The 144,179-nt window shown below is 41.1% G+C and overlaps 1 long non-coding RNA gene across 1 annotated transcript; it reads left to right on the top strand.

Moving 5' to 3' along the window:
- The first annotated feature begins 46,338 nt into the window (after positions 1 to 46,338).
- LOC308498707 lies at positions 46,339 to 135,831 on the top strand. Its single transcript, XR_013993506.1, has 3 exons — positions 46,339 to 46,425; positions 52,188 to 52,369; positions 134,511 to 135,831. It is a non-coding gene; the product is annotated as an uncharacterized lncRNA (long non-coding RNA).
- The last annotated feature ends 8,348 nt before the right edge of the window (positions 135,832 to 144,179 follow it).

The raw sequence follows: 144,179 nt of genomic DNA, 5'->3' as shown, positions 1-144,179 counted from the left end.
TTTCCTTTTTTGTGGCTGGAATAATTAAGATCTAGTCTCTTAGCAAGTTTGATGATTATAATACAATGCTGTTTCTATATTCATTATAATGTGCATTCGATCTCTAGGACTTATTTACTACTACTCGTAAATTTGTACTTTTAAACATCTGCTCTATACCCCATCCCCCAACCCCTGGTAACCAACCATTTTACTCTGTGTTTTTATGAGTTTGGCTTTTATAGATTCCACATATAAGAGATATCATGCAATATTTGTCTTTCTAAAGGGCGCTCTGGCTGCTTTCTTGAGGATAGAGTGCATGCATGCAGGGTAGAAGGAGGAAGTCCAAAGAGGTGGCCACTAAGGTAATCTAGAGAAGAGAACGTGGGGCTTGAAACATGTGGTACTGGCATGGGTGATGAGAATGAGTGAGGTTCAGTGTAGATTTTTAGGTAGCACCCACAGGATTTGCTGATGGATTAGATACGGGCTATGAGAGAATGAGAAAGCAAGGATGGCACCACGATGTTTGCCCTTAGCTAGCAACTGTAGATATAGAACCGCTGTATCTGAGATGGGAAAGATTGAAGAAGGGGCGGGTTTAGGAGGAAGACCCGAGTTTGGACTTGGACGCATTACCTCTTAGGTTCCCATCTGATAGCTGATGGAAGTGCTATGGAGTAGGGACTGGACACGTGTGTCTGGAGTTCATAAGACTACTTGGGGCTGGAGTCCCAAGTGTGAGCTTTCAACATAGAAATGGCATTAAGACTCTAGACACTTAGTGGTCTCATCTAGTATTTCATATACACAATGAAATACTATTCGGTAGGAAGACTAGTGATTCAAAGACTGAGACCTGGGGCAGCCTGACATTTAGGTGCCACGTCCATTCAGGGAAACAGATGCTCAGACTGGGCAAGACGCTTCCTGGGCGTTTCACCTATGAAAGATAAAGAGGAAGGAAGCAGCATTGGGTGAGGAAAACTTTTAGACCACAAAGTGGATCTAAAAGGGAAGCGTCTGGAGAAAACAGATTGCATAGAGTGAGCCCTGACTATGGTGCATCTCTGACAATGTTTTAGCTGACCGCAGGGGGACATCCAAAACAAAGCTCGCCTTTTGGCAGAGTCCTACATTCCGTGTTTCCCTGAAAATAAGACCAAGCCAGACCATCAGCTGTAATGCGTCTTTTGGAGCAAAAGCTAATATAAAACCTGATGTTATATTATATTATACCCGGTCTTATATTAAGACCCGGTCTTATATTACATTAAAATAAGACTGGGTCTTATATTAATTTTTGCTCCAAAAGATGCATTAGAGCTGATGGTCTGGCGAGGTCTTATTTTCTGGGAAACATGGTAGTGCTCTCTCCATGCTCTGCCATTGACTAAGGGCTCTTGGGAAGAGTGTAACCTTAGCTTGAATCCTGCAGTGGACCCCAGTGGTGCTGTAGCTGAAAGCTGATAGCTCACAACACTATTCTCAGCTGAACACCAAGTTCTTTTGTGAAGATGATCCAAGCAGCACACTTTCTTGGCTGACACAGGAGAATCCTGAAGCATAGAGAGGTTAATTAACTAGATCAAAGTCACACAGCAAGTAAGTGGATTTGAACCCTGGCAGCCTGAGTGTAGATCTTAGCCTCTTAACTGCGATGCCAGACTGCCTCCCTCCACTGTGCATATTTGAATGTCAAATAGTGAACTAAATTTTATTTGGCATTGTGCCTAGAATGCACTTGAAGAACTGCTACATAGGTTTGAGGGAGACTCCTACTGGGGCGGAGGATATGCCTATTCAAAGTCTCCCTCTTCTTTGGCTCTCAAACTTACTTGGAATGTTTCCTTCTCCTCCTTCCTCCTCACCCATCTCTCCACAGTCAATCACACAAACAGAACACTACTGAGACAAATTTATAAACTGTCCTTGGATGACTCCAAAATGTTCCCTCCTTCAGGAAATTTGCTCTGCTTCTCTAAGCAAACACAATTTTTGATACCTCTACATTGTACAGCTTTTTATTCTTATTATCAACCATGATTCTCTATTTTTTGTTATAAGTATGTGCCCCATCTCCCCGGTTTTCACCATCAGCTCTTAGTCCTGGATGGTGGCTTTAGGGATAAACTGTAATTCATGACCCATCATAGGCCCCTTCTCCTCCTCTCCAGCCACAAGACGTCATTAGTGGGCCCTGATTTTTCAGGCCTCTGTGCCTCTTTCACAAGCTGCTCTTTCTCGGAATTTTCACCAAGATTCCGATTAAGAGCTCCCCCAAAATCTTTTCCTCTTCTATCTCCTATCAGTGTCATTCACATGTGTCTGTGTTCCTGTTCCCATTGTATTAGTGTCTTTCAAAGACTCTTGAGGATGACATAAAGTAAGGAAAGTACTTTACCTCATGACTTGGTCCACAAACCTACCTATACACAGCCTGCCACGCAATTGAAACACATTCATTTCACCAGAGTCTCACAACTTGACTGCTGTGCAATGCACACTGATGTATTCTGGCCTGTTTTATTTCTTTTTTTGAAGTGCTGTCAGTAGCCACTCTATTGATTTAATGGCTTGCCAATGGGTCTCAACACACAGCATGACAAACACTGCCCTCTGCAGACCTTCATTACCGTGCCCTGCTCACAACACTGACGTCATACCGGCAAGCAGTGAACTCTCAGGATAGGGATCGTATCTTCTTCTTATTTTTACCTTCTATTTTAGCACCAGTAACTGTCTGAAGAACGAAGAAGTGAGTACATGTACGTGCTGATTTTTTGACACACACCTACTTGGAGTTTAAAAATGTAACAGAGTTCCTGGGGCACCGGAATATTTACACTAGACCTTCCAGAAGCTTCTTCCTTGCCACTTGACTGGGCACCATCCATTGTAACCTGGATGCCAATGGTTTTGTCAGTCCAATAGCCTCCCTGTTCTGGAAAGTTCTCTTTACCCACTTCATTTCTGTTGTTGGCACAGGAGCTACCTGGTCCTACAGACCGACTCCTCTGGCCTTGGGTGGTGGTCCATAGGTGGGCACTGACACAAGTGAGCTCATCGCTCCATCTGTGTCCAGAATGAGTGGAGTTAGTCCCTCTCTGGAGGTTAGGAGATATGTTACTGGATACATGGAGCAAGCCAGTCTAGAGCAAGAGAGTGCGGATAACACAGAGGTCAGGGAAATGAGGGGTAGAGATGGAGAGAGAGTGTGTATCGTGGCAGCATTCTGAACCTCTGGTTCCAGTTCTCTTACAGACCAACAGATCCCTACATTTCTCCCATTAGGTCATATCGCCCTTTGTTCAAAGGCCCCAATATGCGCCCACCAAATTCTCCTCTTACTTTTGCCAATGTGATGTAGGTGTCCGTGAGTGGGAAACAAAAGTCCCAAACCACACACATGGCTAGTCAAAGAGTCCCAGACAAGCATGTGTGAGGTCTGGTGCACGGTGACTTGTGGCTGTGACTAAAGTTCTGTGCTAGATACCAACCTCCATGACCTCAACTCATCAGGGAAGAGTCCACAGAAGGTTCTGCGTGGGAGGGCAAATACCCTTCAGTTTAAACCAAGGGACATATGAAGGTTGTGCGAGAAACAGAAGGAGAGTTTCTTCTTCCCATTTATACACCCAGAGAACTTGGGGAGAATCATTCTACTTAATGAGTTCTGGCATTTGGGTTCCAGCCTTTTCATCTGCACCATCGACATGGTGCTAAGCTTTGTCGTGAAGATTAAATGACATCATGAATATGAGGAATGCAGTGGTTTCTGACATAAAGTAATCACTCGATACTACTCTCTTGACCCCTCCTTTTCTTGTAAAAGCTGTGATACACTTTTCTAATTTTTAAATTATCCTTCCCTTTGAAAGTTAATGTCTTTGATGAAGCAGTGATTTCCTACACTGCCATTGTCCTTTTTATTCAGCTTTCTAGTCTTTTCTCATTTGCTGAAATGCTCAGTCTTCTGATGATTTGTATGTTTTGCTTGAGTAATAAATAGTGGTAAAGCCACCGCATCAAATAAAGATGGTTTTATTTTTAGAGCAGTCCTGGAAATGACTTGTTAATGGCCCAACATGGCATTAGATGACAAACATTTCCCTGGATAAAGCATCTACGAGTGTCAGCCATCACTGACTTGACAAAAGTGGCTGTCCCTCTTTCCCACACAGATAATGAAGCAGCTCGTCTCGCCAGAGCCTGATGCTGGGCTGTCAGGGAAAACTGAGTTTCTCAGCCTGCCATATTTTGTCGTGGTCAGAGTCTCACAATGGGAGACAGCAGGTTGTGGCTGCAGAATTTGACGTCTCACTTGAATATATTGGTTGGAAAGTCAGAATTCTATCTCTGGGGCCTGGGACAACCCCTGTCTCATAAGCCTGCCAGGCTGAAGCTGCTTTGGGGCTGGGATAATGGCCTCAATTCTGGACACGCCTTGTGGTCTACAGCCCTGTCTGTGTTCTGGCCCAGAAAAAGGCAATGGGTGGGAAGTACCGTGTTTCCCCAAAGATAAGACCTAGCGGGACAATCAGCTCTAATGTGACTTTTGGAGCAAAAATTAACATGACTCATTATATTACATTATTTTATATTATATTATATTATATTATATTATATTATATTATATTATATTATATTATATTATACCTGGTGTTATGTTATGTTATGTTATGTTATGTTATGTTATACCCGGTCTTATAGTAAAATAAAACTGGGTCTTCTATTAATTTTTGCTCCAAAAGATGCATTAGAGCTGATTGTCCAGCCAGATCTTATTTTCAGGGAAACACGGTAGGGTGATGGCGGTGATTCTACATCCGTCTGCAGTGTCCAGTGAGTTCCTACACATGGAAAAAGAGTGTGTGGAATGGTGAAATAGAATCAAGTCAGAGAACAGCAATGGAAATTCAATGTAGTCTAAACCCCGGTTCTCAGTGGGCAGAGGTGGGGCTGGGTGGCCTTGGCGGACGAGGATATGTCAAAATCACCTGTGAGCTTTTGGCAGGTTATCCAAGTCTGTCTGCAGCAGGGGTGTCCACACTGCGGCCCGCGATCCATTGTTCATTGGCCCGCAGCTAATTCCAAAAATATAGTTAGTGTACTTAAATAAACCAGGTGAGGCAATACGTACTTCACCTCGAGTGAGTGGCCCGGCTGTTTGTGTATTTTACCGCATATGGCCCTTGGTGAAAAATGTTGAAAAAAGTTTGGACACCCCGGTCTACAGGAAAGTATGAGAATTAATTTGGGTGGGCGGGGAGTGGCAAAGTGGTACTCTGAGATTGTTCTATTTGAAATTTAAAAAGATCTCCCAGGTGATTTTAATATACTACTGCCAGAAAGATAACCATTTTCCCAGCCCATTTCCTCGCCCAGCACCTCCTAGCTGTGTTGACTATGGACTCAATTACACTGTTGATGCTTTGCATAAAAGGGAAAACTGGGTGATGGTAGAGTTGGCTCTAGGACGTAGTGCTTCTGACCTCTTGGTCAAGTTTCTTTTTAATATTGTCCCAACTTCCCAAACCCAGAACACTTCACTGCCCCCATGTTCTCCCTGTGCCCCCCCAAAGACACTGAACTTCCCTTATCATCACTGCCACGACTGTGAAGTGACTTACAGAATCGTGAAAGTAGAAGATGGCTTTGAGCTCACTTTGTTCACTCAATTCCTGATATACCCTGTAGACTCTGAAATCAAGGGTCCAAGAAGGAAAGCAGGGTCTTCAAGATGAAGAAACCTGCTAGTGAAAGAAGTCCTAGTGCCTAGGTTGACTTAATTGGGCTTGGTTTGCCTCTGTCTGACCATGTTCATTACTACTATCAGATACCTTTTCGTGATGTGATCAATCCTAATGGGGAAATCACATGACAACGACCTTCACAAGTCATCCCACCTTATTGTTATCTCGACATCATGTGTGTCCAGGACGAGTGAAGAAAGATATTCCCTTTCAAGGAGGCAATGTACAAACACAGAAGCTGAAGTAGGCCTACTATGGCAGAGCTACAAGCAGAACTTGTTCCTTACAGAGGCCCCCAGGAGAATACATTCCTTACCAGTTCAGGCTTATATAGTCTGCTGGCATTCCTTTGCTTGTGGCCAATTTACTGCCATCTCTGAATCCATTGCCACATTGTCTGATCTTTGACCCTCCTGCCTCCCTCTTCTAAGGACCCTTGTGATTATATTGGGCCCGCTCAGGTAATCCAGTGGAATTTTCTCATCTCAAGGTCTTTCATTTAGTCACATCAGCAAAGTCCCTTCTGCCATGTAAGGTAACGTATTAATAGAACTAGTACAGAGGCCAACAGGAAGAGGCTCTCTCGGATGGCCTTGGCATTGGGGGGGCGGGGTGTTGGGCTCCTGTTCAACTTCAGCAACCTACTACCCACAGACAGAGCTTGTGCCCGAGTGGGGTCGCCCCACTGATTGAGACGCTGGCCAGGTCTGCAGCTGGACTTTCCATTTTGAAGGTAAATGTGCTTTTATCTGCTGAAGTCCGTTGAAGATATGTATTTATACTTGCAATTGAAAACATTCCCCAGGTTGTAAATAATATTAATTTTACTGAGTTCTTACTTCCTACATGGTACAATGCTAAGATCGTCTCACTTTATCCTAACACAGCCTTATAATAGGTGAGGGTTTTTATTATCCTCACTTCGTATGTCATGGTTTGAGGGTTAAAGAAGTTGAGTGTCCAGCTCAAAGACTGGATAGAGCTATTTAGCAGGATATCCTGGATATAGCAGTCTCTACAGAGATTTAAGCACCGTGCTAAGAAATACTCTGGTGTTGAAGGAAAAGCATTGGTAACGTGGCAGGATTGCTATAATAAAATTATAGCAACGTGAACAGATTCTGTAAGGCCACTGTTACAGGAATATGTGATATTTCTGGGAAGCACTAAGATCCTTCTTTCCTTTTCTTTTTTTATATTGTAATTTTTTTATAATTAGAACTTATCACTCTTTAAATGCAAAATAGTTTTTGTTTAACCAATGTTTATTTAACTGCAAAATTGTGTTCGAGTGTCAATTTTGTGATCATAGAATGGCAGATAAGATTTTGGAGCCTGCTGTGACATTCTTCTAATTTGCATTCATTCTCCCTGGGACTTGGGCTGGAAATGTACATGTGTGTATCACCCATCGTGCTGCTGACAGGAAGAAGAAATTTACATTTTTTCCTGGCAGAGCAGTGAATAACTAGGTCTCTGATATAACTGTAGTAGGGTTTGGAAATGAACTTGTTTTCCATCAAATATAAAACTCAAATGTGTGTATGTATATGTACATACATATATGTGGGCCTATAAATAATTTCATCATGAGAACTCTTTCAACTGCCCTTTAGATACCCACTTGGCTAATGGATTCCTTTTCAATTTCTCCATCTCATAGTGTCTCTAACTTGAGGTGACATGAGTCGACATTTTGGGGGCAGACACTGTGTGCCAGGCATATTATCAGCTAATTCATTCACATCGTCTCACTTAATACTCACAAATATTCTATGAGATGAGGAAGGCTTGATTTAGCAGTTGAGGAACCTGCAGCTATGAGGTGCCATTTGCTGAAGGTCACACAGCAAGTAAGGGTGACAGCTGACACTCAGACTGGGGTCTGTCTGGTCCCAAAGATCATATACCTTTCACTTCACACTCTTGGGTATTCATTTCTAAAATCCTACAGCTTTACATGAGGTATCACATGGCCTAGTACTCAAATATGAGCCAACATCTGTCACTCTGTATATTTAATTTATTTTTATTATGACCATACAGCTTTGTATTTATAGGGCACCTACTACAGTAGTCCCCCCTTATTCGCATGGGATTCGTTCCAAGACCTCCAGGGGATGCCTGAAACCATGGATAGTACCAAACCCTATATACGCTATGTTTTCTCCTGTACATGCGTATCTATGATAAAGTGTAATTTATAAATTAGGCACAGAAAGAGATTACCAATACCAACTAATAATAAAATAGAAGAATTATAACAATATACTGTAATCAAAGCTATGGGAATGTGGTTTGTCTGTCTCTCAAAATATTTTATTGTACTGTACTCACCCTTCTTGTGATGTGTGAGATGACAAGATGTCAAACCTATTCCTGAATCTCTGTAACCATCCCCTTCTGGCAGAGAATGGCTTGGTGTCACTCCCTCAGGGAAGCCCTTGCTGAAGTCTTCGTATAGACCCAACACTTCCTGGCGCAGCCACTGCGGTCAATCGGGACACATTTCCTGTTCATGTCTTCCACCCACAAGTTCAATGTCTTTTCCATCTTAACTAAGCACTTATCACACACCGTGGCTTTAACTTTTGCAGTGTGAGGTGCGACAGCAAAACTAGCATCAATTTCTTTTCTTCACAATTTCATGGATAGAAGATATGCTCTCACCACAGATCTTAGGAACTTCAGTGTATGACTGTTATTCTTTCCTTGTTATGCAGAGAACTTTTACCTTTCCTGAAAGGAAGCACTGTGTGGCTTCTCTGTGGCACATCCAAGTCGCCAGCATCATTACTCTCGTGCTTTGGGGCCATTATTTAGTAAAATGAGGGTGACTAGGACACAGTACTGTGACACTGTGACAGTTGATGCAATAACCCGGACAGCTCCTAAGAGACTAATAGGCAGGGAGCGTGCACAGTGTGGAGACGCTGGACAAATGGAGAGTTCATGTCCAGGGCAAGAATGTACGAGTTTTCATCACACTACTCACAACAGAACACAATTTAAAATTAATGAATTTTTTATGTCTAGAATTTTCCACTTAATATGTTCCAACTCTAATTGACTGCGGGTAAATTACACCACGGAAAGTGAAACCACGAATAAGGGAGGGCTACTGTACTGAGAAGCAGTGAGAAGCAGAGAATTGCACAAACTTCAGAATTAGACTGAGATCCTGGCCCTCCGAAATCCTAGCTATGTGACCTTGGGTAAGTTACTAACCTTGCCAAGCTCCGGTTTCCTCATCTGAAAATGGGGAGAATAAGTACGTTCTCTCAAGGGTGCTGTGAGCAGGAGTAACAGGACACACCCAAAGTTGGTCCCTGTGGAAGCTGGGTGATTGTTCATTTTTCTGTATTCTTTCAGAAGAATGGAATAGCTTGGTGACTGTGACTTGATGTATTAGCTAAACTAAATTAAATAACAAAACCGTTCTTTCCTGTTTCTTAAATTTATTTCTCTTTCTCAAAAAAGCAAGGACTGGCTGGCATCCTGATGAAAGCACTGCATTTCTCTGATACAGAATTGATACGATAGGTCAGACCTGAGTGGCAGGTTTCATTTTATAGCCTGGTGAGCAGCACATTTTGCTTCTCTTGTTTGCTTTTATCTTGAGGTCAAAGGCATGATGGGAGACATTATCAGCAGTGCCCGCCCTTCATTTCCTGAACATCTGCGTTCACAGCAGCTGTCTGTGGGGACACGGGATTCATCTTGCTGCTATCTGCTCTCGTATGTGCGGGGTCCTTTGAAGCATGGTGCATTTATTTTGACTATTTCTGCCAAATAATGTCAAATTTAAGGAGCAATAAGGAAAAGAAAAATCTTTGTTTTCCGTCCGGAAAGAACTCTGAGATGTTTATTAGCTGCCTTCTCCCTTAAATCATCAAGGTTTAAATGTGGTTCAGTTATTACCACTGCCTTATCTTGAGCTAATTTTGGCTTGTAGGCAAACACCCTTATAGTTTGAATTTCTTCCATAATAAGCTTAAAAGATGAGAGTGTAATTAGTGAGTCTTGAAGTTGAATGAATTTATGAGCATGCAAACTCTTGAGATAAGCCAAGTGCCTGTGGCGATACCCCATCCTAATGAGAGTCTTTTCAGGGATTTCCTGGAAAAGGATTTTCTTCAGTCCCCCTCCATGATTGTTATTAGGAGATCTCCTTAGAACATCATCCAGGTAAGAAGTTCAACACCTAGGCGGTGTCTTTGATACCTCCTTCTTCCTCTCCCCAGCATCAAGTCCTGTGGGCTTTACACATTTCCGTAACTCATAAATTAGGTGTCCAATCTCCTACTGTCTGTCCTTTTAGCTTCTCACCTGTTCATCTGGTAGCCAAATGTGTTTTTCCAAACACAAATCTTATCAGGTTTGTGTAAATGACAAACCTGATGTCATTTGTATAATGACGCACTCATTATTGTACCCCCATTACGCCCCACCTCGCTGGTACTTATTACTCATAACTAATCATTACATGCCTGATCAATGGCGGAATTAGTAAACTATGGCATTTTAGGCAAATTTCACGTTCACTTTCCTTACCTGAGGTGACTATTAGGATACATACTATTCAAGTGGATGGAGGAACATAATATCTGTGACTTAGATACACATGAGAAGTACCACAGACCAGCAAGTCTACTTAATTCAGTAAGAATTTTACTTTCCAGGACAATAGATCTCTCTTAAAGAATTTAATAAAGAAACAGGAACCTTCCTTTGGTCTTAAAAATAATCTTCATTGTGGCAGGCCAATATGATACCTTAAGACCCAGCTAGAGATTTTTGAGAAAAGAGCATATCTACTCACAGAATCAGTGCCAGCATGCAAGAAGTGAGTCAGTAATTGAAGATTACATTAAGATGAGCATCTCAAACTCTGTTAAATCCAAAAGGTATAGATAGACCTGTGTGCTGAGGTAGGGAGGACTGGAGAAAGCGATGTATTAGGCTCAGGGAGAAACCTGGCATCTGTTCCTGAGGAACAATTAATTTGAATGATGGACAAGCAGGGAAACATGATGTTTATGCTTTCCAAAGTGTATATTATGACCATCAAATCCTTATTCTTATTCTGTTCAGTGTCTTGTTTAGTTTATTTCATGTGCTTTGTTTGTATTGTGATAATAAAAGAAAAAAAAAGATATTAACTCCTACACATCAGATCAATTTCCTATAGCAATTAGTGAAATTTGATTTTTGTTTTACAAACATGTAATTCTGCTAAGTTTAATTTCCTATCTCATTGAGTTTTCTGAGTGAGTTTGGGGATTTGTTTTATGTGACTTAGCATTATGTTTTATTTACCTCTTGAAATCAAAGCATCTTTAATCTTGCCCCGTTCCCCATATTGTGTGGCTATATGTGGGAATGTGTGTTTGGGATCCACTCGCATTTTCTTGAAGGCTACTGGGTTTCTGTTCCAATATTACATGATATCCTTATATAGTTCTTCTTCCTTTCTTTCTTTAGTCTTTCTTTTTTATTAGTTTCAGGTGTACAAGACAATGTATTAGTTAGACATTTATACCCCTCACAAAGTGATGACCTCCCTCCCCCAATCTACTACCCTTCTGACATCAAACAAATGAGCAAACTAATCAGTTATGTTTTTTCTGAAAGTTTTCAATGGCTTTTTCTTTTCTGTAGCATTTTTCTTGAACATTGTTTTCTTATCTTGTGCCAAGTCTTTTCAGTTTCCGTGGTGCAAGGGGGTGCTTCAGCCTCACACCCAGGTTCAAGGATTTTCTCCCTGGTGTCTTCTCCATGAAGAGTTGCTAGTTGTCCTTGTGAGGGGACTGAAGTCGGGAATGACCTATGTCACCATCTTGGTGATGTCACTCCTTCCATTTTACATTTTTAAATTATTCTCACTCTAATTAATCCTCCCCCTCCCACCCCTGGCCCCAGGATCCTTCTTTCCATGATCTTCATTGAATCTAGACTGTGTACTCCCTAAAATGGCTTCATTGCTCCTATTCTCTGGGCTTCCTTTTGCTACTGTCTCTGGTTAAATTCACCACTTTCTGGAAGCCATAACTTCCTTTCAGTTTCTACTTTGATTTGTGCTAGTATATATTCTTCAGTAACTTCCTAAGAGTGGGTATGTGGGTTATAAACTTTATTCATTTTTATCTGTCTTGACAGTTTAGCTGCATATAACATTGTGGATTGGAAATTGATTTTTCACTCATAACTTTGAAATCCTTTCTCTGTTGTCTTTTGGCATCCAGTGTTCCAAATGCATCTGAAAACACTCTGGATTTTATTCCTTTGTACATAAGTTATTTTTCTCTCTGAAAGCTTGTAGGTCATTTGTTTAGTCATTAGTGTTCTGAAATTTCTTTTTCTTTAATTTAATTTTATTGTGATTGGAACACTTAACATGGGATCTACCTTATTAACAAAATTTTAAGTATATAATACATTATTGTTGACTATAGTTACAGTGTTTTACAGCAGATCTCTACAGCGTGTTTATCCTGTTTAAATGAAACTTTATGAGTGTTTAGTAACTCTTCATTTCCCAGCCCTGACAATCACCATTTTACTCTTTGAGTCTATGAATTTGAATATTTAGGTACCTCTTGTAAGTGGAATCATGCAGTATTTGTCTTTTTGTGACTGGCTTTTTTCACTTAGCATAATGTCATAAGGGTTTATTTATGTTGCATATTGCAGATTTTTTTTCTTTTTAAAGGCTGAATAGTATTCCATTGTATGTATATAACACATTTTCTTTATCCATTTGTCTATAAACACACATGTAATATTTGACATTACATATGTATATACTTGTGTATATATGTATATACATTATGACATTATGTATATATGTATATATATGTGTGTCTATATATGTATATATATGTGTGTATACATACACACACACACACACACACACACACACACACACACACATATATATATATATATATATATATATATACACACACACACAATATTATTCTACTTCAGCTTCAGGTGTACAGCGCATCAATCCTGCATCTGCCCAGCCAATGAAGTGATGCCCTTGATAAGTCCAGATCTTTCTTTTTTTTAATGTAGGCATTTATTGCTATGAAATTCCTCTTAATACTGCTTTTGTTGCATCCCATGAGTTTTGGTATGTTGTGTTCTCATTTTCTTTGGTTTCAAAGAATTTCCTTTTTGATTTCTTCTTTGAGTCAATGGTTATTCAAGCGGGTACTGTTTAATTTTCAAATATTTGTGATTTTTTTTTCCAGTTTTCCTGATGCTATTAATTTATACTTTTAATCCATTGTGTCAAGAAAATACTTGGTATTATTTCAATCTTCTTAAATTTGTTGAGCCTTATTTTGTGACCTAGCATGTTCTCTATCCTGGAGTAAGATCTGATCATGTGGTGCTGTGTCAGGGATGGAGCCTCTAGTAAGAGGATGTCTGTCCTTTATCTTACTACTGGCTTTTGTGAGTCTGGTTTCACATTCTTTCAACACGCAGGGGCCTTTCAGTTAGTTTTTGGATTTTTCAGAAAGGGAATTTACCTGTGAGTTGTTGCTGAATTGGTGTGTTTATAGGGGGAAGGAGATTCCAGGGTTTTTTACTCTACCATCTTGATGACACTACTCTTGAAATTTCTTAATGGCATATCTAATTTTTGGACCTTTAAAAAAAAATCTTACTTGTTATTCAGTAGGCCTTTTCCTTTCATTGAATTCAAGTTTATTGAAGAGGAATTCACAAATAATTTTATCCTTTAAAAGTACATTTTGATAAGTTTTCATAAATACTTATCATTATAAATTCATCACCATATCAAGATGTAGAATATTTCTAACATTTCATATCCCCTTTTAATCCCCACTGCTCATCTCCAGCCCCTGACAAGCACTGATCTTATTTTTATCTCTATCACTTTGTCTTTTTTAGAATGTCATACAAATGAAATCAAACAGTGTGTGGGTTCTTTGAGTCTTACTTCTTTAACTTAGCATAACACTTTTCAGATTTATCCACGCTGTTGAATATTGGTCATTTGGGTTGCTTTTTGATATCATATATATAAAGCTACTATGAACATTTATTTACAGGTTTTTTGGTGTGGTCATTTTTTTTTTTTTTTTTTTTTACTTAGGTAAATAACTAGGAGTAACATTCTTGGGTCATATGGTAATTGCATGTTAAACTTTATATGAAGTTGCCAACTTGTTTTCCAAAGTGGATGTGCCTTTTTGTTTTCCCACTAACAGTGTATGAGAGTGCTAATTATTCTGCATACTTGCCAGCACTCAGTATTTTCCACTTTTGTTTATTTATTTTCTAATGTGAGCTATTCTAATGTATGTATAGCTATAGCTCATGATTTGGACACTTCCCTTTTGAGGATTTACATTTCCTTCAGTTCAGGAAAGTTTCTTGTATTATTTCTTTGGCAGTATCTTCCCTTGTCTCATAACTGTTATGCCTTTCCAGGATTTCTTTTAGTCTGATGCTGAGCACACTGCCTTGCCTCCAATTTTTTTTTTTTTAATTCTTCTCTATCATTTTAGCTCTAGGTTCTGTGACATTTCTTTGACTATATTTTCAACCCATGTATTTATTTTTTCTTTAATTTTGTCTGCCAAATATATGTTTTCTTAACTGCCAAGAACTCTTTCTTTCTTTCTTTTTTAATAGAAACTAATTATTAGTTTTGGAAAGTGATGTGTCCTTAGATTTCTGTCAGAATACTAGCTAGAATCTGTTTCCTGGTTAACGCAATCTATTTCTTATGGGTCTTTACTTTTTAATTAGTTAATCTCGGTCTTTCCCCATCATAGTTTATTCACATTTCAGGGTTTCTGTGTTGTCTAGTCACATTTAGGAATTAGGCAAAAGGACGTTTTCTGGAAGTTCTACATGCAAATGGATAGGTTGTGCAGGTCAAAAGTCTTTTCTCAAGTTGTCTGCTTTCCTGCCCATTGTGACAGGTAAAGCAAAGGTACACACTCTGGTTTGGTTTTTCTACTGTCTACCTGTACAAGGAACAGGGATACAGTTAATATTTATTAAAAATTAACGATGTGATTAAACACTTGGACTTATAACAATGAAAAAGTTAGCAGTACTATAGTGCTTAAAATCTGTCTGACCATTTTCTAAGAACTTTTTATATGTTCATAAACAACAACGCTGTCAGGGATGCCTGTTACTATAGACCTGCTTTAAAGGTGAGGATCTTGAGGAATAAAGCATTTAACTCAGGTGTCTGAGTCTGCGCAGCAATAAGTTGCAAATCTGTGTTTGAAACCCAGCAGTTTGAATCCAGTGTCTTTGCTCCTGAACAGTATGCTGTTGACCCATCGACACTGGCTTTCTCCCCAAATCCTTCCAACATATCTGTGAGGTGGGCATTGTCAATGCCACTTTACAAACGAGGATTTTGAGGTGCAGACAAGCTGAATGACTAATCTCATTTTCCAAAGCTCATCAGTAGAAACTGTCTGACTCCAAAACACATAGTATATTGCATCAGATCTGTCGAAAGAATGATCATTTTAATCACTTACAAATAAAGATTTCTTGATAATTACATCAATGTTTATTTGAAGCAGGGTAACATTTGAATTCAATATTTTGGCTTAAATGGTAGAAACAAAAAACTCGGTTACTAATGATCTGTATGAACTGTCAATTCTACTTTGGAACCAACAATTAAGATTCAAAATATCAATTATGTTGTTTCTCAGTAACACAATGGATCAATAACCTTCATTTTGTGTTCTTCTTAATTACTGCGTGGGGGCTTCTGCAGAAACAGTCTGAACCAGACCTTGCATATTAATCTCTGCACATAGTTCCTGTTCCTCACAATGGAGCAATCAGACCTTGATTAATGTCAGCATTAAGCTAACTGCTATCTAATCAGTTGACAAAATGCTGGTTTTGACTCTAGTTTTCATGGTTTGTTTGTTTCAGATGCTTCTGATTGGTGTTTGCTATGGGGAAGAACAGAAAAATAAGACATCCATTATTCATTGAAGTGAGTAGAAAAATTTTTGTGATATTCCCTCTGGCTTTAACTGAATGACAGAGCAGTAACTCAAGGTCTAAAAGTAAACCACCCCTCTCCTCATCCTGCTATTTTTTGAAGAATAGAGAATTTAAACCAATCATCCAATAAGCAAAATGTCCCTCTAGAATTTCACATCATGAAAAATGATACCACCCGCCATCAAATTGTCCATGAGAAAAACAACACTGAAAAAAAAAAGAGTGTGTATGTTTTTTTCTCTTCCTTGTATATTAGATTCCTTCAGATCCTAAGATCATTCTTTCTTCCCTAGTTAACAGTGGTACTATCTTCATCTATTTCCCTGTCCTTATACTTATCCATCCCTGCTTCCATTTTATCTCCACCCACCAGGCATCCACACTGGACAGTGATTCTCTCAACACATAGCTTCAGATCACTCAATTCAGATCACCCAGTTCTCTCCTGGCTCTCTGGCATCTCCCTAGAGTTCAGTGAGGGTATCTCAGGGGCCCAGAAGAGTCCGTGAGAGAAGCCCACCCAATTTCAGGTCACCCTTTAAATGTTTAGAATTGTTCTCATTTATGAGCAGCTCACTGGACAACCTGTGTCTTCTCATGCCATCTCCTTGTCTTGGTACATTTGGTTTCCTCCACCTGGAATCTCCTGACTCTGCTGGTTTGCCTAGAACATTCCATTTTGTCTTACAATCTGAGCTCAGGAACTGCTTTCCGATGCCGTTCTGATCCTCTAGACTGGCACTGTCCAAAAGAACGTTGTGCATGGAGGAAGTGTTCTGTAATCTGTCCTGCCTACTCCCCTAGACACCAGCCCCGTGTGACTGTCAAGCCCTTGAAATGTGACTAGAGCAGCAGAGGAATTGAATGTTTAATTTTATTTATAAAACAATTTTCATTATTGAAATAACCGTACATGAGTAGTGACTACTGCATTGGAAGAACATCTCTGGCTAGATCTACCTTGAGACCTACTTCCATTACAGCACTTTAAAAAACTGCCTCGTAATTCATTTACGTGGCATTCATGCCTCTGGTCTGCCAGCACCTGTGGGTCAGCACTGTGTGTTTGACTGTACAAATCCTTGCCACTAGCACAGTGTCTAGCTTAAATTAGGGATTCTTTAAATGTGGAATGAAAAGGTGAAAGGAAGCAGCATAAAGTAGGAAATGTAACACATAAAGGGGAAATTATAAGGGCTTTGCAATCCGGCATTTCGTATGCAGATCCATGATCTTTCTCTTAGTTGGTGAGTAATCTTTGTACATTGCCTCTCCTGAGCCTAACTTTCTCACCTATTTAATGAGGATGATGTGTAATTCCCCTTATTAGATTTGTTGGGAGAATTAAAGGAGCTGTAATATATGAATTGCGTACAAGTTAGTGAGTTCACATCAATCCTCCAAGATTCCTCAGTATGCATTTAAGTACTTATAGATTTTGATCTGAAGCATATTTCCATTACCTGAAATTCAAAATTCTAATGATAGAAATGTTTGAAAAAGCCACAGCAAGTAATAACAGATTGTAACATATATAGCCAAAAAAATACTTTTAAAAGGACTGCAGCTGGTGAGTTGCCGACCGAAGGAAGCACATGTGTGTTCCAAATTTCAATGAAACCAAATTCACCTCCACGTGGGTAAAAGTATTTGCAGAAACATGCCAAGTGACAGGTGGTGAGCAAGACCAGCATGACTAATTGTGGAAGAAAAGAGAAAGGCAGAGGGAGAGAGGCTGTTGGTGGGAACATGGTGATTTATTATTCACTGGGAAAAATGCAGTGTCAAGAAGTATAGGGTCTTGGCTGACATCAGCTCTCTGAATCAATTGAAACAGTTTTATTCAGGTGAGCTGCAGCCAGAAACAATTGTCCACCTTTGTCATCACTCTGTATGCCTAAGCACAAAACGAAGTGAAGGCTGCAATCAGCAAAAAGGAAGGAAGCCATAATCACCAAACAGCATTAGCATCTTGACTTATATGGAGAGAGGTAACACCCCTGGAAATGCTGCAATGATTTACATAAACAAACATGCAAAATACATGCAGGAAAATAGCCTCATCTCTGAATCCAAACCACTGATTCATCATGGCTCACTCTAGAGGTCAACTGGTGAACATCACTTTCCTACAGCTCCAAACCAGATTGCTACTTGAAGCTTAAGCGGAGTTAGGTTTAGAGAACCCCTTGCCCTTAATCTGATCCAGGGGCTTTAACAGTAAAGCAACCTTAGTAACTTGTAACGATCATTGAGTTGTTGAGCTTGAAAGTTGATGAACTCGAGTGTACTATATGCAAACCTGCACTTTCACTTTTATTTTTATTTTTTTAAGTTGAAGTTTATTGGGATGACAATGGTTAGTAAATGTACATAGGTTTCATTTTTCAAGAGGCTTTTCTTTCTTTCCTTTTTGTGACATTTCCATTTTCTATCTCTTTTCCTACGGACCAATGTTCATCATGAAAGGACTACAGTTCATTTTATTATTGTTGTTTTATGTCCTTATTTGCTATTTCAGGTATTTTTTCCTGTATGCATGCAGCTGAAACAGAGAGTTTGAAAGCAGCATAATAATTGCAGCTGAAGTCAGTTCAGACAAAAAATTAATATATATATATATATATAATATATATATATATACATATATACATATATATACATATACATATATACATATATATGTATATATATACATATATATATATATATATATCAATTATCTTTGTATGAGAAATTCTGCTAGCAGCTGCAAGGCATATTCAATGAACAAGATGCTCTTTCCCTATGCTTTTGGCAGAATTTCTAGGTATGGCTACCAGGAATCTTTGGAACCTGTAAATGCGAGCTTCCAAATCTGTGATTGTATTATATGGCAAAGTTGACCCTAAAAAATAGATATCTTGGTAAGCCCGGTCTAAACATATGCGGCCTGAAACACAAAGATCTTTCTCTGGCTGATGGCAAAAGAAGACACAGGTAGAAGTCAGAGAATTACAAAGCATAAGGAGTTGAGTCCATGCACTGCTGATGGCTTTGAAAGTAAAGGGAGCCACGTGCAAAAGTGTGTGGCCAGCTTCTCGGAGCAGAACGTGGTCCTCAGTAAGGAACTGGAACTCAGCCAGTAAGGAAATGGAATTCAGTTCTACAACCACAAGGCACCAGACTCTCCCCAAAGCCTCCAGCTAAGAGGCCGGGTTGGCGGACATCCTGATTTCAATCTTTGGAGACCCTCTGGAGAGGGCCTAGCTGTGCTCATCTGGATGACTGACCTAGAGAACGGTGAGATAATCACTAGAGGTTATTTGAAGCCACTAAGATTGTGGCAATTTGTTCCACAGCCATAGATAACTATGACAATATTCTTGTAGAACGCAGAGTTAGTTTAGCAGGAAAGGAAACTATCTGAGTAATGATTACAGTGCAGTGTGATATATGCTATTGAGGGAAGTCCACAAGAGCTGTTGTGGCCCTGAGTATAGTGGGGCTCACTCTGTCTGGGCATTTGGATGGCATTTGACGTGGCACTGAAGAATGTGTGAGAGTTTGGCAGCCAACGACAGAACAGGAATGCTATGCAGGCAGAAAGGACGGCATCCTCAAATAGTCAGGATCACAGACGGGTGCCTTGGGTAGCAGACGTGGAGGTGGAGATTAGTGTGCAGGAGTTTTCTGCTTTTTTTGTTTGTTTGTTTGTTTGTTTTTCTGTTTTTTCTTTTTTTCTTTTTCTTTTCTTTTCTTTTCTTTTCTTTTCTTTTCTTTTCTTTTCTTTTCTTTTCTTTTTTTTTTTTTTTTTTTTTTGGTTCAGGAGTGTTTCCCTCTGAAGATTGCTGCTTCCACTTTCTCCCTTTCTCATTTTCTCATCCTGAACTCTGGGTTGGGGAGGTGGATTTGAGTCTTGTCCCCTGACTCCTTGCTGGTCCATTTTAAAATAAAGACTTCTTTTCTACAAAGCCAATGACATACCCTGTTTTCCCGAAAATAAGACCTAACCAGAAGATAAACATTAGCATGGTTTTTCAGGACGCTCATAATATAAAATAAGCCTTAATGCGTCTTTTGGAGCAAAAATTAATGTACGACCCGGTCTTATTTCTGGGGAAATATGGTAGGGTTCATGTTATATTACGAGCATCCTGAACAATCATGCTAGGGCTTATTGTCCGGTTAGGTCTCATTTTGGGGGAAACACGGTAGTGTAGTCTGCTCTGCATGTTGGACAGCGAGCTCTTCTCTGTAACAAGTTCACGGCGAGTGGGGGGCTGAATCCAGGATGCGGAAGTTGGAAAGATGAAGAGTAAAAGAGAGGATTGGAGGTGCCTTCTGGCTGCCAGACATTGGGACTGCTTTCTCCTTGTAGATTGGACAGAGGTCTGCCCTCGAGTAGCTTGTGGATTGTTCAGGAAGTCAGATATTATTCAATAGCTATACTAATAGTGGTTACCATTGTGTTAAGTCTTCGGGAGGAGAGAAATGTATACTTTATGAACATATATAATCAGGCAGGGAGTGGATGGGCTATAGTTTGGGGGCTAATTACTAAAGGAGGGATTTTAGGATGGGGATGACTTTGATGATTACGACACAGGAGCCACAGGATGGGGGGAAACAATGATTCAGGAGAAAGGAAAAACCTATCGGTTAAGTTAGGGTGGAGGTGGGAGGGGGCATTTGTAACCACGAATCCCTGTGGGAAGGAAGGCCATCGGAGCAGCAGTGGCAGCCCTGACATTTGTCACCATGGAGCCCAGCAGAGACAGGGCCCTGCCTCTCTGAACAGCACATGCCACACAGCCTGTGGGAGACAGCCACGCAGTCCTGCTGGGCTGCTGCTGCCAGGGGCTGGCTTCCTGCAGAGTTTTCATGAAGGCAGAAGCAGTGGGAAGCTTAGACAGTGGGGAAGCTGTAGCTCTCAAGGTTGAGGGGCCATCTGGCAGGGATTCAGGATCAGATAGGGAACGTGTTCAAGTGACAGTGTTCATTCACTCAGCACACGTTTATAGAAAGCCTGGTAGGGGCTGATCCTGTGCCAGGCTCCCAGGCTCGGGTGTCCCCCAAGAGAGAGGTGTTTGCCGGTGGTCGGTTACCTTATGCACCCTGCTCAGAAGACGATGTTCTGGCTCTAATCCCTGGACTCTGAAGGTGAAGTTATTTATTAATAGGAATGGGGTCTTTTTAGGTGAAATCAAGTTAAAAATCTTGGGAAGAGATCCTCTTGGACATAGGGTGGGCTGTAAATCCAATGACTGGTGTCCTCACAAGAGAATGGAGAGGGAGAGGTGAGACCCCAACACACAGACACAGAGGAGGGGGCTTTGGGAAGATGGGGACGGACTGGAGAGAGGCAGCTACAAGCCCAAAGCACCAAGGACCACCCATGACCACCAGACGCTGGAGAGAGGCACGGAACCCACTTTGCCGACAGCTTGATGCCAGACTAACCCACCCTCTAAGCTTACATTCTAGTAATGGAGGCAACCGATAAGCAAATAAGTAAATGGCAACATATGTACAGACCTTTCTTAAGCTGCATTTAAGAGCTAATCTGGGGTTGTGATAAAGGAAGGGGTGGGAGGAGGCACTATTTGGAATGAGCTATTCAGGGAAGGTCCCCCAAGGAGATGACATTTGAGTAGGCTCCTGAGGGTGAAAGTGATAGTTCTGGGGAAGGCATTCTGGGAGGAAGTGACAGCATTGACAAACGTCATGAGTGGGAGAGGGCATGACATGTTCAAGGGACAGAAAGGAGAGTGGGGCCAGCGCTGGCAAGGAGGCTGGAGACAGCGGCCAGGCACTTGAAGGCCACATTGTGGAGTTTGCATTTTATTTTTCAGAGAAAAGGGAGTAATGCAGAAAGGGAGAGGGGACAGAGAAGCTGGCGGTTAAGTTTGGAGGAAGTCCTGACAACACAGGGTCAGCATTTGTAGAGCTAGCAGGAGTCAGAGAGAAGGCAGTTTGATCTTCCCAGACGAGCTTATAGCTGGGTGGGACTTCTGTCTGGGTAGAGCTGTCACTAACTGATTCTTCCAGTTCCTTCCTCCGACCCCCAGACAGGCAAGATGCTTGTGGACATTCATCAAACTGCATGTAATGAAAGGGGAGACAAATACAGCCATGGGGGTCAAACAATGCTAGCAAGAAGGTGAACAATCAACACATTTTTACAGACAATTACTAGAGTCCTGGGCTTAAATATTTACCAACGCAAGTACAATGATTATATGGCTTCATGCTTTTCCTATGGGGTCAATGTCAACTTTATGATTTTCTTTGGTGGGGGATGGAGTTGGAGAGAGGTTAGGGAAGATTTGATATGGCTTTTCAAGGGGAGGGGTGGGGCTTGGCAATAACTAGGTAGAGGAAGAAAGAAATGTATGTTTTCGTGAACCTACTGTATTCCAGTAGGCATTGTACTGGGCATTTTACATACAAAAAGCCACTTACCCTTTATAACCCTAGTGAGTTGGCATTATTAGCATTATTATATAAAGAATCTGACTTTCAGGGTGTTAGGTGATTTGTCCCCAGTCACCCAGAATGGAGCCAGCAAGCCCAGGGCAGCTGGACCCCAAGGCTGATGTCTTTCGTAAGACATCAGTACCAAGCTGTATGTCCTTCCATGCCAGGGAGAAGATACTGATTCAGTGGACCCTAAATCAGACACCCCTATATATGCCTCCCATTGAAGAGATTGGACTAGAGAGCTGGATTGGCTCAGGTTCATAAAATCCCAGAGTTTACCTATTCACATAGCCTGTGCTGACACATTTCCTACATCCAGCGTGCAAAATGAAACATGCCCGTTCCCTCTGTAACTGCTCTTGGGGTTGTAATTCTTATCTTTATTGCTATTTTTGCAAGGAGGAGTAAATCATTATGTGTGTATTTTTTTTGGCTTTTTTCCCCCTCTCTTTCGAAGTTAATCGAGTTACTTCCCTGTAATTTTTTACAAAGTAAATTTCCATCTACCTTTAACCACCAATTAGTCATCACATTGGGCTTTTCAGAGTTCTATTAAATCATTTGTCATAGATGCTGCCGATAATAGTTAGCTTAGGCTAAATGTTTCCTCGTTCAGAGTATTTATCACATCCTGTACTTGCCATTCCTGTGAAAATAAAAAAGCAGCGAGTGTGTGAACTCATTTATAGGAAGCACCAGATAATGAATGGAAAGAACTGGGCAAACTGCAAAGGCCTCTGCAGTGGGGCGGTGGTTATTACTGGCATCACAGCACTCTTTGGCCTGGTTTATCCGTGAGTGATGAAAGAGGCAATGATGAAGTGTAGACAGGTTCACTGTGTAGGAGAAAGATGGGATTTCATGTCTGGGAACCAAGGCTTCTTTTGACCTTGGACAAGTCACTGCCATGCCCCACATCTCAGGCTCCTCGCTTGTCAAGTGTGAATTGGAACCTCTACCCCACGGTGCTGTTGTGAGATTTAAATGAAATCGTGTCTGTGAAACACCAGCGGAACGGGATGCCTGGCCCGTAGCATTCAGTAGATTTGGGCTTCCTCTCACTAAAGGCACCCGCCCAGAAAGGAATCTCCAAAGCAATAGCTCGATTCATCTGTGATCCTGTCGCCCCTCATATCCCTGGTATTAGATCATGGATGGGTCTACACACTGGGACCTCAGACCTACCCCGTGAAAAAAACATTTTCAAATGTGCTCTTTGGGGTTTGACATTTCCCATTGTGCTGTCCTGGTTTCTGATCTGGTCCCTGTTAACCTACTTTGCTTCAGGGAGTGGCTGTTGGCACAGAGTTCATGTTCTCTGGTATCTAGTATCGACACAACCTCTGTTCTGGCTTCATGTTCTTTACCTATGAACTGACCTTCAGTGGAACATTCCATTACACTTGAAATAATACCTAAACAACTCTCAGCTCCTTACCATGGCCCACACACCCTATGCATGACAGCCCTGATGAGTCTCTGATTTCCCTTGCTGTTACTGCCCCCTGTTTTCATCTGGCTCTAGCAACACAGACCTTCCTGCTGACCTACCCACCTTTCTGTCCCTTGACCATGTCACGTCCTCTCCCGCTCAGGAAATAGCCACCCCCCTCCCACCTTAGCCCACTGGATCACTTCTTCTCTCTGCCTGGAACTCAGCCTGTGTGTCTCTGTATAATTTGTGCTTTTACCAGCTTCACATCTTTACTCAGACGTTACCCCCTTAAGGGAGCCTTCCCTCATCATCCCATCATTTCTTATCCTCTTGGTCCATTCCATTTGTCTCTTCCGGCCTTATTGTTGTGTTATATACTAACTGTATCTTCCGCCTGATTTGTCCCACTAGGATATGAGCAGTAAGATGGAAAGGATTTTCATTGTTTTGCTCGGCACTAGAAAAGTGCCGATACCTACGGTGTATATTACAGAGATTTGTTGAATGAAGGAATGCATAAACACTCTGGTACTTGGACTAAAGGGCATGGGACAAACATTCAGTGAGCTGGAAGCTGATCCCTTCCATACATTTGCTGTTTGAATGATAACCGCTTTGCTCCATCAGGTTGGAGATCTTTCCTATTTTACAGAAAAAAAAAAAAAAAGTAAAAAAGAGGTTAGGATATTCAGGTAAAAGGATGGCACATCAAGCACCTCACTTTTTCTAACAGTGTTCAACAAAGGCTTGTTTAATGAATATACATTTAATTCATTGCAGAATCCATGTGAGAAAACTATGTTTAATGTTCTGAGTGTTCTGTTTACTGCTATTGTCGTCGTCATCTCCATTGTCAAGACTTTAGGACTCTCATTCTCGGTTTGTCAAGTGAATTTGGATTTGTTCATTTCAAGGACACCTGGCTCTGTAAGAACTGGTATCATTCAAATTCATTTAACGAAAGGCAAGTGATTACACCCCACTTGAGTTTGAGTTTCTCTATGGGCATCTGATCCCTCACTGTCACTAGGCTATGGAAGAAACTAGAGGGGGAACTGAACATACATACAGCTTTCTCTAAAGGAGAGGGACCACTGAGTCCCAAAGTGAAGACTACTCGGCATATGGTGACCAGGTAGGGCTGGGACTGTCCCTAACAAATATGTGGTCATCCTAGGTAGAGAGGCATGAGGGAGAGAGCCAAAAGCACGGCCTTCGTAGTCTGGAAGATCCGGGTTCAACCTCAGACCCCTTGAACTTGAGACAGTGGGCAAATATGACCTTTCCAAGGCCATGTTAGTAAAGAGGGCATATCACATACTTTGTACACCTGTGGTGAGGAGTAAATTAAATCACTGGTGTAGAGAACCCAGTGAAATGTCAGCTTCACAGTTCATGCCAAGTGCATTGGAAACCACTATTGTTACCTAGTCCTGCGCTCTCCTTATTGCCACGAAGGAGCTGAGGCTCCAAGGGGTTATGTGACTTTCCCACAGTTACACAGAGCCATAGCTCTCATAAGGTCAAGTTCTACAGAATCCCCTCAAGTTCTCTATCATAAAGCATTGCTCTTTTATTGCTTTCTTTATCACAAGCCACTAACGCAGTGCTTGGTACATAGTAGGTGCTTGTGAAATAAATGATTTCATGCTAATAATACCAACAGTACCCTTTACAATGGGTTTCACTTCATTTATTCAATATAGATTTATTAGACTCTTGCTATTTCCCAAACCCTAAGCTATAGCCAGGGGATAACATGGTGGTGAAGAATAGATGCCCTTGCCTTCATAAAGCTTACACTGTATTCCCAGATTAGTACAATATAGATTGTTTTCGATGCTGGTTTCTCTACACTGTCTCTGGGAAACAGGAAATGAGAATGTTTGATTTAAAATTTTTCGACTCATTGCTTTTATTCCAAGAATAGTTTTTATTCCAAGAATAGTTTTTATTCCAAGAATAGTTTTTATTCCAATTCCTGGTCTTACACGTGTCACTGAGCAGAGATAATGCTTACATATCCAATACGATGAAACACATGGTTTTTCACTTTTGATGAATCCTGTACAGAGCAATTTTTAAAAAATCTATTATTGGATATATCTTTTTTTATTTTGTGCCAAAAATTTTATATAAAATGTTTTAAAGAAAAGCACAACTAAGACATGTAAACATGAAGCTCTGTTTTCATATTTCAAATGGTTCATAAAAACATTTAGCTCTTGATAAAGAAGCTAGAGTGCTCCCTAATTACTCTGAAGTGTTATTTCTTAAGCTAACCATACAGGGCAGCCACTTTAAGACACAAGACAGCATAAATAGAGTAGGCTGAGCCTGCACATTCAAGAAAGAGATCTGTCAGACAGCAGATACATAGTAAATACCTACTACATGCAAGAAAAGGTTGTAGGTATTGGTGAAAATAAGAGAGACCTAATCCTTGTCTTCAAAGAGATTATAATCTAGAGGAAGCAACAGAAACCAAACACGAAACCAAAACGAAATGATGAGGATAACATTAAGCCCTGAAGAGTGCTATGACAAAGAGAAAATGGATCTGCGTGTTAAAAAGTGACTGAGCGTGTTGCCTTCGCCTCACGGAGGAGGCTCTGAGATGACACTTGTGTTGGGACCTGAATGAGGAGAAGACAGTCATGTGAAGATCTAAGGGAGAATATCCAAATAGAAGGGACAGCACATACAGAAGTCCTGAAATGCATACACTCGGCATGCTGTTCCGGGAGCAGCAAGGCCACTGTGGTTGGAGCCTCAAGAGAAGGGAGAGTGTGGCTGGCGACCAAGTTCATGAGAGAAACAAGAGGGCGTGGTGAAGAGCTTGGGCATGGCTTCATGCAGGGAAGGTTGCCCTGATCATTTACAACGTTCTCTCTGGCTGATGTGTGCATAGCCGCCTGTAGGGCACACCCATGGAGGGCAGATACCAGTGAGGATGCCGACCCTGACTTGGGTGATGGATTTGGGTTTCCATGGTCTTGGTGATGAGAAAAGAAAGGATTTGGGAAGCATTCTGGAGAAATTGTTCCCAGAGCCTGCTCATGGATTGGACTGGTGAAAAATGTCAAGAACAGCTCCTGGTTTGGGACTTCAGGAACTGGCTTGATGCTGGTGCCTTCTGCTCAGATAGAAAGGCTCAGGGGAGAATAGATTTTGGTAGGAGCAGTGGTGATGTGGGGAAACAGGTGCTCTGTGCTGGGCCAAGCTAAGTTTTACGTAGATGCCATTAGGTTGCAGAGGAGAGATGCCGAGGAGGCAGTTTGCACCTGAACTTGGAACGCAGGGAAGTTATCAGGCTAGAAATGCAAACTTGAGAAGCTTCCTGTATCTATGGTATTTAGAGATGGGAGACTCGTGTAGGAAATTGTAGCTAGACAAGATGAGAGGTTTGGGGATAGGACCCTAGGCTCTCCAAAATTTAAGGATCTGGCAGAGGGCATGACACAGCATAAAAAGCTAAACAAGAAGGGTAATGGAGGAAGAAAACAATGTAGGACATGTGTTCTTTCACAATTTCCTTTCCTACTGATCCTTGTAAAACCCTGTGTTCTTATTTGTTCCCCTTGGTAGCTTGCTGGACTCATCCCTCACTGTCCCAGCTCTACCCGTAGCTACTTCAGTTCAGCACGTCCAGACCCTTTAGCGCTGGCTCGTTTCCATCTTCATTGATAGTCTTATGAACGTGTGGGTCTTGTGCTGACTTAGGATCTACTTCTCAAATGCTCACTTGGGAGATCTGTTAGTTTAAGAGAGCCGTGTGTACCTGGTCAGGGCTTGGATCACAGGTTCTCAGATACAAAGCGGGGAAAACGCAAAACACTTTCTATGGAAACGGAAAATCATGCATTTATGTTCATTTGTTTTTCCATTCAGTACGTAGGCCCTGTGTGTACTCTGGGGCAAGTAGGGACTGTGGTGTTAAGCTGAGGGTCTGCTCCAGCTTTGGTGCCTGAAGGGAGAGGTCATCTCTCATCAATGAAGGGCCATAGACCTCTGGCAGAAAGATCTGGAACAAACCTTTTTATGGTGCCTGCGATTGATTGGTATCCTTATTTGTCTACAGGTGTCCCCTCTTCTAGACTATTAGCTTCTTATAGGGTATGAGTCGTATGTTAATAACATAATAATGAAAATGACGACACAACTAACATTAATTGAGGGTCACACCTTGTGAGGCACTGTGCGATGAAGATCCCTATTTAATCCTCAAAACCAACTTAAGAGGCTGGTGCTATTATTATCTCCATTTTTCAGATGAGTAAACGGAGACTTAGAGAGTGGAGTACATTGCCAAGATCATAGAGGAAGTAAGTGGAAAAATTGCAAAATTAACTCAGTTTTCTCGACTCCACGCCTTCAGGTAGTCTAAGCACTGGCTTAAAATATAGTCCTAGAGTCAAAGCACATTGGCGTCTTGTTAAAACCACACATGTGATTCATTCACCAGGTCCAAGGTGAGGCCTGAAAGTCTGCCTTTCGACCCGACTTCCACGTAATGCTGATGCTGCTCATCCATGGACCACTCTTTTTTTTAAAGATTCTTATTAAAAATGTAGCTAACATACAATATTATATTAGTTTCAGGGGTACACCATAGTTATTCAACATGTATATGCTTAAGAAGTGATCGCTTTGGCGCCATGAGTTGGCTCATACAGATCCTTGCCTGTTTCTGGATGAGGCATACCAGCAGGGTCTCGTCCAACAATGTACAAATTGGCTCCTGCAACCATCCGCGCTCTGCAATGCCACTGGGCCTCAGTTGGTCCAGCATACATCATGGGAGATGGGAAGATGGCCACAACTGTTGTTTCAGGATTCAGGACGCCTTTGCAATTAGATTTTTTTTTTTCTATGTTGAAAATACAAACTTTTTTCCTTCCTTCTGATAAGCTATTGATCTATTATCTGTTATAATCTAAAGTATCCCTATGATCTGTGTAAGCCCTGAATGAACTTTATCCAATAAAATTAAACCTTTTGACTTCTTAAAAAAAATAAAAAAAAGTGATCACCATAATAAGTCCAGCACCCATCTGACCCCGTACCACACTATCACAATATTATTGACTATATTCCCCATGCTGCACATCACATCCCCAAGACTTATTTGTTTTATACCTGGAGATTTGAGTCCTTTATTCCCCTTGATCTCCCCCCCCCCTTTTTAATTTTTAATTACAGTTGACATTAAATATTATTTATTAATTTCAGGTGTAAGCATAATGGTTAGACATTTATATAATTTGAGAAGTGATCTCCTGACTAGTCTAGTACCCACCTGGCACTATATAGTTATTACCATATCATTGCCTATATTCCCTGTGCTGTACTCTACATCCCTATGACTACTGTGTAACTACCAATTTGTACTTCTTAATCCCTTCACCTTTTCACCTACCCTTACACATCCTCTCATCTGGCAACCATCAAAATGTTCTCTGTATCTATGAGTTTGTTTCTGTTTTGTTTATTTTGTTCTTTAGATTCCATATATAAGGGAAATCACATGGCATCTGTCTTTCTCGGTCTGACACTCCACTCAGCACAACACCCTCCAGGTCCGTCCATGCTGAAGCCGATGGTGAGAATCCATTTCCTTCCATGACCGAGCTATATTCCATTGTACAATGGACCACCTCCTCTTTATCCATTCATCCATGGGTGGACACATAGGCTGCCTCCACATCTTGACTGTTGTAAACAAAGCTGCAATGAACATAAGGATGTGCCTGTCTCCTCGAAGTAGCATTTTGGGTTTCTTTAGATAAATACTCAGAAGAGAAATTACTGGGCACTACTTTTTCTTTTTATAGCCTTTGTTTGAAAGTATATTTTGTATATACTGTCATGCAGGGTCTCCTGCGGGGTCTCAGCTCCCCCTCCCCACACAAGAATGCAGGATGTGGTGAGGCCAAAAAGGAACACCCACGGAGCCATAGGTAGGGGAGTCATCCCACTATGGTCTCACTGGACGCTGGGTTTACACGACGTGCGACCTGCTGTCTGCTTTCCTGCCAACTGACCGACTCTCCTCGACTCTCCTCCACTCTACTCCACTCTCCTCCAATCTCCTCGGCTTCCCTCCATAGTCACGGCAGTTATATTAGTGGCCAATGGCTCAATGGTTACAGCTGATGGCCATCTACACCTGAGCCAGCACCTCTCCACATGAGGCCAAGAGCCTGGAAACTGCTCTCTGGAGCTCTGTCCCCACAATACTTTAAGTATATACAATAAGCATTGTTACCTCAGCACTTTTTTGTTAATTTGTTTCCATTTTCATGAAGTATCTTTTTCCATCCCTTTACTTTCAGTCTGTTTGTGTCTTTCAATCTGAAGTGAGTCTCTTGTAGGCAGTATATGTAAGGGTTTTGTTTTCTAATCCATTTAGTCACCCTATGTTTTGATTCGAACATTTAATTCATTTACACCTAACATAATTGTTGATAGATATGTAGCTATTGCCATTTTATTATTCATAATTTTTCTTTTTATTTATTTTTTTTATCTTAAAGAAGTCCTTCTAACATTCCTTGTAACACTGGTTTGGTGGTGATGGACTCCTTTAGCTTTCCCTTGACTGGGAAACTCTTTATCTGTCCTTTGATTTTAAGTGACAGCCTTTCCACGTATATTACCCTTGGTTGTAGGTCTTGATTTTTCATCACGTGGAATATTTCCTGCCAGTCCCTTCTGGCCTGCAAAGTTTCTGTTGAGAAATCAGCTGACAATCTTATGGGAGGTCTCTTATCAGTTACTAGTTGCCTTCTTCTTGCTGTTTTTAGGATTCTCTCTTTGTCTTTAATCCTTGGTATTTTAATTATAATGTGTCTTGGTGTGGGCCTGTTTGGGTTCATCTTGTCTGGGATTCTCTGTGGTTCCTGGGCTTGTGTGTCTATTTCCTTCATCAGGTTAGGGAAGTTTTCAGTCATTATTTCTTTAAATAGGTTCTCAATCCCTTGCTTTCTCTCTTTTCCTCTAGTTGCCCTGTGATGCGAATGTTGTTATGCTTGATGTTGTCCCACAGGTCTCTTAACCTATCCTCATTTCACTTTTATTTTTTGGATTATTTGGCTATTCCAATTGGGTGTTTTTGCTACCTTATCTTCCAAATTTCTGATTCAAACCTTTACTCCATTAGTCTGCTGGTGATTTCTTCTAGGGTATGCTTTATTTCAGTTTTTGTATTCTTCACTTGTGACTGGTTCTTTTTCATGGTTTCTCTGTCCATTTTTATGCTTACTATCTCTCTGTCAAAGTTCTCACTGAGTTCCTTGAGCATCCTTATAGCCATTGTTTTGAACTCTGTGTCTGGTAGGTTGTTTGTCTCCATTTCATGTAGTTCTTTTTTCTGGAGTTTTCTCCTGTTCTTTCATTTGGGACTTATTTCTTTGTTTCCTCATTTTGGCTGCTTCTCTGTGTTTCTATGTATTAGATAGATCTGCTATGTCTTTCAGTTTTGACTGAGTGGCTTTATGTAACTGGTGTCCTGTGGGGCCCTGGCATAGTCTCCCTGGTCACCTGCTCCGGGTGCTCCAGGAGTGTCCCTTGTGTGGGTTTTTGTGCTCTTCTGTTATACGTGAGTCGTGATTGCTATTGGCACATCAGTGGGTGGAAATGACCCTCAGGCTGATTGGCTGTGAGGTTTGGCCACATCCACAGCATATGGGCTGCTGTGCAGGGTCCTTACCCTAATGAGTGGGATTCACCACAGCTGGCTTCGGTGACTGTTGAGACCGCCCATTGTGTGAGCTGCTTGTGGGACTAATTGGATGGTGCTCATCTGTGGTCTGAAGCCAATCTCCAAGTATGTTTGTTCTGGGGTCTCTTGGGAGGGGTTCCGGTGCAGGCCCAGGTCACCCACTGCCTGTGACTAGAAGTGATCTGCAGTTTTTCACTGCCTGTGTTAAACATGGAGATATGTGGGAGAGGCCACCTGCAAACCAAGGACGGCTGCCACCATTACTGGGCCTGGAGTAGCTTTACAAAAAGCCGTGTCTCCCCGAGGCCTGCTGCCACTTGCTAGCTCACTTAGCATTCAGCCACTGATAAAACCTTGTGCGGTAAGCAAGTTGGGTGAGGCAGGGTCTCAGGGAGTTTCTAGAGTGGGAAGGGTTGTGGTCACTAGGTTAATGTAGATTCTGGTTTGGTGCCAGTGCTGAGCTTGGAACTACTCAGAAAAGTCTCAGAGCAAACTGAGGTCATTCCCCACCTGCCTGGGGCCAGCTGACTCCAATAATTTTCCAAGAAATAGAGCAATGTGGGTGGGGCTGGCTGCTGGAGGAGAAAGTACCTCCTGTGTTGTGAGAGTTGGGTGGGGTGGAGTCAGCAGGGTAGACAGGGGAGCTCATCAGACCAATCAGTTTCAGATTTGGGCCTGTGGGAGGGTGGGCTCAACAGAAAAAAGATGGTGCTTGCCTGTCAGCTGCTCAGGACCAGGACTACACACAGGGAAAATGGTGACTGTCCTTCGGCCCTCTCCTTGAAGACACATACCTCAGTCTGCCCCTCGTATGCTTCTGATGTCCCCGAGTCACCATCCCTCCACTGGAGCCCTACGTGAGTGCCGGCAAGTATGTGAACTTGTGCCCGGGCTTTTTAAGAGGACGTCTGGGTTCTTGCCACCTTCCATCCCACCCAGATGGTAGGAATCTCCACTGTTTTTCACAGCCAGATGTTGTGGGGGGCTCGTCTTCCTGGCATCAGCAGTCCAGGCTGGGGAGCCTGGTGTGGGGCTGGGGTCCCTGTCTCCTCCAGAGAGAAACCTCCACAGCAGAGATATTCTTCCTGATTCTCAACTGCCACATGGAGTTTTTGGGTCATCCTATTTTGTCTCCACTCCTCTTACCAGTCTAGACTTGGCTTCTTTATATCCTTAGTAATGAAACTTCTGTTCAGCTAGGTTGATTCTTGTATAATTTAGTTGTAATTTTAATGTGTTCAGGAAAGGAAGCAGGCACAGTGTTTATCTACTCCACCATCTTGGATCTTCTTGGTGTTACTCCATGAACCACTCTATGAGTACCCAGATACTAGGAGCTTAGGGTATGCTCCCCTTGCACCATATTTGCTGTAATGTGGATTTTTAACAAATGCATATTGAGAGCCTGAACATGGAAAGATGGGACATGGATAGATATTTTCCTTTCTGCTTAGGGAAACTCGGATCTAAATGTACAATCTGACCTCAACATTCCTTAGCTCCCAAATAAGGAAGGAGATATTTCAGTTCTCTTGTTTTTGTGATTGGGTTATTACATAAGGCTGAGTAAAAATACATTTCAATCATATTTTGGCTAAAATTTAAATCTAGAAGTAGAATCAGTCCTAAACTGGGTTAAGAATCTTCCAGTTGGTACCTTTGTATATAAGATCAAGGGAACTACATCCAGCTTTCTCAGGGTTAACCATAAATTACATTTTGTGTTTGTACTTGGTAATTTATTTTCCTGCAGTGTTTTTCTTCCTGTTTAACCTAAAGTCCTTGCAGTCTTCTTTTCCTTCATGCTCCTCATAACATAGGCTAAGGTTTACCTGCTTTGCAAAAGGAAGAAAAGGAAGCACAGATAATTTAAGTGATTTTCATAAGGTCACAGTGGGAGTTTGAGGTAAAAGCGGGAAGTAAAATCTACATTCCTGAGTCCTGGCGCACTATCTCCTTACCCACACTGTTCTCTCTGTGTGACATACATTCTTTCTCAAGGATATAGAATGCTGATCAAAGAGATAGAATAACAACCTTAAAAACTTGAAAACAAAAAAGTTTTCTGAAGACTAGGTAATGACAAAACTCTGCTATACTTCTCCCATGAATTCAAGTGGGGCACTCAGTTCTCAGCCATGTCCTTGTGACTTGAGTTCAAAGTGATGTTTCAGCTTTCCCCCGCCCAGTTACCCATTGATAGGACTCATCTTTCCTCATACTACTAACCATTGCCAGGGAGTTTAAAAGAGGCGATACAAACAAAATGGCAGACACATGATGGAGCTTTTAAAATTACACTCCCACTAAATCGAAGGCATGTGTCTGATCCTTTAAAAGTGGTCCAGAGGCAGTAAGGTAGTCTGTCTGAATTAAGTTAACTCTGCCAAGCTCTGCACTGAGTCCTTCCTTTTATACTTCGTCCTTTGCCTTTGCCTTTTTTTTTTTTTGCATTTAATTTGGGTTTTTTTTATTATACATACCCACTATATATCATAGTTTCTCCTGTTAACAGCACCTATTCATGGTTTTGTTCCTGGCCCACAATCTCACTTCATAATTGGCTCAACACAGAGTATTGAAATATGGAAGCTGGAGGTTGGCTCATTGTAATCAGTCTGAATGTAGCACTTTTCGTATTGTACCCACCTCTTCCTAGCTGTGCCCCTTGACATTATTCATAAATAGATGTTTGAAGCTCTCTGGTTGGGGTGAAGACTGAGGGAGCAGCACTCCTTCACTGAGTTATGAGGGTCAGAGTCTGAACACACTGATTGGTTATACAGGGCAGCCAAGGGCAGTTGGACCTGGTGATCCAGAGTAAAACTAGCCCCAAGGGAGATCGTCAAGGGTCTTAGTAGATTTGCCAAACACATTGTCAGCCTCATAGAAACAAAAATAAAGACTGAAACAAAGTATCAGGAGCCAGGTAAACACAGGAATAAATCAGAAAACATGAATGAAAGAGGATGCAGGGCAAAGGCATTTGTGACCTCATGTGCACAGTGTTAGAGGACTGTGGCTGGCCAGATGGTACCGGGCTGGTTAGCCTGAGCCGGAAGCAGCATCTCAGCAGGGGTCAGGCCAGCTTTCTCCACTACATCATAAACTCCAGGTAGAGGAATATGTTATAGTTATTGTGTATATGCTGTTTAAATAAACAAGGCTCTTAGAACCCAGGGAGTGCTTAATGTATGCTGAATTTTGTTCTCTCTCTCATACATGTCCTGCTTCACCTAACAAACCTACGTTTTCTTTTGAGAAAAGATTCCAAGACATGACCCTCAGTGGAAAGATGGGTTCTAGTGGTTAACTTTACATGAAATTGATTTCAGGTTATGTGTGCTTTCTAAAACACACCTCTCCAGGTTTGAACACAGCCCTACCACTTGTTAGAATTTCTCTCTCTCTCTCTGTAAATATATATATATATATATATATATATATATATATATATATATGTATAGTGCCCACCTCTAGGAGGTGGCATATATGTTATAATTTATATATATTTTATATAAATTGTAATATGTAAACATATATATATATATATATTTATATGGCATATGTATGCCATATATTATAATTTATATAGCATATATATCTATATAGATCTCTTTATATCTATCTATATATATCTGCCTATCTATCTATCTATCTATCTATCATCTATCTATCTATCTATCTATCTGTCTGTCTGTCTGTCTGTCTGTCTGTCTGTCTGAGGGAGCCAGATTTGTATGCACTTGTGTAGCTGGTTAAGCAGTGTCTGCAAGCCTGTGTCTCATCCAATGCTGGGACTTGAAGCTCACAAGGAACACAGTCAGGAAGGAAAGATCACAGGCAGGCTAGAACCCACATGCATGAGATGGAACCCCACAATGATGGACTGAAACACTTGCCAGTTCTTGCTGGTTCTGACCTAGCAAGGGTGTCCTGCGGAAACCAGGGCCATTCATCACAGAGCAAAAGATACACCTGACCTTGGGGTCAGTGACGCTGAAGGTGGGACCAAAGGGAAGGCTGAGAATTTGCAGACACAGATGCTTCTTTGTGTTAACAAAGTGAGTCAGCTGGTTGGTGGTAATAATGAGTGTGAGCTATAAAATGGCTGCTGCTTCTTTTCCACCCTTCAGCATATCTCAGGAATCTTTCTTGTGGATGACCCTAGTTGGAAACACACAGGAAACAGAGTCCTGGGAACTGTAGTTCAGTCTAGCTGAGTGGACAGATGACAAAGCCATCACAATGACAGACCAAATAATGTTAGCTAATTTGGTAACACTCAAAGCCAATTTAAAGTTGTATCACCTGTAATTTAAATGATCCTTGTGACAGCCAATTCGAATTAGAAGACAAATCTTAGAATGGGAGGGTTTCTAACACTTAATGTGGGGATCATGAAGCCACAGAATTATCTTGCATTTATTCTCCATACTTCTAACCTGAAGGCAAATTAAACTTGAGTTCCGAAGCAGCCTAGAGCTTGTGCCATCACTGAAGGAAGTCGTGAAGAACCCACGCTCTTCTAGTTCTCTGTTCCATCATGTATAGTACACAGTTGTCATCATCAGGGTACAAGATAGCTGTTCCTCTCCCAGACATTGATGCCTTCCACCAGTCAGAAAGAAGGAGGTGATAAGGAAAGGGGCATTCCTATTGTTGGGTAAAAAGCTTTCTTAGAAATCAGCAGAAGACCACAGCAGTTGTCTCATTGGTCAGAACTGTATTAGCTGTGTACTCCTAGCATCAAGGAAGGCTGTGAATTAGAGTTTGGAGGGGGGTTCTTCTTATGGACATGCTACTGCTTCAAACAAAATGAGGGTTCTGCTATTAGGGAACAAGTAAGGAGAGGTGGATATTGGATAGAAAACTGGCCTGGACTCCCTTAGGGGAAAAGACTAGAAAAAAAGAAAAAAAACAGGGAGATGAGGCAGGATGTTTTTGAAAAAGGAAGAGTCTGGAGGCTTATAGCATGGTGGCCGTGGGTGGACATGGTTGGAAGTGGTGATGTCAGGATACATTTTGAAGGTAAAGCAATCGGGATTTGGAGATGGATTTTATGTGGAATGTTTGGATAAAAGACAAATTCACGAGCCATTCTTGATTTAGAATACGGTTGGGATGTTGAGTTGCCTGGACTCAGTGACAGTGTCCCAGGCGTCAGGACTCCATCCTTGCCTCACTTTCTTCCTCAGTGATGCAGCTGGACGCAAGGATGGCCTGACAAAAGCAAGGAATGGATCGCTGGTGTGTTGGTGATTGAATCTTAAAGACTGAAAGAAGGGAGCCCAGTCTAGGTGGGTGTCTTGGCTGTGCAATGGATGAAGAGTAATGTCAAACAACAAAGTGGGAAAAACAGGTTTGGGGGTACGGTAAATACCCAGCATTAGCTCTTATTGCCTGTGCCTGCAAATGGCCTGGCATCTCTGAGTCTTAGCTTTCTCCTTTCTAAAATTAGATTGACGTGTTTGTCACTGAGGTTGTTCTGAGAATTACTGAGGTCTTATATAAGAATGGCTTAACCTTCTCCCTTGGTTCCTGGCCTGGGTAGGTGCCCTCCTTTTTGAAGCCCAGGCAATGCTGATACCAGACTCATACAGTGTTTTGAGGCAATCTGATGTTTTGGAAGAGACCAGTCTTCACCATCAGACTGATATGGTTTCAAAAAATCTGTTTCTTATCAGTGATGTGACTTAATTTCTCGAAACCACAGTCTCACAAATGCAAACCAGAGATAATGGCACTTATATCATGGGCTAACTGAGAGCTTATTGGGAGAACTAAGTAAACTTTAATAAAATATAGCACAAAAAATTGTAGACCAAGACCTACTTACAACATAGCAGTTTCTTGTTTAACATTCATTTTTCCTCCATCAAGGTACATAGGGAGACATAAGCAGAGATAGATTATATGGCTTAAAGCTGTTGGGTTTTCTGGGATTCTGGGTTTGCAACCCAGGCCTGGTTGACACATTTTTGCTAATCCTTTTTGTTTGAGAAACTCTTTGTCTCATCCTGGAATCTTTCCTTACTATTATCTAGGTGGGTGGGTTCCCTTTGCAATTAGGGAATCTGATTACTTTCAGTGGACAGTAACCCATGAACCCATGATATGATGCAGTCAATGTGTTTTAGGAATCCCACAAATACAGTATGTCCTGGAATGACGTAAGCAAGAGACTCTTAAAAAAAAAAGAGGCTACAGGAAATGGAGACAGGGATTAGCCAGGAAGGAAGGGATGGTTTCCTCTTGAGCCAACTTTTAGTAGTGAAGTAATGAGTCATGAAAATAGAGGCCTTGTATTTTACATGACACACAAGAGACATCTCGCTATTCAACTGATTTTGGGCTGTCTGCACAAATCAGAAAAGCGGTGGTCTGCTCAGGCAACAGGCTGGCTTTGGTGTCTGAAAGGAAGAGTGTCAGGGACGTTAGCCGTGCCCTCCATTTAGAAAGGCTCCTGTCATCGGACTAATCACAGAGCCTTTTCCTTGTGACAAATGGGTAGTTTTCTTTAATCCCTGAAACCCTCTGATCAATTAACTGCTATTTAAGCCAGTCAAGGAAATTGAGAAATGGGGGGGTTAATTAGCTTTCAGAAGGTCACACAGAGTATCACCAGCAGCGAACCCTGAAAAGGAACTCAGGGCAGAACTGGTAGAGGTGGAAAGAGTAAAAACGATGTGATATCCAGCTGGTAACAAAGATGGGAACAGGCACCAGAAGATGAGACGCTCCCTGCCCCTCTCAGAAAACCAGAACATCCTTTCTGAGGCTCCTTAAGGGGACCCAAGTTTTCCTTCGAACAATCAACCCTTTTTCTTTGTGTTAGTGTTCTGAAGGCGCTTTTCACGGGGCACATGTTTGTCTCTAGCTTAGTACAATCAGTACAGGGCCTCATCAGCCAGGAGCTCTCAGAAGGATCTAGAATCCAACCTGAAAGAATTTCTGCTGGTGAAAGATGGGGCAATTTGAGCATTGAACAAAATAATGAATGCAATCCATCGAGGCATACTGAGTTCTTAAAGCCCTTGAGTTTATGATAATATTTTCCATTGGAAGAAAAAAGAAAATAAATCTTACTTCCCTTTTGCTATATACCCCACCCTTCTATAAAACCCAAACTCTCAGTACACTATTGGAAAGAAACCAGGCCACCAAGCCATTATTTAGAAATTTGGCAATTTGCCCCAAATAATTATGCATTCTTCTTGCCTTTACTGTCTGGATTTGTATTTAAGTATAATCAAATAGTACTATATGGCAAATAAAAGTTCTTCTGAGAAGAATTCAAGCTGAAGTGTGGATGAAATTATAAAATTATGAAGTTAGTATTTACAAACGATGAAAAAATAATTGACTCGGGATGAAACCATTGGAGGACAGGCTGATGGGGAACGTTACGTTGAAAGAATCGATAATTACCACCTGAACCCACTGTAATGCTTAGCAGCATTGATCTTGGCCCATCTCATAATTGTGGGCAAGATGGAGGACACAGCAGCACATGTGAGATAGTTTTGCCTAGAGAAGTTAGATTTTAATGTAATCAAAACCTCAGAACTAACTTATATATTCAAGAAAAAAAAGATTTTAAAAGCAGTTAAATACTACAATGATAAGCAAAGAGATGAGTAAATAACATCTGATGATCAAACTTCCCAAACCAGGGTTTTCTTGAGAGTTATATGGGGTGCTATTAAACTCTTCTTGGGGATTTGTGTAATATAAAATGCACTTCTTATAGGAAGGGTTGCTAGGAGATTTAAAGGGGATGTGCAGGAAACACTCCTGTAGGGTTTAGCATATGTCAGTGATCTTTCTTCACTTCTAGCAGTCATAACCAATACTGAGATTTTTCTGAGCCACACTAGTTATCCAAAGAGCAACATGACAGGTGACTGCTCGTTGATTTCTGATGACATGATTTTCATTGGCAATGTATGTGTCTATCTCTGCTTTTGACAATACATCCTCAAGTCCAATAAAGGTCATTTTGGAAATAAACTTGGTTTCTATCAAATTAAAGGGGATTACAACCTCCAGAAAAATCAATGCTGTTTTTTGGAATGGATTAACACACACACACACACACACACACACACACACACACACACAACACAGGGAGGGTTCCGATAATGCAGAGTGAAATTATAAACAGCATAAACGATATCCACGGGTTTTTTCCTAATGCTATAAATATTCTTGTTTCTTAATCAAACTAAATTTAAAATAATAATAATGAAATGAACCCAGAAAGGGCACATACTGTGTTTCTACTTAGGTTTAAAGTGGAGCCTTTGAGGAAAGTATCAACTGCTTTTCTCCTAATTAATCTGAGGTATTGCTGGAACTTGCCTCGTGGTCGTCTCCTTCTTTTATTTGGGCACCAAATGCTGTTTCATATGAACTTGTCATCACCAAGATGCACGTTCTTCTCAGACATGACTCTGAAAGAAGCTATTTCTGGGACACTGCGTTATTTCTGTACCTGTTGCTATTGCCGAGACTCAAGGTCCCCACTTCCTAAGAAACTTCCCAGTGACAATAATTTAGGGGTGGCACATATTCACAGACACCCAGTTTGCCCATCCCTCTCTCTGTGCCCCTTTATAAGGCCGGGCCATATGTGCTGCCTTTTCGAGGAGAACACTGGACTCTTTTTACTTCTTCAGGAACCGTTGGACACCGGAATGCCTCATTTTTTGTTACTTGATCCTGCTCTAACATCATGTGTTTGAAGTAAACTTACCTTGAGTGCAAATTCAAGATATGCTCTCAAAGATATTGACAATTTTTCCTCTACTTCCTCTCTTGCCTCATCTTTAGCAGCTCTTCCAGAGATAATCTTTCCTCCAGCTTCACGAGTTTATGAGCTCAGAGCCCCTTCAGAAAATTTCCTATCAGCTACCAAACTTCTATTTGCCCAGCTATTTGCCCAGCTATTTTTTTACTCATCCTGTGGCATACATTTCAACAAAAACCCTCCTCTGCGAAGTCTTCGGTATTAGTTTCCTGTGACTGCTGTAACAAACTACAAACTTGGTGGCTTAAAACAACACGTTTGTCCTCTTATATAATAGTTCTAGAGGCGAGAAGTCGGAAAGGAACATCACCGAGCCCAAACAGAGGGCCTAGAGGGGAATCTGTTCCTTGTCTTTTCCAGCTTCTGGTGGTTGCCAGCGCTCCTGGGCCTGTGACCACATCGGTCCGATCTTCAAGACAAGTGTCTTCAGACATCGGTCTCTGGCCCATCTTCACATTACCTTCTCTTATGTGTGTCAAATCTCCCTGTGCTTCTCTCTCGTAATGATACTTGTGATTATATTCAGGTCCTTCCTGGATCGTAAAGACTAATTTCTCCATCTAAAGATCCCAACTTACTCACCTCTGCAAAGGTGAGATTTGGATAGATTTATCCAAATAGAGGAACATTTACTCGTATAGTTTCCACGTGTTAGGACCTGATGTATTTTGGGGGCTGTTATTCAGCCTGCTTTACTTTCCCTGTTCTTTTTCTCCAACTCTAAGCTATCCTTCCTAGGCTGGATTATGAACCTCTTATTGATTTAAAACTTTGAATTTAATTTTATCCTGGTACATATGATGATGATGATGATGATGTTAATGATGACTAAGAGATATCAGTTGCTTACGGTATACTGGACACTGCTCTAAGAATTTCACAGGTATTATATCAACTATCTCATACAACCATTTTAAGATGTAGGTACAATGTTCACACTCATTTTTCAGATCATGGAACTCAGGTACCGTATCTAGGAAGTAGACTTATTGAGATGTGAACCCAGACAGTTCGATTCAAAGCTGTGTAGTGTTGCCACATGGCTATTGATTTACCTTCTGTCCTCCCAGTTCACTGTAAGGACCTGGGAGCTCGCCAACACCCCCAGCTCCTAGCACCCAGCTAATGCTCAGTGATATTTGGGAAATAAATTGATAAACAGATTCTAAACTGTCTCTGTCCTTATCCAGATATAGGCCTCAGACATATGTGCAAACCTTTCTGGGTCTCAACCATTTAATCAGGATCTTGGCGTTTGGATGACTGTTATGATCCTTGATGTTTTGTGAATAGATTATCTCAGAAGTCCATTTGGAGTCTAAACTCTGGCTGTTGGATTAAGGTGATTGATTCACTCGTTTCACGTTGTTGAGAATACCTTGCACACAAACCAGGGCCCGGTTAATGATTTATTACTCTGGGGGAGGTAACTTTTGAAGTAGAAATTATAGACTGTCCATGTCCCAAAAGCTTTGGAGGATTGCCAAAAGTATTGATAACATCTGTTTGCCCAAGGTGGCCAAGTCACTTTTACTGCTGGTGACAGAAACTTTAGCCTTTATGGAGTCAGTCCCTCAAAAGATTGTGTTTTATTCATTTACTGTCTGTCATCCCTGCAATATAATGACACAGAATCGTTGCACCTGGGTGACCTACCCACATAATCAGTGAATACTAATATCTCAATGCTTGGGATTGTGGATCCAGGTCACACACCCCTGTCCCATTCTGCCCATGGGTTAATGAAATGTGAATCAAGTAAATTTAGAAAGTAATCTCAGATGTAAGCATTGCATGTATGCACACACATCTGGTGCCTTCTACACAAGTCACTTCATAAAGCCTCTCTGAAATACCGGCATGTGAACCTTCTAGACACTCATACATATTAATTGATAATAAAGGGACAAGTGGAAAAGTTATCAAGAGCCCGGTGTAGTGATGCCTTGGTCTCTGAGAGCCGTCAGAAACCCTCTTCAGTTAGAATAATAACCATGGAAGCAGGAACCAAATAAAAGACTGTAGGCTAGACTCAGAATGGAGCTGCACGTGATCAGATTTCATCATCATTAATGTGTATTATGGTCACGTGCCCAGTGACGTGTAGTGAAGAGAGAGGTGCTCTTTTAGTGGCACAACTGTCTTTTGTTGTTGCTGTTGTTGGGGTTGGGGTTCCTGGTAAGAGGGGGTGGTTGCGCAACCTCAGAAACTGCTCTCTGTAGTGGAAACAGCACAGGCCTGTGGAGGCAGGCAGTCTGGGTTCCCATCGCAGGTACTGCTTATTATGAGCAAACTCCCCGCCATCTCTCTCTGCAAAGTCAAGGAAGTAATGTCAGGTTCAGTGGAGACGAGGTGGAGAGATGAGAGGATGGCCAGGGGATGCAGTTCATGTGCCTTCCGTGCACGTACTGAGTTTCTGTAATAGGCTCTCGAGGGAGAAATGTTTCGAGAAAGCCCCCTTCGCAAACCCACAGAGAAATCCACTCTTACAACTGCCAATGTAGGCTTTGGCTCCAAATCTGAATCTGTATATTTTTTAATCTTATTTTTTGTTTATTGAGATTTAAGACACATACCATAACATTTACCTTTTTAGAGGGTACGGTTAAATGATTTTTCATATATTCACAAAGGTGTACATTGATCATCACTAATTCCATAATATTTTCATCATCTCCAAAAAGAAGCCCTGTACCCATTAGCATTCACTTCCTATGCTTCCCTCTCATCATTCCTTCGCAACCGGTAAATTTCTCTCTCTGGATTTGCCTGTGCTGGATGTGTCAGATAAATGGAGTTATACAGTAAGTGGCCTTTTGTGTCTGGCTTTATTAGCATAATTATTTTCAAGTTTATACCATGAATTAAAACTTCTTTCCTTTTTATGGCCAAATGATATTCTACCGTATGGGTACACCACATTTAATTTATCCACTCATCTGTTGATGAACTTTTGCATTCTTTGTACTATTTGGCTATTACAAATAATGCTGCTAGGAGCATTCCTGTACAACATTTTTTATAGACATAGGCTTCTAATTATCTTGGATATACCTAGGAGTGGAATTGCTGGGTCATATGGTGTGGTAGCAAGCATGATGGCCTCACAAAAATATCCATACTCTAATTCTTGGAAACTGTGAATAAGCTATCTTATGTGGCAAAGAAAAATTATGCCTGCAGATGGAATTAAAGTTGCTAATCAGCTGACTTTGAGATAGATTATGCTGGGTTAATGGAAAGGGACCGATGTAATGGCAAGTGTCCTTAAGCCAAATGGCCTCTAGCAGCAGGAAAAGACAAGAGCATGGATTACCCCCTGTGGCTTCCAGAAAAAAATATAGTCCTGTCTACACCTTGATTTCAGCCTCGGGAGACGGATGTCAGACATTAACCTTCAGGATAGTAAGATAATAAGTGTGAGTTGTTTTAAGCCACTGAATTTTACGTGTGAGTTGTTTTAAGCCACTGAATTTTGGTCAGTCACTTATTAGCACCACTTGGTAATGCCATCGGGGCAGCTGTGCTACCCAATAATTGGCGCTGATTATTTTTTGCCGAATTCCTTGTGGGTAGGGCTGTTGTCACAGACCAAGCTCTGAGGCAGGGCAGATAAAGATGGGCTCTGAGAATGGAGCTTTTCAGAGAGCTTCCAGGCAGAACAAATAGTCATAATCCGCAGGGGTAGGGTTTTGGGGGAGGTCCGAATCTGTGAGTCCCCCTTCCATGGCTCATACAAGGCTGTTTTTCACAGTTACTATAGCTGCAAGACTGTTGGTTTTCAAGAGCAGGGGAGAGGGTGATGTATTAAAACAATTTAAAATGCAAGAGGCTCTTTGTTCTTACTAGATTCAGCTGTTTTCCCTGAATAAATACTCCTTTGATTATTAAAAGCCCATATTCTGAAAAGGTAGCTTCTAACAGATTTTTTTTTTTTTTTTAATTTCTGTGCCAGTGTTTTCATTGATTTTTAGAGGAGTAGATTTTCAGAGGCCCTTTCCCTACCCTTCTGGATTTTTCTTTTCTGGATTTTCACTCTGGAGAGCTGGGCAGATCAAGAATGGGCCCCAAGTCATGTCCCTTTAAGCATACGTTTTTCTCAAAGCATATCTGAGTAGCTCGTGGCTAGCCCCTATTCCCAGGAGTTCTATCCAGGTACTATGTATTCTTCTAGATCAGGGATGTCCAAACTTTTTTCAACGTTTTTCACCAAGGGCCATATGCGGTAAAACACACAAATAGCCAGGCCACTCACTCAAGGTGAAGTACGTATTGCCTCACCTGGTTTATTTAAGTAAACTAAATATATTTTTGGAATTTGCTGTGGGCCAATTAACAATGGATCATGGGCCGCAGTTGGCCCCCGGGCCGCAGTGTGGACACCCCTGTTCTAGAACTTCCTGCTTTAATGCTGCTTCTTCCCCTGAATCTTCAGTCCAAATCACATAGCTGTCAACTAGGAAGCCTCTTCTGGGCCACACCTGGGCCTCACTGGCCTCTGAGAAAGACGGAACCCTGCAAGGACGGGCACTTTTGCTGCTTTTGAACACCCCGTACAGATCTCTGCTTTCTTGGGGGCTAAGAGTCCCCAAGGAGCCTTTCTCTGCCAGCTCCCACCCATTCTGTGAAGCAGCTCTACCTGACCTCTGGTAGGTCTCTTTCCACTCTGGTCTTTGAGCCAGAAAATTTGGCTCTCGTCCTGGATTTGATATCTGCTGGTTTTGATGTTAGACATGTTTTCATACTTCTCAGGAACTGATAAGCAAATGGCAATAAAACAACTTCGTCACAGGACAATTGGGATATTATCTATGATAATTTATTGTAAAGTACATTCTGTCATCTCCACATCATTTACCAAATGATTTTAGGTTGTAGAAATCCACACACCTCAATATTCATTTTGCTAGAGCTGTTTTTCTCCAGCAGTTGTTCTGGAGTTCTTTCTAAAGATTAGTTTTGGGGGAAAAAAAAATACTTGTTGTGCTAAGTTTGAAGAGGATTCTTAAAATAATTTAAGTCCATTCTAGGTCATTTGGAAGACAACTTAAAAATTACATACTCCGAGCAATTTCCTTCCTCATGCTTGTGTGATTTTATTGTGTTACCATCAAGTAGTATTACCTTAATTGTGGAAAAACAACCAAAGTGGAATTTTACATGGAAATGATGCATTTATTTTAAATAAAAAACAAATATCATCACAACTCATAACAATAAGTTGAATAGAGACAAATGTCGGAAGAATTGGATTATTAAATCACACCCACATGATAAAGATAATACACACACACACAAACACACACGTTCACTCACACTCACACTCACATTCTTTGCCAAAGTAGCCATCATTGTAGTCACAGTTCAAACAGCACTTTAGTTTCAGCAAAATGACATCGACTGATAATGGGAATCTGAGGTTGATCATTTGGATTACAATGGTTTTATAGTTTTGTCTGTCATCACTTTGTAAATCTTTTTAGATCTTATATTAGTATAAGAGCTACAGACATAAGGCAATTATAATGAGTTTGTAAGTACCCATATTTAAGTTGCATTATGATAAAATTATCCAGCCAGCACTAGGGGGTCCAGCGAGAATGTTCTTCTTGCAGATGGAATCTGTGCATTACTCAAGTTTCAGAAATGCGGCTCTGGCTTACAAAAACCAGGCAAACTCAGAGGGAGCCTGAGAGGAATTTCTATGCAGGCCAAGTTGTACCTGTAGGTACAACATGAAGAGATAAGAGAGATTTTCTTACCATGAAAGACAGAAACCTGCAATTACCAAAAGGCACATAAAAACTCTTGGGAAGAAACTAATTAAAAATAACGAGGAGAGGGTGGTTTACTGAGAAGAGACTCAGTAAATTAAGAGAACATTTTGGGGTCCTATTTTCAAGAACGCAGTCCCGGGAGAAAGAGCCTGGGTTTAAAATTCCATTTCTACCCCCTGCCTTTCAATAAGTCCCATTGGCTGCATAGTTTCATGTTCCTAAAGCCTCAGTTTCTTCAATTTTAAAATGTTTTCTCTGCAGATTTGTTATATGGGTCAAACAAAATGACAAAAGTGAAACTTCTCTATGAGCCACTAGCCCTGTGTGTATGATAGTTATGCCGCTGTATTCTGTTTTCTTAGATGTTCACAAAAGGTCCCTGGAAATGTTTCTAATTCTTTACAATTGAACATCTCAGCAGGAAGATAAAAAGCCCAAGAAAGCTCAAGGTCAGTGAAATAAGCGATTCTTGCATCTAATCTAGGCCGAGATCTTGGCAAATGCAGAGTTGATGTATTCTATAAAAACAAAACCTTAGAGAGATGGGTTTAGGCCAGATCTCTGGCTGGGAATTTTGATGTTTTTCCATAGATTTTTCTTTTTGTTAATCACAAAGTTTCTTTTATAGATTCAAAAAAGTCCACATTCCTCAGAGGTGTACACTCATATGGTCATACATGTGTTCACCTACAGAAGCATCTTGGCCCATCCATGTCTGAGTATTCACATTTCCACAGACACAGCTAGTAATGTGCTGACACATGCACCAAACACCTACACACATGCCCTGCTCACTCTCAAGTGGATCCAACGCCCACTAACCAGTGACCAGAGACTCTCATGGTCAGTTCCCAGCATGCTTTACGCGTGAGAGGCAGACATGTCCTGGTCTCCCCATCTCCCAGCGTGTATCTCACCCAGGGGTGTCCTGGCGTCCCGTTCTTTAGATCATCCTTTGGAAGCATTTGGGAGCCGCAGCAACAGTGGGTGTGAAAGTCAGTCATGCTGAGAATTGAATTAGGACCTTGGGCAAATGACTAGCTCTGTCCGAGCCTCAGTTTTTTTGGTTGTAAAACATCCGTAGTAAAGATGTCTCGTGGGCATGAAAGCATTATGTGTAATGACTTATGTATTTCCTCTATGCCCTTTTGGTTCTATTTAAAGTGACTTTGTCTTTTTTTTTTAATTTTTGGAATCATACATAGATGTGAACAGTAAGAGACACAGAAATCTTAGAAAAGTCAGGGAGAGGTCCTCATGAAGACAAGTGCTGGGACAGAACTCACTCAAAATGGCCCCAGTACCCTCAGTTGGAGAAACTTGTGGATCTTCTTAATGCTTATTTGTTATGGGCTTGTTCCTCTTCCTACCGGTACACATCTTCTCAGCCCTCATGTCTCTAGCGTCAGACTTTTATGCTTGCCCTCCTTTACTATTCTCTCCTGATTTCCCTGATCTCACTAAATAAGGCTCTATCTAAAGCCATTCTCTCGCCTTCCAGCCCCATTGTAATAGCTGTGGTCTGTCCATGTTGCCCAATTTCACATTTGTGAGAGGAATTTGATGTCGAGACTCATCTTTTTCACACAGGGTCATATGGATTTAGCTTTGGAGTCCCACAGACCTCAGATAAAAATCTAGCTCTAACATTGATTAAGTCTGTGACCTTAAGCAAGTTGTGAAACTCTCAGAATCTCAATGTTCTTAGAGTCATACAGGGATAATTATGGTTCGCACTCCTGTTGTAATTTTGTGAGGAAAAAAATCAGATAATGTATGACAAGTGCTTAGTCTAGTACAGCGTATGTATTGAGCCATGAAAAGGCACTAAAATACCATTAGTGTCAGTTCTGGCCATAGAGCAGAGGTCAACCTAAGAACGGAGTGTCTTTTTGTCAGGTGCCCACCCTTGGCTGGTTAGTCACAGCCACCGCACAGCAGAGGCCCTGGGTCATTCCCGAAGACAAGAGTGTCAGCAGGCCAGGCTTCCTGTATCTACATCTACTCAAGAGATTACGGGATTTTTGTTTCCTTTAATGCTACATAAATATAAGAGATAATGTAATCAAATCAATATATGCATGGATGACTATAAAATAACTTTGGCAAAAGCCATTAAAACAAACAAACAATCAAACAAACAAACAAAAAACTTTTCTCTTTCCCCTTAACATATTCACTACCAAAAGAAAAGGGCCTGCCGAGAAATATTAAGGAGACATGCACAGGCTGTAATGGATCCTCTAACCAAACTTGGGGACTGGATAGCAGAAGGTGGAGTTCTCTGGAGGTGATCACATAAGATTTGAAGAGTGAATAAAATGTATTTGGGTTAACAAATGTAGCAGTGGGTACAGGGTTACTTTCCAGGGAGACAATGGCAAGTTCCAGTGCACCCATATTATTGGCAGGTAAACACCTGTAGTTAGAAATGGGGAAACCCATCCCGCCCACTCCAGTTTTCCTCAAAAAAGTGGATGATTTCAGTTTCTCGAGTATATACTCATATATCTCCTTTAACGAGGTAGTTGGGTTCAGAATCTGGTTAACAATGACCATTTTGAAGAATTTACTAAGTATTTGCCAAGGGTCCAACCCATGGTTTTGACCCATCCTTACCCATTATTCTATAGTCTACAAAAGGAAGCTTCCAGAAAAATTCTTGATCTCTGATGCAGTCTCAACAGGAACCCAGGCTGCTTCAAAATAGCCTTGAAATATTTCTGGGCCTTGCAATGGCAAGTCAGATGAAGGCTCAGAAGACTTGTACTTCCCCCCTCTGCGACCACCATGAACCTGAGCATGGCCCCAGCTGTGTAGTAGGCAGGTGGAGGAACCCCTCCTTGATGTGGGGTTTAGAACATAACAAGCGTCCTGGAGCAGCTGTGCTTGGCTCTCATGTAAACCTATCCAACAGGTATGCTTTTATTCTTCAGAAAAGCCAAACTTGAAAGATAAAGAAGCAAAAAGGGAATATTTGAACAATCATGTGTCCCTGCCTTTCCTAATGAAGGGGCATTCACATTTTATATTTGCTTCACACATTTTTGTTAATAATAGAATATCACCATGAAGCTGATGTTTATTGCTCTGTCCCTTTCCTTATCATCCCTTATTTCTCAAGAGCTAGTTGCTAAGATGAATTCAGTGCGTCATTTATCAGTCAACTATTTATACCTTGAATCCAAGGTTAACCATTGTTAACCAGATTCTGAAGCTTAAAATTTTTTATGCAAATATCACCATACAATGTTTATCTTTCTGTAATTAGCTTTGATTGCATTCCACATGATGTTTTTAAAGATCTATGTTGGTGTGTATAAATCTAATTCATTTGTTTTAATTGCTGAATTGTATTCTACTGATTAATATTTAAGTTGGGTTTTTAGATTTAACCTACCGTACCTGTTCCCCAATCATCCAGACATTGCATATTTTATAGGACTGCACAGACTCAGATTAAGGGATAGGAAAATGTGATATTGAAACACCCATGGTTCTCTAGGGATGAAGACCGCTTTGTTCCCCTTTTTGAGTCAAATTTACCATTCTATACACTTTTTCTTAGGCTGAATCTTCATTTTATCCATAGTAATTTTTTTATTAGTTTCAGATGAACAAAGCAACATAACGGTTAGACATACACACCCTTCACAAAGTGATCACTTCCCCCACCAATCTACTATCACTCTGTTACAATACAATTGACTGTATTTCCTATGCTGTACTTTACACTATGTGATGTGTGTGTGTGTGTGTGTGTGTTATTTAATTATAGTTGACATTCAATGTTATTCTACATCTGCCTCAGGTCTACAGCACAGTGGTCAGACATCTACGCAGTATATGAAATGATGCCCCTGATAAGTCCAGTGCCCATCTGTTACCCTACATAATCTTTACAACATTACTGATTATATTCCCCGTACTGTATTTTATATCCCTGTGACTATGTTTTATGTTGACTTATAAGGCCATAGAACAACTCCCTTGATATTTCCATATGCTCCTGAACCCCAGAAGTAGATTTCCATGGTTTGTCCCTACAATTTACCAAACTTTGTTATACATGCCAAAAATCAGCAGCAAAAGGGAGCAGAACCCAGATTCATGAAAAATGCTTCCGAAGTGCCACTCTTTTTCATTATCCATTTAATTGTTTTCTGCCCTCTACAGAAATTGCCACGTACAAAATTTATTTTATAAAAGACTCAATGTCCTTTCATTTCTAGAAATGAGAATCATAGAACTGATAATGTGACATTTTTGCCCTGGCTACCAGGCAGCTCGACACAAATTGGTTGTGGAATCAATGAGGCAGAATTGCAGCCTTTTCCTTGGTACTGAAGGTTTACTTTGGCTTCATTTAGCATTTTCACAACATATTTCAAAGAGGGGAAATCTTGGGCTTGGAAAGCAAGAGTTCCTTTCCCAGGATCATATAATACACATGGCTGAATGGAAATACAGCCTGAGTGTTTTCCTGCAAGGCCAGTTCCTGTAACCACTAAGCTCTTTTAAGTCAGTAAGGTAAGCAGTATTTTAAAAAATAATAATTGGACCAATGATATATACATATATATATATATATATATATATATATATACATATATATATATATATATATATAAATTATTATTTTTTTCCAGTTACAGTAGACACTGGATATTATTTTATATTAGTCTCAGGTGTACAGCATAGTGGTTAGACATTTATCTAATTTATGCAGTGATTCCCCCTGATTAATCTCGTACCCACCTGGCAGTATACAGAGTTATTGCAACATTATTGACTATATTATTATTTCTTATCAGCATTTCCATTGATACAATCATAGAGTTGGGGTCTGCATTGTGTTGTTTTCAGTAATTATTAACTTAGGAACTATAACTTGAAAAAAGATTTGTTCAGGCCAAAGACACAACAAATAAAAGTATACCAGTCCTTATCTACTACTACTAGTGATTGTCAGTTCTCCTTGCATACACCCAGTTCTTCTCCTTTGTCAGGCCAAGACCAGAAGAATGTTTGGCTGCACGTGGCAAAGACCCTCAGACGGCAGAGGGAGAAAAGGTGACTTTTTCTCCAACTGGAGAAGGCTTGTCTCGGCCCAGCTGAGGCTGTTTTATTCTTCAGAGGCCAAGGCCATCGAGGGCTTAGCTTCTTCCAGTGGTCAGCAGTCATGTTTCTAGATAGCAGGAAAACAAGGTCTGACCAGACCTGTCTCCACTTATTTCCTTCTGCCTGCTTGGTCTTTCCCTTCTTGTTTTCCCATATCTACCTTCCAAAAATCACTCTAAATTTCTAAAATGGCTTCTGCTCTGCTTGGTGCAAGCTGGATTTTCCCTAGTGTCAGGCAGTCACTCACCCAAGACAAACTATGAAAGCTCTTGTGTCCCTTTGGTCCTTCCTCAACACATCACCTGCACAGGCTGAATTCTTTTCCTGTCGGTAATTCCCAAAGGAAATGTCCATACCAGTAGCCTCTGCTCTGGACCATCAGACATATTTGGGTCTTACTCCCACTATCTTTCATCTGATAATCTCCATGTATCTTTAGCCTATTTATTCCTGGTTTCACAATATTTGGTACTCAAATTTTGTTCTTATCTATTACATTTTTCTTTCTCTTTATCCTGATTTTGGCTCGGCTCTTCTGGACAAGATTTATTTGACTAGATCTACTGTTAACATCTCCTCCATTTGGCAAGCTCTGAGTTGACCCTGCTTAGGATTCTGTCCTTGGAAGGACCTCTCTCTTGCATATTCCCTAGGATGATCCTGGATAATCTCTTTTTAGTGAAAATAAGAGGCAATTGGCATCATGAGTGAGAACAGAAACTCTATAATTCAATTTAATCTCAATAAGAATTTAATAATTTGGACACCATTTCACAGAGCCAAACAAATAGCAAAACATAAACAACACGTTATCTAGATGATAAAAAAATATTCTAGAACAAATTACATATTGTTACAACCAAAAATTCATGTGGACATAGCAAAATAATTGGGGCAAAGTGAGGTTTAGAGACATCTGGCAAAATCTTTCTTACCGTACAACACGTCTGCCTTCCATTTTTGCCCCCAAAGAGACCATTGTTTTAACACAGCATTTATTTAGAGTTGTATTTCATTTGGCTCTCTTAAGTGCAAAAACAGTTACAGACACACATCCATATTTTATGACATCATTGTTTTTTCTCTCCAGAGAACTGGCTGTTTTGATGTCCAGGGAGAATGGAGGTCAACATTGCTTTGAACAATCCCGTTGTTCGGCAGGCTTTGTGCTGGTTGTGCTGCACAGGAGGGAGTGTGGCCTAATGCCTGAGGACCTGGGTGCTGGAATCTGCTGCCTGGGCTTGAACTCTGCAACTGCCCAGCTGCATGACGGTAAGTTACTTCAGCAACACGTTTCTCACCATCACATAGGAATCATAGGAACTACCTTGGAGGGTTTTATAAGGATGGGATGCAATTCTTCAGGCCAAGAGCCTAGAACAATGCTGTGAAATAGTCCGGACCCAGTTGATTTTGTCATTTTTAGTTTGTAAGGGAGCTAACCACTTTTACATGGTGTAAAAGGAAGAACGTGGGCTCCACAATCACACACATCGTTCTCTCCGGGTAACGAGCTATGTGACCCCTGTCGAGTTGCTTTTTGGAGTCTCATTTCTTTCATCTGTAAAACGGGGATAATCACACATATTTTGTAAAGGTTCTTAAGTGCGATCATTTATGTAGAGCTTCACGCACAAACTAGATGTCTGACAAAGGTTAGTTCCTTTTTAGCTTCCCTATCACTGGAAAACCAGTAGAATAACTGGAAGAGGGAGAAAACGGGGCCCTAATAAGGGCATGTTTTATAGTGAACAGTGCACTCGCTGGATTTGTTGAAGTGGCTTGAAACCAACTCTCAGGGCTGCCTACTTTGCCTGCTAATGCTCCTCCTTCTTTCTGCCACATGTCTGGGTGCCCAAAACCGGGCACTCTCCTAAGAGTGAGATGGGAAATTAGAGCTGGCGAGTCCTCTTCTCTAATCTCAGATTCCTCAGAAAGGGGCCTACACAACCCCCAAGGAGTTGAAGCTAGGAGTGTCTCTGCACGTGTCTCTGCGTCTCTGTCCGTGTGGGACAGTGTCCAACACCAAGGCTACGGTCTCAGCCTCTGCAGTCAGCCAGCTCCGGACTGAAGTCCCTGACAGGAGACCTCGATGTGTGTGACCAAGGGGAAGTTGTTTAACTGCAACTGAATAATAGCAAGGATGCTAATACTTATCTCAGAGGATTGATATGATATGAGACAAAAGACGCCAAGTCATGACGGTTGGTGTGGGCTACGTGCCAGGGCAAACAGATTACCATGTGTATCACCATCATTATCAGTCTCTCTGTAGATGAGCAGAGGTGGGTCTGTGGCTGCGTCTGCCGCAGTGATGTGGTTCTGTGGGTGGCATCCATGCGGGTGCGCACCTCCCTTTTCTAGGAAGAGGAGCTGCCGGCCCTTTCCTGCATATCCTGTGTGACAGCACCACAGGCTCTGTCCACGCTGAGTGATTGCATCATTGAAGAGCCATTCTCATGGGCACTGGCCAGGAGCTCACGCTACCTGACCAGGCAGTGGGGTGTCATGGAAAGAGGAAGAAAAGTGGCTCCAGAAACAGCTGGTTCCATTCTCAGTTCTATCCATGAGTATCTGTGGAACTTGGACTGAGTACCCTACCTCTGTGAATCCCCGTTTTCTTATCTGCAGACTAGAATGATAATATTGATCTCCGTAAAGTTTATTCACAGATAAATGCGACTACGCATTTATAGAACCAAGAGCAGAGACCAGCATTCATTGTAATCAATCAACAAACATGTATTATGCTCTTATTGTTTGCCAGGCACTGTGCTGGGCTCTTCGAGGTGACAGCAGAGAAGAGGTGCCCCACTCTTTTGGAATTTGCAATTACTGGCATGTGATAAATGTAAATTAAGGGAAAGCGAAAACTTTCCCACCTCCTGTCATCACTTTGTCTGGGGTGCTTTATACTTTTTGGTGTCTCTGGCCGCTTCATGTCTGTACTCAGCCATGCAGGTGACTTTGGAGATCAGTGTGCCTTAGATGAGTCAGTTATTTTAAAGCCAAGAAGTTGACAGAGGTAGTTTCAAGCTTGAGGAAGTCATGAGGTGGGAGGGAGAGGGGAATGTTTCAAAGAGAGTTCCTTTGTGGGAGTGTTTGGGGAGCTGCCAAATTTCTAATGAATTTGCCTTTATTGAAAGAAGGAAACGGTACTTTCCCTTACAAAGGAGGAAGAAAAGGCTGGCTCCTTTGTGACTGAAAGGTAGCTAGGGTGTGGAACCAAAGTGACATAAGCAGGCCTCACCCTAGAGAACCTCCGGGGTACGTGAGAACAGAAGGCAGAAAAGTGCATGCTACTGGAAGGAAGGAGCTAGAAGCCACAAAAGGGCATCACAGCATCACACGTGGATGGCAGTGTGAGTTGGGCTGGAGAGACGAGCTGGACTAGCAGTGCTCATGCTTGCATTCTGGATGGGGCAGAGATGGCCGGAGGTAGTGCCTCTCTCTTCTCTTCTCTATTTCCCAGGGTCCCTGGCAGTTAGGCTGGGGCCCATGCAGCTGGGCTCAGACCAGTGGGGTGCAGATGGAAGTGACTAATGGATGCCTCGCACACATTTTTAGATGCCAGTCCCTTTTCTCAGCCTTGGGGATCCAGCACGAGTCACAATCAACATAAATTTCTGCCCTCACGGTCCTTATATATTCTGGGAGGGTGGGACAGACAACGAACATGAGAAATAAGTAAAATGTATAGTAGAACATGTGAATAAGTAAAATTTGTATAAATACATATATGTAATTAATACAGTATGTTATTTATACATAATGTATTAAATATGAGTAAAAGTACAAATGTTTAGGTATAATTTCCTAAATATAATTAGAACTAAATATGCATATATACATGTTATATATATAATGCATATGTGTATATATGTATATACATATATAGTTTTACTTATATTTGTATATATTATAAATATTAATGTACATATTTATTAATATGCATTGATAATAGTGTAATATATTATTAATATTAACTTATTGATTATATATATGTATACATATCTATGGGGATAGACAATTAAGTTTGCAAACTTAACTATCTGAGCTAATATAAAACAAAATATAAATATGGGGATAATTGCTAAAGCAAAAAATAAGTTAGGTAGGGAGGACCAGAAGTGCTGGGAAAACCATTTTAAAGGTGGCGTCCATGGATAAATACCTCAGAGTGAAAGTGAAATTTCTAATAGAGCTGCAGGAAGAAAGGCTACTTGCCTCTGAGAAGGAACAACCCATGATTTTCATGGAATTCAAGGAGGCCAGTGGCTAGAGTGGAGGGTGGAGTATAACAGGGAAAGAGAAAAGCGAGGGGACAGATTTTTTGGGGTCATCTGTGGTCTCAGAGGCCAGTTGAAGGTTGTCTGCTTATTTACAGTTCAAGGGCAATGGGGAAGCCAACTCATGAGGGGTGAGATGTGACATTTCAGAAGAATCACTCAGACTGCTGTTTGAGTATAGTCTGAAAGGGACTTGGAGGGGAAGGGTGGGGACAGAAGCTGGAGGCCAGTGTGGAGGCTTTTCCAGTGTTTAAGGTAGTAAGTAAGGATGGCTTGGACAAGGTGGTGGGATGAGGGGTGAGAGATGTGACAAAATCTGAATATACTTTGAAGGTAAAGCCAGTAGGATTTGCTGATGAACAAAATGTGGGGGTTGAGAACAAAAGAGGAGTCAGGAATAACTCCAAAAGTTTTGCCTGAGCAGTTCAAAGAACAGAGTTGTCTGCTGAGATGGGAAGAGCAACAGGAGTATGCTTGGGGGAATATCCAAAGTTCAAGTTGAGATGCCCAATGAATGTCTAAATGCATATGTACCTGAAGTTTGGGGAACAAGTTTGTGGAAGATACAGTTAGAAGTCATCAGTGTACAGATAGTACTTGAAATCATAAGACTAAATGTGACTACTTATTTTTTTGCAAACAAGGTGGTTGAATCACAGGTACTGTGGCAGGAAGGGAATGCATCAGATTGAAGGACAATAATTTTTGAATGGAGAATAGTCTCAGAAGCAGCATATTTCCCAGGGGAAATTTTTTGGACTTCCCAGCAGAACCTCAAGAACATTATAACCAACAAAAAACACTTTAGGGGAATTTTACTAAGGTAAAACAAGTAAGATAAATTATTTACTAAATTATTTGGTAACCCCAGGTGGAAGGTGCACCTTACAGCCTTGATATTGGTATTCGTAATAAAGGTATGAATGTTCTGATGACTCATTCACTTATCCCAATCATGACTCATCTGGGAACTCTGGGGCCCTTTTAATGCCAGTGTTAGTTCTGAGTCAATTTCAATAAAATTAAAAAACAAACAAACAAACAAAAAAACTTCTTCACTGAAAGCTGAGTAATTCTTGACAGGTTAACTCAGAAATCATGTAACCAAGTGCATGCTTAGGCCAGGCAGAAAATGTAAATAAATGTAAATGGCTGAGTGTGTAGACAGGAAGGGTGAGGGTCATTGTCACGACAGTGGACAGTGTGGTGTTCACAACAGATGTTCGTTGAATGTTATGCAGGGATCCAGGCCCAATTTTCTGCAAATTTTCAAGTCTAGAGACATAGAAACTTTCTGTGGAAATGCCCAATATTTTAACATTGACACATCATTTATTTTACTAAACACGTGGTGTATACATGAGGCAAAGCATGTCTTCTGTCTAGCTGTAGCTGAGTAGACCCAGATTTGGGGCTGCTGGTTGCCTGTTTCTGCATAAACATTTACTGAGAAACTCCTATGTTCTGGTGGATACAAGTAAAACAGAAATACAAGTGGCTTGATTGCTCCCCACCCAGTGGGGCAGGTGGGCCACTCACTGTGGGCACTCTGCTTTGAGTCTGTGAAAATGGACCTCAGGCAGTGTGGAAAGAAAACACGATCTCTGCAGGGACAAGCCACTAAAGACTTCATGGAAGAAATGGCATTTGAGTGAAACCAAGCTTTAGGAATGGAGGAGCAATCAAGGTGTTAGATGTTTGCCAGACTGTTCCATTTGGCTAATTTAGTCTTAATAACTAAACTCCACTCATCTATTGTTAACGAGGTTAGACTCCTTATCTGTCGTTTTTCATTAAGATCTATGATCCATTTCAGCCTCTCACTACAACTGTTTTTAAACAGTTTTATTGGAGTATAATTTACATAGCATACAATGCACCTATTTAAAGTGTATCATTCAATGTGTTTCAGGATATCCCCAGGGCTGTGCAATCATTACCACTATGTAATTTTAGGACTTTTTGTCTCCCTTAAAACAAATCCCATACCCATTAGCAGTCACTTTCCGTTTCCTTCTCCTCAGCCCCAAGGAACCACTGATGCACTTTCTGTTTTTATGCGTTTGGACATTTCATAGAAATGGAATCAAACAATATGTGGTCTTTTGTGACTTCTTTCCCTTAGTATAATTTTTTTTCAAGGTTCACCCTTGTTGTAGCATGCATTTGTTGTGCGAGGGACGCTGCTCGCTGCACCATTTGTTGTGCGGGGTGGCTCTGGTCCCACTCCCCACATAAGAACGCAGGACATGGTGAGGCCAAAAAGGAACACTCACGGAGCCATAGGTAGGGGGGTCATACCACTATATTCCCTCTGGCAGCCTGGCGAGACACACGCAGTAGTAGCCACAAGATCCATAGTCCGCCATTCCTTCTCTGCCTGCCAACCAACCAACCAATCAACGCAGCCCCGTAGTTACATCAGTAGCCAGTTGGCTAACTGGTTACAGCTGATGGCCAAACAATCACAGTTGATAGTCATTCACCACCCGAGTCAGCACCTCCCCACGGAGGCCAAGAGCCTGGAATCTGCTCTCTGGGACTCTGTCCCCACAGCATTATTACCACATTATGTCTTTATATTGCCAAATAATATGTCACTGAATTAATATACCACATTTTATCCATCCATTCATCAGTTGATGGACATTTGGGTTGCCTTTATTTTTTGACTATTATACATAATGCTGCTGTGAACGTTTGTGTACAAGTTTTTATGTAGATATCTATTTTCTTCCTCTTGGGTATATATCCAGGAAGGGATTGTTGGGTCCTATAGTAACTATGTTTAACATTTTGAGGAACTGACAAACTGTTTTTCAACGTGGCTGCACTAGTTTACATTCCCAACAACAACGTGTGAGGAGGGTTCTGGTTCCTCCACATTCTCACCAACACTTATCATATGTCTTTTTGACTACAGTTAGCCCACTGGTAAGAAGTGATATCCTTTATTATTTGCTTTGCATTTTAATAACTTATGATGTAAAAAATGTGTTCTTGTAGTTATTAGATATTTGTATGGATATTAGGTATTCCTAGGGTTGTGCAACCATTTACCACAATGTAATTTTAGGACACTTTTGTCCCCCTTAAAACAAATCCCATACCCATTAGCAGTCATTTTCCATTCTATATTGAATAGAATATAGGTATTTTTTTGAAAAGAACTATTCAAATCCATTCCCATTTTTAAATTATTTACTTGTTTTTTTATCATTGAGTCAGAGGAGTTCTTTATATATTCTACTTAAAAGTTCCTTATCAGACATATGGTTTATAAACTCTTCCAATGTTTGGGCTGCCTTTTTCACTTCTTGATGATGTTCTTCTCATCACAAAAGTCTTTAATTTTGGTGATTTGCAATTTATCTATTCTTTCATTTTTTGCCCTTGCTTTTGATATAATAGTAAAGAAACTATAGATTAACTTAAGGTTATGAAGACTTAGACCTGTGGTGTATTTTAATAACTTTATGGGTGTTGCTTTTCCACTCACGTAGACCTATAGTAAATTATTACCTATAGTAAATAACTCATTTGTATATTGTTGTGATGTAGGAGTCTGACTTCATTCTTCTGCATGCGTCCTAGAACCTAAAAAGACTGTTCTTTCTCCATTGAATTTTCTCTGCACCCTTGTTGAAAATCAATTGAGTATAAATGTAAGGATTTATTTTTGAACACTCCGTTTCATTCCATTGACGTATATGTTTATCTTCTGCCTGTACTACACTGTCTAAAATAGTTTAGATTTGTATTGAGTTTCTAAATCAGGGAGTGTTCGTCCTCTAACTTTGTTCTTTAACTTGGCTTTAGCTATTCTTGGTATCTTGCAATTTCATATGACTTTTAGGATAGACTTGTCAATCTACACATCTACCATTCTTAGATGTGAGAAGGCTGAAGGCTATCAGGAAGTAGGGAGGTCAGACACAGACAGACAACTTAGAGAATTACCTAAAATATATCTAATTGTTCACTACCCACAATAAACAAATAGCAATATTTTGTCATAGTCACTTCATATTTTTGAAAAAAAATAATGTTTAAGGTGACTTTAGTAAATACCATTGCATCCCTTGTTTTCTCTAGTCTCATTGCTCTTCCCACCACCCTGATTAATAACAGCTGTATCATGAATTTGTTGTATGCTCTCCCTGTCCATATTCTTATATTGTTACCACATTATGTGTAAATTAGTGTGTTAGAGTGGAGACTGTACAAATCATTCTTTATTATTTTTTTTTGAAACTGTCCTTAGTTTTTCTTCATGATTTCTTTTTTTTTTTTTAAAGATTAGATGATTGTGAGGCTTTATAAGAACAAATAATTTAATTAACAATTAGGAACCACATTTATCTATAGTAACAAGGTGATGTTCAGGAGTGGAAAAGTTTAAATATAATCTTGACTTGAATAGCAGAACATCTAAATAGAAAAATTACACAAATAGAGAGATTGCTAAAAATTCCTGACTCTGTGTATATCCCCCAGCAAAATCTTATTATCACACAATGTGGGTTGATTATTCTAAACTACCTGCTGTGATCTTAGTCAATATGAGGTGTAAATTATTTAGGAAACAGTTTTTTTTTTCCCCCCTTACAGGAGCACAAGGCAGCCATTAGTTCTCCTTCAAGTAAGAAAGAAACAAACAAATAAAAATAAAACAAAGAAAAACTGATTAAAACAACAACAACAAACCCAAACCCACAAAAGAATCTGATAGAAAACATATACATTAAGTTTTTTAATTTAATTTTCCTCTTTTATTTGGTCTTTGCATATTCAAAGGGAAGTAGAGGTTTGGTACACATTTGCTTGGTTTGAAGACAGATAAACTCAATTGCCTTAATAGAGTACGTGGAAATGGCCTTGGGCATCCAGCTGTTGTTTTGGTTAATAAAAAAAAAAAAAAACAGGATATTTTTATTAAGAAATCTTGACCTTGTGGAAATTGGATGTAGAAGAAAAAACTGTGAGGGTATGTTATTGACCTGATGCCCTATGTACCCCGAATAATGTAGTATTTATTTCTTCTAAACAAGAATATTCTTCTACATAACCATAATAACCCCATCAAAATCAGGAATGTAACCTTGATACAGTATTAACATCTAATTTTCCAATTCCATTAAAGTTTTCTAAATGCCCCAATAATGTCATGTATGGTGAAAGTATATAATTCAGAATCACAGGTTGCCTCTATTTGTCATATCTCTTCAACCAATTTCACACTGGAATAATTCATCACTCTTTCTTGAAAGTTCATGCCCTTGACACTTCTGAAAATTGCAGGCCAGTTATTTTTAAAATGTGCCTCCATTTGGATTTGTCTAATATTGCCTCATGTTTAGATTCACATTACCTTTTTATCAGGAATATCCAACATTGATATAATGTTCCTCTCAATATATGTGCGACAGATTGTAGTCTCCAAGATGGTTCCATAAATATCTCCCATGCCACATACTGCTCTTACAATGTGCCGTTGATGCGTCTTCTATTGGAGGTGGGAGCTGCGTTCTCTCCCCTTGATATGTGGAGCTGTGACTGTATCCATGCCATCTATCTTCCAAAGTTAACTCATCAACAGCTATAGCTTCCTCCTGATTTATTTGGGACACTTACACTCGGAACGCAGTTCTCATACTCTAGGGAAACAGGAAGACCATACGAAGTGGGCATGTGTAGGGATTCTGTGTGAGAGCTGCAGTTGAGGCCCCAACCGACAGTGAGCATTAACTTCCAGTGTCTCTTCAGCTGGGTCCAGCCTTCAGCCACTGAATCCAGTCTTCCTTTGTTGTCTGCGGACATCATGGGACAGTGACAAGTCATTGCTTCAAAACTCTGTTCTGAGCCATCATGGCTCTTTCCAAACAGGTGTGGATGCCAGCACTGCTCTGCCCCACCTCATGGCTTTGGGGTTGAATTGCTTAGGAAGGAAAGGGGAGGGAAGAAGAGGAATAAGGATTGGGAGTGGATAAATCATATTTAGGTTCTGGATTTGCTATTTGCAAACGGTGTCTTCTTTGGCTTCCTGCTTAGCCAGGGACTCTGGTCCCCGCCTCTGCAAAGTGTGGGTGGTAATGAAGGTGCCTCCTCCTGAAGCTGTTGTGGACACTGATGCTAATATCTGCCCTTTCCTCACCTACAGTTCCATCCACGCTGACACAGATAGGCCTACTCCTAGGAGCCAGGGGCTTTTTACTCATCCTTATCCACCCAATGCTTAGCTCATAGCAAGCATTCCATACATTTTATATAATGAATCAGTGAATTATATTACAAAAATCTTTGTAAGTTATAAAATGCCATATGAGTGATAGCTATTGAATCCAATTTTTATCTCTCTAAAATAGTCAACTATTAGTTAATATATTTATATATACAACTATATATAGTACATAATATATATGTATATATAATATATGTATATATGTGCATATATATAATATGTGTTATATATATATAACCATTTTTAAAACTTATCATGACTTCTAACACAGTTCCAGACATATGATAGGTGCTCAATAAATATGAATGATTAGATAAATGGATGAACAAATGGATGGATGGATGGATGAATAAATAATTAGTAGCTTTGTAAAAGAGAATGTTTTGAGTTGATTTCGTTGTTTTAGACCTCGCACAGATGGAAACCCCTCAGTTTCATATGAATTAAGTAAGGGAAGTTCTCAGACAGCCACACAGTAGAGAATCAATGAGAGGGTTGTCAGTTCTTCAGCTGAATGGATTGTTCAGATATCATAAATGCAGTTTAGACTCGGTACAGTTTCATAGTAGAAGAAACTGAATGTGATTATTATACTGGTAATTTGCGCAACTGCTTGGCAATACACTGCAGGATAAAGTCCAAATTTCCCAGCACAGTGGTCAAAGGGTTTCCCCATCTGGCTGCGGCCTATTATCTCAAACTGCATCTGGCATTTCCTATTCTGTCCCCTTGTCTCTATTTTATATGAGGCCATGAGTCAAACAGTTAGTTCTCTTTTCTTGATATTTTCCTTCTGTTGCAAAGGGTAAATAATTATAACTTGTCTAAATTTCCCATTGGGTTGCTGAGACTCAAATGATACAAAGCATAAAATTCAGTAAATATAATTTCATCCATTAAATACTTACTAATTACCTGATTGATGCCACAAACTTCCAAAGGCACTGGGGATAACAAGTCACAGCCCCCATCCTCAAGGCGAACCAAGGAACACAGACATCAGAATGGTCACATGTAATAAAATGCTGCAACTGCTGTTAATCTGCATCATAGAGATTGTTGGCACACAGTTGGTTATATCATTTGTTATTCAACAAATATTTATTGAGTACCCACTATGGGTTAATCTGGCTGTTGATGTTAACGTAATTCAAAAGATACAGTCTCTGTTTTTCACGGAACTTATTTATTTTAGTATAGTATTCCCTACCCCCCCGCCCCCCCACTACTTGTATGCTGTTTTGCTGTCCATGGTTTCAGATATCCATGGTCAACTGTGGTCCAAAAACATTAAATTAAAATTCCAGAAATAAACAATAAGTTTTAAATTGTGCATTGTTCCGAGTAGTGTGATGAAATCTCCCAACAACCCCTGCATCTGGCTTGGGGAATGAATCCTCCCTTTGTCTACCATCTCCATGCTGTATCTTGAGAAAGAGAGACCGCATTCACATAACTTAAATTATAGTATATTGTTATAATTATTCTATTTTGTTATTATTTATTGTTGTTAATCTTTTACTATGCCTAATTGATAAATTAAACTTTATCTTAAGTATGAATGTATAGGAAAAATAGTATATATAGGCTTCAGTATTATCTGTGGTTTCAGGCATCCACTGGGGATCTTGGAACGTATCCCCCATGGAAAAGGGGGGGCTACTGCACAGTGAATATGCAATAAATAATCACATGGATAAAGTGGTATTTGAAGGTAAATGCTATGAAGGAAAATAAAGGAGAGTAAAGGAATAGAGACTAATGAGAGCTGGGGACCAGTTTGCCTGTCTTAGTGAATGAAACCCTCTCTGAGGAAGATATCTTTGAGAATGTCTGATGAAACTAAGGATCAGAGACCTGTAAATAATGGAGAGGCAGAAGGGACAGGCAAGGAAAAAGTGCTGAGACATGAATATAGTTTTGAATTACAAGAACAGCAATAAGTCTCATAATCAGAAGAGGCAGAGTAGAGTACATGGTATGAAATGAAGATGAAAATACTTGCAGGGTCCAGACCATGTAGGACCTTGTCTAGACTAACACAGCTTAAGTGTTGTTTACAGTGTTTTTATCAGAGTTTGAGAAGGGGGGTGGCGTGATATGATTTATATATTAAAATGAAAATAAACAGGAGGCTAGAAAGAATGGAGGACACTACAATACCAAATGAGACGTGGTGGCTTGAACTGATGTAGTTGTGGTGAAGTTGTTGAGAAGTGGTCATTTTCACGATATATGTTGGAAGTCACTGGAGAGACTTGCTCCATGCATTGGATGTGGTAGGTCAGAAAAGCAATCGAGGTTTTTGACCTGGTCAGTTAATCGTTACTTAGATAGTTGGATATATGAGTTGGGAAGGTGAGGAGCAGTCATGGCTGAAAATGTAAATATGAGAGTTGTGGGCACATATGTGGTAGTTTAAATCATGGGATTGCTTCCTTGGGAAGACTGTATGGCTGAGCCCAGAAAACACCAATATTTACAGGTGGCAGAAGAAGGGCAGACAGCAAGGTAGTCTGAGGACAAGAGACTGCCTTCTCAGAAGATGGGAGAAAAACCAAGAGATAGAGATTTCCTGAGCACCAAGTGAGAAAGTGTTTCAAGAAGGATGGGATGGTCAATTGTGTCACTTCATTCTGAGATTCTAAGATGAGGATTGATTTCGATTTTGGGCCCTACTCGTCTGGGGGTTGCTGGCCACTGTGATAGCTACAGTTTTATTGTAGTGGTGAGAACAAAATCCTCACTGAAATGGGTTCAAGAGAGGATAGAAGGTGAGGAAGAGGTGGAAGTGAAGATAGGCAAGTAATTATATGTTTCGGGTCATTGGATCCATCATCAGCTATACTGAAATCAACAACAATGATGATGTGAAGAGATGATGACCAGATGTCAAATTCTTTAAGGAGTGAAGAAAAATGGCTAGATTGTAACTGATAACTGCCAACAAGATAGGTAGGTGGTGGTGGTAAAATCTGATGACACATATTTTCATGGAGTGAGATGGATACTTTGATAGATAGGAGGAATGGGGTCTCGAAGCAGCAATGAGAAAAAAGGGGAAAATCTGTCTCCCATTCATGCCCTGCAGTACGTGGGCTGCTGGAGAGAAGAAAGTCAATGCTTTCGAGAGCTTCAAGGGAAGCCCAGTTCAATGGGCAAAAAGGACTCATGAATCAGGGGCAGCCAGGGAGGGCTTCATGGAGGAGGTGACACTTGAAGTGAACATTGTAGGATGAAGAGGGGCTTGTCAGGCAGATGGCAGCAGAAGAGCACTTCATGAAAAGAAAAACAGATGAATAAACTCAGGGCTGAGGGACAGCAGACAGTATTTAGGATCCACAGCAGTTTAACCTCTGTATGAAATTAAGACAAAAATCACAAATGAGGAATAGAATATAGGATGTGCGGCTGCTCAGGTAAACAAGAGGCCCATAAACACAGCATTAAGGAACTTTGTGACTATAAAGTATTATTTTTGTATTATTCAAGCTTACAAGGTGTGATTATAAAATACAGTGGGTGTTTAAATAAAAAACAAATTATAGTAAAAGACACATTGCCATTAATCCCCCTCAAAATACTCCCCCTCACTTTGAACACACTTATCCCATCGTTCTTGCCACTTTCTGAAGCAGTTCTGGAGGTCCTCTTTCATGAGTGTCTTTAGTTGCACTGTCGTGGCTGCCTCGATGTCCTGAATCATTTTGACTTTGGGGAAGAGCCAGAAGTCACATGGTGCCAGATCTGGTGAATAAGGTGGGTGACACTGTAATGTTTTTATTTGACAGAAATTGCTGTATCAGAAGCAATGTGTGACACGGAGCTTTTCCGTCGTGATCACAAAATACGATGAATGCTGCATCCAACGGAAAGGCAGGGATCTTCAATGTGGGAAGCAGCACGTGGAACCTAAGTGACAGTGTGTGACAAGTTTCAACTTGCTCAGTGCAGTCATTTGGGTGTGAGCTACGGTTGAGAGATGGTGTGTTTTAAAGTGTGCCATAAATCATCTTCCATCATGACAATGCTCCGTGTCACACATCGCTTCGGGTATGGCAATTTCTGTCAAGTAAAAACATTACAGTGTGTCCTCATCCACCTTATTCACTGGATCTGGCACTGTGAGACTTATGGCTCTTCCCTAAATTCAAAATGATTCAGGACATCGAGACAGTCATGACTGTGCAACTAAAGATACTCATGAAAGAGGACTTCTGGAACTACTTCAGAAAGTGGCAAGAATGAGGGGATAAGTGTGTTCGAAGTGATGGGGAGTATTTTGAGGGGGATTGATGGCAATGTGTCCTTTACTGTAATATTTTTTTTGCTGTTTAAACATTTACCATATTGTTTGATCACACCTCATATAAGTGCTAAATATTAAATAAATGTTTTTTTTTAAATAAATGAGTGAATTAGTGAAAAAAATCCAGCTAATACCCGTCAAGCACATAGTATATACTTGGCCCTGGGTTACATTGCACACTGACAGATGTGCTTCTCGCACCACGCCCATAGCAGAAGCTGCTAGCATTCTGATTTTACAGATGAAGAAACAGACACAGAATAACCACTTGTGTTGTCCAAATTTGTGCAAGTAGTAAATTTGGTATCTGGGCTTTAACCTCTCAATAATTCCTACTTAGAACAAAGTTATAACCCTGTTACTGCCTGAATGGATCAATACTAGATAAGTTATAAAGCCAAACTAGGAATGGAGAGATCTGGGTTCTAGTGTTACTAGTGAGCATGAGGACAATACTTGCCTTCTCAAGAAATAGGTAAATAAAAGCATTTACACTAGATTGCATTTCCTGTACTTGTTCTGTGGAACAGGAATACTGGTCCCTTGAGATGCTTCCTGGTCTTCATTGAAAAGTATTCAAGGACATCTCATTGTGGTTTTTATTTGCATTTCTCTGATGGTTAGTGAGGTTGAGCATTTCTTCATATGTCTGTTTGCCATCTGTATGCCCTTTTTAGAAAAATATCTCTTCAAGTCCTCTGCCCATTTTTTAATTGGGTAGTCTATTATCAATAAATCAACAAACAACAAGTGCTGGCGCGGATGTGGAGAAAAGGGAACGCTTGTGCACTGTTGGTGGGATTGCAGATTGGTGCAGCCACTATGGAAAACAGTATGGAGGTATCTCAAAAATCTGAAAATGGAACTACCCTATGATCCAGTAATTCCACTCTTAGGTATCTATCCGGAGAAATCCAAAAGTCCAATTCAAAAATCTTTATGCACTCCTATGCTTATTGCAGCACTAAGCACAATAGCCAAGACATGGAAACATCTGAAATGCCCATCGGTAGATGACTGGATTAAGAAACTGTGGTACATTTATACAATGGAGTATTGCGCAGCCATAAAGAAGAAAGAAATCTTACCATTTGCAACAACAGGAATGGACCTAGAGAACATTATGTTAAGTGAAATAAGTCAGACAGAGAAAGACAAATACCATATGATCTCACTTATATGCAGAATCTAAAGAAAAGAATGAGTGAATGAACTAATCAGAAACAGTTTTGGGGACAAAGAGGAAAAACTGAGGGTTGCTAGATGGGTGGGGGGGGGATAAGGGGGAAGGTGAGGGGATTAGAAAACAGTCGGTAACCACAAGATGGCCACGGGGTTTTGAAAATTGATTTGGGGAACGTAATCAATAATGTTGTAAAGATTTTGTAGGGTATCCGATGGACACGTGTCCCATTTGGGAGACCACCTCAGGGATGATGTGGATGCCTGATCACTGCACTGTACACCTGAAGCTGAACAATAATGAATGCCAACTCTAATTTTATATATATAGATATGTGTATATATGTATGTATATACTTACAAGTGGAGTACAGCATTAGGAATCGAGACAGTGGAAATGTAATGGCTGTGTGCGATGTCAGAGGGGTAGTGGATGGGGGGAGAAGGGTTCACACAGTGTGAGGGATATAAATGATAAATGTCTAAGTATTACTTTGTCTTGTGCACCTGAAACTAATAAAAATATATTTGATAACTAGAAAAAAAAAAAAAAAAAAAAAAAAAAGAAAAGTATTCAAGGACAAATAGATTAGAGACAGAATATATTCTGTTCCATTCTTCCATTCTTATATTCACCATGTGCATTAGGATGATAAAGGCTCTGACAAGTTCTGGTGTAAAGAAACCAAATTACCTTTAATCCAGTGTTATTCAAATATATGTGTCTTGGTCATTTGCTAGTATGAGAAGCAGTTACTACATTAACCGAAAAGAACTAAGGATCTATATTGTGATAGGTGTGAGACACTTATAGGAGTGAAGCAAGATGAGAAAAACAAAACAAAACAAAACAAAAAACAAAGAAATGCTAATGGTGGCCTTGAATTCAAAGGGGAGAAAAACTAACAATTGGTTAGAAGTTGCTATTATGTATTGGACAGCTTACAAACATGGCCTCATGTCAGCCTCATGTCACGTTGGTTGGCGAGTATTATCTTCATTTAGAAAAAGGCTCAGAGAGGTCAACAGGCATATCTGAAGTCGTCTACCTCCCAAAGGGTAGAGAGGGCATTGTGACCTAAGACTGTCAGCTACAAAACCTTTGCTTTTGCCACTGTACGATGACGTCTCTCTGTAAGTGGTCATGAGAACAATATTCGTAATTACTTTAATACCTCACCTTTCTATAAAGCAGGGATCAGTGATCTTATTCTACAAGAGACCAGATGGCACATATTTTAGGCTTCGTGAGCCAGATGGACTCTGTCACAGCTATTCGGTTCTGCCCTTGTGATACAAAGGCAGCCATAGGTAAAAGGTAAATAGATGGGCATGCTGTGTTCCAGTAAATTTCCTTTATGAAAATGAGTGGCCAGTCAGATTTGTCCTGTGGCTGTAGTTTGCTGACCCATGATATAGTGTTTGCAGTTTATCATGCTCTCATGCCATGAGTTTATCTACGCTTCCCAGCCACTGTGTAAAGAGGGCTCCATTTTACAGATGAAGTGACCCAGGTTTGGGAAGGGAGTGTGTTGTTCACGTTCACACATTGATGTCGACATTCACAAAGGGTGCTGGAGTACCTTACACCACCAGTGGGCACTTGGTGAGCACAACTGTACTTACCCCACTCTCCATTACTCTGTGGGTTTGCTGAAGTCAGGGGCTCTGTTTCTCATGGTAGCATGGCAACGTGCCTGGATGTGATAGGTTTAAAATGAATGACTGTCGAGTGGGTTGCTGACTATATGCCTAGGTTAAACCGAACACTGCTTCTGGAGGTGCTTCTCTGTCGAATCCATTCAACCCAACAAGTGGCCCTTAATCTGAATGTACTGCACGTGTAAGAGTGTACCAAGTTACAAACCAGGGTCTATGCTCTCAAGAAGGTCACAGGGCAATCATAGGCTGGCGGCAGGGGAATGGATGGGGGAGGGTTGGAGAGCTAGCTCTCTGCTTTCTGCCTTTTATTTTGCTGGCCCTTGAACCCTGCACTACCTAGGAATGACCGCTATGTCATAGTTGGGGGATTTGAGCCTCAGAGGTTAAGCTACCTGCCCAAGGTGGTACACCTGGTTAGCTGTCTGTCAACCGAAGGCCAACCTTCGTGAGGCTGGACTCATCAGGTAGGCTGAACACGTGAGCTGGCATCACAGGCACGTGGACTCGGCTCGTGGTCATCAGACGAGGGCAGATATGCATGCAGGTAAGCGCTTCATAATGGACAAAAGGGGCGTGAAGAAGGCTGTTTGGTGTTGGCTGGAAATGTGAACAGAATTACTTACGCCTTCGTCCTGTTTGGACTGCTATAAAAAAATTTCACAGACTGCGTAGCTTATAAACGAGATACATTTGTTTCTCACAGTTCTGGAGGCTGGAAGTCTGAGATCAGACTGTCAGCATGGTTGGGTGAAGACCCCGCCCCTACTTCAGACTTCCCTTTGTAGCCTCACATGGTGGAAGGGGATGGAGAGCTTTTTGGGGGTCTCTTTTTGAAGGGCACTAATCCCATTCTTGAAGGTGCTACCCTTATGGTTTCATTAGTTCTTGAGGGCTTCACCTACTAATGTCATCACCTTTGGGGGTTAGAATTTCAACACGTGAATCTGGAGGGCCACAAACCTTCACACCATAGCACCTCGGTGTCGAGGGATGGGTGGGATTTGGGTTGGTGAATGACGATAAAGAATGTTCCCCAAGGTTAAGGCACAAAACTGGGAATAAACCTAGGCATATGCATATAACAACTAACATTGGTGATGAATAGTTTACAAATTAGTAAACACTCATTCCTTTATTCAGTAGTGTGATGAATCTAGATTAAATAAATCTAGAGAGACACACCACGAGAAGCACTGGAAGGAGGGGTTCTTATCTCCGCATACAGGTGAAGAAACACATTCTCAGGAAGTTGCCTGTAAAGACAAGTGGCAGAAATTCAATTAAAGTCCAGGACTTCTGACCCTCATGTCCATCAGTGACAAGGTAACAGTCTGCTGCAATAATTTAAGTGAGGGATAAGGCAGCCAAAGAGTAGGCAGTGAAATGGATAAAAACAGCCTTTGGAAGGCTGTGGAGTGAGGCAGATGGTCCACAAGAGTGAAGCTAGGAGAACAGCCAGGATGGAGGCTTCTGAACATCCTGTCGGGGCCCCATTCTTAGACACCATAGATTCTGTCCAGGTAACTGGACAATTGGGGCTTTGAGTGAACGATGATCCCAAGAATGGTTTCTTCATTGCTCCAGAACAACTGATATTGATTAAAACACTTCTCTGATTAAGGATAAATTCAGACCATCATTCTGGAATACTCATGGTCCTGGAATGAGAAGACTTGGGTTCTGTGTCTGGCTATGCTGTTAATTAGTCACTTTCTTTTTTGGGTCTCAGTTTGCTCTTCTAGAAAATGAGATGTGACAAAAGGAGGTAGCGTGACATGACTGTCAAGAGCTTGGCTCTGGAGTCAGGGAGGGTGCGTGGTCTTTCATTTCAGCTCCATCACTGAAGCATCTCCCTCTGTGCCTCAGTTTTCTCATTTGTAGAACAGGTGTGTATTCCTCAGAAGGTTAGTGTTAGTATTAAGTGACAATGGACATAATGTATTTAGTACTATACAGAAAATATACTAAGTGATTAATATAGTATTAATAAAATAAGTGAAGTTATAGCATTCTACGAGTATGCTATTATAGTATCATTATCATTACCTGAAATATATTTCCATTATTGATATTGTACAGCTTTATTTAACTTGCATTTTGAGTGGTGTGCAGTGGAGAACCACTGTATTCCTTGAAATTTTCTTTGTAGTGACATTGTTAAATTTGTGATTGCACAAGTGATATGTTAAAACTCTGAGGAAAACTAGATACCTCCATGGGTATTATATTACTGAAACTAAGCTTTCTAAATGTCCCTAGGTTGTTTCTTTATACAAGAGTAATTAATACTTTGAGAAATAATTAAATATCTATTAATCAAATGACTTTTTCTAATAGCATTGATGTTTTGCATGGGTTTTCAAACCACAGTCTTAGTATTTTTAATATGATGCATCAAAGTTAGCAAGTGATAGAATAAATTAATACAGTGATTCTTCACTTGGAAGAACCTTATATATCGTCTAGCTGCCACTTCCGTGTTCCCTGAAAATAAGACCTAGCCGGACCATCAGCTCTAATGTGTCTTTTGGAGCAAAATTTATATTATATTAAAATAAGACCAAGTCTTATATAATTAATATATAATATAATATAATATAATATAATATAATATAATATAATATAATATATAATACTGGGTCTTATATTAATTTTTGCTCCAAAAGATGCATTAGAGCTGATGGTCCAGCTAAGTCTTATTTTCGGGGAAACATGGTATCTTGAGGTTAGTTGAGAGGACAGGAGGCAAATAACAGCATTTTTATTCATAAGAGAATATTCTAGTTCCTTAATCTAAGAATACGCCACTTTTATGTACACTTTTAACATACATATTAACATTTTCTGTAGGGGTGTGAGTGTGTGTGTATGGGGTGGGTGGGTGTGTTTGTGTTAGAGTAAGGAGTGTGGCATTACGACAGTAGTCTAAGGACCTACGAGAGCCTCTATAGATGAAGGGGACAGAAAATAAAAACTAAGTAGCATCAGTAAGAACCAAAAATCGTCGCATACAGAGCCACTCAGGGCAAGCACAAATAATCCATTACTTCAGATCTACTCTTTTTCATGTTCAAAAACCACTACTATCTCCAAAATTTATATTGTTTAATTTATGCTGTTTAAGAGGTGATCAATAAATCTAGAAAGACTTCCACTGAGTCTTCTTGTTATTATCAGTGCCCAGGATTAGAATAAGTGCACACTTACACATTCATGCTGATCTCCTCACGTGGGATATTGTCGGACTTCCAACTAAAGCTCTAGAGTCTGTACTCGACTGTCTAACATGGCAGCCACTGGCAGCATGTGGTTATTGAGCGTTTAAAATGTAGCCAGTTAAGATGGAGGTGTGTGCAAGTATAAACTACACACTGGATTTCGAAGTCTTAGTATAAAGAATGCAAAATATCTCATGTATAATATTTATATTGATTACATGTTGAAATGGCAATATTTTGAGTATAATAGATTTTAGAAATCTACCTGGTTCTTTTTTTGTGTGTGTTTGCGGCTGCTAGAAAATTTAAAACTACATATGTTTGTTGCATTCCATTTCTATTGGATGGTGCTGTTCTAGACCAATGGCTGTTTTAAAGAACCTACAGTCTTGTTGGGGTACAAATATTCACTATATCCAAATGTTATTGAATACGGCCATCCATTGCCACACTCCAAAGGACATGTAGTATTAATTGAAACTGAGCGATGCAATTTTTGTATTCTTTTTTAACTAAATGACATCTTCAGCCTAATGAAAGTCAGGATAATAGAGTACTACAAAATGTATTTTTGTTTTGTTTTTTGGTCTCTAAAGACTTTCAAGATTTCCCAGGCTTTCCAAGCAGAAAGCAAATGTTATTTGTGTTTCTTTTCAATATACTCTTAGGATAATAATAAAAACAATTATAATGATATAAAGCACTTTAAAAAATGCCACCCGGGTACTAATCACTGAAACAGGCATTTAACATTATATTGTTACAAATGAAAATTGTAAACTTTTCTCACAGAAGTATAACTCCTTGAGACTGAGACTATGTCTTATGACATGGAAGACCTGGAAATAATTATTGCTTAGTAAGTATTTGTTGGATGGATGGATGGGTGGGTGGGTGGATGGATGGATGGATGGATGGATGGATGGATGGATGGATGGATGGATGGATGGATGGAGACTGCACACAAATAGAGCACCTCAAACCTGAGGTGTGCACAGTGGATGGAGCTGTGGGGGTGACTCAGTCACCTGCCTGGGATATGCAGATTCAAGGGCAACCATACCACACCTTCTCAGAAAGCATACATTTTACTTAATGGGAGGTGATTTGAACTCCATTTTTATATCAAAGTAGAAAGGGAAGTATTGTGGGAGAGATAGTTAGAATCTCATACATTTTTTAGACAGAACAAATAAAAGACTTCAAAGGAATGTCGTCTTTGTCTTAGACCTTCCCAGGCTGTGTTCTCCTCCTTTGACACTATCACTCCTCAGGCACCAGCTGGTCCCCATCTGTACATTGGTGGAAAAATTTGCCCAGGACTGCTCAAAGGGAGCTTCCAGCATTGTCATTAATATGGGACACATTGATGGCAGGCACCCCTTAGGGGTCCTGGGCTCCTGACTAAGCCACCCCACACTCTGAGGGGCTTATCAAAACAGCAGTAACCAAATGCCTTCTTTCTTTGGGCATCAGATAGAAAGTTAATTTCTACCTTTCTGCTGTTAAGACACTCCTATTTCCAACATGATGTCACAACATAAAACCCGGAGTACCCAAGATTAGAATTCAACTTCTCAATATTATCACATTCTCCTTGAGGGCCTTGCCATCCCCCTTGGCACTGCCAAGTTGCCCTCTGGAGGTAATGTTCTCTTTTAGCCCAAATGTCATCTTGTGTGTGTCTTCTGCCTAAAAAGACCTTATTTCAGCTGGTTGGCTAAGCAGGGCAAGGATGTATGAAAATATTCTTCATGTAGAGGGAGCCTTGGGGCTGTAGGGGACGGGCAGTGCTTCCTTTTCTTCCCCTCATTCCTCCCCATGGGATGAGGGGCCACCACTCCGATTGGTCAGTTTTGTGGAAGGAGCTGAGCATCCCTGCACAGCCCACTTTCCTCTGCGTTTTAAACACACACGTTCTAGTCTGCTCCCAGTCATGCCCTACAGGGGAGGCCCAGAGTGCCCCATCTGTGCAGGTGGCTGTGTGCGTGAGTCTGTCTAATTCAAGGGGAAGTGTTAGCAAGCTCACCTGGCCGCAGATCTGAGCCCATGTCCTCCAACCCTGATTTAATCCACAATGAAGCTGCTGATTTGGATCTTCGTCTGTGTGATTCTCGTGTCTTTCTTAGGCTTGTTTCCAAACAGAGGAGGGAAAGAGGTGTGTTATTGGTGGGCTCCTAAGTCTCGACTGGACTCTGATTATAACAACAAGGAGTGTCAAAACAGAATACACACAGTGTCATTAAGTCAGATAACTGGGTTTTTAATAAACATCTATTTGGCTTCTGCTTGGGGTCTTAGGCTACAGCTACCTCATTGGCTTCTTTTTTTGCCAGGGATGTCTTACAACTCCCACCAGCCGGAAGACACTTAAGGTTCCATGGGGCTCCCACCTCTAAGTCAGACCCACCCTGCCCTTCCAGAGCTAGTTTTCTGTCTTGGACTTGTTTTTGCCCACGTGACTCACCCCCCTTCTGGAGAAATCATACCACATGGCTGGAGTTGGTGGGAGACTCCTGAAAGGTAATTCCTGCAGGATGGGGTGGAAGGTGTTGGACCATAAAAGACGGAGGCAGAGATGAATGATATAAGTGACTTTCCAGCACTTAAAGATCATCTTAAAGCTAACTTGAAATCTTTCTTTTGTGGTCATCTTTCTCCTGCTACTAAAACCAATCTGAATACTGTTTCGAAGGGTTAATGGAACACCCAAGGTCCATGTATTGTAAATCTTAAGTGCCATAAGCATTCGTTTCATTGTCTCACAGATCCCAAAACCCTCAGAAGTCGGGAACTGTTTCAAAAATTCTTTGTCCGTGATGGAGGAAAAAAATGCCCATGTGAACAGGAACACAGAACCATCAGCTCGCAGCCACCCTTGGGTAACAGGTGAAGAGCACATTATGCCATGTGAATGCAGAAGTCAGCAGGTTAGCGAGGTCACTAGCATTGGCTGCATTGGTTTGCAGTGGCCTGGCCTGCCATCTCCCTAGGAGGGTGGTCCGAGCCAAAGAAGGGATCAGATCTCCTGCGTCTACACCAGGGTCCCTTGAGTTTCGGTCTCTGCTGAACGTAGTCATCAAATAAAATGTAGAGATCACACTTTGCATTAAGGTAATGCTAAAATTTCTACTGAGCTTCCATATGTTAACAGATGCTGAAATTCCTTATGCGATTCCTGATGAACATATTGTACGATTTAATGTTTAGCAAAAAGATTTCATCTAAGCATAAATGCAGACAAAGTTTAATAAATGAATATGGGGAATGTACATACATCTTCACTTGAAAATAATCAAGGTAAAACCTATTGATTTTTTTTACTGAGACACTTTGTTTAGAGAACTCTTTTATAAAGTACAAACGTAATTTCTGTTAGGTTGTAAAATATGATGAAAAACAAGTCTAAGGAATCAGATGGAAGATCTGAAATGCACACTGCTCCAAATCATGGCATTAAAATTTCAGAAGAATATGTGCTTTGATCTTTCTGCACAAAATCCCCTCCATGACCCCATTTTTTTTTGTTTATCATTCTACTTCTCTCATTTAAAAAAAAAATACAGTAAAATTGACTTATTTTGGTGGACAGTTTTATGGATTTTAATACATAAACACGTTTGTTTAACCACCACCAAAACCAGGATTCAGAAGAGTTCCGTAACTGGAAAACTCCTTTGTGTTACCCTTATGTAGTCGCACTCTCTCCCATCCCTAATAGCTAACAAGCATTGCCCTGTCCTTTTTCTTTATTCTCTAGACTTAAAAATAATACAGATTTCTTCTAAAAATTCTTAAGACATGGCACAGGGTGGAAACTCCAGCATCAACAGACATTTGCAAGAATAAGGTCTATTTTGCAAATCTTCCCGCTTTTCTCAAGTGGATGTCCTCTATGCCAATTTCTCCCAAGGATCATGCACAGAAACTGCCATCTGAGGTGTGTAGGAGAGAGGCTAACTCATTGCTTATGATGGATGCCTTTACTTATTTTTCAGAATCAATTGCAAGAACCGGCCAGATTCATTATTAAATAGTTGGGAACTTATATTAAGAGATTATAAAATAATAACATGCAGGGCTAATATGCCGGCAAATAGGTATATACAAAAAGATCCATGAATGAATTAAAAAGTGGAAAGGACCCACGTGCCCAACAAAAGGGAATGTCGTTAATAAAATATGATACCTCTAGATGATAAAATACTTTGCAGCAATTAAAATAAAGTCTTGAACTATCACATGAGATAAGAAAAGGCTTATCATATACTGTTGAGTGAAGAAATCATGCAGTTTAGTGCTTAGTTTAGTAAACACAGAGGCATTGCTGTACATGTAAAATCCATGGCCACTGGTGATCCTTTCATGGAGCATTTATGAATAAGTATTATTTTGTTCTTCATACCATTTTTCTTTTTCAAATGTTACATAATGGATCATTCTTATTTTTGTTATCAGATAAAAATTCATGACTACTATTCTGATATTTTTGAGCCTTTGTCATGGGCATGATGGTCTTTTTCATGTGTCAACTTGTCTGGACTTCATTCCCCACTTATTCATTCGCTCACTGATCTAGGTGCTGCTATGCAGACATTTTGTAGAAGTGACTGAAGTCCATAATCAGTTGACTTTAAGTAATCTGGGTGGGCTTCACTTCATCAGTTAAAAGGTCTTAAGAGCAGAGCTGAGGCTTCCCTTAGGAAGGAGACATTCCAGCCATGGAGAGCACCTTCTGCTCCGGCCTGACCGTTCCAGCCTGTCCTTTCTGGTGGGCCGCCCTACAGATGTTGGACTTGCCTAAGCCGCAATCACAATCAGTCAATTCCTTGCACTAAATCTCTTGCTATAGATGATGTACTTCTCCTGCTGTTTCTGCTTCTCTGGTTGGACCCTGACTGACATCACCACTAGGAAATGTGCGAAACCTTTGATATGCGATCGCTCAGGTTACACATCATCATTCTCTGTGTCCTGAGTCTCCCCACAAGCTGACTCCGAAACATGTGGGTTATTCAAAAGGTAGTACAAGTAGGGAGAGAGGGGGAGTAAGATAAGAAAAGGAAGGCAGTGAGCAAACAGTGTGTGATCCAGCAAGTTAGCTCTGCGGGTAACCAGGGAGAATTCTGGGATTCCATGTAAATTGCTTCAGAGTTATCTCAGCCAAGGGAAGAGTGTGAAGAAACATTTATCCACCAACTCTCCAGCCATTGTTAGGTAAGGAAGCTTCCAGGGACATTCAGTCGGCTGCACTCAGAGCTTGTTCTGCCCTCGAGCCCAGGGACCCTTTACCCAGGAAAAAGACTCAGGCAAGAATTCCAGTAATGGTGTTTATAGGTCTTTGTCAAAGGTGGAGGCTGAGCGGAAGTGGGAAAGGGCATGGATGGCATCTGCTTGCTCTATTTTGGGCGTTTTTATAGATGAGGGAACTGAGGTGGGCAGTTAGTTAATTTGCATAAGTTCTAATAGCTAGTAAGATTCACCATCAATCTGTCCTTGAAAACCTCTTGAATGTTTTGCTACAGAACATATAACTAATAGTAATAATAAAAAATCAGTGCCAACCGTAACTTTCCTGTCAACAGAGAGTGAGATTGAGCATTATCACTCCCTCTGTTGGGTCACACTGATTTTCAGAAGTGCTGAGCCACTTATTGCCCCTCTGAATTAACTGTTTCTTACAGTTTTGAGCTTCCAGCTTCACTCTTCCCCTCTTGGTGAACACCTCAAAGTGTGCCGTGAGCATGCTTGCGAGATGGGGCAAGTCTGCCATTGTAAGCATGGGCAAGGCCTAGGTGATGCCTCACCATGAGGACCTGAGAAGGTCACTGCGTGTATTTTATTTCCGCCTCTGTCTTTTCCCTTATCAGGAAGTTTGTTTTGCTATTATTTTATTTGAGTTTATCTGAATTATTCTGACAATGTCTAAGCAAATCTGTCATCACTTCACGAGATATTTGGAGCACCAAGTACTGTCAAGATATTACAAGAAAGGCAAATGTTGGAGAGAAAGAAAATGATATTTATGAAAGACCTGTACACTGGATAAGGCACCTCAAGTATTGTGTCTTCTTTGATAAGCTGAGTATTCTTATTTTCATTATGTAGATGAGGAAACTGGGGCTTAGGGAGACTGGGTCCCCTGATTAGGGGCATGTAGCTCACCAATGGCTGAGCTGAGATTCAAACCCATGACATTCATCTTCATAGCGAGTGTTCTTTCCATCAGGCCACACATAGTGCCTGACCTAAAGGGATTTGATGAGAGATGACAAACCACGTTATACAAAAGTTACAAAACAGTGAGGGAGATGCCAGAAGGCTGAACTTGGTCCTGCCAAAGGGATAATTCGGGCAAGTTATGTCATGAGTCTCCTGTTAAGGAATCTCAGGAACAACTTTGTAGAGAAAGTGGAACTCACTCCATGCATGCAAAGAAAGGTAGGTGAGCAATGTGGATCCAAGCCAAGAGTGGGTGTGCAGTTGCTGTGTTGAGAAAGTTGTAGTCAGATATTTTTGTTGGTTCCAGATGCTGAGTGTATACACAACCTTTTGGGCATGTGGGATTGTAATCCTACGAAGCCCTATCTCTTCCGTGAAGCCTTCCCTGATCCTCTAACAGAGTCAGTCTCGTTTTATCTATGTCTCCAAAACATTGTCTCATACCTTGCAGCGCAATAATTTAGAGGGCTTTGAAACTGAAATGTATTGCCTGGATTAAATCCTGTGACCTTGGGAAATTTATGTAACAAATCCATTTTTTTTTTCCTCACATGCAAAGTGGATAATAATGACACTTGCTTCATGAAAGGGAGTCTATGAAGTTAGAATTAATATGGATTACTATCTATAGGGCACTGAGTTACAAGCTTAGCATGGTCTTCTAGACACATGGTTCTCAACTGGGGGGGTGTTTTGCCCCTCAGCAGACATTTAACAACATCTGGAGACATTTTAGGTTCTTTCAGCTGGGGAGAGAGTTAATATTGGCACCTAGTAGGTAGTGGCCACAGATGCTGCAAAATGAACCAGCCCACTGTACACGCGACAGCCTTCTCCTTCCTCCCTCAACAAAAATCATTTGGTCCAACATGTTAATGATGTTGATTTTGAGAAACACTGTCCTAGACTGTTGACTTTGTGTAAGCCACACTAGATTGGCTGTATGGATGGCTCTGCATTTCTAATCCCTACCACTAGGACTTCAACAATGTTTGTTGAATGAATGTTCAGGAACTCAGCTGTCAGTTGTCGGAGTGGCTGATGAAAACAGCATGCCAAAATGCAAGTGACAATCAAGGCTTCAGTCACTGGCTGGGACAGTATAAACAAGGGTCCACATCAGAGTAAGTGCCAATGCCCCCATCCACTTCCCTCCCGCCATGAAAGAGCACAGCAGCCAAGGCTCAGGTGGATCAGCATAGATGTGGGGTTGTCTCACTGCTGAGAGAACCCCAAACAAAAGGCTCCTACAGTTCTGTGGGCTGGGGGTGGGAGAAGGGGCAGGGGAAAGAGAGACAGTATACAGAGCACTGAGTACTGACTCAGGCTGGGGAACCTGTCCGCCAGGTTGCCCCCACCTTCTTGGATAAGGAGGATGTGTCAGAGGTGCTAGAAGGGGACTTTGCCCAAGTCCTCAGATAAAGAAACCTGTGAATCTAGGTGCCTGGGCTAGGAATGTACAGGTGCTAAAAGGCTGACCAGCCAGACGGGGTCTGAATCCTTGACTGCAACCCCCTTTGGACACCATGTTTCAGGGGCTGCACCCCAGCTCTGGTATGGGGAGGGCAGCTTTCCTCTGTAAGGCCTGCCTCCTAATTGCCTTTATGATTGCCTTTGTTTTGTATAACTGTAGGGCCCTTATTTTTTCTAGCCTTATTGAGATGTAATTGACAAATAAAATCTGAATATATTTAAAGTGTACAACGTGATATTTTGAAATATACATAGTGAAAGGATGTCACAATCAAGCTAATTAATATAACCCTCACCTCAGTTCGTTACCTTTTTTTGTGTGTGAGAACAATTACGATCTAGTTTCTCAGTAAATTTTAATGTATCATATTGTATTATTAGCTATAGTCTCTGTGTTGTATGTCAGATCTGCAGAATGCATTCATCCTGCATATCTGAAACTTTGTCCCCCTTGACCAACATCTCCCCACCTCCCGCAGCCCCCAGTCACTAGTAACCACCATCTACTCTCTGCTTCTATGAGGGTCACTGTTTCAGATTCCACTTCTCAGTGAGATCATGCAGTGTTTGTCTTTTGGTGTCTGGCTTATTTCATTGAAGCATAATGTCCTCCAGGTTCATCCATATTGTTGCATGTGACAGGGTTTCTTCCCAGCGAGCTGAGTCGGTAGGACCTTTAAAATCACAGGATTTTGGCCAGGCGCTGCACTCCTCACGAATGAATGAATGAATGAATAGAATTATATATATTAAGGAAAAATAAATCTAACCAACGTGTATATGAAGAGGTGTATGCTTGAAATAATTTTCTACTTAGGCAATGCAATAGTAATAACCAGGACCTGTGGAGTTGTTAGTTATTTTGGGTAATAGGAAGATAAAACAATCAGTGTACATTTCTATCATTGCTGTAAAATTTTCAACTAAACATATTTTCTTACCTGACCTAAGGTAGTATGGGAGGCTACCTATGCCCACTTCTCGGGGGTAACTTTAATTGTTTATAACCAAACTCAAGCCCAGTGAGAATGCTGCTTTAATACCAAAATAGAATAAAAATTCTGAAAAATATAACTTACACACCACACCCTTTCGTGAGAGACAGCCTAGAGGAGTCTCAAGAGTGGGTCTCTGGAACTGGACTGGCCAGTGTGACTGTGGTCATGCTGGTTCTGACATTCATGAGCTGTGTGTCTACGGGGAAATTACTTGCCCTCTCTGTGCTTAATATTTCTCACCTGTAAAATGGGGATAAAATAGTAATAATAATCATAATGATAATAACAACAATAACAATATGGCTGTTTGTGAAGATTCGATGCGGTCAAGAGTTCGTAAAGTTCTTAGGAGAATAAGTCATATAGAGTAGGTCCTACAGAAGCATCTGCTGTTCCAACATTGCTGAAGGTCAAGACTTCCGGCTGGAGGTCCCTATCTGGCTGAGCCCTGAGGGTAACGGGGTTAGCTTGGCAAAGCGGAGCATAATGGGCGTGCCAGGCAGAGACAGTGCAGTGAGTGCTTAGAGCTCCAGGTGAAAACAGCAGGTGAGTGTGGATTTTAACAACCCTGAGATGGGAGAAGCCCGACAAGTAAGCAGGCCATGAGTCTGGTATGTCCGGGGCGGGGGGTGTAGGATTTTATCTAAATTAGCAGTTATTTGCCGAAGGATTGTAAGAGGACATTGAAAGGCTCAGAATTGTCTGGGCTTTTTCTGACCTGCTTCTGGTGCTCCGGGCCCGTTCACAGCTAAGTACTCACGTTTGACAGAAGCTCTCGTTTCTTTGATAGTGTTTGCAGCTTCTCTCCTCTGACAAGACTCAGATTTGCTCTTTGGGTTGTTTCTGGCACCAGCGACAGAGATGTGCCTTTTTCTGTGCTCTCTTTAGGTTGCTACCTGGGAATGGGACATGAGCCTTGGAGCAGGGGATAATTCAGCCTTCCAGAATTCCCTGACACAGAAAGTACATGGGGTCTCTCTTCTTATTGGCAGTTCAAAATAAGATTTTAGTATTTTGAATTTCTGAAATTAAAAAAAAATATTTTTTAAAAAATTCCAAGTTGTACAACTCTAGAAAAGTTTAACATATACGTGACATATAACAAACACTGCGTACGTTTAAGGTGTACCAAGTGTTGATATGATACATTTATATATTGGAACGTAATTACCATCGTAATGTTAGCAACTACTTCTATCAGGTCACATAACTGTCATTTCTTTCTTGTGGTCACACCAATTAAGATCCGGGCTCTGCGCAACTTTGAAGTTTATACTATAGTATCATTAATTATAAACAGTGTGTTGTACATTAGATCTCCAGGGCTAATTTGTCTTCTAGTCACAAATTTGTACCCTTACACAAGCTCCCACCACCCCCTCAACTTTGACCTTCCCTTTCACACCTAACTGCCTTGTTGCTCTCCTGCAGTCTAACGGCTTTCGATGCCACCTGGATGCGTACGGCGATGACAAACTTAAGCCTAGCCCCAGATTCTAGACTTGTACATCCAACTACTTGAAGTGTTTGCTTGGGTGTCTTATTGTCAATTCAAACTTAATATGTGCACATCTGACCCCTGCCCTCTCCTCCAGGACCTACAGTCTTCCCCATCTCAGTGGATGGCAATTCACCCTTCCGGGTGTCAGGCCAGTAATCTTGGGACCATTTAGATTCTTTCTCTCATATCCTGCATTCGGACTTGTAGGGGATCCTTTTGATTATATCTTCAAATATATATACGCATGTATCCAGAATCTGTCCTCCCCTTCTCCCCATTCCACCCATTCTGAGCCACCCTTGACTGCTAACTGGAGTCACTGCTTTCATTCTTGTCCCCCTACAGATTATTCTCACTGCCAGAGTGATGCCTTTTAAAGATCACATCACTCACTGTTTAAAACCTCCAGTGACTTCCCCTCTTACACAGAGTAAAAGCCAAAGCCTTTCCAATGCTCAAGACTCCATGTAACGTGATTTTCCTGTTACCTTTCCTATCTTATCTCCTAGTCTTCTCTCACTCACTCTGCTCCTTCCTCCTTGGTCATGCCGTTTCTCAAACTCATCAGGCAGGTTTCCATCTCAGTATCCTTGTTTACATCTGCCCACTGCTTGCATCGCACCTCACCCCAGGAATCCTCAGGCCAAGTCTCCATGCTCAAATATCATCTTCTGTTTAAAACCATGTGTCCAGCCCTATCACCCCAACCCACCCCTTCTGCTCTCAGAGCTCCTGTGGCAGCTGCACCGAAACCCCTCAGTGTGTTATTATTATTCAGGGACAGATACAGAAGTGGCTCATTACACAATGATTTTGCAAGAAAGTGATCGCTGTCTTCAAGCCCACTTTGGGGCATAGTCTGACAAATTCAGCAGCTTTTAGCTCACATAAAGATAATGAGATGATTGGGGAACACTTTGTACCTGTGGAGTGCTATCTAAATGCCTCCTGATGATGATGTTCAAAGCTGGGTGTCCTTTTAAAAGCAGTAATACTCCTCTTCTGTTTCTCTTAGGCATGTGAAAACTAAAACATTAACTACCTACCCAGGAACAGGGCGTGCAGCTTTCTGTTTGATCAGAAAGACTTCTTTCCGGGGGTGGGGAGCTGCCCTGCTACTCTATGAAATGTACATATCTAAGACTCATATTCTTTTATACCAGTTTCATTCTGGTCAAGTTTTTGATCATTTTCCACAACCAAACTTTTGTAAAAATGATGTATTGAATGTGAGGTTATTGTCTTCATTCTTTTTCTTATGCATAAAAGGAATCACATATCATGTAAAATTTCATAGCCAAAAAATTGTGTGTGTGTGTGTGTGTGTGTGCGTGTGTCTACACAGGATAGTTTTCAAAGAATTACCAGATTTCCCTTCATATACAGTCATCATCCTTGGGAGCTGGTGGCATCCTTCGAAACCATTTTGTCCAACCCTTTTATTACTAAAATGCAAAACCTGAAACCTACAGCACTTAAATGACTTACCTAAGGTCATATGATAAGTTTGTGGCAGTGTTGATGGGTCATCACTGACTGTCGATTCAACATGAAAGCCTCTTAAGGTCCCTTCTGATCAGGTCTTTTGACCAAAGGTTGGCAATAGAGCCTATGCTAGTCTATTTGAAACAATAACCTTCTTAAAGTGAGAGGTCAGTGGCAGAAACTGGCTGATGTTCTGATACGGAAAAAGGATGCGGGGGTGAGTTCAGCCTTCTGGTCTCAGGAACTACTGATCAGGGCATTGTGTTCACCGGGCACTTTCTTTCTGGCTCACTCCAGTTCTTCCAACACTCAATATAAAAAGTTAGTGGTTGTTTGGAGATTGCATATTTGCATATGTTGGCTCTGTAGGATCTTGTTCCTGATTAAAGGACATGTTGTTGCCAATTCTCAGGGAAGGCGGCTGCTGCTGAAGCCTGATAATCATTTTTTTTATGCATCAAGGAAGGCACAAGACGCGTCAAACCATAATCACTTCTACAAACATAGACAAGCTGTAAATTGTGACTGATACAAATTAAACGATGTTCCTCAGTAATTATATTTTAGAGATTGTGCACCACATACCCAAACACAATTTTAAACTCAGAAAACTATAATTGCATGTTTAGCGCCTAGCACTCTTTGTATGTTTTGCTTTGCCTGAGTTACTCCAAGGAAATTGATTTCCTGGGCATACCCTGAGCAGGTTCATTAGCCATTGGCATGACTGTCACTACACGATTATTATTCTCATCATGTCAATCATACTCTTCCGGGGAAGGGGGGGTAGAGCTTCATGCCATCACAACAAGGAGTGACCAAGTTCTCCCAAATGTCTCCCCAATCTGTTGTCTCCTTTCTGTCGTCACCGTCACTGCCATTGTTGAGGCCTCAGACACCTCCTTTCTAGACAATTATCACTGTCTCCCATTGGACCCCAGGTCTGCAATCTCATCCTCGATGGCAGTTTTGTCATCTGGTCACTCTGCTCTTCCCTCTCCTTGTCCTACCACGCCAGGCTTCTCTTTGTAGTCCATACTCCAGCCATATTGGCTCTATTGCCTAAGTGTTCCTTCGTCTCTCCGGTCCCTGATTTTTGCATGTGATTTTCACTGAGCCTACGATGCTCTTTCCTTCTCCTTTCTTCTCTAGCTCCTACTAATCCTTTAGGTTTCAGCTCAGGTACTACCTATTCCAGGAAGCCTTCCTTGAATGCTCCAGTACAAACTAGGTTTCTCAGGGAGACATAATCATAGCTCCCTACACCTCTCCCACCATATTACTATCTGTTGGGCTCCGTTTGAGTTGTTCATATACTTGTGTGTGTTCCTCAAAATGCATGACGAGGGCAGGGACCTCATCTATCTGTTTATCACGGTCACTTCAGCACCTAGGACAGTTTCTGTTCTGTATAATCTCAGTAAATATTTATTAAATGAGTAAATGAATTCTCAACCCCTAGTCTTATGCCCAGCTAAATGCAGTGTTTATTTAATGAATAAATACAGGAAACACAGAGAGGCCACACATCTCTGATGAAAGGAGGCTGCCAGGGGTTTAGGTGAAGGGCAGTAATATGATTAAACAGATAGGTGCCAGAAGGCAGGGGGTTGCGACATGTTCAATATATATTTGTTAGACAAGGAAAGAAGTCCGCTCAGGGAACCATTGAGAGATTAGATTTTCTAGGTAGGCTGGAAACAAATCATGGTGAGCCTGGGATATTAGACAGAGACATCTGGGTTGTGTTTTGTCAAAGAGGAGGAGTCATCAGGTAAAATAGCTCCTTGTCTTCAGGATGCTGTCCCAAGTCATTGGCAGGCTGTGAGCTGGCACCTGTTTCCTCTCCAGCTTCACTGTCTTTCAGTCTCGATGTAGCACTGAATCGTGGACACCACTTTCCCTGTTGTTAGCACCCTCCACCCGCCGACCCTCACCCTCAGGACAGGTATGGGACGCAGGTGTAGTTACTTGAGCTGCTTATGCTTCCTCATTCCTCCCTGCCTTTGCAGAAGCTATTTCTTCTGCTGAGCCAATGCTCCTCACCCTCCCTGAGTATCTCTTAAATTCCGGTATCTCCCTAGGAATACCCACTCCTGAGAGATCCATGCCTTGAGTCTCCTCCATCAGACCTCCCGGCATCCCTAACTCTCCAGGGCAGCTCCCGTTTCAGGGCACATAGCACTCCAGGATTATTTAGTATTAAATTCACAACCAACCTGCATGAAGCCAAAACTCTCCTTGTTCATCTGTCCGCTCAGGACTGCCCTCCCCGGTGCCTGATGTTCAGGAGCTGGTCAGGCAAGACTCATGAAGGAAACAACAAGACAGCACATGTACGCATGGGGGGTATTAGAGCACCCGGGTGGGTGAGGCAGTGGAAGCAGAGATTCCAGGAAATGAATCTGATTAGAATATTCAGGATGGACTGCAGGTGGGAGATAGAATGGTCGACCCTAGAATGGTATTAGTGGATAAAAAAGACAAACAGATTCAAGAGACATGACAAAAATATTAAAAATTTGGCAAAACACAAGAGACCCCTTTGTTTTCAGTTTTCAGAAATCTCTCCTCCCGTGGTATAGGCTTCAGGGCTTTTTGATACACTCGGCTCACTATGTCTAAGCTTTTGCGTCTCATAACACCCCCACTAAACACTTGGGAGAACAGGAGGGACTTGAGGACCCCTAGTTCTGTCCCCAGAGGACATCCCTGCTTCAGGGCTGTTAGCCGAGCTGGCACGCTTCGTGGAACAGATGAGCTTTTCAAAGATTCAAGTTTGGTTCAAAATTCACAACTCATGAGTTCCAAATCGTTCTAAATTTGGCTGAGTGCATTTTTCTCTAGCCGTGTGCCACCAAGCAAGACTTAGTGACTTCATAGAGTTAGGAAAACAAAGGGACGTTATTGCCTCTCTGCAGAAATAAACTTGATGAGGACAAAAGGAGTGCACTGCAAATAGTACAGCAGCAGCCCCTTAATTTTGTGTATTTTCCACTCAAACAGCTTTCTCTGGCATCAACAACCAAGCCATTCACTGAAAGAACTGCAGCCAGTTACCAGCTTACTTACAAGCAGAGTGGCACTAAGTGAGTTATCTTTCAGCTTTGTTGAACAAGCAAATTATATAGTAAATTAAATCACATTTTACTGTTCAGTTGGTGTGGTGCAAATTAACGAGTGCACTTTGATTCCACCTTGCATCTCCTGCATATTTCATAGCCGGGATGTTCCAGTGTCAATGTGGGACAATTTCTCAGAGGACTTGTGTGCATTCGGTTTCTCTGTTATGTTTACAAGTTCATTGCAACCAGCCTACTTGGAATAGTGTTGGCCTGATACAAAATGGCATGTTTTGTTTGAACAGCATCTTTAGCTCCTGGTTAATTATTTAAGTGAATGATGTTTTCCTTTTTTATTTATTTTTTTAAATGTCCTCCAAGAAACTTAAATCATAGTCGTCACTAATGTAGCTGCATTGTTGCTAACTCTAAAAGATTATAAAAAAGAGTGAATTCCCAGAGATGAGCAACTGATCTTCAGGGAAGGATGCTAGATAGATAGGTTCCTTCTGCTGACACCATAGAATGAAAAGCAACTGTCCCCTGAGCTTGACGGACCTGGGTTGCAGTCCCGACTATAATATTTCAGCTATCTGAGACTGGGTGTGTTATTTGCTTTGAGATTCATTTGCGTAAAGAAGGTTATGGATGTTGCATGAAATTACTTACATTCCAAACTGAGTGCAAAATAGGTGCTCAAGAAGTTTCACTTCTCTTCTTTGTCTTGATAATGATGGCTTGATGAATCAGAAGCACCAACTCTGAGCATCCTTCTTCTCAGAATGAATGGCAGGTGTGATTCAATTGGTGTTATTAAGACAAAGAGGGAAAAGAGAAAGAAAAGATAACCGTGACTTCAGACTTGTCAGTGTGAGTCCTAATGGCACTCTTCGTGTAAACTTTTCAGTGAAAAGGTCCTATGGGTCAGCCTACATGTTGGCATTTCTGACAAATGGGTCAGTGGAGATGGGAGCATTCATTGATTTGAGTGGATGTGTGGCAATGGTGCTCTGAAAAAAAAAGTGTTATGCCACTATCCTCTGTCACAAAAATAAAAATGAACTGACAGAACCTCAAATCAGCCAACAGGTGCAGTAGCGTCGACTGGGGCTGTGTAGACACCCTGATTCTTCTTCTGAGTGTCCCATTCTGGTGTTTGGGAAAGACATTTAACTCTTGCCATTCTAAGATTTGCAACCTACTTTCCTAGAGGTCAGTGTATACTACTTGAAGTTTTTGATGGAAACATCCTCCAGTATGCCTGAGATAAGTATTGACTAGTTTTGAAAGGCATCTGTTTTGTTGTGTTATATATTTTATTATGTTACAGCATGTTACGTGATGTTATTAAACTTTCTGGTCTCTTAACCTTTCTAAAACTTAATTTTCCAATCCATAAGGAAAGGTGTTGAGCCAGGTTTTCTGAGGAACCCCTGTGACTCCAGAGATTTGAAAGTCTACGGCAACAGAAATCTATTTTAAGCGTTAGAACAGGAAAGACTGCCTCCATCTGCATTTTATGCTTCACTTGGATTGAATTGAGCAAAACATGCTTGTCATGAGAAAGGGAACTTGAAAGAGATGATGATTCTCTCTAACATGAGAGGACAGAGCAAGAGGGCAACTCTCTGCAAACCAGAAAGAGGGTCCTCACCAGGATCCAATTGGCCAACACCTTGACCTTGGATCTCCCAGTGTCCAGAAGCATGAGAAATAAATGTCTGTTGGTTAGGTCATCCAGTCTATGGCATTATTGTTGCAGCAGCGTGAGCTGACTAAGACACTCAGTTTGCCATAATTAACACAGCACAACCTTTTCAACAAGAATTTTAAAGGCTCCAGGTGAGCTGATGATCTGGTCTTATTCCTATCCAAAGTCAATGATATGGCTCTTCTCACCCCTGTCTTCCCACCCTTTTGCTCAGGACGGAACTGAGGCTCTCAGAGGTAAAATGTGCAGATGCAGATTCCACAGTAATGCATGACTGAGCTGAGATTCCAATCCACATGTTTCTCACCCAGAAGCTCTTCTATGTCACAATGCCTTATTTAGCCATTAATTTATCCACTTATTAAAACTTTATGCCAACCATGTGCCGGGCAGAAATAAATGTTACACTCAGTTTGTTCATGTATCTCAGAGTCAAGTAGAGGCATGTGGACCAACTAAGAAGGGTCATCAACAGTTCCAGTTTGCCTGGGTTCAAAGGTTTTCCTGGGACATGGGACTGTGATGAAATCAGAAAATTCAGGGAAACTAGGATGACAGACAATTAGGAGAACAAGGAAAGTAGGAAATCTAAGAGGTCTCGATCAGCAGGGCCCTTGTGTGCTTTATTACAGCATGCTGTCAAATATTGTTTTTTTTCCTAAAGGGCATAAGAAGGCTTTGCAATATTATCACTAGTATATATCCATAACTGAACATTCATCAAACTCTTACTGAGAAAATTGTTTCTTCCTCATGGCAAAATTCTAATGTAGTGCCGTGAATGCTATTACCGAGGGAGACTTCCCATCCTTATTCCCATCCTGCGTCTACCTGGAAAATTTGAGGCATAAGATTGAAGAAATAAATGGAGCATGACATTGTTGTTTCTGTGTCATCGTGAGTGACAGACCGGAGGAAGGAAAAAAAAAATGAGAGGAGACCTGTTTCAAGATCTTTCATGATATTTAAAAAGAACCATAAGTATTCTTCACTCATTTAATTTGCATTGCTTTCTTGAATGCTATGAGCTTAGTGCTATGAAGACATAGTTCCTGGCTTCAAGAGCAGCCAGAGGGACACCCAAATTTAATGAGCAATTACAAAGTAGAGTTCTAGGTGCTAAAACTGAATTTATATTTAGAGAGTATCAGCTATATTCACAGCTCTGCATATTTTGTAATACAAAGTCTGGCACTGATCCTCAAAGGAATTAAAGTTAGTTGCAAAACAACTTTCCTTTATTTTCTTGTTTAAAACGGAATGACAGATAACATGCAGCCACAAATCTTGAATAGACCAAGTGCCAGGACTTGTGTATGTAGGCAATATATTTACATATATAACAGCACACACCTCTCTCTCTCTCTCTCTCTCTCTCTCTCTCTCTCTCTCTCTCTCTCTCTCTCTCTCTCTCTGTCTCTCCATCCATCAATCCATCCATCCATCCATCCACTTGAGAGTGTGTGTGTGTGTGTGTGTGTGTGTGTGTGTGTTTCCAATGAAAGTAGCAGAAAAAAAGTATATAATTCTTACTGGCTTGTCCCACAAGGAAGGGTAGCATTTCAGACAAGAAGCCTGAAGTTGAGAAGATACCAAGCTTGGAAGGTCAGGATTCCATCATCATTCTCTATTTTCTTCCTCTTCTTACTCTATGTCTGCTTGGTCCTCAGGTTTGCTGCCCTATGGGGATAATATAGCTGCCATTTTTCTCCTTCTCCAGGAAAAAGATAAAAATGCCTATGTGTTTCTTAAAGCTGCCATAACAAAGTGCCACAAACTAGATGGTTTTTACAAAACAGAAATATATTGCCTTCCAGTTCTGGAGCCTAGAAGTAGGAAATCAAGGTATCAGTGGGGTCATGTTCCGAAATCTGTAAGAAAATTCATCTTTCTTTCTTCTACTGATTTGCCAGAAATCTTTGGTGTTCCTTGGCTTGCAATGATGTAACTCCAACGTCTGCCTTCATTGTCACATAGTGCCTTCCTGGGAGTCTGTTTCTGTACATGGCTGTCTTCCTGTGCAGACACCAGTCATATTAGGTTGGGGTCAACTCTACTCCAGGATGACCTCATCTTAACTTGACTAATGTCATGTACAAGAACCCTACTTCCAATAAGGTCACATTTTGAGGTGCTGGGGTTACTCTTTGTATTGGCACGTAATTGTTATCTATCAGACGAATGAATGAATGATAACTAGATTACAACTAAATCTAATACAGGGTTTTGTTTCAATTTGAGCTCTTTCCAGCTAACCTGAAATTTTATACATTTTACCATTTATGTGGCTTTTTACTTTAAAACACTTTAGTATAAACAATGTTTTATATATATATATATATATATATATATATGTATATATACATATATACATATATATATATACATATATATGCAAATTTACTTTAATCTATACCTAATGGCAGTTAAATTGCTTTAGAAGCACTGGATCGGGAACCACAACATTAAGTAGCTATTTACAAGTGCTTCAGATATCATCATCAAAATTTTTACAAGAGGTTCTATTAATCAGCATAAGACAGACATAATTTTTCATCAGTGAAATGCATAGTATTCAACATATAGGGTGACTAGAAAGGCATCATGAGCTGCAGTGCCCTTACAAAAGCAGGAGATAAAAATCTAGCAAACCAGGGACTGGAGGACCAACCATCTTCAGCAGTCTGTATCTAAAGCTGCAATTCCACATACTGAAGGCCTCTAGTGCATGATCTGATGGAGAGACGGGGAGATGGGAGAGATGGTGAGACGGTTTAATCCCATTTCAAATTATTAGTGCATTAACCTTGGAGTGAACTTTTTCGCCAAGGGCCTGTTATTGCACATTTAGAAGAATTTGGCCTAAGGTTTTGCTTTCTGTTTTAATACCCTGCATCATAGTCAAGTTGTTAGGACAAAAATGTATAACTGCCACCTATTTCTAATTGCAGGTGGCTACCAATATTTAGCACATTTAAATATTAGAAATATTTACTAGAAACTTAGGACAATGACTGAAGGGACAGTTGACAAAAACACATCTATTCATCATCTCTTCAGCCATCACATGACAATCGTCAAAGTCTTTCCACGCGGCACTAATTCTGTCTTCATAGGCTTAAGGAATGTTGGAGGTTAGCAGTCCTCATGAATGTGTTTCTGTAATATTCTAACAGTAACGTTCTGTGGACTACCAGCCACTGAATGAAGGAAGCTCTCTATTGTGCTTGCAAGCTCCTCCCTCGGGGTTACTGTTATTTGTTTTCTCTTTAATAGTTATACATTCATTTATAAGTTTTACAGATATTTCTAATGTCCTAAATAAAATGAAATTATGTGTCAGGTAATACGCTTAGTGCTGAGTCTGCAGTGATAAAAAAAGATATGTTTGAGACGCAGTTACACACACACAGAAAGAGATGATAGAGATAGATAGATAGAGAGAGAGAGAGAGAGAGAGAGAGAGAGAGAGAGAGATAGATAATAGATAGATAGATAATAGAGAGTGGAATAGAAAGTAATAATTACCCAATGGTTTGATATCTTTTGCCTACGAGAGATGCTGGCATTTCTTTTAGTTCAGAAAAGAATCATTTATCCCTGAGACAGTGATCTTCCTTTCCCACAAACCTGCCCCAATCAAACGTCATCTTGAAATTTGCATAACATGCTAAAGATGACTCATTAAGCCTCAGTATTGCCTAAAACTTTATCATGCTTAATTTTACATGTTCCAAATCATTTTCCAGTTTAAAACTTGAGCTCAGCAGGCTCTTACTTTTGAGAGACGTTTAGAACATCACGAGATTTTGAAACAGAGACATAAAGCAGTTTGTCCACACCCCCAAAAAGCTGTGTGTGTGTCAGCACAGCCACAGACCTACCCTATGTGTCCCCAAGGCCCCATGACCTCACTGGAAAGTTGCAGCCCTTTCTTAGTCACTCTGCAGCCGTCACTTGCCCCTTGGAGGCCTAATTTCTTCTTGTGTGCTTGTTCCTGCTGCTGTGTGTGCAGAGCTTGGCTGCAGGGGAGGAGACAAATCTGGGGGTGTGGCTGGCCAAGGGGGGTTCCGGTGTGAGCCAGATTTAGGAGCCCGTTTTAATCAAGAGCTACCTAAAATATAGGAGGTCAAATGGATGATTGGTATTTTCTAGAGTAGGCTCTGAACCTACCTATTTCCCTCAGCTTCTGCATTTGTGAAATGATGGGGTTTTGTGCATGAAATCATTCAACCAAACTTGACTGAGCACTCAGATGCCAGACCTTATGTTTTTTAGACTCGAGAAACATGTCACCTTGTGTGGAATACAAATTTGAAAAGACCTGGTCATGCTCTTTGTGATGGAGGTGGATCATCTGGATTCCAGAGATGTTAATAGATCTTAGGGGGGAAAGACGTTCAGTGGAAGTACTTTATTCTCTTATAAAATGTGAGGAAACACATTAAATGTATGAAGAGAATATTTTTACCATATGTGACAATCTGTAACAAGAGTCAGGCCATTTCTTTATTTTATTTTATTTTATTTTTTTATTTTATTCTTTTTAATTTATTTTATTAGTTTCAGGTGTACAAGACAAGGTAATACTTAGACATTCATCACTTATATCCCTCACACTGTGAACCCCCCTCCCCCCATCCACTATCCCTCCGACCTCGCACCGAGCCATCACATTATATATATAAAATTATAGTTGGCATTCATTATTGTTTAGCTTCTGGTGTACAATGCCATGATCAGGCATCCACAGTATCCCTGAGGTGGTCTCTCAAATAGGACACATGTCCATCGGATACCCAACAAAATCTTTACAACATTATTGAATACGTTCCCCAAATTGATTTTCAAAAACCCTGAGGCCACCTTGTGGTTATCAACTGTTTCCTACTCGCTTCACCTTCCCCCTTATCCCCACCCCCCCACCCATTTAACAACTCTCGGCCATTTCTAAGTAATCCAAAAGGTCACATGTAGCACTTGACCTGTCACCACACACAGCACGTGCAATTGACCCAAGAGTCTCTGGTCTAAATTGTGCATCATACTGTATATTCTCCGTTTATACTGGTATATTATTCAGTGCTGATTGTGGATTAAGCTCTAAGAATATTTGTTGTGTTTTGTTTTGTTTGTAATTGTTGCTAAAAGAGTATGTAAGTCAAAAATATGCATTGCTGTGTATGAATGTATTTTCTGTACTCCTTGAATGAAATATAATATTAAGAGGTTCCTAAGATCACGTGTCACTGGAAAATGCCTGCCACATCCATGATTTAGGTGAGGAAACTGAGGCCCCGAGGACTTAGCTCATTCTTTCACCCAATATAATTCCCTTCTCTGTAATTTCACATTTTCTTCCTGGCACGTATTGTCAAATGCAGGTTTAAGAGCTTTCTCTCTCTCACCTGGTTGTTAGTCACACCAGGGCAAGGAGTGGCCTTGTCTCATAGAGCCTAGAATTGTCTGAGTCCTTAAGACTCTGCAATGTCATTATGTCTAAAATGGGATTCAAACCGAGGTTCTATTTCTACTGAAGTATATAGTCTCCCATTCCCACTGTCTTTATCATTTGCCTCTTAGCTATTCTGAAGTGTTTTTTCAACATTTTTTCTCACAGACCATTCAAAATATACCATGGATGTTATTATTGTTTGTCTTTATAATATATGCTATAGTTTTACTATTATATATATTATACTTATACAGAATATATATTATGTAATTATATATTATATATCAGTTAAACAGATATCACTTTACTATAGCATATACTGTTACATATAAATATAGGTGATATTTTATATGTATATTCACAGTTTTGAAATAACATCTTATTCAGCCATGACTATTTCCTTAAGCTGCATTTCTAGAAATGAAATTAAGTCAAAGAGAAAAATAAAAATAAAAACAAAACGAGTCTTGGATACATATCTCCACAGATATTAGAATACCTGTTTCCCTGAACCTTTGCCAACAGTATACCATTCTCCTTTTAAATCAATATAGTTTGCTAAGAAAAAAAATCTCACTTTCATATCTTTTTGATTCACAGGAAATTGAACTCCCTCTAAGGCCATTGCATTTCTTGTCTTGTACTCACATCCTTTTCTCATTTGTCCATGGGAGTGAGGGGAGGTGTTTATCGATTTAGTCAGTTTTCCTACCTCTTTATATTTTATCTTCATATGTTAAGGGTATTTTGTCAGTCATATAGCTTTCAGATTTGTTCTCCATGTTAGACACAGAGCACTGCAAAAGGAAATATGACCGTAGAATGCTGAATGGCAATGCACAACACATGGATTGTCCCAATAAGAGGACAGAACAATATTACACAACAAATAACAGTAAGTGTAAACAAAAATTCCAAAAATCTGTTTATAGTTGATAGTCCGGTTTGGCAATAACACATTGGAAAGTCACTACATTGCATTTGAGAATATGTTTTGACATTTGTTATGTCATCTTGGAAAAACTCTGTTCCTTCCCCAAAACTCCATGTCTTCAATATAGAGAATTTGGACTCAGTTACCCTTAATGGCTGTTCCATCTTTGACTTTCTGTTCATCTTTGTTATTCAGCTCCACACAGAATGATTTCACTCAGTCAATCAGCTAGACCTTCCGTCTGTACAATGCATTCACCAAATATTCATTGAACACAGTGCTGTGTGCTGTTCTGGGTATTGGAGATAGAACAGTAAACAGGACAGAAGTTCTTGCGCATGGCACTCAGGGAGGAAAGACAATCTGGTGCCTCTGTACCAAGAGCAGGTTTGGGGACGAAGCGTGGCAGGCATGCTACTGGAAGGGGTAGACCGTGAAGGTACCTCTGATAAATGCATTGCTTACCCTTCTCCTCTGGCTCTCTTGAAAACCTAATAGAAGAGTCTGTTAGATGTGTTTTACTGAAATCACCTGTGGACAATTCAGTGAAACATCCTATATCAAGGATATCCTGTTAGGTCCATCTCGTTCCGACTTGCTCTAGGAAGCGTTTCCTTGATTATACTTTGTTAGAAATTAATTGTCTCCCACCTTATGTTCTGTTCTCAGTCTCCTTTGTTTATAGGTCTCCCCGGTTGGGTGGGGGGCACTGTGCCATGTGTAAAAGAAATTTCACACGCCTGTGTTCACAACTGTCCTGAACCTTCCTTTAGATGTCTGTGCCTCTGACCCAGGCACAACTGGCTAGCTTATTATATACAATCATTATCTTCTTCCTGGACACAGAGCCAAGTCATACCTTTCCACTTCCCTTGCATTCAGGTGGGATCACAAGATGGAATGTGGAAGAATTGACGTGGGCTGTGTCCAGCTGTGGTCCGTGGAAAACTGCCACCTATGCCCCTCATATTCTTTTTTCACTGAGGCAAGCTTCTTATCAGAGGCGGCCAGACCACCATCATCTTGGGTCCCTGAACCACTGTATGGAGCAAAGTTATACCCCAACTTCTCCACCCTAAACCTGTCCCTAACCTAAAACTGCCCTTGACTAATTTTACTCTGTAGAAGTATTACATTTTGGGTATGTATGTTACAAAGTTTAGTTGCTACCTTAACCAATATCCTGCTGCAGTGGCTATCAAATAGTATGGACTGCATGGGGCGGACACTCAAGGATATTTTCATTTGATGACTCAAAATTGGGAAGAACATATGGAGTAACAGAATTAGAATTCCATGTGTATCTTCCAGCTCCGTGACCCTCGTTCCTTTTGCATCATAAATTTGCTGCTGAGAAGGCCCTACCAATGGTTGAGATGGTTAAGTGTTAGTGGGGAAGATAACCTGAAAAAGTCTGCTTCCTGGTAGAGCAAGGTGATAACTTATGGCCTTCTCCATCAATTTTAGTGTCAATTTTTAGTTACTTATTCTCTTCATTGATACCCATCAACATACTTGAGCAGACTTTTCCACCCATTTCCCATATTTATTTTCTTAGCTAAAGTGTTTGATTCCCTTCAGTCATGTCCCTTGCTCCTGATTCTGTCCTTACCTATTTTATGCCTTAACATATTGCCATTTTATCTGCGTAGTCTATCAACACCATCTCTCTGAACTTCCAGAGGGCAGCTAACCAGCCCAGTTTCTGTCAGACATATGTGAAAAGTTCCTGTCAGACGATGTCAGACGATGTGAAAAGAAGTGTAGACATCCATGAAGCACAGTGCAAACATCTAGGACAACTTGCTCCACCCAATACATTCCACATGTAAAACTAGAGATATGCACCAAAATTATGTAATAATGATGTCAGGAAATGAAAGAGGTGGTGGAGGTCATAAAAGTCCTTCTTTCTACTTTTTATTCCTTCTTATTTAGCAACAGAACCTGAGCCCAGAACACCTTGATGTGTAAGATCTCATAATAATGTCTGCGGAGGACAGCAGATCGATGCCTTTGGCGGAAGGAATCAGGATCCAGTGGATTTACATTCTGAAAAAGACTTGGGCAAGACTGTGCACTGGGATTAACCTGTGATTCCATGGTAGGGGCGAGGTGTACAAATACCTGTCAGTTAGACAGATGTATTACATGTATTATCTCTAATCTGTATAACATTTCCATGAGGGGGTATTATTTCCATTAAAAAATGAAGAAACAGGCTGGGGACTAGTCGATATCAAGAAACTGATAGGGACATTTAGCGAGTTGCTAAATGGGATTTATATTTGAGCTGTAGTTGGGATTTATCTTTGAGTCTTTCTGGACTCCAAACTCCTGCTTTTCTCTCTAATAGTGTGTTCAAATCTGTTCCATGAAAATCCATGGCACATGGTCCTCACTATTAGGAAAGAATGAGGTCTTAGCCAGTCTTTCCTATAGCCTCAACTAGGGTTTCCAGGCGGGAATTTCAGGAGTTTTTCTCGCTTTCTGGTTCCTGAATCCTGAGAACAGTTGGTCGGGAAATTGGGAAAATCAGCTTCTTGAACCCAGGTGGTTGGTAGTGTCGGTTGTCACTTTGTGGAATCGATTCATTGCGGAGAACAGAAAACAGTTTATATCTCGGGATTCAGGAATGGGAAAGCAAAAAAAAAAAAATAAAAAAATTCTGAGAATGGGTAGGACTTCCAGCCTGGAAACCCTAGCCTCAACATACTAAATTCTTTCCTCATTCTAAATTTATTCTCTCATTTATTTATTTTGTTGATCACAGGGTACAGAAGTTCATAAAACAACCTTCTACCTCAAGACAGCCATGGCCTCAATGAGGAAAGACATAAATAATATTAAGTACAGTATTAAATGTTCATCTCACACGAACTTTGGATTCTGAATTCTGTCTTTTGGAAATGAAGTCCTTTTTTTCTCTCTATTTATAAGTTTATTGGAATTTTGTCAGGTTGAAATGAGATGTGTGATGGTTCTTTGTGATGACGGAAGGTATTCAAATGGTAGTTCTGGAGTTTATTTTTATTTGCCCATTTATTTATGTGCTGATTTCCTTATTTCTCCCTAACAAGCTGCCATGTAACGTACATCATGGTCTTCACCACACTTAGTGATGGCCTGCTTATCTTCATGCTTTTAGGAGATACACGGCCTTAGGCAAATAGCTGAGCTACTTGGGGCCTCAGTTTCCTAAGTCGTTTAGAAAAACGGGGCCTCCATTTTCTTCTAAGTAAATTGTGCACCACTTGTCAGATCCCAAAACCATGGAGTGAATGAGGTGAAATGATAGATCTGAATGCAACTCGAGAACTCTGACCTGCTAAGGAAAACTATGTGTTAATTATAGGTGTTTCACGTGTTTATTTCAAAAAAGCATAGATAAGTTCCAGGGCAATCTCCTGACCATACCACACGACGTGTGGTAGAAAAATATAGTGACACGATCATGCCTTTTCTCCAGAAAGGAATTTGAAAAATGTTAGGGAGTGCAGAATTTATCTAGATATTTTTTTTGTTGGTACAGATTGGAATAGTGGAAAAATAAGACACAAAAAACACACCGTATACAGTCAAAACATATATGTGTGTTTGGATGAATATCTCACCAGGAATGTTTGGAAAGAATGAAGAGGAAAGTGGTAATTGATGGCAGAAATTAACAGACACTCAGAGTCCTACTGAATAAACCTACTTCCTGAGAGTCATTTCATTGCCAAGCAGCATGAGATCTTTATTAAAGAAGTTTATGCTGCAGGGTGAAAGGGAAATGAAACATCTCCCTTTTAAATCTGTGGAGGGATAAAAAGGAGTCAGGTTCTCTTCATTTTCTAGAAAGAGCAACTTACTGTCATTTAGTTGAAGGCTCAGGATAAGTTGGTTGGAGAGCAGCAACGTCCACCGTGGGTCTCTCATCTTCTCCCAGGGTTCCAGCTCTGAGAAGTTAAAGACCCAAAATCTGGTGTGGAGAGGCCATGGGGAGGATAGAAACACAGATACCCTGACTCCAGGCAAGAGCACATTTCGAGAGGAAACTGCTCTGCCCAGTAGAGGGGTGATCCCACCATGAGAACTTGCCTTCTTAAAGATGATCATACATTTTGTAATTTATTCTAGGAAACAAGTGTCCTCCTCCCTCACTCCATCTTCACAACCTCAGCCCACTCCCAAGCTTTTGTTTATTGCTACATTATTCATTGGCCAAATACACCATTTCGGGGGTTTAGATTAATCACCTCTTAAAGATCAAGGCTGAGTCCACTCTTGTTTCTCTTTATCTTCTTGGATGAGAAACATTTACATACAGCAGGGCTTTGCTTGGCATATCCCTTCTGACTCAGCAAACCTGGATTTCAGGAGAATCAGTGAGTCTGCGGGACTCTATAAATAAATGCTGATGCTGAGATTCTAGAGCCACTGGCTCATTCTCCCCACTGGGTGGGTCTGTTAACTTATTCTTGAGCTGTAGTCTTCTCATCTTTGAAGTTCTGGGGTTCAAATGGGTGCTCCCCAATGTCCCCTTGGCTTTTAGAACTATCTGGACATGATGCTCATGGAGGAAGCTTCTGACATTCCTCCCGTGTTTCTCTGCTCTTTCCCCACTCTGACTTCAGCGTTAAACGGCTGCTCTGGCTCTGCTGTGTGTGTGTGTCCTGAGCCATCTGTCTGTCCCTTTGATGATCATCACCTTAGGCCTTTAATTGAACTTGTTTTGAGCAGGTTTGGCACCATATATTGATTAGTTGTAGAATGTCTAATGTCAAAGTTGACTAAGACATATAATTGTTCACCTTTTCTTTTTATACATGTAGAATGAGACCTAGACAGAGATTGTTTTTCCTTCAAAGCACTCGACATAATACGGTGTAATAGAATTACTTATATTTATTTGATATCTGTCTTCCTCAAGGGGCTGCCAGGACCACAAAGTCAGTGTCCTACTTATTTTGTCACCAATGTCTCTATGACTAAATTCTAGAATGTTCTTGGCCGGTAGTAAATATTTACTAAATTAGTGAAGAGACTGGATACTCTGATGAGGACCATTAGACCCGAGTCTTAACAATGAACAATGCTCTCAATAACCTTTGTTATTGCCTCCAAATAAAATTGCATATATAGGAACATATAAACTTACAGAATTGGAAAAAAAATGCATCTCATAGAAATTTAAAATTACGTCCCATTTTCTGACCACTGCTGATGTAATGACTTAAATAATTATTTTTATAAACCTGATCTTGAGATAATTATTATAGTTATATCTTCTTCAGTAAAGTGAGTCAGTATTACATAGAAATATGTTTAAGGATGTGTTTCATTTTTAATGTATCAGGAGCATCAAAAAATTAAGGTATCTTGGGTGTTTCTCAACCTCAGAGACTATAAATGAATGAATGAATCAAGCGATTTGGTCTCTCACTCAGAGTCAAGCTTCATACCTGGGTTTCTTGACTCATAATCCAGATTCTCAATGTCTAGAGGGAACGTGCAAGGAGTCAGCATGCCACAAGCTCCTCTCTGAGCCCATGTGGATTATGAGCTCTTTCTGCATGAATCACACCTCCACCCTTCTTATCTTGGGTAACATCCTAATCATTCTGCTATTCTCAGCGAAGATGTAACCACTTCCACGAGCCCCTCCCAGGTGCATCTTTCCTTCCTTCCTTCCTTCTGGCTTATGTGCTTCCTGAGGGCAGGGACCTTGTCTGTTTTGTTCATTCCTTTATCCCAGGGTCTGACACACCGAGTATGTGCGGGAGAAGTTCTCAAGTTTTTGAATTATTTAATTCTGTATGACCTACATAAGCATACATACAGCTGGCTATGATAAACACTTGTTGAAAGTGGCCTGTTTTGTGACTATTTCTCTACCCGGGGGTCTCTTGTGCTTTCCCTACACTGCTAGAAAATGAGAAGAGAGGTAAGCAATCACAATATATTAACCCTTCTTTCAGGTCACTGTGTTTTTCTGGACACAGATGAAGGTCGGGAGAAGTCTTCCTGACTTAAATGGGTTTACCTGGACTTGAGCTCCGTGACTCCATAGCTGGGTTATCGTTTCTCGTCTCCTAGAACTTTCTTCTGCCTGTGCTCAGTTTTCTCACTATCTCCCTTGAGGAGAGCTGAGATCACTCAGAACAACATGTGTGGCAACATGACCTTGCCACTGTTGTCTTTTCCTTGTTTAATGGCCTTTCATTTAGACGTCTCTTGGTTCCTTACCCAACTCTGCAAACCACAGCCATGTGTTTAATCAATAATTAATTCAACAAATATATATTGAGTCCCAGCTGTATGCTGAGCCCTACTCTAACACTGGTGCACAGCAGTGGACGAGACAGAAAAAAACGTTGCTTTCATAGAGATTACATTTTAGTGCCTAAACATGTAATAGTTTGTAAAAATGTCTATGATTTATTATTGCAGTTGATGCAGCAGATATTATTGGTGTTCATCACTGCTCCTGTTTTCATTTCAACATTTTCCCCCCAGTTTTCCTCAGGTAGAGGGTAGTCTTCTGTTTTAAGAGAAAGTGAGCCCCTCCTTAGATCAGGGACTAAGCTCCGACTGTGTTCAGCCTGGTGGGGTGGGTCTCCGTGGTGACTGATTGGTTTGGAACTGGGCGTGTTACACTATTCAGCCAATGAGGAGAGTCTACCGGGGCCAGGACGGGGGTTGTCTAGGAAGGTTTGTCTTATAAACATGGGACACGGAACATGGATGCTTGTGTTTCCCCATCTACATATTGTCATTTCATTTGACATCTAGAACTGGGACGGGTGTCACAGCCATCCTGGGACAGTGAGGACAAGCCTCACTGAAGGTATCAGAACAGAAGAGAAGAAAGAAGCTATGCTCTTGGTGATGATGTTTGGCTGCTAAGTTATTCGCTCTGGGGCTTCCATACTGCAAACTCCTTATTTTGTAAGATGTATCATTTTCTCTCCTTTTTGTTGGCTTTCTGGTGTTTACAGACCAAACTGACCTCATGGATTTAGTAGGTTATACAGCTCTGTTTGCATTGTACCCAGTGTAGTGTAATAGGGATCAGGAACCATTTTCTATAAAGGGCAGCATACAAGTAGTAAATACTTTTGGCTTCGTGAATCTCATGGTCTCTCTCACATCTACTCAACTCTGCTATGGCAGCTGAAAAGCAGCCACAGATAACATGCAAATAGATAGGCATGGCTGTGTTTCAACAAACTTTATTTACAAACTAAGACCTGGGCTGGGTATGGCCCGCAGACAATAATTTCTCAAACCCTGCAATAATGGAAAGCCACGGATTTTAGAGTTACACAAAATATGCCTGAATCCCAACTCTGTTATTCTTGCTATGATATCTACTTAAGCATATAAATTGTATATATTTAGTTGTTTATATTATCCATCTTTGCCACTACCATGTGAGAACCACAGGGAATGGTCTTGCTTCTCTTATACACGGCTGTACCCCAGTGCTCAGAAGAGTGTTGAATGACTTAAGACTCACGTGTGATTGAAATTCTTCATTATGTTATGTTCTTGTAAGGGGAGAAGAATGCACCTTATACATGTTACCACAGCACCTTGATAGGGACTTTCACACAAAAAGCTTTCCATGCAAGTTAGCTGGTTGCAGAATGAATGCAGTCTCCTTTAGCCTACGGTTGCAATGATCAAAATCTCAACCGTCGGACAATAAGGTAAATGGTACTGGTAACTGCACTAGCACATTAGATATATTAACATAACATAACATAGTGTAACATAACGACAAACATACCTTAACAGATGATGTACACAGGAATACATGCCCTGGAGAGCAGGGGCAATTTTGTATTACACATAGTACCTTGAAACTGGAATTCAGTAGGTGCCTGTTGAGGTTCAGTTTATTGACCCATTGACCAATGGTCAATACACTTAATTAACTTAAAAATCAAAAGATGAATTAAAATGAAATAGGCCTTAATTGAGCACCGGCCACAGGCCCAGACTTCTACTTGTGGGCATTTTGAAGCTCTCCTCGCCTCCTCTTGAGGGATGCTTGTTAGTAGTATTTTACCCACAGAGTGATGGAAACTCTCTGTGAGTCACTGACACACAGGTCACAGTAATGGAGCTGGTTTCCAGATCCTGGCCTTTCTCTCTAAAGCATGAGCTCTTGGTAGAAGAATACACTGCATAATTATTGAGCTAATTTTCAAAGACCTGGGTTTCAAGGACGGGCACTCATCAAAACTGGTTTCAAGATTGTCATGCTAAGCAAAATAAGTCAGACAGAAAAAGGAGAGAACCATATGACTTCACTCAGATGTGGGGTATAAAACTGAAAGCAGCAAATAAACAAGACCATCAAAGGAACAAAAACTCATAGAGACAGATAACAGTTTAGTGGTTACCAGAGGGTAAGGGGGATAGGGGGTGGTAGAAGAGGATAAAAGGGGTCAAGTTTATGTTGATGTAAAGACAACTGACTGGGTGGTGAACACACATACAATATACAGATGATGTATTACAGAATTGTACACCTGAAACCTATGCAATTTTATTAACTGAGGTCACCCCAATAAATTTAATAGACACAAAATAGAAACAAAAACAAAACAAAACAAAAACCTGGTTTCTCCTTCTTCTCTCCATGTTCCCCTCTTTACTTGGGAATTTTAGAACTCTGCAGTTAGTTCCAACCAGCCATCTCCCGGTGCTTCTCATTGGACCCTTCATAGACAGACACCAAGTGGAAGGCAGGAGTGACAGACTTCCATTTTTTTTTTTTCAATAAAAGCAAACCAACCAGCAAACTTACTAGCTAAAATAAAGTCTACTTGTCACAGACAAAGGAGTTATGGAAAACTCTTGCAGAGCAGAGCAAGGTTAATGGCTTTCTAAGTACTAATTCTTTGGTTACAGGACACGTTTCTAATTCCAGCCTTTTGTTGTGAGTTCTGTGGACAGTTAGAAAATCAAGAGGTTCTTCTTACATCTCGACAATGGCAGGAAACTGACACACACAAGTGCCCACTCAGATCGAGGTACTGGAGTAAGATTCCACTCACATGAAGTCATCCACACTTCCACACCCTTGGTTTATCCTTTACTGAATTATTGTATCTTCCATCTTAGAAAGCAAAATCATAATCTTTGCTTCTCATCATTTCCTCCAACCACTGCTTATTTTTCTGCTTGGTCTTAGAGCAAAGCTCTTCAACAAATTTATGCATTGGATTCCTTTTCTCTCTTTCTGGTCTCTCTGTATCCCACTGCCACTGTTGTCTGGAGCCAGCCTTGCAAAGGTCATTAACAATCTTCATCTGGCCAAGTCCAAAGGTCAACTCTCCAGCTCTCTGTGCGGTCAGCACAAGACACATTTAACCAGTGTTTCTTTTTAATATTCTTCACTTGCCTCTTTCTCTTTCTCCTCCTTCAGTGGCCACTTCTCTGTTTCCTTTTGCTTGGTTCCCTTCCTCTGATCCCCTTGAAAGAGGGCAGATCTGACCCCCTTTCACCAACTTTTTGCTACCACTCACGTCCCTCTAATATGTCAAGATTCTTCCAGTCTCAGGATCTTTGATTTCTCTTGGTTCTATAAATTCTCATCATGCCGACTTCCCCTCTGTAGAGCTCATACCCTTGCCTCACTCATAGAGTCCATATTCTTAGAGACCCTCTTCAAGAGCCTTTTTCAAAACTAGATTCTCCCAATGTAGCCTCTTATCACTCTCAGCCACTTTACTCTAATTTATTTATTATCTTCATAGCACTTGTTGCCATCTGAAATCATGTGGTTGGTTAGTTGGTTAATTTGTTTATAATTTCTATGCACAGCTATTTGGCCAGTGCATGAACACGGATGTGACATATATTAGAGGCCCAATAAACACTAGCTGCATTAATGAAGTTTTTGCCCTGAGTCCTTATTTTTGCACATCACTGCTGAACTTTCTAAGTTGTTCTTTCATATAATTGTTCTATAATGGTAATAGTTAACTTTTATTACTTGTTTATTGTATGTTAGGCATCGTGCTGAGGGTATTAATCAACATTATCTGATGAGTGGGGTTTTACTATGCTCACCCTGGTTGAAGGAGATGAGAATGTTATAATGTGCCATTGTTGACATGGGAAAGCCCTTTGGAGGCTTCTGTGGTCAGCCTGGCATTACAGGCTTTGTCTGCATACCTGAAGGAGCTGAGTGGCTGGTACATCCGCTCTGCTGATGCTGGGCCAGTGGTCAATAGTCCTGGTTACCTGTTGCCTGGCCTGAGCCAGGTGGTCAGCTCAGATGTGCTCTCTCTATGCTTGTGGGACACTGGATGTAGTCCCCAGGGTCGCTCCCAGGCAGCAGAGGCAATTTAGAGAGCTGGGACCCATATTTGGGGTTCTGTGGCCCCCATTTCCTGATCATCTGGTGGCAAGCACAGATGGCGGCATGCAAGGGCTTCAGACTTTGTCTAAACTGTCCCCTAAGTGCACAGGTATTTTCATATGCATTCCCTCATTAATCATAGTCAAACCTCACACCAGTCCTATGAATCAGGTATGGGGATTTCATTCACAGAAAAAAGGAACTGTGACCTGCTCAAGGCCATGAAATGAGAGTGGAGAGTCCATCCTCAAGTGTCACCCCTGGCCTGATTTCTCCCTCCTGCCAGCATGCATGCACACACACATGCATGCACTAAGTACAAATGTAGTTCTAGCCATAAAGAAAATTTCTAAGGTCCTGACACTCCCATGCCCTGCCTCAGATCTGCACCTTCACTATTCCCTCGTGTCCTTTCCTGAGAAACTAGCCCTCCTCTAAAAGCTAGCTTTCTCTGGCTCCTTCTCTGACTACAAAATCTCTGTTCCTATACAATCTTCCATTTCCACTATTATAACTCTATCGCTCAGATCTCTTTTTGTTGTGAAAGACAGAAACCCAATCCCGACGAGTTTAGGAGAAAGGCCCTGGGGTTTTGCTGGCTTCAGGCACTGCTAATCAGGGGCTCAAATTATGGTAGTGCAAGGTTCCTCTGTCTCTCTCTGCCCCTGTGGCAACGCTTCCCTGTGTGTATATGCTCCATGATCACACAGGCTCTCTCTCTGTAGAAGGAAAGACTACCACCAACAGTCCTCAGTCTTCACAGCTGCCAATCCTAGAGGAACCTCGACAGATTCAGGAGAAAAGCAATGTGCACATTGCAGAAACCAAATGTGTTCTGGCTCCTGATGTTCACGTGTGAACCCTGGAAGCAGGGCTGGTCAGAGCCATCCAAACTTCACGCACTGATGAAGGTTATAGAAAAAATGCTGAGCAACATGATATGCCCACAGCACACAATTATCCCACATCTTTGTTGCCTTTTTTTTCTTTTTTTAAATGTCTGTTTCCCTAACATTTTCTATGTTAGTTTGTTGTGTGGGGTCTCCTGCGGGGTCTCTGCTCCTGCTCCCCACATAAGAACGCAGGACATGGTGAGGCCAAAAAGGAACACCCACGGAGCCACAGCTAGGGGAGTCATATCACTATATTCTCGCTGGTGGCTGGGCTGGAGACACAGGAAGCAGGAGCCACACTGTTCGCAACCCTCACTGCACCTCTTGCAGGCTCAGCCACCATCTTCTTGCCAGCCCCCATTTCTCTGCCAGCGTAGCCACGGCAGTTATATTAGTGGCCAATGACTCACTGGTTACAGCTGACGGCCAACTAGCCACAGCTGATGGCCATCTGATCACAGTTGATGGCCATTTACTACCCGAGCCAGCACCTTTCTATGTGAGGCTGAGAGCTTGGAAACTGCTTTCTGGGGCTCTGTCCCCACATAGTTCTATGAGGGAAAGAGGACTGGAGGTCTTGCTTATCCCTCTAATAACAAATGCTGAGCACACTGCCCAACTCACATTGGAAACTTAATGAATATTTCAAAATGAATAAATGAAATCCATTATGACAATGTACTCAGTTGATTTTTCTTTTTCTTTCTGTTTTTAATTAAATTTTATTGGGGTGACAATTGTTAGCAAAGTTGCATAAATTTCAGGTGTACAATTCTGTAATACATCATTTATATATCACCTTGTGTGTTCACCACACAGAGTCAGTTCTCCTTCCATCACCATATATTTGATCCCCTTTACCTTCATCTACCATTCATTGCAGATTTATTTACCGTGGCCAAGACATGATTTTTCTTAATTACAAAACCCCTGTGTTGTGCTGACATTAACAGAAATTGGGTGTGGGGACAGAGCCAGGAGTGCAGTTTCCAGGCTCTCGGCCTCACATAGAAAGGTGCTGGCTCAGGTAGTAAATGGCCATCAACTATGATTGGATGGCCATCAGCTGTGGCTAGTTGGCTGTCAGCTGTAACCAGTGAGCCATTGGCCACTAATATAACTGCCGTGGCTACGCTAGGAGAAAAATGGGGGCTAGCAAGAAGATGGTGGCTGGCAAGCGCAGATTGCAGTTAGGACGGCGGGTTGTGGACAGTGTGGCTTCTGCTTCCTGTGTCTCCAACCCAGTCGCCAGCGAGAATATAGTGGTATAACTCCCCTACCTATGGCTCCGTGGGTGTTCCTGTTTGGCCTCACTATGTCCTGCGTGCTTATGTGGGGAGCGGGACCAGAGGCCCTGCCTGACACCCTGCAGCCTACCCAGCATGACAAATGGCACAGTGAGCAGGGTCTCCCGAATGACACTGGGTCTTGGACACTCGCGGTCCAGCTGACAAGCCAGCTGTAAATCTCCTGCTTGTATGGAGTTACCCGATGTCTAATATGAGACCCGCTTGTTGAGACTTGCTTCCACTTCCATTACCCAATGCAGATTCTAATTAGCTCCACCTCCCTGCCCCCTACCCCACCCCCTGGCTTCCTCAGACTGCTTCTGACAGTTACAGAGATTACCTTCTTTGACTCAGTTATTCTCCGAGTATTAGGATAGAAGACAAAAAAAAAAAAAGAGAGAGAGAAAAGAAAGAGCAACAACAACGATAACAAAAACAAAATTACATTGCTATATCCTTTACAGCTTACAAAGCAGTTTTCTATAGCCAATCTAATTTAATATTTACTGTGAATATTGTAATTGTATTACCAGTTTAGACGTAAGGAAAGTGAAACTAGGCTGTCTCATTACCAACCCATTCCATGCCTTGGTGCTAATTCTGCCTGTTTTCACAATCAGCCCATGATATTCCTAGAGCAGAAAGATTTGGATGAGACTTCAATGATTATAAGAAAAAAATCCTACCCCTTTTTATAACAACCATCTGGTGAGGGAAATATTGTTTAATTACTTAAGATAATAAAACTGAGAGATGGAGAGGATAAGAGAGTTGCCTTAGGGATCTGCCAGACCTTAGCCTTAGCTTTGAGTTATAACTTGCCAAGCTGCTCTCCTGGAGTTTCTGTGGCACAAGGCCTGTCTCCTTGGGGTCCAGCCCATCACCTTTCCACAGGCGCCTCCCAGGGCTTGGTCACTACATTCAGCATATTTCACACTCTTCTTGTTTCAAGGGAGTGTCCTGGTGACATGGAGGTGACCTCAGATGTCGATACAGCCTGATTGCCCCATTCTCCAGCGATCTCCAGATGACTTCGGAGTTGACTCATTGGAAACGGACCGGGTTGGTTACACGTGCCAGGAGGGCTGGTGCCTGTGCCAGCAGGCCCCAGCTTGCCAAGGTTGGCACCATAGGTGGCCTCGTGATGGTGAGCAGTAGAAATGCACTCCTCAGAATTTCAGTGTCTGGGTGTAGACTAAAGACCAGGCAGGGTACCTGCTCGAGTGCACCCTGAGTATAGAAACGCGAGAAAGTTTCAGACACTTACTCACAATCTTATATTTATGAGGACAGAGTGGGGGTTGGAACCCGGATCATTCTGACTCTGGAGTCTCTGCTTTGGCCCGTACACAATGCACGTTAGCCTGGGGATGCTAAATAATGAAAACCACACCCAAATGCAGGATGTTTCCCGTATGAAATAGTCCTTGTAGCAACTGACAAACCTTAGTTAGTTGCTTGTACCGTGTGAAGCCGTATCTCTTTGGTGGGGTGGGGGCAGGGTGTTATCAGGGCTGCCATTGTTCCTGCAAGAGTGGCCTTCAGACACACGTAGATATGATTTATTCCCTATGGTCAGAACAATGCTAGCGAGTTTTCTAGTTGACCTCGCAGCCAGTAATTTCCTGACTCACAAGCCCCTTGGGCCTGGGCCATTCAGACCAGCCCCAGGTGGCCCCTGGGATAGAAAGATGCCTGCTTGCTTGGATACATGTCCTTCCAAGCAGGGATTGTGAAAGAAAGTGCTGGTGCCAGGAATTAAGGAAGAGGAGGAAAAAGGCTTTCTTCTGTGCTCAGTGTGTTTTCCAGAGTGTGTGGGTCGTTCAGTTCCTGGGGATGTGTTGCTGGCCTGGCCTGTGTACCAAACTGCGGCTGGAGTGGGGGAAGTGCACCGAACGTTTAGAGAAACAGGATCTGCCCCAACTTTGTTTTCAGGAGATGGGCATGTGCAGAGCGTATCTGGCCTGGAGTCAGACAGGCACAGAGGTTCGTGTGTTTGCCTCTGCCACAAAAACTCTCTCTACACTGTCCATTCCCAGTGGGAATGGTATGGAGACATGGCATTTTCTTGGACAATGGAGATACAAATACCAAGCTTCCAGGATCATTGGTTGATTAAACAGAAAACAACGTAGGCGATCCTCATTACCTCTACACAAATAGAAAACTCAGGAAAACATGAGAAAGATAAGATCAACACTCCTGAAATCAGAATGAACCACTGAAGATGTTTAATTTGACTCAGCTAGGCAGCTTAAACTCCTGATCCTCTAGGGAAATAGAGGTGAAAGGTGGGGCTCAGAACAGCTAAAGACACCAAGAAAAACTTCAGGGGGTATGGTGGAACTGATGGGAGAAATAAAAGAATCAGATGACGATATTTTCAGCCATTTGTGTTAAGTAAATTTCACATATATCCCATAGCCCTCATAAAACTTGTGCAGTGATTTTCGCTCTACTTCACGTTGTTGCCACAGGTTCCGAGAGGTAAAAATCTGTTTCTTACAGTGTGACTCACAGATCTTCGATCGAAATCACCTGGGTTGCTTGTTAACAGGAAATCTTGCATCTCCTCCAGTCCCACTGAATCATTTTCTCTTGGGATGAAACCGGGAATTTGCATCTTTGTAAGTTCCCTAGGCGATTCTTATACAATATAGCTAGAGAACCACTGTTTGTGTTATTACCTGTACATCGGGAATTGCCTAAGGACCTTGAAACATACCCTGTGCCTCTGTGGACTCCAGAGATAATGATTAAATGATCTTTAAATTGGGGGTGGGCATTGACATTTGGAAAGGCTCTACAGGACATTCCAGTATTCAGCCCAGTTGGAAACCCACACCTAGGGTCCTCTTACATTTGTGACAGTTATTCCAATACGGAAGGTTGCCAGATAAAATGCACGCAGTTAAATTTGAATTTCAGATAAAACATGAATACTTTTTAAAACACTATATATGTGTCACCCTTATGATACTGAACATATTCATACTCAAAAAGTTATTTGATAAATCTGGAATTCTTAAGTCCCCAGCTGGTGCTGCTAATACTAAAGCCCATGCCTTTTGTGCCGGGGTGTTTTCCCTTTCTGAGTTTTAAACGATCAGTGAAATTCAGATAGGGCAGACGCATTACCAACACCATCGTCCACAGACACCTCCCAATCAAAGTAAATTAATATAGATACACAAATACTGCTGGAAACATTATATATAAAGGGAGAATCCTTGATAAGTCAAGCCTTACCTCCTATATTCATTGTCTACTTGCTGCTATAACAAACGATCAGAAACATAGCAGCTTAAAACACCTGTTTATTATCTTTTAGTTCTGGGTGAGAAGTCTGACACAGTTCTCACTGAGATAAAGTCAAAATGTCTGGGTGTCCTTAGGGAGAATCTGTTTCCTTGACCTTTCCAGTTCGTAAAGGTTACCCACATTCCAGGTCTCCTGGCAGTCTTTTTTCTGTCTTCAAAGCTCATAATGTTACAACTCTCTGACCATTCTGTAGTCCGTCTCCCTCTGACCACAGCTGGGAAAATTTCTCCCCTGTTAAGAATTAGATTTAGTTTGCCAGGAAAATCATGATACCCTCCTTATCTCAAGATCCTAATTTATTCACATTTTTAATGCCCTTTTTGTCATGTAAAGAAATGTATTCACAGGTTCTGGGCATTAGAGCACAAATAAACCTTTTGGGGTATGTTATTCTTCCTACCATACCTCCTAGTTTATTTCTTTCATGAATTAGATTTTTTTAAAGGCTGATTTTCTGAAAACAATGCAAATGTATCTAATGTGATATAAATAAATATCCTTGTATAACATACTACATTATATCCAAAAGCTGTCACTAAACTTTTAATGTTTTTATCAGAATCAGTGGGAAAGAGGTTTAAAGAGAAAGTTGAAAAGATACTATTTATTCTCATCAACAAACACTAATACAGCGTTCACCCTGTGTCAGGTGTTATTCTGAGCACTTCAAAGCTGTTAACTCATTTATTCCTCAGGTCACATCCCAATGAACGAAGTGACAGTGTTCTTCCCATTTTACAGATGAGAAATTAGGTCCAGAGAAGTTTATAACTTACCCAAGTTTATCAATTAGAAAGTGGTGGGCTGATTCCCAAAACAGCATTTCAGACATTCTTCTCTCCTTTAAGCTTTTGTTATGCTTACTTCCTCCAGTGACAAAATGACCAAGACTCAATGAGTACTCAACTATAGGATAACATTCAGACATTTCTGCAATCTTTAGTTTGAAAAATATGAACTGGAGTAAATGACTATCAGCATTTCTTAAAAAATACTTAGTAAGGGGAATGTGAAGCTGAAGAAATCTTGGATCATGGTTTAACTAAACATTTAATTTACTTTAGGATTTGGTTTAGGTTATCGGACTATCATTAGATGGGACTCAGTGAGTCTAAGCAATAAGTAAGTCAGGACCATGAAGGCTCAGCTAGGACCCAAAGCCACCGCCTCAGAGAGTCCGGGACCAGGGTGTGAGCTTTGAGGGCCCAGGTGATTATGAGCTCAATAAAAATGGTTAGGTTTGTGAGATTTCTATTCAGAGGGGTTGATGTTGTTTGGAAAGGCAGTAAAGCCAAAGTCCAATATTAACCTTATCTTTGCTCTTCAGAAACTCCCAGAAGAAGCTAAATTCTGTTCCCAGCACTTGTCTATGTAAGTGCAATATACATTTCCGAAGCCTATTTATGTTTCTACTTATTGCACTGTGTACATTTAGGCAAGCCATCAAAAATCCGTTTTGGAACAGGTGTTCCAAGTCAAATGCATGCCCTCCAAAGTCATTCTTGGTGGAAAGACATTGATGAAAAGAAAAGGAAAGCAGAAAAACACACACCCCTGGATCAATGTCTACCTGCCAAGTCTTCTTCATCATTATAGACACACCTGGGATTTATTCAGGTGAAGAAAACCCAATGAGCAATGAGTTCTATAATTCAAATTATGGTATTGTTTCTCTGTTTCATTGCCTATGGTCTGAATGTTTGCGGTATATTCCATTTACCCCTCTGGATTCACTTTCCACCTTGCCCACTCTGGGAAGTATCCTAGAAGACTGTCTCGTATAAACTGCCTCAAATGGGCTTCTTATTCTCTGGCTTCTCATTGGGTTTGGTCAATGGGATGAATCAGCAAGAAAATGGAGGTAAAAGGAAAGAGAGATATGTGGTGGGGGGAGTATTTATTCCTGTGGTTTCCTCTTGGCCCAGCAGCAGCTCAATCATGACCATGTTCCTCTTTGAAATACAGCATCTCCTGTGGGAGTCCCTCTCCTATGGCCTTAGCTTTCACTGGGTTCCCATAACTGCCTTCCTCTCCTTCCCGCTAGGTGTGGCCTGGATTACCTATTCTCACTGAAGTTACTCTAGGTGCAAGAGATGGAGAGCAGAACAAAAGAGGGGCGAAAACATCCCTCCTTCATTGAGTTTATAATCTAATGGGAAAAAGACAGACGATAAACAAGTTAAAAATAAAATATGCCAGATAGTAACCAATGTTATGAAGAAAAATAAAGTAGGGAAGTGGAATAGTGAGTGCTGAAGCAGGGAAGGTATGCCTGTTTTCAAAAGGTGTTTGGGGAGGCACGAGTGGCATTTGGGTAAAGATTTGAAAGAGGTGAAGAAGCAGCTATGAAACAGGAGATAACAGCAGTCCTCGGAGAGGGGAGAGTATATGAAAAACACAAAGACAAGATCATTCTTGGGCTGTCCCCAAAACAGCAAGGGGTCAGTGTGGCTGGAGGAGAGTGAAGGAGGGCACAGTGGGGATCAGAAAGTCATTGGGGGCATTTCATGTTGGGACTTTCAGATTATTATAAGAAATGTGGCTTTTATCTTGAAGGATGGGAACCTTCGGGAGGAGTTGTGCTGAAGAGTTATGTGATCTGACTTACTATTTAGAACAGTCACTCACACTTTTATCTACAGAACATTTTTCATTCATGTGTAAAGAAAGATGAACTATTAAGAGTTATTGCAATAATCCAGAGAGACACCATGATGGTTTGGGTCAAGGAGTGGCTGGTGAAAAATGGTTAGAATCTAGATTTATGAAGAAGGAGTATTCAACAGAATTTTTATGTTAGTCAAGGTTCTCCAGAGAAACAGAACCAAGGGCTCTCTCTCTCTCTCTCTCTCTCTCTCTCTCTCTCTCTCTCTCATCCATCCATCCATCCATCCATCCATCCATCCATCCATCCATCCATCTATCTATCATCTATCTATTGAGAGATTTAGTATGAAGAATTGGCTCATGTGATTATGATGGAGGCTAAGAAGTCCTGTCATCTGCCATCTGCAAGATGGAGGCCCAGGAGCACAAGTGGCACAGTTGCAATCTGAGTCTAAAGACCTGAGAATCAGGAGAACCAATGGTTGAAGCTCCACTCCAAGTCCAAAGGCCTGAGAACCAGAAGAGCAGATGATGCAGTTTTCTGTCCAAGTGTAGGAGGAGGCTGATGTCCAAACTCAAAAAAAGTAAGGCAAAGAATATCTGAAGGGTGAAACAAAAGGGGTAAGAATGGCTCTAAAATTTTTGACCTGGCCAACGGGGAAAATAAAGTCACTATTATTTGAAATGAAAAGATTGTAGTAGGCACAAGATGAGGTGGGGGTAGGAAATAGCAGGAAGTAAGTTTTAGATGTCAGGTTAGAAATGTCTCTTCCTCCTCCAAGTGGAGATGTCAAGGAGGCAGGTGAAGCTCCAAGTCAGGGTTCAAGAGTCCGGGCTAGAGATGCACGTGTGAGATTTGCCAGAGCAGGGATGGTATTATGACATTATGCATCTGGATGTTATCCCTTAGAAAACAAGTACAGATGAAGAAAGCACAAGGCCTGAGGCTGGTTTAAATGCCTTGGGAATGAGGAGAAACAAGTCAAGTAAACTGAAGGGGTTGCCTAGAAGAAAACCAGACAATGAGGTGTCCAAGAATTCAAGTCAAAAAAGTGTGATCCAGTGTATTACATGCTAATAATTCAAGCCAGATGGACTGGGAATTGAGCATTAAATTAGCAACATGGAGGTCCTTGGAGAATGAAACAGGAACAATATCTGTGGAGTAGTGGGGTGATCAAAATGACGGTTGAGTTCAAAAGGGGATAGGAGAAAAGGACTTGGACAGAGTGAATGTCAACCACTCATTGAAAATTTACCTGTAAATCGGATAAAGACAAGGGGTGCTAATTAGAAGCTAATATGTAGAATCAAGTGAGGGTTTTATTTGTTGAATAGAAAAAATATGGCATATATAATTTTAATCAGATTGATCTGGCATAAAGGAGAAATTAATAGTGCAGAAAAGAAAGAGGAAATTGCTAGTTACGTTCTTGAGTAGATAAAAAGCATAACATTAACACTGGGCAACGGAGCACCTAACTCATTTGAACTTGGTCCCAGGAAAATCAGAATTGATTTGGAGGCTTCTCAGCAGATTAATGTGGGTCAATGATAAAAGATGATTCATATCCACTTTTGATGTTCATAAAACTATTCAGGAATATTTTTGCCCGACAAAAAGATGGATGCCTTCTTATGACTAAGAAGATACAAGAAAAACATGCAGAGGTATGACTCACTGGTATAAGGGAAACTCTTGGTTTGATTGGGATTATTAAATTAGGAAACTCCTTTTACATTTTGACCTGTAATCTGTGCATTTGTCTCAATTACCCACTGAGCCCATTCCTTCCTTTATGGGCCTCATGGTGGCACTTTCCATGATCTACGACAACTTTCATGTGCTCTCAAGTATTGTTTGTTTCACAGGAACCATCTGCTTTCTCCCAAACATTTTTAATTTATTTTCATTTTTAGACTCTCCACAAATTTGGACACACTCCTTTGACCATTTTTCTGCCTGCCAACATCATTTTTAATGTGTGGTTCTTGGAGGTGACACAAGGATCCAGCCTTAATCTGAGCAGCTTGCGTTAAACCTAACTCTGATTGCCTTTTCCCTGGTCACCTCATTTCCATTAATGTGGCCAATGTTACATTAGGTCTCTTGGTAGCTATTTTAGGCTGATAGCTCATATTACTCATCTCGGAGCCATGCTCATGTGTTGAGACAATATCACCTGCGGCCTTGATCTGCATTATCTCCTCTAACACTCAGCTCAGTCTGGGGAACATGTGCAGTTAATATCACTTACAGAAGACGAAACCAGGACTTAGCAAGTCTCTGGGATGTATCCAAATCCTACACCTAGTAATCAACCTCAACCTAACATCCCAGCTCTGTCTGTCCAGGAACCTGGCTATGTCATTGCTCAAGGATGCCCCCAAACTGAATGATTGTAGGACAAATATGAATGCGGCAAAAAGCGATATGAAATGTGGTTATGGAAGAAGTGAGACAAGCTAATGCTGCTCTATAGGAATTTGTTTATTCCAGAAATCCTCAGATAGGAGCGTATCCCTTCTCATTGGTGGATGCAGCACTTTCTGCAGGGCTTTGAGAGCTGGAGTGAACCAGGAAGTGACCTCCATTGAGGGAAAGATCTGGTTGGTTAGTTAGTTAGTCACTGCTTTCCTCCTATAACCCAAGACAACACCCTGGTTCTGATGAGCCACCTTCCTGCCCAAAGGTGTGTGTGGGAAAAAGAAATCAAGGGCTGTAAGTCACTACTCATGGGAAGAGTTTCGACCTCAGATATCTGTTGAAAGGCAGAGGTTGAAATGATATTCTTAGGATCGAGTTTCCTAAATTGGTACATGAACTTAGTAGCACTGTAACCAGAGTAAGTAAGTGGGGGGAAAAAAAAAAAGTAAGGTCATCCAAGCAAGTTGTCACAGAATGCCCAAACAGAGGTAACGGGAAGAACATGAGATTTTAATAAAGCCATCATAATGGCAAAAAAGGGAAAAACAAAACAAAACAAAAAAAACAACAACGTGATTTAGCCTAAAAAACAAACCATTACACATTTGGAGTTTCAAAAATAATAATTACTGCTATACCCAGTAGATATCCTGGTAGCCACTCCATCCTCAACCCATCATTGACCTTGACCCTCTGGCAGCTTTCTTTCTTTCCCCCATCCTTAATCCCATCTGTGAGCCTCACCAGGGCTACAGGGAATGAAGCTCAAGGCCACATTATAAAGACGACATCAAGTAACCCCTGCACCAAAATGTCCTCATCAAAATGACTATAGCACAACGTCCTGCGGTGAGAGGTGATTACAGCTCAACCTAGACCTGTGGGTCAGAGATTTGGAGGTGGATGGAGATCCCAGCAGAAATTAAGGTACTCACTGGGGAAGCCTGAAAACAAATCATCAGGCACAGGTCCCCAGACAAAGGCCAGAAGAGCAAAAGCTACAAGCAAAGCCACTTGGTAGGGAGAGGGTAACACTGGGTTTAAATCCTCCTCGGCTTGATGACAGGACAGGTGATAAAGGTAGGTGCTCAGACAAAGGAGAAGGCGAGGGAAGAGCATCTTCACATTTTAGCCACTTCCCTCACTTCATTGACTCTTTCTATCCACTGGTCAAACCAGCTCCGTTGAGGCTGAACGTTCCCTAGACAGCCCCTGTGTGGGGACATCTCTGGGCTGCAGCTCACAGAGATGTTCCTTCCCATTCTGTATCAGTCCGAGTGAGCTGTTACTGGACGGCCCAGCTCCCACGCCACATTCATCTGGCATTCTTCTCGGATGCCTGGGTGCAGAGCTAATGTGGTCGCGTCTGTCTCACAAGTGCCCGTGCGTCACCTCCTGCCTGGCCTTCAGGCACTGCAAGCACTCACACAGAACTCTGCTTCCATTTGTGGTTCTGGGGAAGTCTGGAGTCATGGCCAAAACCAGATTTCTGGGCACTTGGGATGCCATTAGGTGTATGCTACTTCCTATACCGACTATGAGTCATTTGTCCTTGCTGTGCCTCAGTTTCCTTGTCTTTAAGAACTACGTGAGAGAATTCATGTTGAGTGCTTAGGACAGCGCTTGGCACAAAGAGAGCAGATGTGACTTGCACAAAATGTGAGTCCTTTTGCCCTCATCTTGACCTCACCTCCCTCGTGCACTTCAGTCCAACCTCAGGTCAGGGCACCTCACTACACTTTCATGTGTCCCCTTGAGGCTGTCCCCGCCCCTGACTGAGAGTGTCATGCATGTTTTAGTTGAACTGAGTGCAACACGCCACCAAAAGTTTCACATCTAGGATGGGCTAACTCTGTTCTAGGAGGATCTTGCTATGATTATGGGTAATTCTGTCTGTATTAGTTTGCTTGGGCTGCCATAACAAAGTACCCACAAACTTGGTGGTGGCTAACCAACAGAAATTAATTTTCTCCTAATTTTGGAGACTAGAAGTCTAAGATCAAGGTGTCAACAGGGTTGGTTTCTTTGGAAGCCTATGTTCTGGTCTTGCAGGCAGCTGTCTTCTTAATGTGTCATTCCTCTGTGTGTGTCTGGGTCCTCATCTCCCCTTCCTGTAAGGATGCCACAATATTGGATTAGGGCACACCCATCTAACCTCAGTTTAACTTAATAACCTGTTCAATGACATGCTCTCCAAATCCGGTCACATTCTGATGTCCTGCGACTTAGGACATCAAAATATGAATTTTTGGTGGACACCATTCAGCCCATGACACAGACTGTGAAAACATACAAGGCTAGAATTTCCTGTTGGAGCAGCAATGATTAGAGTACTTCAGAAGCAAGTCAACACTCTTTCAAGAAATGCAGGAAACAGGAAGATAGCTGTCCTACCGACACAGTGGACTGACGAGCAGGTGGCTGAATCATGGGAGGTCTTCCAACCTGGCTTTCTGGGAGAGGCACTGAGTGTAGTGAGGGAGTGGGGGCTCTAGACGCAGAGACGGATGGATCCCTACCCTAGCTCTGCCACCAACTGAAAAGCAGTGTCTCCCTCAGCCTTGGTAAGACTCTTTCCCTTTCGTAAAATGAACCAATGCTGATAACTGCCTAAAAGAACAGTTAGGAAGGGTAAATAATACCATGCATAGAAAGTTGTTTTCATAGTACAGGACACATTCTACATGCTTAATAAGTGAGAATTCTGATTATGGTTTTTAATGATAAATTATTATTGTATGACTATAATTAATAGATTTGTCATTATGGTACAGAGTAGGAAGGAGGAGCTTGCTTTTCTCCCCACCATACTGAATGTGCCTTTTTCCCATTGTGGTTCACACTCTTCCTTAAGGTTCTCTTAGGAAAGCAGTGTCCTCAGGATTGGTGGCACAGGCCAGTGGCTGAAGACCGGTAGCAGGGTGGAGATCTACATTGGTGGACGTGGCTAAATTAGCAAATGCTACTAACCGGGGTTGTTTTGTTGTTGGTGCTGTTTTCCCTTGTTGTTGAACATTTCTCAGCACTTCCCTGATATGGAAAATGCACACAAGAGTGCTCATGGCATCCCCTCCCAATGCTAATGAGAGTTTCTGAGCTCTATGGTAGGCATCATCTTCTCTTTCAAAAATTCCTCTGACATTCTCGGACTCCTATATCTGTAAGCTCTTTGGGATCCATGGTTTCACTGGGTCACAGTCTTGGACATTCACTCTGGCTTCAAGAACCCACTTGGTGGCTTGCTCTTCTCCACAGCCTGTGAGAAAGTGATTGTGATGGACTGAATGTCTGTGCCCCTCCCCCACCTCACAATTTCTACATTGAAGCCCTAACTCACAGTGTGACCGTGTTTGGAAATGGGGCCTTTGGAAGGAAATTATGGTTAGATGAGTTCATGAAGATGAGGCCCCATGATGGGATTAGTGTCCTTACAAGAAAAAGAAGAGAGACCAGAGCTCCCTCTCTCTACCATGTGAGGACTCAATCAGAATGCAAATGTCTACAAACCAGGATGAGGATTCTCACCAACAAGCCAACCATGATTGTGCTCAGATCTTGAACTTCTAGCCTCCAGAACTGAGAGAACACACGTTCCTGTTGTTTAAACTACCCAGTCTATGGTATGTTGTTAGAGCAGCCTGGACTCACTAAGACAGTGATCTTCTGCCCCAATCTGTGTTTACCAGACTGAGTCACTTAGGAGATAATTCAGTGAGGAAACAACAGCTGAAGTCCATGGGGAGATGGTAGTGTGGGGTTGAGAGTGAAGGTGGTTAACAACGAACAAATGTAGGATGCATTTTGAGACTAGAATGGACAAACTTTGCTGATGGATTGGATATGGTCTGAGAGAGATATAAATCAAAGATCATTTCCAGTTTTGGCCTGAGTAGCTTTGATAAAAAATGGTATTGCCATGTACTGAGCTAGGGAATATGGGAAAATGGTCGGGTATTAGCAGGGAGATTATAGAGATATGTTTAAGCATGTTATGAAAGAGATGCTCATGAGACATTCAGGAGGGATGTCAAACTGGGAGTTTGATATCTGAATATGGTTTACGGTTTTCTGTCCAAATTGTCAAGTCCTGCTGATGGCAGTGGAAAGGCATGGAGAGTTCTGGTCTTACCAGTGAGCTAATTTTGAGAGTGTGTGTGTTTCTGAAGGGAAGAAGAAAGGAAATAGGTTCAGAGGCGTACGAGCAGATTAGGAAATGATACTGGTGAGAAAGTCTCAGGATGAAGAATTTGGTCCTAAACTTGGATTATCATTATCTTCTCTTAAAATCATGCCATTCCTTAAGTGATTAATTTAACAAATATTTATTGAGTGCTTATTGTGTTTCAAATCCTAAGGATATAGATTTATATTTTTTTGCTAAATTCTAGAATCGTCTTTACCATCTAGGATTCTTCTGGGACAAAAGATTATAATTTACATACTAATTCTTATTTTTCTCATGGAATCAAGATTCGAGTATGTCTATTACAAGGATTTATTATTCTGCAGAGGATAAGCATGGTTGTTCGGCTTAAAGTTGAGTACTTCCAGTGTTAAGGAAAACATTATTTTGAAGACAGAAGATTATTATTAATTGACGTCAATTCAGTTTATCCCACTGAACAACTAGTGTTTTCCAGAGTCCCATGCACTATTTACACATGCTTGTTCTCTGTCACTCATGCTGTATTGTGAATTGTGTTCTCTTATCGTTGGAGGTGTTCAGGCTTACGTAGACTGAGTACCTTGTAGGATTCTATGTCCATACGGAATAAACTGGTAATAGAAAAATGATCTTGTGAGTCTACAGTTAGGACTGGGCTTATAGTTTTGTCATTCTTGAGATTGAGAGATAGAGATAAACAAAGGTAAGGTGAAGAGGGTGTGTCACATATCAGCGTTTCAGGTTTGAGGTCCTTTGGCATAACTAAATGAAAAGGTCTAGTTGGCAATTCAGTTCTCAAGATCAAGGCTGGAGACAAGAAATACCAGAAAGCCATGGGGTTGCTCAGAGGGAGTGTGTCAAAAGAAAAGAATGGAGGTGAAGGGGTAGAATTCTAAGAACTCTCAATCCTTCAAGCGCAGGAGGAGTAGAAACATCCCATGAGAGGTAATTGAGGCATTCAGTGCCTTTTCCAGATCGTATTTAGTTACAACAGAGTTTGAAACAAGTGTCATGAGCCAATTTACAGATGAGAAAATAGTGCCTCAGAAATCTTATGGGACTTGCCCATGGTCATAAAGCTAATAAACAGTAGACCTGGCATTTACCCCTGCCTTCAACAAAACAACAACAGCAAGCTCTGGATTTCCACCTTCCAAGCTGTTTCAACTCTATCACCAGTTCTGACCATCGGAAAGTTGTTTCTCATATTGATCTGAAAGCTGAAAATCTCTCCCTTCTAGGAAGTCCTTTTTTTTCAGTTTTTCTTCCCCCCACAAAAATGAGAGATCTTATTCTTAGGAGTGGAGAAATGGGCCAGGGATGGAAAGGAGGGGGCAACACACACACAGCACACATGCTGCCCAGCTCTTGTCTGCATGGCTTTAGCCGGCTCTCCTTGGACATCAATATTTCACGTGGTTAATTTCAGGTAGACACTACGCCCCTCCCCTCAGAGAGTCTTTGTACCACCTGTCTCAATTACAGAGAAGAATTAAAAAAAAAGGAAAAAAAATAAAAATTCGGCATTCAATTAAAAAAAAAAAGAATGCCATTCAGTTAGAAATCATGGATTTTGAATTGGACGGATGTGTTGCAACTTAGTTCCTCCACTAGTATCTAACCTTGGGGACATTTATAAACCTCACTAAAACTTATTGTCCTCATTCTGAAAATGAAGAAATAACGTATAACTAAAAAGGGTCATAATAGTAGCAGTAATGTTTGCAAAACAAAGTGTGGATCTGGCACAGAGCAGGAACTCAGAATATGCAATCCTATTTTTTTTTAAAATGCCAATTGATAAATATGAGAATCAGTGATTCTAGAGGCAGAAATGATCCATTTTTAGGTTTTCTTCCTAGAACTGAGGTTACACACAGCTGAATGATAGCATGAAAGCACTGAATGAGTCCTGGATAGATGCTGCTACCCGTCTCCTGATTGTAATAGTTGGAGCTCTGAGATGTGATGGGGCTTAGATACTGGCAAATGAGGGAAAGTTACAGGAAATGGGGGTGCATCACGTTTTCTGGAAATCCCACACTTAAAGAAGACACTGGTGCTCTTTGCCATCGGTCAAGCAGGGAATTACAAGGTTCATTAGAGTTATATGTTACATCATGAAAGTCAGCGCACTACCAAACTAAAAATTCTCCAAGCACAAATTTATTGAGCATGTATTATGTCAAGTAGCCTGTCACAAAATGGTAAAACTGGAATATCTTATAGAGATCACTTTAACATTGTTAAGGTGGCCTCGATTGGGATACTCCTGATGATTTGGGTGAAATACTTCTTCATTATCCCAAAATGTTCCTCACATTGTAGGCTCTTTAACATCCTTATCCTCATACACTAAATGTCACGGTGACAGTGAAAAATGTCTCTCCATTTCCCACATGCCCCCTGCGGCTACTACCTGAGGATTCTGCTCTCTCGGACCCTTATTTTTCAGATGAGGAATGAAGATTCAGAAAAGTGTCTTATTCAAGTTCAGTTATTTCCTCTTGCTCTTGATTTTTCAACCAGGACGCTTTGCAATTTCACTGCTATGTCTCATATTAGCAAGTACTTAGGAATGTTAAGTCCTTTGATCAAACCTAATTCCTTTTTGAGAATCAGCAGTTAGAATTATAAAGAAACTTGGAGTCCATCTGATCCAACCTCTTCCTTCGGCCACTGAAAAAACGAAGCCCAGAGAAAAAGATAACTTGGTGGATTAAATGCAGCCTCTAGGAAAATAGCGATAACACACAGCATTACCAGGGAATGGATTCTGTGGTGAAGTTGGTTTATTGTAGAATGTTAATGTTGGAAATGACATTGAGGTTGGAGAGGAAATAAAGGTCCTGGGTAACTTTATGATTTATTCTGGAGGACAGGGTGGGTAACAGTGGCATAATGGGGGATGTGGAGGGCATGAGGGGTCAATTAGCATAGAAAATACAGTGGATACCAAGTTGTGCAGATTCAAATGAGATAAAGATGAGGGCAGGGTCTCTGGTGTTCAGATACACATTTATTACTTAACACTAGCAATGGTAATTATGGGAGCTGTCATTTGTCGATACCTAACTGTGGTCCAGGCACATAACCTTTCCTAGGTTATGTAATCCTCACTCTATCCATAGAATAGTTTTATTTTTAAAATAAGTAAACTGAGGTTCAGGGAAGTTCCGTAGTTGTCCAAAGTTGCACAGATGTGTTAGCAGAACTGGGATTCATTGAATCCATATAGATTTCTTTGTATATGTCATTCTCTGTAACACCTGTTGGTGAAATACAGATAAAGAAGAAAATAGCCTTGTTTTTGAAGACCTCAGCCCAGTGGGAAAGGCTACTATGAAGCAGACATACTGAGTATAGGTTGAGGGCTCTCACTGAATTATGGGGGCTGAGAGAAGAGATGTGTCATCTAAACAGGTTGGTGGTGGAAGGATATTTCAGGAAATTTTCTTAGGAGACTCCTGCATTAGCTTAGAATTGAGGAGCAAATTGAAATCTGTTTGAGGAACGAGGAATTAGGGTAGTGAGGGCTTGGTGCAGAAAAGAAGGGAGGACACTTAAGGTGGCCAGAAACCAGACTCCTTTGTGGAATTGCAGCTCTGATGCCTAACACATGAGATAGCGAGGCTTAGAGATACTTTTCCCTGCGTAAGTGACTACAGGATCAACAGCCTTCTGGAATAAAAGAAACACAAGAAGCAAGGTTACAGAGAAGGAAACAGGCTCTAGGATTAGATGTCTTGGTTGTGAATGGCTACAAGTCTCCTTAAATATCTGGGAGCTGGAGCCCAGCATGCAGATTGCTGGGGATCAGAGGCAGTCAGGCAGCTGGCCAGAGTCTGCCTGACCCATCTCTTCTGGGCATTTTCTGCTCTTTCAAAATTGTGTCTCTTCCTGTGCTCTCTCTCACTTCCACCCTCTTTCTGGCTACCTTGTTCCCACCCTTGACCCTCTCTGGGTGTCTGTCTGTGCATTCCTACTTCCTGTCAGGGCTTAAGCAATGGATCTGCCACTTTCAGTCATGTCACTTAACTCTGGGCCTCAGATTCCTTACATGTAAAAGGACAAGTGTCTCTCCTGGAGTGTGGAGGGCCACATCTGAGATGTGAGTGACTGGTGTGAACTGGAATGAGGCATGCGAATCTCTTTTGTTGTCAATACTGTTATTCTGAATTTATCGTGCAGGATAAGGATACCTCAGAGTTCCTAAGTTTTGTGGCTTCCTATGTGTAACTGGGAAAAAATAGTTATTTGCATTTAAATACAAGTCTAAATCCCTCCAGTCCAAAAGTGGTAATAACTACCCCGAATGAATTATACATTTTCTAATTTTAAAAGGCCGTTTTATGGAAATCAGGTTATTTATGCTGCGTGGTATGTTCTTGTATGGATGCAAATGCCAAAGACGGCGATTTACCCAAACTACACCATCAGCGGGAGGGAAACTTAGGGACCTCGTTTGTATCACATTTTAAACACTCTGTAAATACATTACCTGCAAAGCCCCTCATGAGGAGGGGGACGAAATCACTATCATGGGCATTTCACAGTTTTTCAGCTAAGTTTGGTGACAGTTTGCTCTAGCTATCCAGGATGGAATGTGCGGTAAATCTGGAAGTAATGTGATCTCATTTTCAAAGATTCAATGAGAGCTGATTTGTATGTACAATCCAGTTTTATTTTGTGAATGTGAGTCTCACTCTGTATTTAGAGTCACTGTTGCCCAAATCTGAGTGTGTAAATCCAATTTGCATATTCAATTACATCTATTTGAAGGCCACTGCTTAATAAAAGTTACCATGTTCGTTTTGGGAGTCCATGGCAACAACCATCTCCTGCAGCCATGGCAGGCAGGAATGGCTGTCATTATTGGGGAATATGTGACTTTGAAGACAGAAAGAAAATAAAAAGTGCCTGCAAAGCCTGAAGTTACTTCTTGGCCTGGATCACACACTCTTTACATATGTGGGTTGGGGGAAGAGAATGGGATGGGAGCAGGGCTGTAGTGGAAAAATTTCCTGAAAACTTTCTCATTATTCATTAATGAATCAAGCCCTTTCAGATGTAGAATAATCCCCAGGGAAGAAGAAAAGCCTACCAAAAAATACAAAATGCTAATGATGCTTTTCCCATGAAGTGTAAATAAGCACAGATTATTATTATTATTTTTTAAGAAATAAAGAAAAAGGGGAAACAACAAAAACAACTTCCGCGGGGAACCAACTTAAACTATATCATGGGTGACAGTGTAGCAGCATTTCAGCTCTTGAGGTTTTACATTTCTTAATAGCAAAATTAGGCGGTTGAGATAATAATGTCCAAAGCATAACACAGATCCCCTTTCTTTTTGAATGAGAAGTAGAACCCCAATGAAGAAAACGGAGAGAACCAGTATTTTAGTCGTGACATTAACTTAATAAAATTCATGTTTGCTTATTTTAAACTCAATCAATGGGAAGAAAGGTAATTCTAATAAGTGCAGCAATTAGAAATGTGTGCCCTTTTAGACATATTTTGGTAAAAACTGGAATGGATAACATGGCTCATGACTGGGGGCAAAATATTGCTGGTAGTTCTCAGCCCAAATATAACTCTTCGGACCTGTACACTCAGGTGACTTGCAAAGAAAGAGTTGCCCGAGTCTGTGTAGCAAACAACTGCCATGATGTGAGTACCAGTATCCTGAATTTATCATTAAAAATAAGGGTATATCTCAGAGAAATAACTTCTCAAGATGCCTCTGGAACTCAGAGAAAATCTGAAGCTGAGAGACTGTCCCAGTGGCCAGATCTTCATCTGATAGACACACTTGGACCCGGCCCGGGTGTGTTTACATCAAGAGAGAGGAAGTCCTTTAGGCACAGATGTAGGAAATGAACAAAGGGAATGAGAGGATGCAGTGCTGGCCCTGAGAAGACAGGAACTTTCTTCAAACAGACAATAGAATGTGCCCCTTACATAATGCAGGCAAGTCAGTAACCTTCCTCACTCACCAAGTGAAACTCGGAGAACATCACACGTTTGCACCTCCTCCTCCAATGCAAGTGGCTAGTAGGGGACTGGATGATACAAGGATCACAATTGCTCTTTCCATGTCCCCTGAACTAGCAGAGTGGTCGTAATTCTTTCTTCCCTATGGGATTATCTGTTATGGGGTGAAACGTCATTTATTCTTCAAATCAAAACCCTGAGAATAAAACAGAACACTCTTGTTAATAAAGCTAGGGCAATGGGTTAAAAAAAAAAAAAACAACAACAACAACAACAGAATTGTTTGGAGCAAAAGAGGGAGGTTGCCACTTTAATCTGATGTCTTTTGTCATCTCAAAAACCCTGTGTTCCCTCCATTTATGCCCCCAAATGGCCCCTGATTCATGTACCCATATTCCCCAGCATCTGCAAGTTCTTTAGGGGTCATGTTTTCCTGGTATCCCCCATGATGGCAGGAATTTCCCAGGTGTGCAGTAAAAAGTTGTTGTACTAAACAGAACTATTTTCACTCCAAAAAAACCACTGCCTTCTACCACTACTTAACTGTGTACTTTGGACCTTGGGTGCCTTGTTTGTAAAAAGGAAAATTGAAATATGTTTGCTGAGAATAATGGCCAGGCCCATTTTCCAGTTCCTAGAGGACTGCATATATGGCTGCTGCTTTTTCTCCTTCTTCTCCTCTTCCTCCCCTTCTCCTTCTCTTAATTTTTCTCCTTTTCCTTCTTTATATTCCTAGTCTTATTCTAAAACCTTAACAGGTGAGTCAGCCAAAGAATGATCTCATTTGAGTAATATGCAATGACTCAGAAATCCACAATACGGGTAGAAGCATATTTGTGATTTGGAATTATGGGACCAAGAAGTAATTTTTTCAATGCCCACTACATTTCTGTCCTCAGTCCTTTCTTTCTGGACCTTATGTATCATTTTGATTACCACAGTTTTATGATATTAAGGTGCCCATGCAGGCATTTTATTCCTGGGAGAGGCCTATGTCCTGACTTGGTCATAAACCAAAAGATTTAACTACAAACTAGGACTGCTACCCAGGGACCAAGTGCAGAAAAAAGAAAAAGGTGTCAACACTGCCTTGCCCAGTTGTGTCTTCTTCGAGATTCTATGGCCATTTTATCAGTCAGAGTTCTTGGTTGCAGAAAACAGAATTCACTCCAGTTTGTTTAAACAGTAAGATTGTTTAATGGGTATAGAGTTTCAGTTTTATAAAATGAAAAGTGTTCTATGAATGGATGGTGATGATGGTGGCATATTATGGATGTATTTAACACCACTGAACAGCACACATGCAGGTATGATGGTAAAATTCTCTATGTGCTTTCATATCATTGCAAATGGTAAGATTCCATTCTTGTTTGTAGCCAAATAATACTCCATTGTATGAATGTACCAGTTTCTTAATCCAGTCGTCTACCGATGGGCATTTTGGTTGTTTCCATGTCTTTGCTATTGCGAATAGCGTTGCAATAAACATAGGGGTGCATGTATTTTTTTTCCAGTTAGCATCTTGGATTTCTCTGGATAGATACCTAAGAGTAGAATTGCTGGGTCATAACATTATGCTAAGTGAAATAAGTCAGACGGAGAAAGGCAAATACCATATGATCTCACTTATATGTGGAATCTACAAAACTGAATAAATGAGCAAAGTAAATAGAAATAGTCTTAGAGATACAGAGAAAAAACTGATGGTTGCTAGAAGGGAGGGGTGAGGATGAAGGAGAAGGGGAAAGTATTAGAAAGCACAAATTGGTAACTACAATATTGCCACGGGGATATGAAAGACAGTTTGGGGAATATAATTAATAATGTTGTAAAAATTTTGTAGGGTGTTAGATGGACACATGTCTTATTAGGGAGACTCCTTCATGGACGGCGTAGATGTCTGACCACTGCACTGTACACCTGACGCTGAAGCTGAATAATATTATATGTCAACTATAATTATATATGTATATACATATATATATATATTATACATATACATATACATATACATATACATATACATATACATATACATATACATATACATATATATGTATATATAGTCATGGGATATGGAGTAGAGCATAGGGAATAGAGACAATGGAATTGTAAAAAGATATGTGATGTCAGAAGGGCAATAGATTGGGGGAGGGGGGTTATCACTTTGTGAGGGGTGAAATGTCTAACTATCACATTGTTTTGTACACTTGAAACTAATTAAGAAAAAACAAAAGGTGGCAAAATTTATGTTATGTATATTTCACCATAATAAAAATCACTTTAAAGAAAATAAAAAGATTGTCTGTAAAGAGATATGTGCAGCTCATTGAATTGATAACGGAACTGAAGAAGACTCTAGGCTGAGTGTCTAAGATGCTTCCGAGAGTCTTTCTGCAGGACTGGCCACCATGGAAAGGACTCCACTTACCTGATTGAAGAAGCTGCTGAATCAGGAAGTGGCTGCCTTAGTAACTAACTATAGAAGGGCACTACCACTCTCATGAGGGAGATGGAAAGGAAGGATGAAGAAAGAAATTCTACCTTAGAAAGGTGATGGGATTCACATTGTAAGGAACTAACTATAGAAATACCAAATTTATCTACTCTGTGATACTTCTAACTCTTTTCATGCTGCAGAGCTTCAGTTGAGAATTCTTGTTTATCTGTATGTTTCTACCAGACATCCTTTTGCTCCTCTGACCTCAGCCCTGTGCTCAGTTCACCTCCCTGCCTTTGTGTGGCCCGGTCTCACTTTCTCCCTCTCTTTTTCTCTCTCTCCCCCTCTCTCTCTCTTTGGTATACAACTCCACTTTACAACACCTTTAAAAGTGTGGACTGGGTTATCATAAAATACTCCAGGGAAATCTAATCATAGCTTTAGCCTTGTATCTACCTGTGCCATTTCCCTAGCACATTACTCTACCAGGCATGCCATTCCTTATCCTTAATTCTTTGGAGAGGCCAGCAGTCACCCATCTGCATTTCCTTCCCATACTGCTACTGTAGAAAAGTGAAAGCCAGCTGGCTATCCAGGGCATCTTGGGTTACGTTTGCCAAAAACTAACCCTATCAAATCACCTTTAACAGCCCAAAAATGTCAGTCTAAAATCAGGCTCCTTAAACTCTCTGATTCACTTTAAATTTTAATTCACGATCTGCCCCTAATTCTTTTGGCTTCTGATCCCAAGTCATTTGTTACTGTTTAAAACCAGGTGTGGTCCTTAGGCCCAATATTTGGCACTATCTTCTCCGGCTCTGACCTCTGATATCTTTCTGGACCACAATTCATTTCTCACCACTTGATTGTGATTCTACCCTTACAGGTTCCTGGAGATGATTAGCTCACTCTGCCCAGGCAGGACAGTCTTTTCACTACCACTTAATTGAGTTCCCCTCATAATCCATCCCCAAACTCAGCCGTCTACCCTAGCTTATAAGAGAAGTTTAACAATGTGTCCTGCAGGCATAGTTAACTTAAATGAGCTCGAAGACATCACTCAAATATCATCTTCTTGATGGGCCTACCCAGACTACCCTGCTTAAAATGGCAACAATCTCCTCACCCTAGCAAATCCTGATGACCTTTATCCTGTTCTAAATTTTCTTTCTTCCTTACCATTTATTGCCTTCAAATGTATGATATAATTTTATAAATTTATTATGTCAATGTTTTATCATTTGTACTATCCTGATGGAATATAATGCTATGAGGGCAAGGCTGACTCTTGTACTCCAAGAACATAAAACAATGCCTGACACATAACAGGCAGACAATAAATATTTGTTCAACGGCTGAATGACACATCTAGAGTTCTGGACTATGTCCCTCTTACTGAGCTACATGGTGGCTTCTGCTTCTTCTTTGAAGTTTGTGAGTCTCCATGTAGAAACTGATGCCCAAGAATGTGACTGAAAAGCATGCGATACTGTTTATGTCAACGTTCTCTGCTGTACTGAGGAAAAAAATAATGAATGCCTGCAATTCTCAAAGGCTATTGAAGGAGTTTAAATTAAATAGTGGATGATTAATCAGGTGTGACTTTTGTAGATTTGCCTATCAGTGAGCAAGAATTCTATTCTGTACAAATGGCATCTTTTCCACCCTGAGATTTGACCAACAATAAAATAGTTTCTCGGTTTCGAAAACTTCAGGTTCACATGAACAGAATTCTATCGAATGATCACTCGTCTCCCCTCCCGTCTTTCAAGCACTCACTTCACTGTTTAGTTGGACTAAAGATTTTTTTGAAACGTTTAGGAGAAGATGACCTAAATAAAGGTCTCAAAATGGTAGCAAGAATGTTAACAAGCTGTTACAAGAAAGTATGAGAATGTGTACTTAATGGTTGGCAGTCTCCACTTTCCTACAGTAGGAAGAACACTGTATTTTATTGACTTCTTGTTAATTGAGCGAAGTAATCAAATTGTATGGCACATAGGTTCCGCATCAGCAAACTGGGGCAATAGCAGTCTGTAAAGTTCCTGCGAGGGAGAGGTGCGGTACATGCATGAAACTCCTGGTTACCATCTGGCCTGTGCTGAGCAGTTACACGTGCTAGTGAGCACTGCTTCAATTCCTCCGTTCAACTGAACCCTCATTGTGTTTCTCACGAATCTGACATACGTGCTCACTCTACCACGATATGTCTTCTCCCTCAATGTCCTACAAAATCATCTGCACATTAATCATCTAACCCGACTTTCACCCTCACTATCCTTTCACTTGTATCTTTCTGTAAACTTAAAATCTTCCCTTTTGTGGGAGGGGCAGGGGATTGTGAGAGCTAGAGACCTGTGTTAATGGAAAAAGAAAAATGCTTCTTGGCACCTCTCCAAACTTAGCAGGACAGAATGCTGTGATCCTCTGGTGATGCCTGCCACTGGCCTGGCCTAGGTCACAGCGGGCATGGGCGAGATTTTGGCCATCTAGGATGAGATAGATGTAAAGGGAACAGGGGAGAGAGGTCATGGCGAGAGCTTTCAGTTGAGGAGAGTTTAAAAACAACTGTGCAAAGTCCAGAAAGCACGTTGTATTCAAAGTGATGAGAGAGCTACAACCATTGTGATTACAGAGGGGCTGTGTGCTGGGGGGAAACTGATTGCATGTTGGGTGGAGTGGGGAAGGGGTAGATTTATGGGGCCTCTGACTATTAGATAAAGAGGATGATATTAGCTGAAAATAAAAAAGGCCCATTTTTAAATCACTCTGTGAATGGAATAAGAAGAGGGAGCAAAGCTCATCTTTTACTTTAGACAGTCTATAAAAGCTAAGGGAGAGAGGGGCATTGACAAATGAATGAGTTCTCTCTCCACCATTCCCTAAGCTCTTGGACTCAGACAAGACTCCTCTCGTGTCCTGGGGAAGTGAGGCCTGAGGAAGGAGGAGAGTCCGTGACCTTGTCAAAATGTGTTTCTGTGGGAATCAGGGCATTGCTGTTTATCTTGTGAGATAAGCTCTGGTCAGGGTGTGAACATCTCTTTTTTCCTGAATGTTGGTGACTACATTTTTTCAATGTCAACTCCTCAAAGATGTCATTCTCTGAGCTGAGAAAGAGTTGTTTTCATACACAGGACTGTGAGTTCTGAGATGGTCCAGAAGAGTTTAAATAAATCCTCTTGTCAGAGTATCAGAATCCTCTGCCAATTAAAATCCTCTGCCAATTAAAATTAAAGACAACCTGTTCTCTTAAATCCACTAGCCTGTGAACAAGGACTGGGTTTGTTTTAATTCAACAAAACCTTCACTTCTTTCCCAGTCTAAAAGTCACCTAGATACTAGAATGCAATGATAATAATTGTTCTTTCTTGCTTCACACAGTAGCTTGTTTTTCAATGGTTAGCAGTATACCACAAAAAAATCCAGTGAGGCCTTAGCATACATGCTTTGACAAACACTTTTTTACATTAAAAAATGATAAAAGCCACCCCCTGTGATATTAGACTTAATACTCCCATTTTACAGACCAAGGCTGGACCTGGGGAGCTGTTTTATTTGTGTATCCTGAAATAAATATAAAATCATTAGTTCTAATCTTATTTTCTTGTTTTATAATTTACAAGAAATATCTCTACTTCATGTTCTCAGAACCCATTTGGGGATTGATTCTCCTTCTCTCTTTAGCAAACTCTGTTCTTGATGACTGAAATACTCTGTCTTTCTAAATCTCACTCGTATGCCAAGGGTAACCTCAGTCACCAACCTACAAATGCAGTCTTGGTGAAAGCAGGAGAACACTATCTCCTTCACTTTGGGACTTTTCAAGATGCACTGGAAACCTGCCTTGTCCTATCTTTTATGTGTAACAATTTGGATATGTGTATAGTTGCTGCCTGCCCAAATAGGGACCAAACAACGCCTACTGTATGGGTTAAATTTCATCCCCCACCCTCTCCCAAATTCTTATGTTGAAGTCTTAACCCTAGTACCTCAGAACACAACCTTATTTGGAAATAAAGTCATTGAACTAATTAGCTAAATTAACATGAGTTCATACTGCAGTAGGGTAATACCCTAAACCAAAACAGTGATCGGTGTCCTTATAAACAGAGGACATTTGGAAAGACACGCACACAAGAAGAATGCCATTTGAACATGAAGGCAGAGAGGAGGGTGATGGGGCTGTGAGCTCAGTACACCAAAGATTGCCAACCACCCACCAGAAATTGGGAGTGGGGGATAGGGCAATGTCTCCTTCACAATTTCTAGCCTCCAGAACTGAAAGACAACCCATTTCTATTGCTTAAGCCCTTCAGTGTGTGGTACTTTGTGACTGTAGCCCTAGCAAACTAACTCACGTACCATCAACATCGTGCAAATGATATCTTGGTGTGGTATTGGGATTCAGAAAAACTGAATATTCTAATAAAATCTGTGACATGGGTCAGCTACGTGTCACCTCATCTCTCTGAACCTTAGTGTTATATCAGTAACAGTGCTTATTTTGTTTACTTTTTTCTGAGAATTGAATATGATCACACATGTAAAGAATTTTTCTAAGCTGTAAAGCACCTGACAGATGTTAGCTATGACTATTTTTGTAGACAGCCAATGAATCTCTGTGGATGGGTTGAATAAAGGGAAATTAAATGTTCCTCATGTGAAACATATTTAGGTACTACCCTTACTGATGACCCCCAAAAACACTAATTCTGAGAGAACCTAGTGAAGGGTGCTTGATGCAAATACTCACAAATACTGTGTCTAAAAGGGCTCTAGGTCTTACTCCTTAGATTGCATGCTCTAAGCATTGATATACAGTGGTCCTCTGATCAGAAGCTTCTGTGTCATTAGGGCACTTACTAGAAATGCAGAATGTTGGGGCCGCCCAGACTTGCTGAATCAGAGTGTGCACGTAATAAGATCTCCGGGTGATCTGTGTGTCAAACTTTGGGAACTGCTCTAAAATCCATTTCCCATGTAATTCATTTGCTATAACATAAAGAAATGTAGTAACTAGTAAACATTCTTTCAGCCATGGCGTGCAATATTGGACAAAGCCCAAGCTTTACAGTTTGACGGATCTGGTTTTTAATCCCATAGGCACCACTTAGTTACTTAACGTTACTTACGTGGCATACGTCCAAACAAGATGATCTACTTTGGGATACCTCAGTCTCCTAGCCTGTAAAAGGGAGACAATAGTATTTAAGGTGCCTGGTTCTAGAAGAAGACTAGAAATAATGTATGCGAACCAATAGGAATATATTACATATGCAAAAAAGGCCTGGGGTCCTGAATTGCTAACCAGGGCCCATTCTGGTCCTTCATTTCTGATTAATCACCGTAGTTAATCACCGTAGAGAAAGAAATCAGATTTTCCAAGGGGGGTCCGAGATCTCACAGGGTGCCAAGGACTTTTCTTTGTAAATTTCCTCCCGGAGCAGGTACTTGGTGACCTGAAGAGCTAGAAGGATCTGACTCTCAGTGCGACTGTGCCAATACCCTCCCCAGGAAGCCTCCGAGTTTTTCTGCACTGCCAGCCTTCCCTGGGAGAGAGGTAGCCATCCTTGAGATCTGGCATATGTGGCACCGACACCTCCTCTGTCTCAGATGCCAGCACCTCCTCAGGAAACGGCACCATTCACTCAGGGCTCTCCATGGGAAACACCTCTCTTGGATTCAAGCAGCTCCAGCGTCATTGAGCAGCAGCATTTCATTCCTGTGGAGATTGTTGTCACTTGATTTTGTTATTTTGATCTTTTGAGCATCTTTTCAATGCCAACAAAAGTCAATACATTCTTCTGGGAGAAGCCGTCAGAGCATTCGTAATGAGCTGTGCCAAAGAGGTTCTGTCACCCGCGTAAACTCTGGGGAAACAGAGGCACTTTGTTCCCGGAGCTCCCATGGTGTGACCCCCTTGCTGTGTGAAATGTTAATATTTTGCTCCGTGCTTGGCTCCGGGTGCCACTGCCAACACGGAGAAAGCTTTTGGGGAGTTTGCTGTACATTTTGTGAAAACTGCATGGAGCCAGGACAGATGTCAGTGTGTGAATCAGAGCGCTTCTCTAGAATTCGTGACTGTTCACTTTATTCTTTAGCAACTCCCTAGAAGCGAAAACATATATATTTGGAGAGAATGACGTGTGCTTTCTTGTTCCCATTCAGAGGGTGATAGCGTGTGGCACGTGGAGGAGGCTGGCAGCCGCCATGACTTCCTCTCCTGACTGCGTGGAGATGCCCGCACCATGCCAATTACCTCCTGCAAGTCCAGTAGCTTCGCCCACCTGTCCCCTGTAAGCACCTCGGATTTTCCCAGTGATTCTTTGCTTTTTTCCTTTTCTTTTTATTTTTCAACATTTCATTGAAATAAAGCCCACATCTGAATTTATTGACTGTCATATAAAGAAACATATATAAATTAGTGGTAAATAGAGACATTTATTTATTGAATATTTAGTCTCTACAAATATCACTATATATTTTTTCGACAATATATAAATATTACACACAATATGTATAGTTTACAATACAGATATAATGTATCAGTACATATAGTTATTCTACAATATGTAAATGATAAAATTATGAAAATTATATTACACATTACATATAACACACATGGATGTGTTATGTAGTTATATGTTACAGGATAAAATGTAAAACAGCTGAGCCAGTACATGGCAAATGCTGGGTTCTCCTTTTTCCCCCCACTCTAGTCCTCATAGAGATGTTTTAATAAATTCCCCAAATGGGGCACATTATTTTCACCATGTTTGGGGAAGTGGTCAGATATGGGAATAGTAAGCAGAGTGAAGGGAAGACAGACTGGATTGGGGGTGCTGAGACCTGAAAGAACATATGTGTATATCCTCCAAAGAGAGGTGGCCCCTGAGCAAACCAAGAGGTGGGAACAAAATAAACTATGGCTTTATTTATTTATTTATTTATTTATTTATTTATTTATTTATGTATTTATTTATTTATCTATTCATTCATTCATTCATTCAACTATTAGGAAGTACAGTTCACTAACAAAGCAGATTAGCCAAATACAGTCACAATTGAAAAGAGGCGGTTGGTCTAGGTTACCACTCAATTTGACAGAGGTAATGGGAGGAAGCTATTAAAACAAGAAGCATAACTTTAATAAGAATGATCCATGCATTTGTAAAGTTCTTTGACAGTTTAAAACCAACTTCCGATATGTATATGGAAGTGCACCGTTGTCTGCAAATTGCTTGAAAATGCATCCCAAAATAAGATGGATTGGTGAGTACTTGTAGAGTGATGGATGGATGGTGTATATAATCCAGGAAGTGGAGTCAGATGCTAATCATAAACTTCCACTATGGGTATTACAGTACATGGGTATTTACTGTAAATTTCTTTCAGCTTTGCTGTATGTTTGAAAATTTAATAATAAAGTATTGGGAAAAAAGGGACTTCACAGACTTGACCTCGTGCAATTACCTCTGCAGCCTTGAGAGCCAGCTATTATGTCCCTCATTTCCTTCCAGAGGAAATTGAGGCTCCCATAAGTGTGTGTGTGATAACAGGTGTGGCAATCTATTGGGACATGGTGGTTACGTGGAAGAGGTGAAATTCTAACTCCACTTTCCAGCACGAAGTCCAAAGTGGTTGCATTGCTGAAAGGAACCAAGTTCAGGCTTTGGGATTGGTCTATGTCCAAATTTCACCTTTAAACTTTCTGTATGACCTTGGATGGTGCTCTTTCGTTCTCTGAGCTCAAGTCTTCTCATCTATCAAAGGGTCAAATAATTCCCATCTCCTAAACGTGCTTCTGAACATTAAACAAGATAATCTACATAAATCGAGGTAAGCTACTACTTTAAAACCAAGGTGTAGTATATGTGGTCCCTCCATTCTCAGAGTTAAATTAGCCTCAGACATGAAGAAATGAAGATAATTTACAACCAGGGAACTAAGAGGCTAAAATTCTTGGATTTTGCGTATCCAAGACAAATATTGACTTCTCTTTGTTTCTAAAGTCATCCACTCTACAGATGGACCCCTTGGTTTTGTATTTTATGGTTTGATGGAACCACTAATCATGCCACTTTTTGAATTTTAAATGGTTTGGTCACATTTGCATTATTTCTGCTCTCTACATCTGCGTGTTTAGCATTTTACAATTAAATATCAACAGGAGATTTCTCTTCCTTTGTTTTCATTTCTGTTTAATTTCTTCTCCATGATTTTTAATAAAAATGTTAATTAAGCTCCAACCCAAAGCTGACCTCATGTTGCTTTATTACTCAGCACTGTAAGATTCTTTCTCCTTTCACTCCAAGCACCACCGCCTGTAGCTAAATGTGATGGAACTTCCAGCTTTTATCAAGGAGTTTTTAAAGATTTTTATTAAAATACTGCTAACACACAATATTATATTAGTTTCAGGTGTACATCATGGTTAGTCAACAGTACTCGCCTGGTACTATAGAGTTCTTACCACTTTGTTGATTATATTCCCTGTGCTAAAGAAGTGCTCACCATGATAAGTCCAGAGACCATCTGACACTGTACCATGCTATCACTATATTATTGACGATATTCCCTATACTCTGTATTAATTCCCCCAGACTTATTTGTTTTATATCTGGAAACTTGAATCTCTTGTTCGTCTTTATTCTCTCCCCCTTTAATTTTTCAATTAGAGTTGATGTTTAATATTATTTTACATTAGTTTCAGGTGTACAGCTTAGTGGTTAAACATTTATATAATTTAGGAAGTGATACCCCTGACTAGTACCCTTTTGGCACTATACATAGTTATTACCATATTATTAATTATATTCCCTATACTTTACATCCCCATGACTATTTTGTAACTACCAATTTGTATTTCTTAATCCCTTGACCTTTTTCAACCTGCCCCCAACCCAGTCCCATCTATCACCCTGATAGAGCTAGTATCCATCTGACATCACACAGTTATCACAATATTATTGACTGTATTTTTATGCTATATTCCCATCACTACTGTGTAACAACCAATTTTTACTTCTCAATCCCTTCCCCTTTTCACTCATCCCCAAACCCCTTCCATTTGGCAACCATCAAAATGTTCTCTGTATGAGTTTGTTTCTGTTTTGTTTGTTTATTTTGTTCTTTAGATTCCACTTATAAGTGAAATCATATGACACTTGTCTTCACTGTCTGACTTACTGCACTCAATACAATATCCTCTGGGTTCATCCATGTTGTCACAGGTGGCAAGATTTCATTCTATTGTATGGTTGAGTAATATTCCATTGTATATATGTACCACCTCTTCTTTATCCATTCATCAATTCAGGGACACACAAGTTGCCTTCATATCTTGGCTTATGTAAATAATGTTACAATATATTGGATAAGCACATCCACTCGAAGTAGCATTTTGGGTTTGTTTAGATAAATACCCAGAAGCAGGATTACTAGATCCTTCTTAGTCTCTTTTTATAGCCTTCATTGTAAAGTTGATTTTGTCTGTTATAAGTATTCCTACCCCAGCGTTTTGTTTGTTTTCATTTTCATGAAATATCTTTTTCCATTACCTTACTTTCAGTCTGTGCATGTCTTTTGATCAGAAGTGAGTCTCTTGCAGCCAGAATATGTAAGTGTCTTGTTTTCTTATCTATTCAGCCTCCCCATCTATTGGAGCATTTAGCCCACTTCCATTGAAAGTAATTGTCGATAAGTATGTAGTTATTACCATTTTCTTCTTCTTCCTCTCTCTCTCTCTCTCTCTCTCTCTCTCTCTCTCTCTCTCTCTCTCTCTCTCTCTCTGTCTCTCTTTGTCTCTCTCTCTCTTATCTTAAAGAAGTCTCTCTAAGATTTCTTGTAATACTGGTTTAGTGACGATGAATTCCCTAGCTTTTTCTTGTCTGGGATTCTCTTTACCTGTCCTTTGAAGCTAAATGATAGCCTTGTTGAGTGGAGTAATCTTGGTTGTAGGTCCTTACTTTTCATCACTTTGAATATTTCTTGTCAATCCCTTCTGGCCTGCAAAGTTTCTGTTGAGAAGTCAGCTGATGGTCTTCTCTCGCAGCTTTTAAGATTCTTTGTCTTTAACCTTTGACATTTTAATTATGATGTGTCTTGGTGTGGGCCTGTTTGGGTTCATCTTATTTGGGACTCTGCACTTCCTGGGCTTCTTGTATATCTATTTCCTTCACCAGACTAGGGAAATTTTCTGTCATTATTTCTTCAAATAGGTTTTCAATCCCTAGCTGTCTCCCTTCTCCTTCTGGTACTCCTATAATGTGAATGTCGCTATGCTTGACTTTTGTCCCAGAGGCCCCTTTAACTCTCCTCAAGATTTTTGGATTTTTTTTTTCCTTTTTGTTGTTCTGATTGGGCGTTTTCTGCTACCTTATCTTGTAAATTGCTGATTTGATCTTCTGCTTCATCTAATCTACTGTTGATTCCCTCTAATATATTTTTCATTTCTGTTATTGTATTCTTTATTTCTAACTGGTTCTTTTTGTGTTTTCTATCTCCATTTTTAAGTTTCATAACTTTTTCTTGAACTTCTCCCTGAGATCATTGAGCATCCTTATAACCAGTGTGTGGAACTCTGTATCTAGTAGATCACTTGTCTCTATTTTGTTTAGTTCTTTTTCTGGAGCTTTGCTTTGTTCTTTCATTTGGGCCATGTTTCTTTGTCTCCCCATTTTGGCTGCCTCCCTATGTTTGTGTCTATGCATTAAGTGGGACTATTATGTCTCCCAGACTTAGCAGAGTAGCCTTATATAGTAAGTATGTTGTGGGGCTCAGTGGCTCAGTCTTCCTTGTCACTTGAGCCCTGCATTCCACGTTTGTCCCTTGAATGGGTTGTGCGTGCCTTCCTCTTGTAGTTGAGGCTTTGTTGCTATTTGCATGTTAATTGCAGGGATTGCTCCTCAGGCTCATTGGTTGTGAGGACTGGTCATGACTATAGTTCAGGAGTCATGATGCAGGGCTGATCCCACTGAGCTGGATCTGCCTCAGCAGGGCTCTGGTGCCTGCCCGGTCTGCCCCTTGGGTGTGTCATCCTTGGAGGTGGCTGGGAGATGCTCTAGCTTGTTTCAAAGCTGGCCACTGGGGGCGCTGGGCCCAGGGTCACCTGGGAGGGTCCTGCTGCAGCTCAAGTTCAGCCTCAGCCTGTGCCCCACCTCGGGTCACCCAGCAGGAGCCACAAAGAAATCTGCAGATGGGTGCCACCTTGCTGTGCTTGGAAGCACCTTGAGAAGCCAAGCCGTGAATCAAGGCTGGCTGCCACTAGTGCCAGCTTAGGGCTGCTCAGCCAGAGGTACAGGACATGCTCAAGCCAGATGCTGCTTATCTGGTGTGGGGACAAAGCCCCAGAAAGCAGTTTCCAGGCTCTCGGCCTCACATAGAAAGGTGCTGGCTCAGGTAGTAAATGGCCATCAACTGTGATTGGATGGCCATCAGCTGTGGCTAGTTGGCCGTGAGCTGTAGCCATTGAGCCATTGGCCACTGATATAACTGCCGCGGCTACAGAGGGGAGCCGAGGAGAGTGAAGGAGGAGACTGAAGGAGAGTGAGGGAGAGTCGAGGAGAGTTGGTCAGTTGGCAGCAAAGCAGACAGCAGGTCGCACATCGTGTAAACCCAGCCTTCAGTGAGACTATAGTGGTATGACTTCCCTACCTATGGCTCTGTGGGTGTTCCTTTTTGGCCTCATCATGTCCTGCGTTCTTATGTGGGGAGCGGGAGCTGAGACCCCGCCGGACGCCCCGCACGACATCTGGGTTTGGAGAACCTTTGAAAGACCCTAGGAAATTCTGCAGCATGAGTTAAGGCAGGCAGTTTGTACAAAACACCACTAAGAGCAGCTTGGGTTTGCCTGAAAGTGGGCGGGTGGGGCAGGGTCTTGAATCAGGGCATGGTGAATAATTGACATTAGTCAGCTTGATGGAGATTCAGATATGGTGGTCACCTCCTTATGCACACTGAGAAGAGGGAGGGCTTAACGAAGAAACAATGGTCTCCATTAGTTTCTCCATGTAAGAGAAAGCAGCCCCCCAGCCCTGTCCTGAAGCCAGACAACTCAGTTCTCTACTATATGTTCCTGCCGCCTATCCAGCTGCTGAACCAGTGCTGGAGCTCAGAGCCAGTGATTCTGTTGGTAAGTCCTTGCATGGTCCCTTTAAGAGGAGAGGTTTGGACTTTAGCTGCCCCCCATCTCACTCAGCCATAATCTCTGCTGGTTTTCACAGCCAGAAATTATGGGGACTTCTCTCTGCAGCACTGAAACCCTGGGCTGGGACCCCTTGCTTCTCTTTGGGAACCTCTGCAGCTGAGACATCCCTCTCGATTTTTAAAGATCTCACATGGGTGTGGGACCAGCCAGTTCCACATCTCTGCCCCTCCTACCAGTCTCAAGGTAGTTTCTGTACATCTGTAGTTGTAGGGCTTTGATTCAACTAGACCTCAGGAGTTTCTCAATGATGGTTGTTTTGTGGTTTAGTCGTAATTTTGATGTGGTCGTGAGAGAAGGTAAGCACAGCATATACCTACTGTACCATCTTAGAAGAGAGAAAATCGAGGATTTGGTTTAACCTCTTAGTCAGGTCTTGGTTGTAATGACTTAAATTTTATTTATGGTAAATGCGACATGAAATCTGATCTAAATTTGCAACACTGGCTCAAATTGCTGACGTAAATAATCTAAAACTGCATTATCTGTTTAATTGCCTTCATCTGCTAAACATGCAGCCTATTTCTATCTCTCTTTCCACAATTGGCTTCTCCTGCACTTTTCAGCCGTCCTTCGTCTCCATACTTCATCCTCCCTGTTCCACTCTCACCTTTGGGTCACACTCAGAGAGCTTCAACAGGGGTCAGAATTGTCTGGGGGAGCTGGATGAACAGATTTAAATCAGGGTTTCTCAATCAGAGCTGCACATTCGAAAGCCTTGGGGAGATATGTAAACTGGGATGACCCAGTCCCAGATATTCTGATTGAATTTATCTGGGTGGTGGTCATGCTTCAGTCATTTGAAAAGCTTTCCAGGCAATTCTGTGAATCACATTTCTTAGAAGGGGGTGGAAAAAGTCCATTAAACATCATTTCAACAAGCATCCCCCCAAGTGTTTCATATGTCTAAAAAATTTGACACTGACTGTTTTTGATTATTATTTCTAAAATGGGGAAAATAAGAGTATTTTCATGATAGCAGTGATGTGAGGATTCATGGTGAAAAATATATCTCAGTAACTTGGAACATGCTTTAACAGTAACCCTGTAATTGTTATGATTGTTTTATCCTTTATGATTTAAAGTCTTTTTATTTATCTGGGGAAAATAGTCTCAGAAGAGCTAAATGAACCAATGTTATAACTAGTGAATGGCATAACATGCACGTGAATTCAGGACCTATGTCATATAATCCACTTCTTATTCCCATCACACTATGCCATTTATTTGCTTTAAATAGTAAGTTGCTGTATATAGCAACCCACTGACACTGGGTATTATGAGAAACAGCAAGAAATAAGGACATTTCTTTTTTTTTTAATTAAAGTTTATTGGGGTGATAATTGCTAGTAAAATTACATTGATTTCAGGTGTACAATTCTGTATTACATCATCTATAAATCCCATTGTGTGTTCACCACCCAGAGTCAGTTCTCCTTCCATCACCATATATTTGATCCCCCTTACCCTTATCTCCCTCCCCCACCCCCCTTTCTCTCTGGTAACCACTAAACTATTGTCTGTGTCTATGAGTTTTTGTTTCTCATTTGTTTGTCTTGTTCTTTTGTTGTTTTTGGTTTATATACCACATATCAGTGAAATCATAGGGTTCTCTGCTTTTTCTGTCTGACTTATTTCGCTTAGTGTTATACTCTCAATACAAAGTGTCACATCTTTCATGTCTCTATGCCTTAGCTCATGCTATGACTGGTAGTGCTTTCAATGTTTAGTAAAACCTTTCTTTCGGGTTCATTTCAAATGTCACCTCCAATATGGCCCCTTTTTTGGTATTGCGGTTATTGTTTCTTTTCTGTGATCCCACAGCACCCTCTAAGTGTCTCCCTTATAGCACTTAGAAGCATGCATTGCATATTCTATCTCCTCTACTTTCCTTTGCTGGAAGAGGCCTTGTTTTATGAAATTGACATGTTAACAACTCAAAATAATTTGTTGGCACTGTGCCCAAAACATAGTTGGTGGGTAATTAACATATTTTGTTGAATGAATGAATGAATGAATGAATGAATGACTAGCTTGTTGGATAAACTTATGAGTAAACAGTGGAATGAATTCTTGTTCCTGGGTTTGGTCTTTGGTTATATACAAACTCAGTTACCTAATGTGAAAAAGTAGAGACATTCAGAGACCCTAGCTACTCTTGGAAATTGTATTGGCCGATGGTTTATCCAACCACTAATTCTCACTATTTATATGACCATCTACTCTGAATTTAGGAGATGAAATGATAGTGCCCTTAGAATTGCTGAGTGGCACAGCTGGTAAGAAGCAGAGGAGTTAAAATTCTCGGAAAGTCACATGGTCTTTCTTATGAAGTGATGATGATAGAATAGATCAGTGTTGTCCAAATTGTAATATTAGAGAAACTTGACATTTCATAGGATGAAATAAGGTTTCTCACTGAAAAACAAAATCGTGATGGATTTTTTTAACCATAGAAAAAGAATGTTAGTGCACAGGATTTTTAAATTTGAATTTTCTTCTCCACTCCTATAAAGAAAAGAAAGAAAATGACTTGGGAAAATCAGTAAACCAGATTCTAGATTCCTTGTTTCTCTGCCCTCCACCATCAATAAGGGGCCTAAGTAGTTGGCAAAGACTTCCAAAACTCCAAATGGGTATGGGAAAACCAGGTAGTAAAGTGGCTGATAACATGCTTCCTCTGACACAGACCAAGTGGACCACATACTTCTAGAGGCTCTGCTTACAGTCATCACAGTTTCTTCATGCTGGCTAATGTAGTGTGATGACACACATCTATGGTGGCTGCTGGAAAGTGAGCAAGTGGCAGGAGACCCTGGTTCTCCCTCGTGCCTGAAAGGTGACCTTATATTTCTGAGAGCAAAGAATCAAGACTGATTGAACTTAAGGATGGGACTTCAGGATCATGGACCATGGGGGCAGTACTTCCCAAGAGGTGGTCAGGGATGGTGGATCACAGTGGACACTAATCCATGAAAGGAACTGATGCAATCATCATGGTCATGGGTCACCAAGGATCCCAAACACGCACGGTGTGGACCCAAGGACCTCCCTCATCCCACAGCTTCTGTGAGAATTCAGTGAACTCTTTCCTAGACCTGATGGCATCTTGGAAATAGGGTGGCAGGGTGGGGAATCTTAGATGAGCATTGCTGATGTGGACTCGTATTACTGCTTCTGTGAAAGTTTGCTAGATCATCTTCAATTTAGGCCTTCTCCTACACTTTGACTAGCTGGCATTTGAGGGAGCAGTCAAATGAAAGATCAAGCATTTGAAGGTGGAATGAAGGACCTGCCTTTTTTTCTCAGGACAGACACACACACACACACACACACACACACACACACAGACACACACACACACATTCTTCTTAAGCAATCCACATATGCTACTACTTGTCTATACACAATTGGCACACAGTTATGTTAAGTTTTGTGTTTCATAGTGTTCTGGAGAAAATATCTTAAATCCCAAGGGTTTTGGTACCTGACCAAAAACAAACAAACAAACAAACAAAAAAACAACTCACCTAGAAAATCTGTAAAGTCCCCTCAAGCATTAACTATGATTTGAGTTATTTGCTCTGGTTTTCATTAGGCATTCCTAGTTTTGTCACTTGAGGATTAATGTT

This window comes from Rhinolophus hipposideros (assembly GCF_964194185.1).
Source record: "Rhinolophus hipposideros genome assembly, chromosome: 1".
NCBI classification, from domain to species: Eukaryota; Metazoa; Chordata; class Mammalia; order Chiroptera; family Rhinolophidae; genus Rhinolophus; species Rhinolophus hipposideros.
Note: the sequence above shows the minus strand (reverse complement) of the source record. Positions and strands in the feature narration are given on the sequence as shown.